This window comes from Homarus americanus, unplaced genomic scaffold, assembly GCF_018991925.1.
Source record: "Homarus americanus isolate GMGI-L3 unplaced genomic scaffold, GMGI_Hamer_2.0 scaffold45562, whole genome shotgun sequence".
Taxonomy (NCBI): Eukaryota; Metazoa; Arthropoda; class Malacostraca; order Decapoda; family Nephropidae; genus Homarus; species Homarus americanus.
Window position 1 is genome coordinate 4,090,685 of NW_024744839.1, and position 144,179 is coordinate 4,234,863.

Here is a 144,179-nt window from a genome sequence, read left to right on the forward strand (position 1 = left end):
TTAAGGTCTTTTTGGGCAGAGAACCATTTGATCTTTAAATTTTCTGTGTTGACCCTGTCACAGCTTGGCAACAGAGACCAACGTTTTTGGTGAGTTGGATCTCTCCTGTTTTAGATGTGTGGAAGCGTCATCACACCTTGGTAGCATTAGACCAGCTCCTTGTGTTTTAAGAACATCAAATTATTTTTTGACGTAATTTTTAAAGGCGTCAAGTTTTCCTAAGCTTGCATCAAACACCTATTTTCTAAGTTTTATGAAGATAAAAAGTCATTCATTTTACTGTAGTGGAAGCTCCTGTCCTTGTTGACTGGTGTTAAATTTCTTTCTCTCAGTATTCCTCCTGGACCAAAAGTTTGGGGATATATAGCAATGATGCTGTCCGTGTCCATCCATCCGTTTGCATATCCGTTAGTCTGTCCATGATAGATTTTGTATCTGCTCAGTAACTTGCCACTGACGTGATGGATTAATTTCAGAATTAGTGTGAGAGCAAAAATTATGGCAAGCTCTGGGCAGTACTGGACAAGTTCGAGGGTAAGCATTGACTTTATACCTTGGCTGACCACTAATTAATTGCCTGCCCTGGTTTGTGTATTTGTGGAGGTGGGGTGGGGGAGTGATGCACTCAGCGAAGTTGCCGGTTAGGAATTTCAAGGCCACCAGTCTGTGTGGCAAATAAGTGGCGTGGACTGAACATTTCGTTATATCTCTTTCCACCATATTGACACAGTTGTATATGACACAAGGATAACATCCACCAGCCACAAAAATCGGGTAAACACTGAATTGAATTTTGTGCCAGTTAAAGTGTGAGACAACAAACCTTGACAGAGGTCGAAAGCTTCCAACGGAACTCCAATCACATGTTGAGGGGGGTCTCTTTTCTATCCTCTGTGTATAGTCTTTGGTTGGAAACAAGGATGTTAAATGGATGAAGGTGACATCTGCTGTTTATACAACCAAGGATTCTATACAGTCAAGGAGGATGGATCACATAATGTAAAATTTTTTATCCTCCCGCAATGGTGATGTCGTTAAGCGGCTGCGAATATAAAACACATTAAGCCCATTGCACCTTACATGATATTGTGTGACAACACCAGGTCGAGTATGTCGTAAGTCAAGGAGTAGCTGTATATATACAGTATACCGGTATACCTAAAAAATTTAAATTGGTTCACAAACAACAAAAACCAACCTAAATACCGTAAATTAGTACAGTGGTCCCTCGGTTAACGAGTTACCTTCCATAAGATTCTTAACTTCGGTTAACGAGCAATCCCTCGATTAACGAGTTTCTTACGAGCCGACCTCCACATATTTTAGCTTGCATTTGGCGGTCCACCAGCTGTAGTATTAGTCCGCCAATACAGTAATCGGTTCTAGGGCTTAAATTCCTTACCCTTTTAGTAAATATCAAGAAGTTTATACTATTCAATCATTTTAAAAGTTTAATATTAAATTTTTGAGTCATTTTAACAATTATTGAACATAATTGAAGGTAGGGTCACTAGTTTGTGGCATGCCATCCAGCCTGCCAACACAGCATACAGGCATCAGTCTTTGTGTCTTTTCAGTGGAGGTAACATCTTGCTTGAGACTCTTCAACTAAACGCTTTTTTTCTGTGTTTGCAAGCAAATTATTGGTCATTTTGAAATTTATTTTACATATTGACAATATATAATGCAGTGCAGTGTTGATTTAACGAAAATAAGCTTGAATTACACCAAGAGAACTAAAATTTTATGGGTGAAATGGCGCTATGGGGTGACTTCTCTTCCACCCCAATGCCTTCTCTTCTCCCTTCTCCTCCACCCCCATTCTAATTCCCATCATCATCATCATCCAGGAGCTTTCTACATACACACCTCAAAGCAAGTGTACTTTTCTACCTTTTTTGTTGAATTTAGGCAATTTTCGGTGAGCTGGAACCAATTACCCAAAAACCCATTGAAACAATGGTTTCGGAACGAGTTTTTCGGTTAACGAGCAACCTTCTAGAACGGATTGTGCTCGTTAACCAAAGGACCACTGTACTTAACTACTGTAATTTAGTATACATAACACATTAAAAAATTAATAAAATATAAATTTGGTACATTACGTGAAGGGACCATAGCTTTTGTATACAGTAGTGAGAAAGAGGCGTAAGAATAGAATATCTGTATAAGCGACTATTCGTTTTCACAAAATGACACCAAATTGCCAAGACAAAGGTACTGTTAGGTCAGGTTTCATAATGTTTTGTTTTGTTTGTTTTTACCGTATACCTAAACATTTTCCCTCTACTGTGCTTCAAAGCCCTGCCCAACACATAGCATGAGTACATATGCAAACACAACTTGTAGTTTCTCTAGCAAGGCAAGGCAGACAATTCTTTTTCCAATCTAGTTTTATGTATTTAACCTCGCACAAGAAGTCTTAATTCACATTGCCTTTAATTATATGCAAGCTAAATTGAATCATATAAATGATACTCTTTTTCACCTTTACAATCCTTTAAATACCCAAATTGTCATGGTCTGTATATGTTTGTACAATATCAAGTGTAACCATATCTGAGCCACCAGCTAAAACTATAATGAAGTGCCAACCGATTTTGATGTCATTCTTTGCATCTTCGTCACCTGGTCATACAAGTCAGGCATCAGATACAGCGCAATCAAAATCAGTTCCAGAGCTTGGGGAAGTTAGTGAAGTGGCTGCCGGACCAAAAACCCAGAGGGAGCTTCCAATGACATAAGTCATGCAAATTTTTGCCCACTCAATTACTGCAGATGATAGGTAATTTTTATGAAGCCTTGGGTGCCATCAGCCAAATCAGACTTTCCATCTTCAACACATGCAAAGTTTGGAATTACACGTATTTGTTGTTTACTTTCTCATCATTTGCAAGATTTTCCATGGCTTGCCTTGAGCAGAGTTCATGGTCGAGAAGGAGGATTTTGTTTTCCGTGTGTTCTTTTTCTTATCATCATGAGTTGGTGGTTGGTCTGGAGGAAATAACCAAATTGCTCACACATTTGTCACAGATCCATTGATTTGCTCTGATGACTTGAGTGGAAAGAATGGTTCACTGTCAACTCACCAATGGAATGAATATCATAAAACCAATGGAATGAATATCATAAAACCAGTGGTATGTTAATGGAAGAATTTGAGAGAGCATTTGTGGATGGTGAATCTGTCATATACAGTATACAATCTATGTTAGACAAAGGGCAAAAAAGGAAGTTCAAAGAACCAAAACCTACTGGTGCCACTGGTACACAATTCTCTCCTGTGCTCAACAAAACATCCCTCTACATAGTCACTGTGGAGAACGTGAGTCTGTAGCTGCAGACGGTGAAGAAAATGTTGGCAACTTTTGTGCATTGCTGCGGTATTGAATTAAGAGTGGTGAAAATAAGAGTTTTATTTATCAAACAAAATCTAAAAAATAGAAGTACGGTACTGTACTGTATACAATTCCCTCACCACCCTCCATAGCTGCATTATGTAATATTGATGGCCTGGCCGAACCCATAATTACAGCATTGTTTGTAATGTATTTTGTTCTTAAGTCAGGGTCTGGTTGGCCATCTTTAATTTTATCCTGCTTGAATTACAAGGGCTTCTTGATATAGGTAATTGCAATTATGTGCCTCTAAAATACAATAAACTAAATTTTTGTGTGCCAAACTGTTTCATTGACAAGGTGAATGCCTTTTTTAAAGTTTCTGTCATCTCCCAGGCAATAATAAGAGAAGATGGGTCACAGCCAACCATGAAAAATTTAGAATGAATGACGTGTTTCTGTGGATGGCTGATCCATATTTGGATTACCTGTTAATAGTGGTTACTTTTGTATTATACTTGTTGTTTTGAATAAACAACAGAAAAGAGATCTGAGGCTGGTTTTGTTTACTTAACATAAATTTACTGTAATTAATACCGTACTGTATCTTCATGGAAAAGTAACTCTATTGAGACTCTTGTGGCAACTTACAAAAGGAAAAAATCACGAAATTTATATAGGAAGGCAGATATTATTTTTCAATAACACTTGACACTACTTAAGTTACTATAACTTTGAACCAATGGATACAATAAGCTCACTTTATTACCAGTTGCTTCCTCAAAACAGTCAATGCTTTGTGGATTGACACATGCTAAAAGATTTTAGTTATCAATAGCTTGGTTTACTTTGTTAGAAATTTGAGTTAATGGTAAGTTCCTTACTAAGTATAAAAAATAAAATATTAGGACATTAAATAAATATATTACAGGTATCATTAAAAATTTATTCATGTGCTCTAGCTATATCACACACAAGGGTTCATGAAACATTTCACAATACAGTACTGTACACAGATAATCTTCACCAATTGTCAGACTTTTCTTCCTTAACAAACACACAATACCCCTCTTGGTTCTCTTCCTTTATGGTACACCGGGAAATTATATTAATTTTGAGTGGATCTTCAGGCTGACTATTGGAAGAGTTAGTATCATTACCAGTTTGCTTTTTTGCTACCTCTGTAGAACAATCAATCATCTCCACTTTTGATTCAGCTTTTATAAGGATATTTTCTATTTGCTGGCTTGTATGATTTACATCACCCAGGAGACTGCAATCTTTGTTGTGATTAGGGGCATTTTCTGTCAAACCATTTTGAATGTTTAGATCAAGTGCATGCGAGGATCCTCCTATTTCATTCTCGTTAAGACACGACAGGTTTTGGTTTGGTATGAGTATTGTCTTGAATGTTGGTTTCTCTCCAACATACTTTCTGTATTTTTTGAGTTCTTTATGGCAGGTAGAACCTTTCAACAATTTCTCTCCTGTATGATTTTTCAGGTGGAAAACAAGGTCACATTTTTTAGAAAAACTGATACGACATTTAGCACAGTGAAATGAACCATCTTGTAAATGATGCTTTGTATGTCTACGTAGGCTTCCTCTTAATTTAAAGGCTTTATTACATTTTTCACACTGAAAACATTTTTCCCCTAAGTGAACTTTCCTTTTCTCATTTACATGAAATTGTGTATGCCTTTCTAAGCTTCCTTTTCGGTAAAAAGCTTTACTGCATTCAGAACACTGGAATGGTTTTTCTCCAGAGTGAAGTCTCATGTGATTTACAAGAGATTTTCTTTGGCTAAAAAATTTCTGGCATTCTGAACATTGAATTTTCTTCCTAGTATGAACTCTGTTATGTTCTAGCAGACTGGCTTTCTGCCTATAGGCTTTGTGGCATATGGGACACTGAAATGGTTTTTCTTTGCTGTGAATTATCAAGTGTTGCATGAGAAGCTTTTTCTGAGTGAAAGCTTTATGGCATTCTGAACAATGAAATGGTTTTTCTCCTGTATGAACTCTCCGGTGTTCTACGAGAAGCCTTTCCATGACAAAGGATTTACTACACTCTGAACAATGAAATGGCCTCTCTCCTGTGTGTATGGTCATATGTTTTATTAGTGTCCCTTTCTGGCTAAAAGATTTATGGCATTGTGAACACTGAAATGGTTTCTCTCCAGTGTGAACAGTCATATGTTGTTGCAAAGTCTTTTTCTGGCTGAAAGATTTGTTACATATTTCACACTGAAATCGTTTCTCTCCTGTGTGAACTGTCATATGTTGTACCAAAGTTGATTTCTGAGTAAATGATTTCTGACATATTGAACACTGAAATGGTTTTTCCCCTGTGTGAACTAAAATATGTTTTGATAAATTCCCTTTAAAATCAAAGCGTTTACCACAAACTTTGCATGAAAATGGAGGCTTTTCTCCATTACGAATTTTCAGATGTAATTTTGGCATAATGGCCAAAGTCATTACAGAATTTAAAAAATTTGAAATGCTGTCTCAAGTAATTTTATATGAATTATATTTATTTACATTTCTAAGCCCATAATTACTGTATTGTAATAAGTAAATAAAATGCATCAAGCTAAACAACCAAATCCTGTTTTCACTGATAAAATGTTGCATCTTACCCTGAATCTTAAGTAAGTCAAATGTAGATTTCACTGTATTCTTTCATAATTATGCCATTACACAACAAAACGTGCACTCTTCACAAAACTACAGTATCTGTAACTTCAAAAATGAATACAACTATTAATTAATTCAAATTACCATTGAGTACAGGTATAAAATTTTCTGGTGTGATATGAAGAACACTCAGTAATGAATGCGGATGCTTTATGTATTGTACATTTGATACAAGAGTCAGCTGTAGGAAGGATTACCTGGAAGCATTAACACTGATGTGACACTCCTCTGTTATTGCGTCATATATGGCACGGAATCAAAGTTCAGCAGGGTGAATGGAATATCGAGGAGCTGGGAGAAATTCTGGCTGACAACCTGAAAAATAAACAAAAGGATTATTACAGAACAATTTAATAACACAAGACAAAAATACTGTTATTTTAAGAATGATTGTACTGTAGAGTACTGTATATAATAACAAGGTTAGCAATTTCTCATTACACAAAACCAATCTGTAAGGAGTGATAACTGGACAATAGTAAATAATGCTATTATGAATTGTTTGTGATCGTGTGATATAACGTACCAGGTATCAGCATGCAGCAAATACCTGTAATATGATATCCAGACACCTTTCACCTTTAAAGTTTATTGATCTCTTTCAAAAACAGAATTTCAGGGTTAATCCCACCCCTCATTTGTAACCAGGAGACCTATTATGGTGACTCAATTTCTCATGGCAGCAAAAATGAGGAGTTAGAAGGTACCAGTAAGCTCAAAATGCTTACACAGCATAGTATCCTACTAGGTGAGTCACACTAATAGCACCCTGTAGGTAGTAGGTAGCTACCAAACAGGGAGTTACTACTGCCTGGGAAGATATTGGAAGCATAATGTATTGTCTATTGGTAGACCTTGCTACTATATGGCATCACGAAAATTGTGACCAAGTCCCAGGTTGCTGATCTGACTTTCTGCCTCCTTTACACACAATTGCAGGGTCTCAATTGTTTCTCTTACTTTGACTACACAACATACTGTACATATATTGTTTCTCACTATTGATTTTTTTAATTTTTTAATTTCTTTATGGTTCTTTATCATTATTATTACAGTATTATTATTATTATTATTATTATTGTTATCATTATTATTTTGTTTTTAATTTTGCATTTTGTATTATAAATTTTATTTACTATAAATTATTGTTTAATTTTTATTTTTGTATTTCTATAAATTTTATTTAATATGAATTAATATTATTATTATTACATTTTCGCCTCCCAGGCTCTGATGTGGGTCAGTGACCTGTGCTTGGGTGGGCTAATCCCCGTGTAAAAAAAAAAAAAAAAACCTATTGGATGAGTAACACTTATAGTACCCTACCTGGTGAGTCATATTAATAGCACCCTACCTGGTGAGTCACACAAATATCGCCCTATTGGATTAGTCACACTAATAGCACTCTGCCTTGTGAGTCCCACTAATAACACTCTACTAGACAAGTCAACTAATAGCACCCTACTGGATGAGTCAACTAATAGCACCCTTCCTGGTGTCACACTAATGGCATCTTACCTGGTTAGTTATATTGATAGCACCATGCCTGGTGAGTTGTATTAATAGCATAATACTTGATGAGTCACTTTAATAGCACCTTACTGGATGAGTCACTAATAGCACCCAACTGGTTGAATTATTAATAGTGCCTTACTGGATGAGTCGCACTAATAGCACTGCCTGGTGATTACAAGTACATTTCTAGCCTAACCTAACCGAAGAAATCAGAAGGACCTGACCTAACCTCCACTCCAGGACCCCCCTGAGTGTGAACTCTTTCAAGACCAGACTTCACCAACACTGAAGCAGGTTCAGGTGCATTCAGGTGCCGGTGCATGCCCAGTACTTGCCAACAGTGCGTAACAGAGACGTGACCGATCGCCCAAGCAGCTAACGAGCTGATCAGTGGTGAAGAGGATAAAAGTAGAGTAAAAGTAAATAAAACGAACCCAACAAAATAAACCAAAGGAACCTGGAGAACCAAACCTGAAATCGAAGTAAAATTAACTAGAAAAATATAAAATTCCGATGAAAAACTAAAAGGCTTTATTTTTTCGTAGTGGATAATAAGTATGGCAGCCGTATGCCAAAAATCACATTAGATACGTACAGTATAAGTATGGGAGCTATATTGATGGACTGTGATGTTAATGGTCAGGTTAGGTTATAGGGTGAAGGTGGAGCAGATAGTTTACACCAGAAATAACTAAGGAATTTAACCAAAATTTTTGAAGATACTGAATGGAAACGAGAAAGCACAAAACCTGACCTAATCAAAGAAACTTGCCTCATCTTACCTAAATTCCTAACAGCCTCCAGCATATTAAGCAGAAATAACTTACTTTGATATCTGGTACCAATGAAAACAACTAAAGTATCTTGAAGCGGCATGGTTTAATTTAATTATTTTTGTGGACGTTAGAGTACAATCCTGTTGTTACAGTTAAACACATATTTCTTCTTCACTGTCAGTTCTCTGCTGCAGTTTGAACATTTGCACATCTTGCCACCTATTCGATGTAGACAGATAAACTCTTGGAGACGGTCTTCATCCTCCACAAGCACAGATAAATTTGATACGATACCGAACATGCCGTGATAAGGACGCCGTTGAAAAACAATATGGCTTCTCCCTCAGTCCTCCTCCTTGAAGAACAACAAGTAGATGAACATATAGTTCAATTATTAACCAATGCTGCTTTTAAGGTATTTCTTTATCATCAGATGTAAACATGCGGCGACAAGCCAGAATTATCAGCAGAATATTTAAGTAGTCAGTTGATTGAAAATGTCTTAAGGAGGGCCACCAGACTGATGCCTGCACTACGGCACCCCAGCTACCCTGAGAGATTAGAGTGCCTGAAATTCACAATCAATCCATTAATCTTCATGCCCTGCCCACTATTGGTGATTTATGATTGTAGATAGAGAAAGAAAAAAAAATGTATTGACTGTATTAATTAATATCATCCAAAGAACTGTGGAAAATATGAACAAAATATATAAATGTGTTTGGGTGCTAACCGTCTGCTCCACCCTTACTGGTTCTAGGTTAGGTTAGGTTTTGTTTTGTAGTCAGAAAGAAGGTCATCTTAGCAACTATGATTGTATAGTTTGCCCACCACGCATGCGCATTAGGTTATCTATACCCATGCCTATTTTTTTTCACAGTTCTATTCTTCCGCCAGCCATAAGGAAAACACCGGAGGCTATTCTTACATCAGTCCTATAGCATATGTTCAAGATGTAAATGAATGACCCCATGCTATTATTGTTACAGCCCTCCAAGGGTGTAAAGGGAGCCTTAGCATTGCCTTTTTTATGCCAATAAGGTTAGGTTAGGTTAGGTTAGGTTAGGTTGGGTTGGGTTGGGTTGTTCGCAGTGGCTATTCTCTTGCCAGCCATAAGGAAAACACTGGGGCTATTTTTAGGTTAGGTTTTCAGAATCTTTTTTTCTTTTTTCTTTATTTTGGTGTGTGAGGTTAGTTTTGAAAAGTCAGTTCAGTATTTCATTTTGTTGGGCGTACTAGTTTGAAATAATCATGTTACCTTTGTGTCATTTTCTTTCTTTGCCGGTTGTCAAATTGTTGTACTCTCGCACAGCTCGGTATAGGCCCCCCGCCGCAACCCCCTTGAATTTGAATTTATTTCCAAGATGTCTCCCTTGTTCAATGGCTGTGATGTGGATTACTTCCAAGCAATCGCAAGATTTCACGTTGAGTATTACGGTAAGGACGGTGCGGTATTGAAATTTCTCCAGGAACATGGTGTATTGCCAACTGAGGTTAGTGCACGAACTGTAACCAGCCCTGTAGCTATGAAACTGACAACACTTTTGGTACTGTGGAAGGAAAATTGCCGTCCAGCTCGTCCTGAAGTAAAAAAACAGAAGTGTAATTATAAAGTGTCGCACTATAAAGGAACATTTGGATAACCACAATGCTAATTTTACCTAGGTTTGGTTTGGTGTGATTAGCGGTAGACATGAAGGTCAGATTCGTTCAAAACACATGCCATACAAGAAAGGTGGCATAGAATCGTCTAAACTACTGATTAAACTCTCTCTCTCTCTCTCTCTCTCTCTCTCTCTCTATATATATATATATATATATATATATATATATATATATATATATATATATATATATATATATATATATATAAAATTGCTGGATATCCGAAATGATAATTTTACCCATAATTTCAATCAAACCTAAACCTAAAATCGCTGCATGACCGAAACGATAATGCCCTTGTATTGATTGATCTCTTCAACCAGTCATTAAGTGGGTAATACATTAGATCAACAAAGGTGTGGCTGAAACCCTGCCTGTAGATAGAAATCAAACCATAACATTTGATTCAAGTCTTAAGGTTACAACCATGGCATTCACATGAATTTTAAAATATTCACATTGCAGTCACTTTAGTTATTTTACTCCATGGTATTATGATATCATATCTTTATAACTAAATAACCAACGTACAGTATCTATATCCTTGTTTTATGACTGCTTGACTTACTTTGTTACGTTCTGTAAGTTGTTCTCGACTAGTCTGGTGATCCGTCTATTTCTCTTGGGTGTACAGTACCTATCAGATGTTCGCACTAATTGTCTGACCTTCCATATTAATGCATAGTTGTATAATTTTCAGTTGTCAGTTGTACAGAATATCACTACCGTCCAGGAGTTCACAAGGTGCCAGGAGTCATCTTGATACATGTTCCAATAATTTTTCTGGCTTGCGTCCGTCAGTGATGTAAACAAACTTGAATACTCTGAATACAGTACTACATACGTAATTTTTTTTTATCCTCTTCAAATTATGTGGTTCTGGTTCGACATTTCCTTTAAAAAGACACATTTGTTCATCGCATCTGTTATACAAAGATTACCAATATATTAACCTGTATAAAAACGTTCAACTCCCTAATCGTAAAAGATTGGCTTGTACAGTGCCGAGGTATATCTACCCATTTTCGGAATAATCCTTTGTAGTTTATATATAAATTTTCACTGTAAATTGATACCATTTCGTAAATTACATAACCCAACCACTAATTTTTAGTTATCATTGCCCGAGCGTTGGTAGGTTACGTATTTTTAAGTAAACACACAGGTTTATGTGATTTCAAAACTGTATAGTATAATTAATCATACAAGTTTGCAATTGGTTTGGTATATAGAGAATATGCAAGCATAATTTGTTATGTGTAATATGTGGCGGTTACGACATCCATACAAATGTTTGCGGACGCTGCTAAATTATTCAGGGAAATTAAGAACCAAACAGACTGTGAAGAGCGCTTCTGGTACAGAAAGATCTTTGTGATCTTCAAGAATGGTCGAAGAAATGGCTGCTAAGATTCATGCACCTAGGTCGTACCAACAGTAAGGAGGCATACAACATGTCCCAACAGGATGCCTGGGTGTGTAGGCATCACAAAAATTGTGACCAAGTCCCGGGTTGCTGACTTTCTGCCTCATTTACTTTTATCCTCTTCACCACTGATCAGCTCGTTAGCCGCTTGGGCGATCGGTCACGTCTCTGTTACGCACTGTTGGCAAGTACTGGGCATGCACCGGCCGTTGTAATTTCCCTTGAAATATTTGCACCTTGGCCTGACTTTATCTTGAACTAGGTAACAGTTAAATCTGAATGACAACACTATATGGTGACCGGTGCCAACTGTGGCAAGATTGTAGTGGATTTCTCCCCCACAAACGCTGTTTGTCGCTGAGTAGCCGACCCCACCAATTCCCCAGTGTATGCCTCGTGGTCTAGGTCAACCAGCGCCGCCATACATCACGGAGCGGGGGTCAACTACTAAGCCACGCCTACCCCCGCTATTGAAGACCTGACCTCGTGGTGACCTGCCCTCTTTCTACCTACAGCCGCAGCCAGCAACACCACCTCCGCCTGCCTGGCGGTCCTCTCTCCCGCAGGAGAGCTTGGCGACCCACAAGCTGGTCCTCCTGTGAGCATCCTCACCAACCAGCTCTCTTTACATCACGCTTGTAACCATGCTGCCTTCCCAGCACCAAGCTGCATTGTACATCCAATACAACATGTATATAGAGAGCACATTGTGAGTTTCCTTTCTCCATTCCATCCTGAGTGTGAACCAAACATCCTGAACCCCACAAGATGTTCCAGTTTGGCCACCATACCCTCCTCGTTTGTTATGATGAGTTTTAGTGGCTTGGGTGTTTGCTCCCCTTTGTAATGTGCCGGGTCTCTAACATATTGGAACAGAAAATTATCTCTTAGAGTTTCTACAAAAAGAGTAGCAGGGTTATTCAAGTCCTCGTTTCTCCAGTCGATGTCGCCATAGTTAAAGTCCCCCATGATAAATTGGCTAGGGTTGAGCATCGCTGCGTTGTCTCTTAAGTTTCTTTGATTTAGTGGGCCACAGTTTGGGGATCTGTAGATACACCCAACAATAAGTAAGTCCCCTCCCTTTAATTTAATTTTACACCACTTGGCTTCCCTGTTGGACATTGTCAACGCCTTTTGCGCTACACCTTGCACAGGATGTAAGGAAATGCCCAATAAACTAGCCCCCTCGCGGGGTAAAAACAAAAAGTACATTCGACCAAGTAGTGCCCTTTGAGAAGTTTATACGCCTCAATTAGGTTACCCCTTGCTCCTCTGTAGTGTAAGCGAGGCATTTGCAGGCGTTCTAATCTTTGGGTAGCTGAGATTCCGTAGAGCAGGCACCAGTCTGGTGGCCCTCCTTTGGACACTTTTAAGCAATTTACAGTTTCTAGCATAGCATATCTCGGGTATCAAACGGGAAAGCGCCTCACTCTTGAAGATCTTGGTGAATAAGGTGGAGTGGAGTAGTGATCCGAAGATACATCTGTTCCAGATTGAAGAGCACAGTCTTCTCTCGCTGTAGCTTCATTGTAGAAAGTTGGGTTGTGTCGCGTTATTTCTTACTTGATATTCCTGAAACGGTACGAAGAGAAAACTTTCTCTTTCGACAGCTTTCTCTAAACCACACTATTAATTAATCTATTATTATAAACAATAAATTAATTTAATAGTATTTTGAAACGATATAGTAACGATATACTAACGATATAGTAAATAATAAAAAGACAATTGTACACTTCATAAAAATAGCAACTGTCAACTTTACGCTTAATGCCTGTCAACTATTTATAAAATTTAAAGTACCTGTATACTTTACTTTTGTCTATTTCCTATCGTCTCTTTTTTTTCGACGAGGTTACTATTTTGATTCTATGTACGTTTATTGATATACAGGAAAAGTTGTATTGGTTGAATTTGTTTTCCTGAATAAGCGTCGGTTACGTCGTCTGCTAAAGTCTGCAGGCAAGAGGTTCCGGCCAGGGACAGGGAGTGACAACGTTGACGCTCCTATTATTATTACTACAGCGACTCGAATTTCCTTATCTAAAATGAAGCTGTTTGCGGACATTAAGCAGTTAGCTCATCCCTACCACATCATAAATCTCTTAATGAGTATAAGTTATTTGTTGTCAAGATATATGCCAGGCCTATGTGAGTTGATATTCCCAAAGGAGCAGTGCGGCGAGCTGACCATGGTAAGTGAGTGGGTCAACCTTAGTTTCAGGTACAATTGTATCACTGTGTAGTTTAACTTTATAAAACAGACGGTTAATATTCGTCCATTGGCTGTCCGCAGTTGTCTCCTCCTTGTAGGTTAGGTTAGGTTAGGTTCGTTCCTTTGGTATGAGAATATTTTTTTTTGTATTTTTGGTGCGTGTTAAAAAATTTTGACCTCTATTTTTGTGCAAATTAGCGGTTTCCCTTAAAAATGAAAATGTATTTTTTTTGCAAAAAACGCCAATTTGCAAAAGAAATGAATGTCAGATTTTAGTAAAACACCGAAAAACGTGAAGAACAACCTATCTTTGTACCCAAACCTGAGGACAGGCAGTGGGCAAATATTTACCGCGCTTAGAGATAAACTGCCCAATTCACTCAAATTAAACCATGGACAAATACAGTATGTTAATATATAATGTTTATGTATACAGTATATGTAAATTTTAAAGGTAATTATATAGGACTAACCCACGAGCGAAATTGATTGAAAACAATTATAAAAACACAGGATTTTCATTGTTATATTACAGTGGACACTTTAGTTTGTGGAAATATGTTAAAAAAATTGATATTTTTTAAAATAAACGCTACTTAACATTTATGGGTATGAAGAACAGACCTCGCCAAACAAACCATACCTAACTTCCCAAGTATATTAAACAGAAAGAACTTATTATGATTTGGTGAAATTTGAGGCATTTTTTGAAAGCGAGATGATACGGCTGCGTCAGCGCTATGCAGCCTTGGCGGGTTACTCCTATATATTAACCATTTTCAATAAAAGAAAAAAAATTTATGCCATTGAAATAATCACACACTATCTTCTGATAGAGGCAGTTAATGCTATTACAGACAAGCTGTTCAAGTTGCCAACCAATTTACTACAGAAGGTGTATTTCCTTAAGTTCAATCATGTTTTGGGTGATTTATCTCATGAAATGAACCACTAAGCACTGGGTCATTCGCCCATTTATAGGTGTGCTGTGGTGTTTTTTGTGTCTATATTGTATTTTTGGTATTACACCCCTGTACAGTACTTAATAACTGTTCCACAACTTTATCATATTCGGTAATTTGTGAGAACGCCTATACCACCTGAAGGAGTTGTTCGATTTGATTCATTTTTCACGGATGTTCTAATCATTATACAGTAGTAAGTATTTTAAAGAGACAACTGCTTTTTATTTTAATTATTTATATATTTTTTTATTTCAGTTTTTCCTATGATCATAAATCACCTGTAGTGGGCAAGGCATGTAGGATGAGGGAAATTGCAGGGTAAAACACGGTGAAAAACATATGACACTAAAATATGTGTCTATGTACTTTGTATCTCAAGAAATGAATTATTTACTGTAAATAATCGAACAAAAAAATCTGCCGAGTTACTGCGTGTTGTTGTCTGCACTGTTTGTTTACAACCAACCTGCTCAGTCTGAGTGTACTCTGACGTTCACAAAAAACATAAAATTACTCCATGATGCTTTTATAAAGTTGCTTTCATTGGTACCATATATCAAAATAAGTAAATTACTTTCTGTTTAATATGGCTGGGGATCTGGAGTGCTCCGTCCCCAGGTTAGGGAGCTGGGTAATGTAATTAGGTAGGTTTCTTTGGTTGGTTAGGTGGTATTATTATCGTTTGGGTGACCCAGCGATTTATAGGATTTTAGGTTTTGGAATCGGTAGTTTAGACAATTCGTAGTTTCGTTTCTTCTGCAGCATTTCTTCCGCAAATGATTACTTCCGAGAAAATTATTGGAAATTTGTCAGGTTTTTCTAAGTTCTTGTTTTTTACCACTGCCCAAGAGGGCTCCTGTGTGTTCATTTGTTGGTTACTGTGCTGCATTACATATGTGCTATAGTGTGACATATGTGCTATAGTGTGACACATGTGCAGTTGTTCTTTGGATGTTGATTGGTGGGTATGCTTTTGGATTTACCAATCACAGCTCGGTATAGGCCCCTGCCGCCACCCGCTTGAATTTGAATTTATTTTCCATGATGTCTCCCTTGTGCAATAGCTGCCAATTCAATTACATGTACTTCCAAACCATCGCCAGATTTCACATCGATTATTACAATAAAGACTGAGGAGCGTGAAATTTCTACACGAACAAGGTGTTCTATCTACCGAAGTTACTTGTGTAAGGTGTAACAAGCCTTGTAGTTACCGAGCTGAAGAACACCTTTGGTACTTTCCGAGAAGAATTGTTATTCCCAAATCTAAAAAGAGGAGCCTAATTAAGGTAAGCACATTGGTGGATAGGTTAGTTTTAGGGTTAGGTTGGGCTTTGAATGATTCTGGCCTTCATTTCTATTGCAAATGACTACTTTTTTTTTATTTTCCCCCACCCAAAATCCTCTGGTTCCCACTAGGGGTCCCCCTTTATCATTGGATAATGGGTAGGTAGCTCAAAATGTAGTGATTTGTGGTAGAAATGATGGTCAGATTCATGCTAAATGTATCAAAACCATTGGAAAAACATATTTTCAACTTCCAAACAGGTTGATGATCGAAATGATGATTTTACTGGCTAGGTCAGGTTCTATTAGGTTCTAGTTAATGCTACCTCTTTTAAAATGCAGTATGGTACTTACTATAATGATAAGAACATTTGTTAAAAAAATTAACAAAATTGGACAACTTTTTCTGCTGCTAGCGGTGTTCTCATACATTACCGCACGTACCCATGGAACTTTTTCTTAAGAAGATCAAAGGGTCATATTGTATTTAATGGGCATAAAATCATGAGCATTCCTAAAATGAACCAAATTAACCTACCTAAACTTGAACTTTACCTAAACATTAATATATTATTTGGACTAGTTTGGAATTTCATATTTCTCTTAAAAAAACATTTCTGGCGCAAAATATATTTTATGATTACGTACAGTATTTTAACCGATATGACACCCCAATTACCAACAATATTAAAAAGAACACTAAACAAACCTTTGAAAACCTTACCTAACCATCTTCTAATCTATAAAAATTATAAAAATTGCTTTTGAGTTTATGGGTCCCCTGCTCATCTGAACACTGACCGCGAAACCAACACATACTAAACACCGAAAACAATAAGGTGAACATTTTATAGTTTTAGGATTTTTTTAGATTAGGTGAGGTTTTCAATGTTTGGTGCTCTTTTTAGTATTATACTCCACATTTTCCCTCCACAGTACTTCAAAGCCCTTCCCACTTTGAACAACCAATACAGTGACCCCTCGTTTAACGAACACCTCGGTTAACGTAATTTCGATTAACGAACTGCCTTCCATAAGGATCTTCAATTCGGTTAACGAAGTTCTTACGAACCGATCTCAACATGTTTTCGCTTGCACTGACCGGGCAACCAGCTTTAGTATCAGTCCGCCAATACATTAATCGGTTCTAGGGCTTAAATTGCTTACTATTTTAGTAAATATCAAGAAGTTTATACTATTCAATAATTTTAAAAGTTTAATATTCAATTTTTTAGTCATTTTAACAATTATTGAACATAATTGAAGGTAAAGTGACTAGTTTAATGCGTGGCATCCAGCCTCTTAACACAGCAAACAGGAGTTAGTCTCTGTTTTCACTGGAGGTAACATCTTGCTTGAGACTCTCTTCAACAAAATGCTTTTTTCTGTGTTTCCAAGCAAATTATTGGTCATTTTGAAATATATTTTACATATTGACAATATATAATGCAGTGCAGTGTTGATTTAAAGAAAATAATCTTGACTTACACCAAGAGAGCTAAAATTTTATGGGTGAAATGGCGCCATGGGGTGACTTCTCTTCCACCCCAATGCCTTCTCTTCTTCCTTCTCCTCCACCCCCATTCTAAATCCCATCATCATCATCATCATCCAGGAGCCTTCTACATACATACCTCAAAGTAAGTGAACTTTTCTACCATTTTTGTTGAATTTAGGAAATTTTCGGTGAGCTGGAACCAATTACCCAAAAACCCATTGAAACAATGGTTTCGGTTAACGAACGACCTTCTGGAACGGATTGAGTTCGTTAACGGAGGGGTCACTGTATTGTTGGTAATTGGGAAAGTTTTATTAGTTTAAATACTTGTACTCGAAAAACATAAATTTGCTGCAGAAACATAATAGAATAATTTTTTTTAATTTTGCCATTTCTTCCTATATGAATAGAAATAAGAAATTCATGTTAGACCTAAAATGAATCTTTACCAATTTAATAAATACTGCTATGTAACCATGTCTGATTATTTGGAAAGATCCCAGTTTTGTCAAATGTCAAAAATAGTGCTCGTGATTTTACGCCCAATGAATACAAGATTATTTATTAAAGAAGTCATGCCTTGTGGAAATGACAATAAGTGCACAGGGAATACTATTTGCATAGCATTACTGGGTGGCAACACTGATAATTACCCTGTTTCTGCCATGTTTGTCTGTTCAACAGTTATTTTGATAAAAATAATATTTTTCTTACCTGTATTATTTTAGGTTAGCCAATCTTTAGTAACTTGAGTTGGTTCATTTTATGAAAGATGAAGTATAGAGTGTACAGTACCAATATCTGGTACTTCTACAGTATTATGTGGTTGTAAAGTTAAGAAGTAGCAGATTGTGTTACCTAATCAGTCTAAGGAAGCTGTATCTTGTACACACTGACCATTACCTGTATTTTTTTTTTGAAACTTGGCATAGGTACTCAGCCATTTAATTTCTTCCAACAGTGGGAGTCAGAGGTGTTGTTCTTCATGCTGGTCATAATTATGTTCAGAACTCGCAAGAGTGGAAGCCGGAACATGGTTGCCTACATTTCTGTATTCAATATGTATGCCAAGGTTTGCAGTGGTCTCTTATGGTTCACTGCTGACACAATGTACGGCATCATCTACCTCATATTGGCCATCAGTGAGTACATGTGTATTATTGAAGGCTATACTACACTATACTATATGTTCAGATGTTTCACACTGCAAATGTTTTCATTTATGAATTGGAGAGAGAGAGAGAGAGAGAGAGAGAGAGAGAGACAGCCAAGGATGTAGTAGAAATAAAATTGCAATGACCATCATTGCTTTTGGGCATGAGATGGTGCTCAGATGTAGAGCTTTAGTAAATAATAGGTATTGCTGGAATACCTGATGGATTGTAAAATATACAGAGTATGTAAAAGTGCACATCTCATTGACAGTATTCTTGGAGCAGGTTCATTTTAAACACCTGGATTTAGAATAAAAAAGTGTACAGTAAGATTTCATATTCAGTATAAAAAGTCTCAATGAATTTAGAAGTACTGTACGGGTATTTTTAAAGTATTTCTCACACTATTTGACCCTTTGCAGTTCATTTCCTGGTTGTTGGAGAGCCTGTATATGAGGGTCCAGAGAAAGTAATATATTTCCAAGGTAGAGAACTGGATGAGGAATTGGCAAGAGACAAACATTGTGTTTGGTTCATCACTTTCTTTACTGCATGGAGTCCTGCCTGTTCCAGCCTGGCTCCCATATTTGCCAAACTTTCTGCTGAGTAAGATTTATCTTTTCTATATAGTATGGTATCTAACTGTAGAACAAGTAGCCTACAGAATTTTACATATCCTCTGAGATATTGTTGAGGAAGCAATATGTTGACTGTCACTCAGAAATGCAGGGTACTGTATTGAATTTAACTAAAAAAAATTTTTTTGCATCAAACCGATTATAATAATAAAAAACATAAAAGTGATCTGTACTTCAATTTTTTTTATAGGATTCAAAGTACTATGGCAATGAAGTTGAATACTATTAAACAGTAGTTTATTATTTCCTGGCCAAATGTGCATCAGATACTGTACACAAAATGCATGAGTTAGTTGGTGAAAAAAAAAGAGATGTGTACAGTTATACAGTAAAATACCAACTTGTACATTTTCAGATACCACTCACAAATAATCAGAACCACGAATACTTTCTTTATAAATAACAAGGGATAAGTGTAAAGTGTTGTAATTAAAAAAAAAAAGAGAAGCTTAATTTATGTGTCGCTTATGATATACAGTACCTATGAATCCTTATTGCCTAAAATAATTGAACTTTTTGCACAAATATCTCGTATCCTTTTTGGTGCCTCCACAATGCATAATTAAGTCTTCATTTATCTCTTTAATATATTATATACCTAAATGGTGCAAGCAAACAAGAAGCTGAAATTTATTTACATCTTCAGGTACACTCTAGATAACTTCAAGTTTGGCAAAATTGATGTTGGACGCTATCCAGATGCTGCCAAACATTATCATATCAATGATAGCACTTTCTCTCTCCAACTTCCCACCATCTCAATCTTCAGAGAGGGCAAGGAGGTTGATAGGAGACCTTGCTTAAATGCACAGTCAAAATTTCAGAAGTTTTACTTCACAGAGGTAAGATCAGTTTAATGGCAGTTTTCTTTCCGTTTTTAAGAAAAATTCTGAGTGTTGTCTTAATTATACAGTATATCACAATTAATTTCATAAATCATGTACTGTACAGGTATTCCTTCAGATACGTACGTTCAAGATACAAAAATTTACTTATACAAATTTTCAAAATAGACGCCACTATCGTGTTACGAAAGCTTTCCCCGCCTATACGAATTTGGGTTCCGGCAAAAATTAAAATCGCATGCCTCAGGATGTCAGCTGGGATGGCCACACACCCCTAGCACTCTCTCTACCAGGCTGAGGTAGGAGTTATGTTATGACTATTTTCAACTCTTAATTTCGGGTATACAGTGACCCCTCGGTTAACGAACTCAATCTGTTCCAGAAGGTCGTTCGTTAACCGAAAAGTTCGTTAACCGAAACCATTGTTTCAATGGGTTTTTGGGTAATTGGTTCCAGCTCACCGAAAATTTCCTAAATTCAACAAAAATGGTAGAAAAGTTCACTTACTTTGAGGTGTGTATGTAGAAGGCTCCTGGATGATGATGATGGGAATTAGAATGGGGGTGGAGGAGAAGGAAGAAGAAAAGGCATTGGGGTGGAAGAGAAGTCACCCCATGGCACCATTTCACCCATAAAATTTTAGTTCTCTTGGTGTATTTCAAGATTATTTTCTTTAAATCAACACTGCACTGCATTTTATATTGTCAATATGTAAAATATATTTCAAAATGACCAATAATTTGCTTGGAAACACAGAAAAAAAGCATTTAGTTGAAGAGAGTCTCAAGCAAGATGTTACCTCCAGTGAAAACAGAGAGAGACTAACTCCTGTTTGCTGTGTTAACAGGCTGGATGGCACGCCAGAAACTAGTTTCTTTACCTTCAATTATGTTCAATAATTGTTAAAATGACTAAAAAAGTTAATATTAAACTTTTAAAATTATTGAATAGTATAAACTTCTTGATATTTACTAAAATAGTAAGGAATTTAAGCCCTAGAACCGATTAATGTATTGGCGGACTGATACTAAAGCTGGTTGCCTGGTCAGTGCAAGCGAAAACATGTTGAGGTCGGTTCGTAAGAAATTCGTTAACCGAATTGAAGATCCTTATGGAAGGCAGTTCGTTAACCGAAATTTCGTTAACCGAGGCGTTCGTTAAATGAGGGGTCACTGTACAGTGTTACATGCATATCATAACTTACTTTATATTTTTTAATTCAGTTACATGCACACACAATCCTACATACATAATGTGTAAAAAAAAAGTACAAGAAACAAAAGGAAAAAACATATTTGTGTGTGAGTGAGGGAGGGAGTGTTGCGGGTCTGCAAAAGTGGTCAGGCTAGTTGCTATGGCGACGCTTGAGGGAGGCCACATGTGAAGCAGACAGTGTTTATGCAAAGGGGGCCACTGGCGGCTGTGTTAAACTTTGATTTACTTTTACCTTTATTCTCATTACCACTAATTGTCTCATTAGCCACTTGGGCGGTCTGTCACATCTCTGTTGTGCACTGTTGGAAAGTACTGGGCATGCACTGGTTCTTGAATGTATCTGAACATGCTCCAGTGTTTGTCATGTCTGGTCTTGAAAGAGCTCACATTCGGTGCCGTCGCAACACTCTGGCAGGTTCTTAAAAGAATTCACAATTTTCATTCTGAAAAAGTTTGCCCATCAGTTTTCTGGACTTGTGGCTTCTTCAACCTTGAGCTGTAACCCCTTGTTGGGTGAGCATCCGCCAGCTCCAGGTAAGGAAACTCAACTGAGTAGTGCCCTTCAGTTAGGTCTCCCCTTGCCCTTCTGTAGTATAAGCTGGGCAATTGCAGGCGCTCTAATCTCTCAGTGTAACTGAGGTGCAGAAGTGCAGGCACCAGTCTGGTGGCCCTCCTTTGGACATTTTCAATGGACTGACAGTCCTTAGCATATCTTGGGGACCAGATGGGGTGACAGTCCTCCAGGTGGGGAAGCATCTCACTCTAAAAGCTTTTCCTTAGTAGTTTCAGCTGCATATTTTCATTTAGATTGAGGCTGGACCCCACTAATCCAGGACCTGATAGTCCGGCAGCTTCAATGGTTTTGGACTGTGTTTGAATCTGGCTGTCGTTTGCGTCTGTCTTAGCTCACTTCTAGTGCTTGTTGCCACTGTTTTACTTTTAAATACTTATAGTTCACCCCTAAATATGCCTCCTAAGAGACCAGCAAGCAGTGGAAGTGGTTGTAATGCAGCAAAATGTAAACATGTGTCATAAACTATTTTAGAAAAGGTGTCTACAGTATACTGAAGAAATTAGACAGTGATACATTGGTCAGGGCCTTGTGTGCAGAATATGGTGTGGGTTCATCGACTGTGTACACTTTGTCATAAAGAGGTCCAATAAGGCTGGGCTAGATTTATGCTGATATACTAAGTTGTATTGGTACCAGTAATAGTACATTTTATGCATTATTTTGCCTTTTTTTAACCTCTGTTTTGATGGTTCAGAATTTTCGCTAATCCAGAACCAGTCAGGTTCCAAACTTTCCTGATTAGCGAGGTCCAACCTGTAGTATTTTGTTTATATTTTTAATGTGTTTGGTAGTAAATTACAATAGTTGTGTACTATTTATTATTAGTTAGGTAGGTATTTTTCTTGTTTGTGAACCGATTTTTTTTTTTTTTTTGGATATGATATTGTGGTATTTTTTCATTGGGAACCGTACTTTATTTTTCTCATGTTTTTCTATTAGGGATACGAAAATTCATATACAGTGGGGTATGCTGTAACGAACGGATTCTACTACGAATATTCCTATAACGAATGGTTTTACCTATAAAATTGAGAATGCTATAACGAACGAAACTCCTACAACGAACATTTTTTTTTTTTTTTTTTTTACTAATTTATTGTTTTTTATTACAAGTATTAATGATATTCTTTATTTCAGGGGTTTAGATGCATATTTATGCACTTTTTTACAATTTTTACTATTTTATATTATATTTTTCAGTGTTAAGTGGTTGTATTTGGAGGCCTGGAACGGATTAATCCTATAACGAACGAATGCTATAACGAACAAGGTTCTTGAACCAATTAGATTCGTTATAGCATACCCCCACTGTAACTTTCTTTTTGGGGGGGAGTTAACCTATTTGTATCTTGAGGGATACCTGTACCTACATTAAATAAAAAAGTAACCGAGTGCCATATCCTGTCTATGTTAACATAATTTTTAGGTACTGATTTAGTAAATTTATAAAAATTTTGTGTACAATTGTCAGTGGTTTAGGTCAAGTAAGCCAAAGGATTTTAGATGATGCAGCTGAGGATTGGGATTGCGAATGAGGAAAATCATTTGAAAGAAAGTTTACGTGTAAGTACTATGTAAATTTTAGAATGTTGGTTTTAAGATTGAAAGTGGACATGGTTTTTATGCATGATGGTCACATATGCACTGTAGTACACTATGATAGCAGGATGAAATTAAGAATGATTTGAAGGTAATTAGAAGAAGAACATGAAAGTGTAAGAGAGAGAGACTAATTGTGATGGGAAAGCAAGCATAGATTGCCAATGGAGTAACTGGTATGTAACTGGAGAAAAAGAGAAGGAAAGAATGAATGAAGGCTACATTAATTGTATGGAGGAAGCTCAAACAAATACACATGACTTGAATTTAGGGAAGACAGTGGAGAGCAGTGTGTTAGATGAGGTTTTTGGTAGCATAATTAAAGCGAGATTGATAGGATGTTTTGACGGAGGCCTTTCGGATCGTGTATTAGTTGTGTGTAAGATCGAATCGGAATTAGAAGTGATGAAACAAGGGATGTCCATAAGAATGCAAGGAGGATATACAGTACTTATAGATGTTGAAAGATATATAAAATGATTTTCTAAAGAAGCTTGGCAAAAAGAGAAAAATGTAGACTTTAAATAAATGAAGGGCAGCATTGTGTAAACACGAAGAATGGCTATTGGAAGTAGGCAAGGAGATGTTTGAGTGTAACGATTATATGATAGACTTTAGGACATTAAGGAAGTGATGGATCAAAAAAATTATTAAAAACAGATAAGTTGGATAACCTGTATAGTGAAAAAGGGATGATGAATGAGGAGTACGTATAAGGTTTTGACTTGTAAGAGCAAGTGAAAGTGAATAGATGACTTAACAAGAGGGTGAGAAAAATGATAAATTGTTTTGGAGGGTAGAGAATGCAAGAGGTAATGCTGATGGAGATATAAAGTGAGAGTTGGGGATAAATGAAAAAGAAAGGAGGTACTGTACAGGTACAGTAGGACTAAATGTTAGGAAAAATTGGATTAGGTACAGAGGAGGAAAAGAAATAGCTTACAAGAGAAAGCATGGCAAGCATAATACAGGCTTACTGAAGTACTGTAGTAGTACAGTCAAGAGATGAAGAGTTGAGTAGTAAATGAATTGATTAAAGGTGGGAGTAAAATTTTGGGTAAATTTGTATGTCTAATGCAAACTATAGCATGTCTATATTCAAATTAATCACTGTCTTACAGGAATTCCAGCAGTGTCAATTATATTCTTCCCGGTCACTTCTGTGACATTTTATAAACAAAAACTTAATGTAAAGGACATAAATAAACAAATAAATACTTCACTAGACCCTCTGCCCCAACTGTCAAACGTGTCACTGTCACCCCCCCCCCTCATCTTCCCAGCCAGGGTTGGGTAGTTATAGGCTTACAGTTTTTATCTTATATAATATCACAGACTAAAGTTAGGAGAATATAATTTGCATTGCTAGAATCCTTGCAAGACGGTGAATAATTTGAATATAAACATCATATATTTTGCACAAGGGATAAATTTTTAGCCCTTTGTAATAAAATTAATTAGAACATGTCAGTTCAGTGACATTTTATAAGAGAAAAACTTAGTCACTCTTAAAGACAGATAAATAAATAAGTACTAGACCTTGCCATCAACTGTCTCCTCCCCCCATCAGCTGATCCCTAGTAAACAGTCCATTTCACATCTCATAATTTTAGCTGTGTTGATCTAGGAGTGTTTGTTTTAACATAGTAATACTACAAAAAACAATGTTTTGTTTATTCTAGGAGATGGGCTGAGTTGCATCTGGGTAGACTCTCAGTCTTTTTAGTATTTTGTGTTTCAAGTACCAAACTAAATTATTCCATTGAAACAACACTTCGATTTAGTGCAAATTCGATTTAAAGCGACCTCTCTTGGAACGTATCTCGTGTTATATCGACGTTCTACTGTACATAGTAATAGATCAAGGCTTGGAAGTTTTGGAGGATTAATAGGATATGGAATGAATATTTTAGAAGAATGTGTAGGTTTGAAAGCATGCTGAATGGATGAGAGCTGTAAGTTACATGGTGTTTTAAGGGGTTATAGGTGGTTATAAATTGGTACAGAAGAGTTATGAGTGTAAGGTTGGAGGTATGAGGTCAAGAGGAAGACTGAGATGAACAGTCTATTGAAGTGAATTTGTAACTTAAGGGAATTTAGATAATGTTAGATTATTTTTTTCCATTGTATATAGTGGAGTAATTTCACATTAATGAATTTTTGTAGTATGTGACCACAATAACTTGACTTTGTGTGTGTATTTAAGTGATAAACAGTTTTTTGTAATCTGTTTAGAGTTTCAGAATTCACATTATAGACAAGTTGAGCAGCAGAAGTGGGTTTCAGTGTTCTTACTTGTTCTTTTAGCCCTTTCTTGATGCTTTGCACACTCTTCTTTCATCACTCTCATACCCTTTCCTCCATATTTATGGGAATAGATGAAATAGATGAGAAATAATAAGTGTGGTGGTTCACATTCTACCCTCCAAAACAATTTATCATTTTTCTCACCCTCTTGTTAAGTCATCTATTCACTTTCACTTGCTCTTACAAGTCAAAACCTGAATGTCTGTATGGAGTATCAAAGGTTTATAGGTACCCTGTATTGATATATATTTGTAAAATTTTAATGAAAACACTTGTGATGTTATTCTAACTATATATATCTATTTTTTTTAAGGATAATATAAAGGCAGCACTTGATATGAACAACATTTATATGGAATGCATTAAGGTTCTAGAAACAAAGAAAGGAAAGAAGGAAGGCCATGTTAAGTCAGAGTAATAGAAATATTAGTGTGAGTGCAATCGAGAAAGAAGGAAATGTGTAATGCTGGTTAATGCTTTGAATATTTGTGCCAATTGCACTAGTGAAAGAAGAAAGAGCATGTGAAGTTGAAATAATCAACTTAATGTAGTAAAGTATTTGCCAACAGTTGAACTTGGGAAGTAAGTACAGTAATTAAAGTTGTGAATCACTGCTGTTTATTACATTTGAATCAACCAGACATACCCGGTAGATTTCCTGGTGATTTAAGATAGCTAAATAGTATTCACTTCTGTGGTATGTTGTTAGTTCCAACCAATTGATAATTCACTAGAAAATTTATAAGTTATGCCATCATCTGGAGTGGCTTGTTACTCCACTTTGCATGGACAATTTAGTATCAAATTGAGAATACCTTGTAATTGAAAATTGAAGAAAAATTAAAAAAAGTGAAATTTTTGAAAAGTATAAACTACTGATTGTTGGATGATCATTATCATAAGAAAGACTTGGTATTCAAACTGCCATGACGAACTATTCAACTTATTGTTAAGTGCGAATGTAGATCGTGATCCAAAATTTTGTTGTTGTTTAGGAGTGAATCAACATGTCTACACCAGATGTATATGAAATTGTGAAGTGTTAAGCCTTTATGTGTCCAGAAAGTATTTACTGTACAGGCAATGGCTACTAATAATAAGTGATATTATTTGCTGATCAACGTTATTAGATGAACAAAAAATAAGGCATGATCATACGAACAATGGATAAATTAGCTTTAAAGTGAATTCATATACTGTAAATATCCAAAAGCAGAAAATAAGAGAAGAAATTTCAAAGAAAGAACTGCATGGAAAAGAAAGTGAGGAATGTGCAAGAATTCTGTCACTGAAGGTAGCAGTGGAAGAGGTAGGTTGTAGTAGCTCAAGGAATGTTTCACTGCATTTTGTTAGGATAATGACAGGCTTACTGGACACATGTGGTTGAAAAGAAATGCAAACAGAAGTGGAAGAGGGAATTGGGAAGGAATCCAATGGTTATTAATTTTTGAATCTGTTTCCCAAAGTAATGTATTTTCAATTTTAAAATTCCCTCAAAATACCTGTACTGTCAGCTGACCTAGCTTGTGTTGGTCACCGACTGTTCATATTTAATCTTATCCGATATTTTATTTATAACATTACTACAGTACCAAGTTGTACCAGAATTGAATTTGAAATAGAGGACTTAACATGCTTACTACAATCACATCTGCAGACTCATAGACATTTGGATGATGACAGATATATTCTTAACATATGTTCTCAGTGATTTATCTTGATGCTATATGATATATATTTACACCATCTAATACAGAACAGTGTAAGGAAAATATTTATGCTTTAAAAATAGAAGTGCTTTGCATTAATAATTTCAATATATTCACTTATGTACAAGGATATTATGCCAGTTTCTATTGTCAAGAGTATAAACTAGCACAAATACATTAATCATGCTTTGCACAAGTACAGTATCTTTGTCATACACAGAATGATCCCAACAAAATCCAGTTTTGCACACACCACCTTTTCATTCTACTTATTTAATGAGCATTTACATGTTATTTCTATACATTAATGCAAGGGTTTTAATTTTAGTTATGTTAATCCAAACAGTTAACAATTTATAAAGATGATAGTTGTTTGAGAATGAAGTGACAAACAAAAACTTAAAAGTTTCAAACTGTATATATACTGCACTTAGTGTATTGTATACTGTATATTTGCACATATCAATGCGAACACTTGTATACTTAAGGAAATGTAACACCTCTCTCAAGGTAGGATCCACTAGGTGAGCTAGATGCCTGTCAGTTTGATGTAGGGTCTCATGAATTGAGTAATTTTACCCAACTGATTTCATTCCCTGTATTTTGTAAGAGCATAAATACTTTGCTTGGACATCACGGAATCACTAGTTTACCTATCAGCCAAGAGTTGTAAAGCCAGGTATGATTGTATATACCGTATAGTATATGTAAAATCTCGTTTTCTTGTACAGATGTTATTGTGTAAAATAAAAGTATTTGGTCTTTAATAAGATATCCTTTCTTTACTGTATTGTACTTTTCTTTGTACATTGCCTATTGATGTTACATATAGCTATGGGAAATAGGGGTTAGGAATAATCTATATTCATGGAATCAGTTGAGTGTGACATTTTTTTACAATATATTTTAGAAGATTTACACATTTAAATGAAGTGATACAAGTACATCAAAATTTGCATTTAGTCAAGAGCACTTTGTGGTGGACTAAATTTTTACTAAAGTGTTGTCTGTAATTCCAAGGAGAACTGTATTTATTGCTGATACTAAAAAAAGTTTAACCCTCAGGGCCTGAGTGATGTTCCAGAACGTCTGCCTGTTCCTGCCACAATTTTTTTAGTTTATTTTTCTCGGGGGAGGGAGGGGGGGGGGGCATGCCAGCAGCACCTTAATCTGGGGCTTAGGGTTGACCAGTTATCTATCTTGTATTTGAGTTTATTTTTGAAAAGGAATGATATATATAATTTTTATTTTTTTTTGTCTACTCAATCAAAGATGTGAATTACACGAATGCGCTTGGGAACTTCGTGTTTCCTTGTGGTTATCAGCATATACTTGGACCACGCACACCTACAGTGATTTACTTGCACACACACACAGTAGTAGTACCCCGATTTACGCGGTCAATTGAACCCACAGGGTACCGCGGAAAGTGAAATCCGCTTAAATGGAACAACAGAACATATGGGATTAATTCCAATAGAGACTGGCCCGACCCCCAAACTCCACTTTTTGACGACACACAACTATGTTGTAGTAAAAATTTTATCTTAACGTTATGATGGTATGCACAAACAAGTAATATAGAAGAGGTTAGGTTAGGAAAAATAAAGGTTAAGTTAGGAAAAATAAAGGTTAGGTGTAACACTTAACACTTACGTTAGTAGAAGAGATGGGTCGGCATACGGGGCCTGGAGGGATGAAATTGCCGCAGCTAGGTCAAGCGTCGTCTTTCCTCCCCCCCTGGGTGGACACGTCATATTACTTTAAACCAATTACAGCTAGCAGCAGAGGGGGGGTAGGGTTGCATGGCCAATCACAGTCCGATACGTCATATGATGTCAGTGATAACGCAACAGAGACATGCACTGTGCAACCTTACCGCGCGGCTTGCCCAGGCGGAGGCGAATCTAAAAATAGCGTCGAGCCGGACACTGCGCGTATATGGGCAGATGAACCGCGGAAAGTGAAAGTTCGGTTCTGGCGAGGCACCGCGTACATGAGAAATCGCGTAAAGTGAAACCGCGTAAAGCGGGGTAATGCTCTGTACAGTAAATTTTTAATCTTGTATACCTTTTAAAATGGAATATATTTTAAAAGGTAACCTACTGTATGGTCTGATAATAAAATTGAAAGGTGCTATGGATACAAATAAATTACTGAGATGAATCTTTCCCAGACATATCTTGTACTATCCTACATTAAAATTCAGTAATTAATAATGCTGAAGGTAAAAGTAAATGTATACCCAACTTAATGCCGTCAAGTGATAATTAAGTTGACAAGTTATTAAAATTCTTTACCGAAGGTACCATAGTATATTACCCATGTATTACAAGGGAGGGAGTAGACAACATATTCAGTAACCATTATTTCGCCCTATACTGTACTGTATACAATACCCTCAAGATTTAATATTTAGCCCAAAAATTTACTGTACAGAGCAGTGTACAGTAACTAAAATGGCAAGGGCTGTTCTGGTTGTATGACAATGGTCTCAAAAGCTCTGAGGCTAACTGTACACTCATTTTATTTCACAGGTACTGTATGTTTCCTACAAATATCACTACAGTACTTTAATTTGTAGTATTTTGCACTCTATAATTAATCGATACTTTACCCTTTACATTATAAACTGCAATACCTGTACCAGGTATTTATATTTTTCTGTACCCAAATTAAATATTAGAATTGCAAAGCTTCAAACTTTGACACCTCCACTGATGGCGAGTGTAATTTTAAATTTATTTGCTTGTTTTCGTTGTTCATTTCTTCTCTTTATTATATTGTTTAGCATACAGTACACAGTTTTGTTTTACATTTTAAGAGCTGGAAATCTTGGGCTGGGAATGTATTGAGATACTGTACTACGTGTATTTCAGTGGGAAGACATGGTTTGTATAATGTAATTTTGCCTACCATAGTGTTTAAAAGGAATTCTTGCCCTACACTATATTAAGCGGGGTATACCTATATTATTTTTTTTAATTTAATAAAATATTGCTGGTGGGACATTACAAAATTACCTTGTATACATACAGGTATATCTATTTTTTATCAGTTCACTTTATCTTACTACAGTACTGTACCTACCTACTTGGCATTGACACAAGTACATGTATTAAATTTTTAGTGTTGTATTGACAAAGAGAATTCCTGAAATACATAACTAATGTGTTATTTGTTAATATACAGGACTAATTAAAAAAGCCTTTGTTATATAACTGATGCAAACAAGAACAGTGGATATAAACTGCTATTGTTTGAATGTATCATGATAAAAATTTAATTAATAATTAGTAAGTACATGGCCAATAATAAAAAGATTAACATCAACAATACAGTATTTTCATTTTTTTTCTGAATTTGGGATAAATCAAGATTTTTATGTACAATTTTACATAATTTTTGGAATACAGTATTAGTGAAAAGAAATGCAAAGAATAAATAACAAAACTAGGAAATTCAATTTGCTGTAGGATTTCCTGTCTTTAAAAATAAGTTCTTGCTTTGAATAAGTAATGAGGACTTCAATATAGTAATACTCAAGGCACCTATTGGATGAGGTACAGATGTTTTTGTCCAAACATATTAAGAAAAAAAAATTCCAACTACCCATCCATGATTCAAACCTACTGTACATCATGGATACTGTTATTCCAAGACTTATACCATATGAACATCGGCCATTACAGGAAGTGTCATGCCTAGTGGCTGAAAGGTGACAAACTCGGCATGGTGTCAATGACATTTGGTCAAAATCCAGAAAGAAACATGAAACAACATTCACAGCAAATTTCTATACCATTACTGTATATGGACTCCAGTATGCTGTCCACTAAAAATTTATTAGTTACCACAAATCCTGAATAACCACAGATCACAACCACATTAATCCATTTGGAGAGTGGAATATGTCATGTAATGGATATAGTATCTATGGGTTAGATGTAAAATTTTATTAATTGGTGACCAAATGGTATTGTATAAGCCTCAGGTTGATGGTGTCCATGACCTAGATTTTGGAAGGATAGCCAAAACATTATTATGCATGGAATATGCATATTGTACTGTATTTCATCACTGTGCTATACTGTTCATATATAATGTACAAACCCAATACAATTTCCTGCCAAGATACAATTAAAAGTTACAAGGAAACCCAAAAGGATGCAACGCACACATCCAAACTAGACTGCATTCAGACTGGAATACCCGAGCCATGCAAGAACTATGGTCTCCACAGGCAAAGTATGACTAAGAGCTGGTGGCTAACAGTCAAATGGTATAAACCTCAGCATGCATGGTATCCATGATGTTCAGTTAAATGCAAGATGGAGACCTGAAATACTATGCACGGGTGTGTGTATATAAACTGTAATACTGTATATGTCATGTAATGAATGTAGTCTCCATGGGTTAGATGAAAATTTTAGTAGCTGGTGTCCAAATGGTAAATGCATTGGCATGGTGGTGTCCATGACCGAGATCAAGTTACCTGGCCTTGAATGAATGAAGGGACAAGAGATAGTGCACAACCATCCTCTAGGCTATCTGCACCTCCCTAGCAAATTTCAGCTTTATCTTCAAAACTGTGGACTGACCTGCCCTTTGCGGAGGGACAAGAGATATTGCATGACCATCTCCTTGGCCACCCACACCTTTCTTCGAAACTGTGGAAGATCCATTGGTTGGATCCTGCAGGGCTGACCCTGTGGAGGGACAGGAGATAGTGCACAACCATCCCCTAGATTGCAACTCACATTTTTCCCTCCCCTGCAGATAAGAATGGAATATTGTTCATCTACTAGACAAGCACTACATCTTGATGGTGGATTATTGTCTTGCATTTACAAGATAACCTTAGATACCCAACACTGTAAGGTCCAACTGTATGCCAGATTTGAAATATTTTAAGTTTTCTGAGCAAGGTCACTTCCCATGCTTCCTCCCTTCCCACTTGAAACATTGGAACATTGCCAAGCTGAACTTTCCCAAAGATACATTATGATTGTTTAATGGTGTACACCAAAGACATTTAATTTACTTACAAAAATAACACAATACTATGTAGATATACAGTATATATTGTTGGGAGGGGGGATTTTAATTTTGGCGAGGCTTTGCATAGAGGTAGGCAGATATGATTTGGGCATGCGTAAGGAATTGGCGAGATCAATTGGTCAAGATTAATGTGGGAAGAGGTTGTAAGAACCTGACAAGAAAGGCTACAAGAACTGTGTAGTGTGGAGAGCTGCCATCAGGCAATTGTGGCTAACCCTCACAAGTGTGGAAAATGGCACTAAAATACCTGTAATAATGATGATGCAACTAGACTTTCTCACCTCCTTGAATCTTTTATAGCAATTTTTGTTGTCTTCTCTCATTCTGGGTGTACTACCCGGTAAGTACTGTAATTAAAACACATCAATTCCAAGAGAAAATGTTTTTGGCCCAAAAATTATCAAAGCTAGTATTGGACCGTTTATTTGGTGTCCTGATATCTGGAAGACTCCAAAAACCAACTACAGTATGTTCTGGAACAAATTATTTAAAATGAGTGCCAAAAGTAATTCCCAGGCTGAGCGGAGGTATTTCCAACCATTTCCCACCTGTGAGCTATGTTATGCTATGGTTATTTTTCTACTTGTAAATTTGGATAGATACAGTATAGTATGTAATTTATTTATTTAATTTTTACTCGGTTATGCAGAAAGTTCTATCCCATATATTTTAAATATTGTTAGAATAGTGTAATTACAGGCACCTGTACTAACCGTGTTATGTGCTTAAAGACCTTCGTTGTTGAAGCGCAGTGAAGCAGTAACATTATAACAACTCTGTTACTTGCACACATAATCCTACATACAAAAAGTGCAATAAGAAACCAAATAAATACTTATCATAAGGTATAGAAATTAACGTATCTATGGGTTATCATCCCTGAAGCTGTGTGGTGAGTGTGAGTGAAGAGGTTGGAAGGTCTGCAGCAGAACACCTTTGCTAAGGCGAGTATCATGGGTGCCTGCAACACAGTTTGTATACTAACTAGTATAATTTTTTTTCTTTGAATGCTTTCATTATTACTGTACCCTGTACTATTTATACACTTTCATTATTGCTGTTTATGTGCCTACAATTTTAAGTTTTAATGTTACAGTGTACAGTTAAAGCGACTGTACTTTTAGGTGTAAATCTAGTAATGTGAACAGAGGCTTCACAGCCAGTAATATACTGTCCATTTAAGGCCTGGCGTTCCAAAATCCAGCAACCCCCAGGTCCCAAGTGTGCCGGATAAATGGTTCCATACCTGTACAGGTCTTACCCTATTTATGAAAGGGGTTATGTTCCCAAGGGGTGTCTGAGGGCTTCAAAACCTCTTGTGAGAGTAAATGGTGAGGAAAGTGAGGCCCCTTTATTTATCATGGAATTAGAAGTACTAATGCAAGATTTTAAGAGTGGTCTACCCTGGAAGTTGTAGGCTGATTAGCAGATAGTACTGAAGAGATAAAGAAGTGATATAAGAACTGGTACGATGGAATGGAGTCAAAAGTTATGAAAGTGAATGGTGAGTGAAGGACCTGTGGTGGAAAATGGTCATATGCTGTCTGAAAGGGTGTTGGCAGTAATTCAATATGCAATGAGTGTGAAAGATGGGTATACTAGAGATGCATTGGTGTAAATGGCAGACTGCTGAATTTGTGTGTGCTGTTTGTTCAGATAATCATGTGACCTTAAGCCAGAAAAAGCTTGACAATGGTGGTATCTTAATGGACTGTGTTGATTTCTGTTACCTGGAAGACATGATCTGTGGTGCCAAAGCTACCTCAGGTGCAAGAGTTAGAAGTGTCTGGTAGTAGTTTCGGGAGTTGTTGCCTTAATTGACATCGAGAAGACCTTCTCCTCACTTGAAAGGAAAGCTGTATGTAACCTAAGTCAGAAATATTTTGTTGTATGGCAGTGAAACACGGACAGTTACTGAAGATAACAGCTGTTGACTTGATCAAACTGAAATGAGAATGGATAGATGGATCTGTAATGTCATGTTGAGAGATAGACAATCCTGTTCAGAGATAAAAAGGTGGTTGGGTACTGAGAGTCTTGGTCAAGTTATGCACAGAGGTTTGCTGATATGGTTCTGGCAAGTGGAAACCAATTAGATCAAGTGACGAGTTTAAATATGGAGGGGAGGAGAGATATTGTTGAGCCAAGAATGACTTAGGAAGGGGTTATGAGAAATTATATCAGGGATAAATACCTGACTAGAGAGGTTGTAAGAGATTGCACAGCCTGGAGAGTTGCCACCAGGTAATAATTTAATGGACGTAAAATGTCGATGACAATGATGACTGCAGCAATTAATTTACTTATTTTACCTTATTTTTGTACATTAAATTCTTTCTAATATTTTCTGATAAGTACCTTATTACAGGTATTTACATAATTATTACCATGCCGGATTTTTGTAGGGAAAATCTGCTTAATAGCAGTACACCATTAAACAATTTTATTTGTAATTTTTATCATAATCAAAATACTATACAGTATTACACATTACTGATTAGTTTAATTTCTGCAATCTTGCTCTTTATTCTGGTTTTCTAGTTACAAACTTAAGGGAAAATCTACTGGTCTAAAATTTCCAAAGCAATGAATGAAAGCACAGGTACTTTAAATACCATAACACTAAATACTATACAGAATGGTTATTTTAACACAAGGTAAACATAAGTGTGTTGTTTTGAGTATACACAGTAAACATTTATCAAACAATAGTGACTGATAAGAAAACATGAGAACATCTGCATAAATTGCACTTGCTTTTGTCTTAACACTCTCAGGATTTTGCCTCCTCTCTGTGGCCAGCCGCTCATGTTCCACACTCCAGCAGTCTCCCTCACACACTACACCCATGTGTGTCAGATAACTACAATTTTAGTCATAGCATGCATACTATGAGATAGAAACATGGGGTTAATACCAAGAAAATTGCAAGTTAATTATCTATAAATAGTATAAGATAAGTACATACAATAAAATATGTTTTTCATACAAAAGCCTATGTTGAGGAAAAACTATCAGTATGCACAAGAAAAAGGTTTATACATGACATTATACCCGCATTATTATATGTGCTCAGAACATTAAATTTGTTCCTTGGTAATCCTTACATGTTTAGCACTGAACAAATGTGTACAGTATACTGTATTTCAATGCGTAATGGCATTTCCTGAGGATATAAAAATTTCCTATAAATGAATTTTTATTTCTGATATGGCAACAATGATAGCTGCAGTGGTGTGTGCATACAGGCAGGGAAGCTGCCAGATGTATGAAAGTGACAATACAGGTATGCGTATCTAGCCGACAATAAACAATTTTAAACATTTTTTTTATCACCACATGTTCATATGGCTTTTTGCATATGAAGACCCCAAGATGATAAATTCTTTCATATGTGTTTATGGGTATGAAGACCCTGAGAGTGTTAAGTCTGTAGGACCCAAAAAAAAATTCTTTCAAAATTTTGAGATTTACAACTGGAAGACACATTCCACAAATCAAAATCAATGGCACAGTGACAGCTATATTATGGACTCATGTAACAAGTTACACATCATCAAATATTGCACAGTCAAAAATTGTCCATCTAATTATAACCTAATAATTAATATCTTAATTACAGAAAGTAGGTTTCTTTAGATAAAATACAGGTACAGTATAAGCATTACCCATTCTACGTAGTTCTCACAATTTATTGAAACTAGGTACAGTACTGTATTTCATTTCCGACTTTAAAGTAATAATTATTAGTGGCTTTGAATAAAAAGGGAACTGCCTTATCTGGCTGTGCAGCAAGAATCCATATTACCATGAGGGTTAAGTATCTTTGCACATGGGATTGTGCTTCACACTGATTGAAGTGATTAAAAAATGTGGGTATAACATGGTAATCCAAATTCATATCTTACTTGAATATTAAATGATCCACCATAAATAACTTTAAAAGATGTTACCTGAGATGAAACCCTATATAACCTTTTATCAACTCAATAAGGCTATATTTACACATTGTAAGTGGAAAATATAAATAACTAAAATGCAATTTAGGGAAAAATTATTTGGGTTTATGACAGTTTGAAGGGCACTGTTATTGTCAATAGAATACCATTTACTAGTAATTCATACATATATGTATACAGGGGGTCCCGACTTACGAAAGCCCGCCGCTAGGAAAAAGGTTCAACTTTAAATTTACAGTATTTCATTTACCTAATACCTTATTTTTTTTACTTTTATTTACTGTATTTTGTCATTCTATTTCTTTCTCTTAAATTAGGTGATTTTAGATGTACAGTATATAAGGACTTAGGCTATGATATAGTGGGATTTTAAACATTGTTTTGTAAGTATGGTATGCACATAGCATGTGTTTCGACTTGCGTACATTTTTTATTTAAAAATGTCCTTAAGAACAAAACCTGTTCATAAACCAGGGACCCCCTGAAAATATATATATATATAAATATATATACTACTGATAACACAGTTCACTATGATAACCTCATCTTCTTAGAAGCTTTGCAGTCATTTTCACACTCCCCGTTCTCAGCAGATATGGGTGCCAGATTACGGAAAATTCTGCTTTGGGAGTGATGGCCAAAGAGAGTTGGTAATAGAGCAACGCCATAGCCTGTAGCTCGTTCACCCTACAAAGATAAAATGCATGAATCAATTTTTAACTTAAAAGCCTCATATACAGTATATTTCTATGATAAATGAACTCACCAAAAAGTGAAACCTCATTTATATGTACACTAAATTACCCGTCAAAAAAGAAAATCTAATAAAGCAGACCCAAGATATTTGTGGGAGATAGATTCTTAAAAACATTGTAATAACAAAAACCTAAGTTCAGTGGGAAAAACAGGATTAGGTTCCAAGTACGACTAAACATTGGTGGAAATAATATATGTTAATAACAATAATTACAATAAACAATAATCTATAGACAGTAATCTCTCCATTCTGGGTATTGGAAAAAATTTCTGAGATATTCTGTGGGTGCCCTAGCTGCTTGGACACTCAGTTCATATTCTGCTGCCAATGGAGAAGGTTGTTCCCTCTCTAGCTGATGTTTTTGCATACAATTTGTGCTGTACAGTACTGTATCAGGACACCATCAGCAACAATAGTGTTAAAGCAGTATTGAGACGTAAAAAGTGATTAAAATTACGTACAGTGGGGTATGCTATAACGAATCTAATTGGTTCTAGAACCTTGTTCGTTATAGGATTAATCCGTTCCAGGCCCCCAAATACAACCACTTAACACTGAAAAATATAATAAAAAATTGTAAAAAAAGTGCATAAATATGCATCTAAACCCCTGAAATAAAGAATATCATTAATACTTGTAATAAAAAAATAAATTAGTAAAAAAAAAAAAAAATTTAAATAATGTTCGTTGTAGGAGTTTCCCTTCGTTATAGCATTCTCAATTTTATATGTAAAACCGTTCGTTATAGGAATATTCGTAGTAGGATCCGTTCGTTATAGCATACCCCACTGTATACTGTACTGTACAGTACTGTACACTTGGTAAAAAAAACTTCCGTTACAATTCCTGCGCGAAACAAACATACTACAGACGAAGTGTTTCAAAAAGGCCCCTGAGGCATTCCTCACACTGGTAGCCCTGCGTGTGTATGGGTTCAGCCACACTTGCTCAAAACAAGTGATCGGCACTCTGAAATGAAACCCAGTACCTGTACTAAACTTTCCGGAATTATCGACCGTATGGTAAAACTTCGTTGGGCCGGGTTCCATTATGATGGGATGCGAAACTGGAGCTATTCATGTTTCGGAACAGCATGGTATATTTTCCAATATAAATAAAGAATGACATAATGTGGCATTCACCCAAAGTGAAGTAGCATTACAAATACAGATTCAAAATTCGGTTGCAAACCCGAGTTTATCAGTTAATTCACGTATAATACTTCTGATAAACTTCCTATGTGCTTATGTTTGAAATAATGAAGGTATGTATCTTATATAATTTAGCTAAATATCTTTCTCGTCAGGAATGGTCATCCCAACGATTATGAATAAACTCATTTAGAAATACATCATTACTCAGGACAAAATCGGACAGGTTTGCAATAGCCAATCAGCTGTAACTCTTGAGGAGGGGGTGGGGCATTTTTTCTCAGCTAAAAAAAAAAAAATAAATAAATGCTATAATCCCCTTCCACACTTCCATCGCAAGTATTAATGTTTAAAAAGTGATTACAGCTATGTATTACATTCAACAGTGGACAGTGTATGCCTACTGTAGGCTCAAGATGACAGCATCTGCTGGTGAATACAGTATACAGTACAGTATAGTAGCATTAATTTTTTTTTTCACACTGTACATTATACATGTACAGTGGTGTTTGTGTAAATAAATACAGCTCTTGTATCTGTCTGTGCCAGATGTATTGCTTAGACTCCCAGGAAAACTTTCCTCAGTATAAGGTGGAGAATTCCACTCAGAAAAAAAAAAATTATATGACTAAACTTTTAGATAAACTATTCAGGATTATTTAATAAAATTGTGTTTCTAAGTTAATTAGAACTGCTTTTATAGACTCCAGTATAAACATTTCTTACCCTTTTTCATAAGAGTCGAGTCCCCATCGTTAAATCATGTCAAAATATTATGTTTAAGGATCTTTTATTTAAAAAAATTTGTAAAGAATTTAGTCGGGATCATAATATCAAATTTATTTCTCTGACACAATTAGAACAGATGATGTGAATTAAAGTTTATACACATTTTTACAACCTGTAAATATTTTCCTCATGCCCACAGCCTAAATGTAATGTGGAGAGTGTCCGTCCAAAATGAGATATGTAGTTTAGCCTCTCTTAGACTATTGGAAAACTTCCCCAGCACGCAGAATTATTCGGGGGATGTGGGATAGCCGATGTCCATGTGAGATGCATAGTTAAATTCGGAAAACTTCTCATTACAGTTCTGTACCTGGAAAAATTTCAGGGATGTGAGATTTTTTCCGGGTTTGAAAGATTCATCTCGTTATCTGGAAATCTCTCGATCCCAGAAGGGTTCTGCACCAATTATTCCAGCAAAAGGGGATACTGTATTACTGTATGTTTTTATTTATCTTTGATGATGATAATGATTTAAGGCATTCTGTGTGACAGTGAAAAGTATACACCATATTTAGGTTTTAAGAAAAGCATACATCAATATTTTAAGAAAGTCATATAGCCATCCATTATTATTATTATAGTATACAAAACATTTTAAATTTCATCGTTTTCCAAAGTTCAACATGTTTTTTATCTCTTAAATTAGTTGCTTGACACTATTATCAGAAAATCCTGCTATCAATGTAAGAAATGTAAATTTATTAAAGAAAAAGGCAACTTTACAACTTTATGATGTAACAGACTGAGCGGGAAAGCCCCTGAATCCAGCTGTAAGCTCAACGCTTATTGGTTGAGGCACTTTAATCTCACACTTACCCAGACCCAAGCAACTCAGCTCAAACTGACCCAGATCCAAGCAATATTGTTATCTAGTTTTTTCTTACTGTAACCACCATTCAATTATTAACTGTCATACATTTTCTACAGGATTAGCTAAGATTTCATAAAGGATGGCACAGCACCAAACCATTTTCTTGAATGGTGTATGAAGCCAATTTCATTAATAGTGCAGGATGGATACACCCGTAAAATCTTTAAAAATTTGATTACTGTATACATATTTTTTTTTAGTAATCCAAAGGTATTTACCAAAGTCAATCATTTAATTATTAATTTGACTGTGATATATGGAAGTGAAATTGGTTATATTTGCTGGAATTAACTTTCACGTGTCAATACATAAAGGATTTCAAGTGAGTAGCAGTCGTCTGGTCAATGCAAATTTAACAAAAGAAATTGAAGCAGTAAAATGAAGTATGTACAGTGCAGCATTTTAAGTGGTGGTTTGGATCCAACATTGCAAACCCTAAACTTATTATGATGATGCTGAACCAGTTAAGTAATGCTCTCAACAAACAAGGCCTCTGTCAAGTGTGTTATAGTTTTCTTAAGAAACTTTCACATTTATCACACCCAATCCAAGCCCTTGTTTATCCAATTGCATTTATAAACACAGCTTTATCACCACTAGTCTAACACTCATTACAATCTTAAACGATGCAGCAAAGTTGCACAACTTTCAATTGAAGCAAGCTGAAACTTTAAGCATTATCACTATGTTATTACAAAGCTGGAGATCAATGCCTACTGAACCTGTTTAATTCAATAGCACGTGTAAACACTGACATCATCATGGAACTCCTTATATATCGCCTTCCACACTTTTCTGTTGCTTCTCTCACAATCACATCCTCCTTTTCTCGAGGTAAATGTTTTCCTTGACCCACCCCAGACAAGAGGGCCAAAAAAGATTGATATATACAATACAGTATAGTCTCCATTTATGCGGTCAATTGAACCCGTGGAGGTCCGCGTAAAACGAGAAACACGTAAACGAAATAACAGAACATATGGGATTAATTGAAATAGAGACTGGGCCGACCCCCAAACTACACTTTTTCCGACACAATACGTATGTTGTAGTAAAAATAACATCTTAATTTTATGATGGTATGCACACATAATTAATATTTAAGAGAAATATCAATAATATTAGGTTTTTGAACACTTACGTTAGTAGAAAATATGGCTGGGCACACGGGGATGGGGGGTTGGTTCCGAGGCAGAGGGCAGATTATTGGCCCTCACCTGTATCACTATCCACCACAGAGGCTTGCAGGGCCTCTGTCAAACCCCTCAAAGTCCATATCCTCACTATCACTGACTAGCGCTGGCTGTGGCGGGTGAAGAACTCGGTAATGTTTTGTTGACTGGGCGACCTTGTGTGCACCCTGCCCGCGCCGCTTCCCGCGTAAATGATGGAATGAACCGTGTAAATAAAAATTGTCAGTCTGGCAAGGTGCCGCGTAAATGAACAAATGCGTAAACCAAATTCGCGTAAATCGAGACTATACTGTACTGTAAATTTAAAAGAAAATCAAGAATACTTACACAATGAACTGGATACGCCATATCAACATGAATCCAATTTCCTGGAAAATCAAAACCCAGATGAGCTGCAATGAAGAGGCCAGCACATGATGAAGTTGCATTTGAACGGTCCTGAAAGGGAGACAATTTTGGAGGATAACATCAATTCCAGAAGTGAATTCAACCTAACATTCAGATTTCTAAGCAAAGCCATTTGTTATTTATGTAATTTACAAAAACAGCTGGTCAAGGTTGTTGATGATGTTTAGATGTTTAAACTCCTGGAAAACTTTCCTCAGCACCTGGAAATATTCCAAGGATGTGCGAGTCTGTCTGTTCAGTATGAGATACATAGTTTAGACTCCCGGAAAATTTTCCACAGTACAGAATGAGAATACAGGGTACCTTGCTATTCACAACCCTGCTTATCTTCAATTTATAATTTTACACCTGTTGTGGTGTATAACCTCCTTCCTCAAGAAATTCTCAAGGTGGTTAGGAAACTTGCTTGCTGCAGTGGTGTCGGAGCTGGTTGCTTCACCTGTCATCTTCAGGTTATGAAGGTAGGCGCCCTGTTTAAATATGTTGACCCATAAGTGGCTGGTTGTGAATGTCTCTCCAGATGTAGCAGTCAAACCTCGCCTTCCTTCTTGCAGTTTGATAATTTCTTCATCTTCATGTTGTGGTCTTTGGCTCTTAATTATCCTTGTTGAAGTCACAGGAATCAAAGACTTCCCACTTACCTTGAAATTTTCTGCATTCTTGGTAGTTGTTACCAAAATAGATGCACGAAGTCCAAAAACTTTTCCAATTTCAGTAATATCTTGACCTACTCTCATGCCTCTTCATAATATCCAGTTTTTGCTCCAAACTCATAACATGGTATGTTTTTTTTTCACTGCTGGGGCACCACTAGGTCCAGAGCAAGCAAGTCACTTTCGACTCATGTTCAGTGAAGCAGATTTGTTCATGATTCACTATTTGTAATTCACTTCCGGACAAGCAAGAGGTATGCTCATGACGGTGGCAAAATTCAAGTGAGCAGAAGGATACACATGCCATCGAGCGAAAATTATTCACTGTGCATTCTCAGTGGCTGAATGTTGTTACCTCGTATTGCAGTACAGCTTAAAATAGTGCAGGAAATTTGAATATTGTGTGTCTGTGTGGATTCATAAAAGTGGAACATCATTTCTTGTCTGCCTCGTAGGGTCATAAAATCGATCTTTCGTTAAAACAGAACTTGATTTTGTGGGGACTAACTGTACATTGCATCAAAATGCAAACATTTACACAAACCTTCAATCTTTAACTCAAGAACTTACGGCCATAGAATTTTTCATATCTGCTACGGCTGATGCAAATTCTGCAAAATGAAGTTCTGGGGAATAAGGAAGTGGATGGATGAGATCCCCAGAGGACTGCCCGGCTGTAACTGCTGCTTCCTCCCACTGTTGATTGTTGGTTAATACTGCTCCATGGAACTTTCCTGGAAAGTTAAGTTAATCATATTGAAACAAAGATAAAGGCTTATATGTAAGTTGAACACTGGTTTGCCTGTTGCAACAAACATAAGACAGTACTGATATTCCCCAATTTACAAAACGGTTCTCCATGAAATTTTTTTAAATATTTTGTTTTTCTTGTAGATCGAAGAACATTTCCAATTGACTCCCATTATGAATAAATAGAAATTTTGATGTAAAAAATGAATTTAGCCAATACAGTACTGTAATAAACTTACGTGAACAAATGCAGTATGATTCAGTAATAATTCTAAACATTTACTGTACTTAGAAGAAAGCAGACAATGAATCCCATTCTATAATAGGAAATAATTTCTTTACGAGGGGGGGGGGGGGATTCCCACACTTTACCCCTGAGGAGTTCTTGCAGTATCCTAAATTCTGGTGCACATGGTGTGAACAATGTGGTGACGGATGCTTGAGCTATGATGACAATGGTTCAAGCATCAAGTTGGGTGTTTAATAAAGTATGTATTGTACTGATTTTATTTTATTTTACAATGTTCTCAAGCAAACAGTTTAAAAACCCACCACTTTTTAAACACTTGAAATAGTCCACGGTGGACTCACAGTGCCGTAGAATTTTCAATTCCTTATAGACTGTTAAACTCAGCTTTATCACAATGGTGTTTATTTGAGAGTACAAGGGTCCCTCAAATTTGCAGGGTTTAGGTTCTCAAAATGGCTGCGAATCGCCAAATCCGCGAATAACATTTGCAGACCGGGGGGACATTTTTACTTGTGTACAAAGAAATGTATATTCCCTTCATGTGTTTGCCCTTAGGTCAATTATTTCTTTTACCTGTAGTATTGTATATATGTGTGTAGACACACACACACACACACATATATATATATATTTACAATTCAGGTAAAGGAAATTACTGTCTCTTGAAAGTTTGGCTCCCTGTCTCAGTTGCAAAAATGCTGGGAACTTTAAAACTACCCACAGACATTCTTGGGTACATCCAAGGTGTCATTCGCGAAGTAAAAATCTGCGAACTTGGGAGGCCTCCTGTATCTTGAAAATAAAAGAAAATCAATAATAAATAAAGAACTCACCCGGCCTGATGCTTGAACCAGCATCAGTCACAGCTCGGGTGTCTGACTGCAGTATTCATGCCATGTAAACAAAGCAGGAATCTAAGATGACACAATAACTCTTCTGAGATGAAGTGTGGGATTTTTTCCAAAGAGAAGTTACAGTGTTTCCAATTACATAATGTGAGTCAATGTATTAATAGGGTAATACTATACTAATATTTCTATTGCTGTTGTCTTAGTGTTTCATACTGTTCACCATGTTTCAAATCTCATCCAGTTTTGTTTTAAGTACAGGTATAAAATCATTACTATACAGTACTTAACTATACTACTGCATGTATTTCACTTGGCATATTCATTATTTTCTTATAATCAATGTGTACACATTTATTTATTCTTTTAATAATAACTTGTTTAGTAGCAATTTGTTGCATTTTAAGATGTTTGGAGTTTTTCTTTTTTAGGAATTTATCTCAGCTTTTATAAATGGAAGTTCAAGGAAAAATGTGCATCAGTTTACACGGTTTTCAGGAATGTAACCTTTTTGTAAAGCAGGGTCTGCCTTTAGTCCTTTGTTAAGCCAATTATATTCAAGAACAAATATTTACACATAAACATTCCATACCACATGTTATGCAGTCAAGACAAAACAAGTTCCAAGCATTTGTCAACAGTTTAGGGAATTATTTTGCAAACTAAGTTCTAATTAATGTAGCTGTATTTTTCACACTTTCATGCTATGATACAGGATGCCAGAATCAAGATCATACATAGAACCCTTATATTCACCATAAACACTAAACTAAAACTGTGCAATTTACTTATTTCCAAGATATGAATTAATTGCGTATTTTTTTCTTCTCAAACCTCAACATATGCTGGTTATTTGTTTATAAGTTTCTGTGGTACCTGAGCAGTGCAGTTTCTGGTAAAGACATTGTCAACTTATGTATATACTGTATACAGATATAATATCTGCAAGCTGTAATACCCTATTAACATGTTGGTGATAAAGCAGTAATCCAGTGTGACCATACCAAACACTGCAGCTTTTATCTTGGTATTCTGGTTTCCTTAACACTGGATAATGGAGGGCAAACCCAACAAGAACAATAGGAGATTAAGCATGCGAGCAGCTTTCTTTCTCCGTTAGAGAAAATATGTAAACATGAACAGTACAGTATATACATATACTATACATAAAATAACAAATAAATAATATATTACAGTTGAGTACTGTATGTCGTTAACCAACCTGTTGCAGTTCCCTGGGCACCTGTGAGTGTGGCCATGTCCAAGATGGTTGTGCAGTGCAGGTCTATGGCTGCATAAGCCACTCCGTCACTCAAAACCAGACGACCCTCCGCATCAGTGTTGTTGATTTCTACAGTCCTATTGTATATCAGGTTTGTAATTAACAATAATGAAAAAAAAAAAAGACAAGACACACAAGTATACCCACAACATATTTTGAAGAATATAAGCTGCAGAGTGAGTTTTGGACAGAATTCATGCAAAAAAAAAAGCTTGGCCTTCGATGCTAAGCCACACCCTGAAGTTGGAGATCAAAATCATATTCACATTCAAAATTTTTTATAACACAAGAGATACATATGTACAGTATATGATATTGAGTACTTGTGTACATATGCACATATTAGAATAGTTGATTGGGGTAACAAAATAGTGGTGAAAAGTACGCAACTATGTAACGAAAGAAGTACATGTAACAACAGCCAGTGAGTAAGAAGGTATTATTACAAGTGATGATGTAACAAAAAAAATGTCATCATGAATGATTGGTGAATGCATGAGCCATGCCTGGGAGTACTGTATGTTGTAAATTCTTTTGGAAAGCTGACAGTGTGATAAAGTATGGTAAAAGTTGTGAAGTGCTGGGAGCAATGTGCATCTCATCTCCTCCAGGTAGTGACTGGGGGTGAGCTGTGCCCATGATGGTGTCTGCATGTCGTGTGACTGAACTTATGAACTTGCTTCTATTTTGACGTAGTGAAGCTGCAACTTGCAATACAGTGGTCCCTCGATTAACGAACGGTTCAATTTACGAAATTTCTGTTAACAAATTAGCTCCCATAAAGATTTTCAGTTCCATTAACGAACAAAACTTCGAGTAACGACAGCCTTACGAGAAACACACTTTGTTGTGCGCATCAGCTGATCAGCTGATTGGCTAGTCTGCCAATACAGTAATTGGTTCTATGTTTACATTTGTTTCAAGTGGAGTAAATATCAGGAAAGTTGTGATCTTGAATATTTTTGCATTTTTATATTAAAATTATTGGTCATTCTCTGAAATTTAGTTAACATATTGATAATAATGTATATACAGAGAACAGTTTTTGTGCGCCCTTTAACTGATCGAATCACACACCAACGATTCTGTTTAATTTTGTTTACAGTGGAGTGAACATCGAGTTTGTTTGGTATTTGAATATTTTTGCATTTTTACTTTAAAATTATTGGTCATTCTGAAATTTAGTTAACATATTGATAATATACAGTGCAGAAATTATTATGAAACATGAAGAAGGCATTAGAACCAATGCACTCTGTAAAGAATAAGGCATGTCATCATCGACTGCCTCTACAATCAGCTGTTTGATATGTAAACAAAGCTGCCGGGAATACGACATACACACCTCAAAGTAAGTTAAAATACACTACGTATTCTATTGTTTTTATTTATTATTGTACAGTATACTGTACAGTACAGTACTGTATTTAGTTTATATAAAATGTTTTGTTAATTCTATTACTGGTATACAGTACTTTGTATGTATACGTTTTCTGTGAGTTGGAACCAATATCCCATTGAAATAATAGATTATTGAATTATCAGTTGTCAGGGCCATTTCTTGAGTACAGTAATAATCACTGAATTATCAGTGGTAAAGCTCATTGAGCTTTACCATCCGTGCTAAGGCCACATGATTACCTCCACATGTAGCACACTTAAAGTCGGCAGTCTGTCATTTACATAACTGCACCCATGTGTAGCCACCTTCTACACAAATACTCCACACATTAAGTAAACCCTTGCTATATACGAGGGTTAGGTTCCAAGGAATGGTGCGAATTGGCAAAACTGCGAATAGCAACTTCTATACTACCTTAGTTCACAAAGAAACACAAAATTTTTAAGAACACAACACGAGATGCGAACAGAGGGATATGAGAAGCTGCGGGTGTGTGAGGTGACTCGTTGCACTGCAGGAAAAGGCTCGCAAGCTAGCCACCAGAGCCGCCATCTGCTTACTGCGAATCGTCGAAATCGCTAATAGCAAACCCACGAATGGCAAGAGTCTACTGTATTGAATTACTGCCAATACCCTTCTGACATACAGCATATAGCCCTTTTCTAGCTCCTACCATAAGTCCTTCACCTATGCAACTAATTATTACTTGTTTTTTGCTATGTTCAATGTTCACTTTCATGCCCTTTTAGATTCCATTCCATTTCTTAATTTTTCCTCTAACACTTCAATATTATCTGCTGACAACACTAAGTTATCAGCATTACCACTTAAAAATAAGACACCACTCGATCTGACTTTCTCACTGCCCACTGAAATACCTCATAGGTTGACACAAAGCAAAAGTATCTCCCCTTCCCTAGATATTTATTTTGTAGTTGCCTGGCCATATATATTGCCTCCATAGTCACCCTACCTGGCACGAACCCAAGTTAATTATATTTACAAGAGGGAATAAGTTTTTACTGGCATGAAAATTGCAAACATGAATCTGATCATCTTACTATGCATCAAAGTGTCACAAAAAAAGAAACTCTTAGCAATAAGCTTTAGTGTAAAACTCAAATGAAGAATTTTTTCTTTACTCGACCAGAACTAGATTACGAGTAGTACATACAATTTGTATCGAATGTTTTTCTGACTTCCAACAAAAAGCAAAAACTTCTAATTACCTTCCAGAATATAGTGTATGAATATCATCTGGCTTTGTTGCAGTGGGTCCAACAGCATTTTCAGCCAAACAAAATACAGCATGAAGATTTTGTGTATATCCTGCTCGCACAGCAACATAAAATGCCCCTAATATTGCTGCTGCACCTCCACAGTCTCTCTTCATTCCTGGCATGCTTGTCTGAAAGGAAAAGTCATTAATTGGGATGCGCACCAAAGAGGGTCAAAGGTTCATATGCCCATGACTCTGGCCTATATAAATCAGAGAAAGTGCCCTCTTTGTGGATTGAGAGTAGACACATTTATTGGGGAGTACACAACTCAAAGCAACATTGCAGTGACTTGTACAATATTTCTATTTAGAATAATATTTTTAAGTATAGAATACACTAATTATTTCTAAACTTGAGCTTATCGTAGCATGATATTAAGTAATCACACTCGATTTCCCCATTGTATTCTGAGATATAAATGGAGACCCTGTATACTGTACATGATGTGCTTCATCGTATACAGAATATTAATATCACTTACCATCACCATCCATCAGTAGACCCATCAGCCCATAGTAATATTTAATCATCCTTCACTAGTCCTTTTGCCAAGTCTAAACCGATCTGTAATGCGACTGTTGAACTACTCTGATACAGTTTGTGTGTTGGAGTAGTAGGCCAGATAGTAAGGGTGAACTAGCTTTGCATCCTCCATCTTGAGTGTATCATTAGCTTTTGTGTTGAACTGTACATAGAATGTAAATTAAAGTATAAATAAGAAAATCCAAGTGTGTGCAGGGGCGCCCAAGTTGATAAAGTGCAAGTATCATTCCAACATCATATTATTATTCAGGGTGTGAGTACAGTACTGTATATAATATTCTAAATTATCTATTTATGCAAAATAGTGTTCAGCAATGTGATGTGCAATATAGGAATGTGCTGAAAGTGATTGGAAATAACTGATTCCTATCGGAAGCATGATTATAAGTTGAATTATATTCTTCCATATAGGTCATAGTACAAGGCATAAGCTGTATTGCCCTCGGGTTTAAGGTGATCAGCTACATTATTACCATAGAGTATATTGGGTTACTGCTTTTATTCAGTGTATGTGAGGTTTCCACTTCATAGAAAATATATCATACAAGATTTGAGATTAACATATGAAAACATGGCATTGAAAAAAAATTAAAGAATATGATGCAAATGTGCTGAAAAGCCTATCTACACAAATAATCATGTAGGATAAATGAACTGTCACTTCTATAACTGTAACATCATTGTAAATAAAGCAGAGAACACCTATAATCTTTAACTGGTGCTTACCTTTGTTTTGATGCTAAGACCACCAGTGTCATAGACAATACCCTTGCCAACCCAAGCCACGTTCTCTGTCCCACCTGGTGGATGGTGAGATAGCACCACAAGAGCAGGGGGATGGACAGCTGCTTTTCCTACACCATAGATACCACCAAAACCTTTAGCGGACAGCTCTTCGCCTCTAATGATTAGAGGCTTGATTCCTAGAAAATTTGCCACTTCTTGTACCTCCTGTTAAAACAAAGATGCAAATTATATTTTGAATTCTTATACTACAATAAAAATATATTTTTCTAAAGAGGTTAAAATGTTGGCAAAATACTTGTCACTTTACAATTACACTCTCATCTACCAGTGAATTCCTTTCATATGTTCAATTTTTATGATTATTATGACCTCAAATAATTTACAAGAACATGATCATTATTTTATTATAATTACCAATTTTAAACCTGTCATTTAGTTTCCTTGTTCTGTAAGATACAATGAAAAGAAAATGAAAATGGCTGTCAAGTTTAATGTTCAATAATGTGTGGTTCTCAGTTTACCTAGGATCTGAAATATGACTTGTCAGAGCTAAAGCTCCTTATTAGTACAAATGGTTTTTCTTTTTTAAATCTATGGATGTAGCTCAGGAGAATAACTATCTTACAGCAATCCCCCAATATACAGCAATTCATTTAACAGAAATTTGCTATAAGGGAAAAGTAAAATGATAAACAAATGCATAATCTATGGTTTTTGCATTGTGAACTTCAGACTTTGCAGGCCTGTTTGTCCCATTATTAGTGGGATATTTGTTTCCAATTGTCTCATGCTGGCTGGCTTTGTTTTGCTTATGACCCATCTGAAGCTAAAGTTTATAAAGAATCCATTAGTTCACTCTTGCTCAAGATGTCAGGAAAGAAGCCAGTAAATACAAGCAATGATGCAGGTAAAAAACTTAGCTACATCACAAAAACCTTAAGCCTTGTTACTTCTATAGTGAGAACAATATGGGACAGTAAAGAAAACTAAAGCCAAGTGCTCAAGCTGCTGCTACTTTAAGAGCATCAAAGTTGTCATATAATACATGTGAAGTGATGGAAAACATGGATTGTATGCTTATTGTTTAGATTGAAGATCAAACACAGTGTAATGTACTGTTAAGCACCATAGTCATTCAGGATAACGCAAAAGTTTGTTCAGTGAATTACAGACCAAGAAAGGTTAGTCCTTTCAATAGCACCATGAAAATGTTCACCAAATTATCTAAAATAAGACAATTTGGCTACAGGTTGTAGCAGCTGACCAGTAGGACCAGTAGTGATTCTAGGATTGTTTTTTGGGCGGGTGTATGGGGGGGGGGGGCTTGGCTTAGAAATGTCCCCAATTTGTGTGACTGAAGGAGTACTTAGGCACCAAGCAAAGAATAGAGTGTACCGTATAAGATTATACCTGTAACACACAAATAACATTAATAAACTTACTGTCACTAAGTCCACAATTTATACTCTTTGCATTTGTAATAACAGTATAGTATTATCCTAATAAACAGAATATCCATGTCTATATTTAGGGCTTCATTCTTCAGATTAGTGCTGGATTGAAATTCTCTTAGAACCTTACTTCCCAAAATACCAAGACTTTGAGGCCCTTCCTTACTTGTGCTGTAGTTTGCTGACTGTCTCTCCCTAGCTTCATTGTGCTTCCTTAACCTTACTGTGCTTCTCTACCTTCAATATGCTTCCCTTCCTTCAATGTGTTTCCCTACTTTCATTGTGCTAGTGCTTCACTACCTTCACTGTGCTTCCATAACTTCACTTTGTTTCCTTGCCTTCATTGTACTTCTTTACCTTCATTGTGCTTCCATAACCTCACTGTGCTTCAAGCTTTCCTACCTTCACTGTTTTTTCTCTACCTTCACTACACTCCCCTCCTTCACTGTGCTTCTCTTACCTGACCTTCCCTTTCCTACAAACATTGGCACTGACTGTGGAAATGACGAATTGTGGAAAATGCACAGTAATAATGAACAATTCCCTAAAACTACGAATAAAATCTTACCCAAATGAAGGGTGAAGGGATATAAGAAAAAAGGAAAGAAAAAGAGCTAGAGCTGTGTACAGTGTTGCCTCTGGACAGAGTGGTCCCTTACTGACAAGTGACAACATATGAAAATATGTAAACAATCCTGTATAAGTTGCATCTGGTGGCTGGGGCTGCCATACCATTAGATGCCCTTCTCTTTCTTCACATACACAACTTACAAATTGCAATATGTAACAAATTAGTTCCCCCCAAACCTTTTCACAGGGGACAGTCTGCATCCCCCATGCCCCTCCAGTAGCTATGCTACTGGTGCCAATGCAGCGTATGTTAGGGGAACAAGCACATGAAGTTGTAGCAGTAGCAACAGCGCAGCACCGTGGAGATGTCACACTCACATACCCATCTCCCTACACTCCTTCCTTCCAAGAAGTCATCATCACTATTTTTTCCATTAAATGAAGTTTACTGCATTCTTTATTGTGATTTTATTAAACATCTATGAGTCAACTTTCCTCTAAGCAATGCCATCTTGTAAACCTTGAACTTGAAATGAGTTGGCTTGACTCTCCCTATAGAAAGAAAGCACTGCTACCACCTTCCTCACTCTCAGGGCAACTGCTAAACAATACTGCCAGTATTGTACAACTAGGTAGAAAAAGAAACAGCGATGGAAGGAAAGATGGAGCTGAGAATGTATTGGTGCGCTTTGCTCATGACTGGTGGGTGGTTTGAGGAACATATCTCTAAATATATAATGGAAATCAAGAAAAAAGGGTAAATTGGGAGATGCCTGTGCCTAGTATTAGTAAAAATACATTAAGTTAATACACTATGCCTGTGCCTAGTATTAGTAAAAATACATTAAGTTAATACACTTAAGTTATATCTTAACTAAATACATGCTTCAATATCTTCCAACAGACTTAAATAATGTCCTGTGAGTTTATATCTCACCCCAGAAAGGCTTTCTTCAAAAAGACAAGTGCATCAACTGATTTCTAAACACTGTGTAGTAGGAAAATTTCAATTGCAGTAATTACATACCCCAATAAAAGAATCTGTGTGCATCTCGTTGGCTGGTGTATCAACGATTCTGGCAGCAAGGCGAACTCCGTATACACCATCATTTAACACCTACCAGATGAGATTAACATCAAAACATTGGTAAGTCTTTTTTTCTTTTTCTAACCATGATGGAATATAGAAGCATACCTGTATATGTAACTAGAAGAGTGATCTATACAGTATTCAAGCTCAGTTTGCCTAATACACAACAATATTGAAGAGAATCACGAATATGTATGATTTAGCTGTGTGGTAAGAGGCAAATGAATGTCCTGCTTCTAGAGAACCGTGGGTTATAAGATGACATAGTGCAAAAATAAGAAGTGGAAAGAGTGAAGAAGGCAGATGAGGAAGAAGTTTGATGAAAGAAATATTATACAGAAAGAGTGAGGAAAGAAAAGAAAATGCATATATTGTATTGGAAGGAAAGGGATGAGGGATTGAATTATATCTGCATGCTAACCATGGAAATTCAGCAAGAAAAGATTGAGCCAGATTGCCTCATATGAAGTGAGGGAATGGTTGTTGATGAAACATACAACTTCGGATATAATATTGTCCAACATTGATAAGAAGGACCACAATATATTGAGGTACAATGAGGATGAACCTGAAAAGAAACCCAAGTATTTTATGCCTTCTTTGCAACATTAGAAATAAAATTCTGGGAGATTTCATTAGCAAGACTGAGTATAATGTACTCAATAGCTGACATAAAGGAGGCGTTACTGAAAGAAAGTGGAACTCTGGAAAATATGTTGTCTGTAAGAGAGAAAAGTAGAAATGAATGTAACAAGGTCATCTCTGCTTCAATCTGCTATGGGCTCAAGATGCATTCAAGGCAGTTGTGATATTTGGGTCATCTATTGGGAGACTTAAATACTGTACAGTGATATCTCCGTTAGCCGGAACAATTGGTGCAGAGCACTTCCAAGAATGAGAGATTTCCGGGTAACAAGACGACTCTCTCAAAGCCAGAAAAAAATCTCATACCCGGAATTTTCTGGGTAACGAAAAAATGATCTCAGAAGTTCCAGAAATTGCTCATTACATGATCTCTCGAACCCGGAAAAATATCCCTGATCCCCAGAATTTTCCAGGTAACGGAAAAATTTTCTCTGAATTTCCAGAAAATGCGCCTGATTTTCATCACGCAAACCCAGAAAAACTCCCTCATCCCCGGAATTTCCCAGGTATCGGGAAATTTTTTCTGGAATGTTCCGGAAAATCGTTCCCAAAGCCGGAATTTTTCGGAAAATCTGGCTTTGGGAACGATTTTCTGAGAAAATTTCAATTCCGGCTATCGGCGAGTTCCGGTTTTGAGGGATAACGGCTAAGTAAGATATTACTGTAATTATATGCATAACAATGGTAGGAGAAGCATTGTGCTATTCCTGGGTGTAGTACTGGAAGGAAAGGTGGTGTTCATTAACCCTTACGCCCCGGGTGATGTACTAAGACGCCCGACTAGTGCGCCCTGGGTGATGTACAAAGACGCGCGCCTTTTCCCGCCACTGTTTGAATGCACATCGTGCGTTAACAGGTACCAGCGTGACTATTTGTCTGTCACAGCACATGGAGGGGAGCATGGGTGGGCTCAGGGCGGTCAGTAACCATTTCCCTTTAGACATGGAGAGTCACTCCTCAACCTCCCGTGTCATGTCGTCAACCCAGATCAAGTGTCGCCGCCACAGCGGGTTGGATGATAGTAAGATACGAACATAACTATTTTAAGTGAGTGCTGTATTGTGCGATTCTGGTGAAAGTGGTGATGAAGGCAGTGATTATATGCCTAGTGATCCTGAGAATAGCATCGAGTCAGAAGATGTTTTAGGGACAAGTGGTGATAAGGACGAGGCACAGCCAGTGTGGTGTAGACCCACCACGGGTTCACAGTCCAGACAAGGGACAATGGATGCTTTTGTTTGGTCTGATGACCGTAATTTCCAGCCTGACATCCCTGATTTCAGATGCTTATCAGGTGGAATTACTCCAGAATTTTCTTGTACAGAGGAATCAAGTGAGATGGACTACTTTTGTGCCTTCTTTGATGGTGCATTCATGGACTTACTGTATACAATACTGAGACAAATAAATTTTATGAGGACACATGTGATGCTGACCCCCGCCTTGGCCACTCTCCAAAAATGCGCCGATGAACTGATGTTGTTGTGTCCAAATTATATGCTTTTCTTTTTGCATTACTAATGCTAATGGCACATGTGAAAAAACAAGTATTTCAGGAGTACTGGATATCTCATGATGACATCACAGCAACTCCATCGTTTTTTAAATTCATGTCAAGAGACCGGTTTGACTCCATCCTGCGTTATCTACCTTCTTGGACAATGTGGCACGTGAGGAGTGCTTGTAAATAGTAGTGTAATTGTCAGGTATAAAGTGACATATTTGTGTAAAAGGTACACAGTTGTATGCATTCACTCACCACAAGCGATAAAAGAGGCATCAGGGTAGCACCAACAACACCACCATCACCACCTCTCCTATGCACGGTCAGAGGAAAGCGTTTTGGTAAGTACTTTCTTTTGTTTGTTTATTTTCCATTGTTTGTCCATTTTATTATGTTGTATCAAAGTAATATGACTAAATGTAGTGAAGTTGTATTGTAGTGTAGTACAGTATTACTAGATGATAATGCTATGATTATGTTATAAATGAATTTATTTGTGGAATTATTATTCCAATAATTATTTATATGACTTGGTTTCTTTCCCAAACACAAAGACAGCCTGGCGATAGACTGCAAGAGTTAAGCCTTACTATCTAAGGTAATATTGAGACCAAATTCTAGTATATATGACTTTAATAAATATACAAATATGAAGAGATGAAAGTGGAGAATTTAACCAATTACAACACTGTACTTTTCACTTTTTATTGACTGAGCATAATGTCTACAGTATACCAATGAATATGTTTTTTTTTACACCAGCAATGACTTGGCTCACTAGTCTCATAAGCAAGAAAAGATATTGTATAACAACTGAGTCACACACACAGAAAATAGAGATGAAAAAAAAATAGAAAATGCAGAAAAAATAGACAAAAATGAGAGAGAGAGAGAGAGAGAGAGAGAGAGAGAGAGATTAATAAAAAATATTTCAAACTTACCTCAATGTCCTCATCTGTTAATGGAGAGTCTCCCTTTCCCACTAACAACAATTCTACAGTTACAGTATGGTTTGATGATGAACCAGGGGCAGTCTTTCGGGAATATGTTGGATATGCTCTTGCAACACCACAAGCACTAGCAAAGAGATCTGCTCGTTCACAAACAAGCTGCAATAATTCAAAAGAAGGATTAATTTTGTACATGTGGGTTGTGTCTTTAAAAAAAAAAAAAAAAAAAAAAAAAAATTATATATATATATATATATATATATATATATATATATATATATATATATATATATATATATATATATATATATATATATATATATATATATATATATATATATATATATATATATATATATATATATATATATATATATATATATATATATATATATATATATATATATATATATATATATATATATATATATATATATATATATATATATATATATATATATATATATATATATATATATATATATATATATATATATATATATATATATCGTAAATCCACAATGAAAATAAATCTTGATAAAATTTGAAACATTACCTTCATTCAAGACATCTTCAGAGTTGCCTCTGAAGATGTCTTGAATAAAGACGAAAGCTAAGGTACTCCGTTGTTTCCATTTTCCCGTGTGATTTTATCAAAATATATATATATATATGTATATATATACATACATATACACGAGGTCTGTCCGGAAAGTATCCAGCCATTGTGAATATTGTGAGAACTGGTCGTGCGGCCTTGATGTAACATGGCAGCCACTCAGAGAGGACCGTACTGCGCATGCATGAACAGCCATACTCCCGTGGGACAACTCAGTTGACCGGCAGACGCCGTTAAGTGAGCGTGGGTACTGTGTGACTGTCGCATTTACAATTACCAAACAATAACGAAGGAGTACTACATTGTAGTTTTTCGCCGGCTGAGGGATGCGGTAAGAAGAAAACTACCGCAGCTGTGGGCAAGTGGTGACTGGCAGCTTCATCATGACAACGCGCCTGCCCATTCATCACGTCTCGTGCAGGGTTTTTTGGCAAAACATCGCATCACCCAGGTCTCTCAGCCCCCCTACAGCCCAGATTTGGCTCCCTGCGATTTCTGTCTTTTCTCAAAGCTAAAATCGCCGTTGAAAGGGAGGAGATTTCAGACCGTGGACGAGATTAAGGAGAATGCGACGAGGCAGCTGATGAAGATCCCGAAAGAAGACTTTGCAGACTGTTTTGAAAAGTGGAAGGGACGCTGGGAGAAGTGTGTTAGGTCCCAAGGGGAGTACTTTGAAGGGGACTAGGGCGCCATTGTCCTAGGTAAGCAATATTTTTTTTAATAGTAAATGGCTGGATACTTTCCGGACAGACCTCGTACCCGCCAAGAAGGGTACTTGTGGAAGGCTTTTTGTTTTGTTCAGATAATAATTGTTAGTTCTTGTGGTATACTGCCTGTTAACATGGGAGGCAATGTGGTTGGACCTTCATGTTAAGATGATTGAACACTGACACTCAAATATCTTTCATTGTGTCAGTCCATGGTTGTTCTAAGGTAAATACTAAAGTTTGTTTTTGTTTTCACTAGATTTAGTAATGCTCCACTAATATTTTGGGTATTGTTTATTAACACAGGTCTGCATGTCAACAGGGTTCCACTCACTCATTTGAGTGCCAGGCATCTCTATGGGTTCATTTATCAAAAACAAATGACCATGACCTACTGTAGCTATGCACTACATCAGTGCAGTTGGTAAAAAGAATTACCTTCAGTTCTTCACTCACAATTAATATTTAGAGAACTGACTGATGCAAAAATGAATTCTCCTCATAACTTACCACAATGCATTCTTCAGTACCCGTTGAGTGTGTTTTGATTATCTTTGTGATGGAATGGGTTCGTGATGGAGTATTGTGTCTAGAACACTTCACAGGAAGGGCTGCCACAGTAGCCAAATTTAGGTACAGTGAACAGTAGTCAGTTGGGGAGGGTTGAAGGCCATTTACTGCGAGGGTCCATGCCTGTGAAAAAGAATTCTCCTACTAACTGTCACCAAAAGAAGAAAAAACATATCTTAGGCAAATACCACACAAACAAGTCCTTGTTCCATTTAACATCCACTTTGCAAACACTTTTGGTACTGAAGCAGAGACACTTTTGTTTTATCAGCAAATTACTGTACTGCACTTGGCAGCAGTACACTATTACAGTACAGTACTAGCTGTATCACAAATAAAACATTTATATCCAAGGACTACTGTAATAGTGCTTATAACATTACTTCTTCATCAACTCGTGGTTGTAGTTTTCCTGCAACATCACTAAATGAGAGAGCAGCAAGATGTCCTAGCTGACCAATTATCAACACAGGACATTTCCGTGGGTCAGATGTACTGAGGGAGCCTTTGAACCGGATCATGGGGCTTCCCATTCTTTCTGTCGATCCCACAGCCCCTGGAAGAAACACATATATAGAGTTGAACACAGAACAATTTCCAATTGTAAGAAAAAAGCATCCATAACCAATATACAGAGTTGTAAAAAGTACTGGACTTTATTACTTAGGTAAAAAGTACTGTACAATATTATTACATTGGTAAAATGTTACTCAAGTAGAACTTAAAGCATCCAAAAGTCAATGTACTCAAGTAGAAGTAAAAAAAGGATCTCATTCTTAAGGTACTGTACTCAGGTACTAAAAGTAAAAAGTAACAACAAAGTTATGTCTCAAATATTAAAATAAATCAACAGTAAATTATACAAAAACAGTTTACAAAGATAAGAATAAAAGACAAACAGCGTTACAGATGTTTATTACAAATCTTTCTACACTGTATTAAGATTAATCAATGACTGATTTTCAAAATTATGGCTGTCCAATCAGGATCTTTTAGGCCTAAATATAAGCCCAGCATGATCTACTGAAATTGAATATATTCAGCCACTCTTCTCCCTACAATCCATTGTAGGGATGGTTAACGGGTTGAAAATATATCAGTCCAATACTATGATCACTTTCTTCCCTATTCAAACAAATATCGTTGACGTGGACTTATGGTCTGCAGACATAAAGATGTCTTTGCTCACACTGGGTTAGGGTACAGACCCATTTGGCATGTATCCGAGGTGGGGATGACCCGCACTTCTCTTTCCTGTAAACTCTAACTGTCCCTTATGCTAACAGCCTTTAACATTATTGCCTTGACTGTCCACTGTCAGGGAACTCCTACCAATATATGTTACCACCTACTTATTCATAATAATTGAGATTGAATTCTTGGACACTACCCACGCTTTGGTGGGTGCTAACTCCCATTGTCCTTATATCATATCAATATTGTCTCCATATCACAAGTCATAACGTGTCCTGCAAGACATGAGTACCAATGTACTAAGAGTCTGATTGCATGGTCTTGTGACTAGGCTTGTCACCCCTTGGTATATAATAAATTTATTAAATAAGAAATAATAAGCCCAACATGACTTAACAGACGCTCACAAGCAGCAGATGCAGGTAGTGGGGAGTTAAGCTTCAGAGACAAGTCACAAAATGTCAGGAAAGACCTCAGTAGCTTCATTCCATCCCCTGGACATTCCAAATAGCTGTCAAGCTCCTTCAGTTGAGGAATTTGTGGATGATTGTTGACTAAGTTTGACAAAGACTCACCGTGAACTGTCCCTCTAATTGGGGGTGTGGCTGTGGTGACGTCACCCTTCGATTCTAACTGATGAGTGGCTGAATTTTTTGCACCACGTAACATCTGGCAGGTGCTGGAATTATGTAAAGCATTTTAGAATCACAGCCTCATTGAAATTCATTTTAGGTACAGGTACCTGTATAGGCAAACAGCAACTGACATCTGATGGAAAGGTGGGGGGAGAAGTGAGGAGATTCGATGAGGGACGGGGGATAAGAGGGTAGGCTAAGTGAGGTGGGTGATCAAAGTGCTAGTGAACACAAGAAGATCAAAGGGAAAATCCGATGTCATGGCCACTGCCACCTGATCTGACTTCGCCTCACAAGACCTCTAGGTATGTTACCGCATGGTGTCTCCCCACACCCTACACCCACACAACTCTTTTACTGTGGTTACTAATTAATTAATTTAAAAATATATTATTAGTTTGTCACAGACATTAAAACTCTATTTGTTTGTTTGGGGATCTGTACAGCATTCCCAACTTTCGGGAGGCAGCTTTAGCTATGTTAAGGACGCGTGATTTCCATGACATATTAGAGGAAATGGTGAGGCCTAGCATATCTATTTCAAAATTTGGCAGAATGATAGCATCCTGAAATGTAATTGGTGGGAAATCATCTAATTTAGAAAGTGTAATTGGTAAATACTGAATTTTATTACTATTGAATTTAACAAAGTTTCTACCTCCCCATTCAGAGATGCTGCACAGATCCGCATTGATAGAAGTAATGATATCAGCTCTAGAAACAGATCTAGTTTGAGAGTTAAGAGGAAGGGGAAAATGTGAAGAAGAGTGAAGAGTAGAATCATCAGCGTAAGAATGGATAGAATTAGTTGTAGTGTGAAGTAAATCATTGATAAAAAGAAGGAAGAGAGTAGGTGAAAGAACAGAACCCTGTGGGACACCACTATTGGTAGAGAAAGAGCGAGAGATCGATCCCTAGACAACAACTGCAATGGATCTGTTCTCAAGGAAGCTAGAGATTAGACAAGAAAGTCGGGGAGAGAAACCATAAGAGGGAAGTTTAGAAAGCAAAGATTTGTGCCATACCCTGTCAAATGCTTTGGAGATGTCGAGGGCCAAGACGAAAGTTTCCCCATAATCCCTAATAGAGGATGACCAAAGATGGGTGCAAGAGGAGAGCAGATCAGTAGTAGATCTGGCCTGGCAAAAGCCATACTGGTGATCCGACAAAAGAGAATGGCGTTCAAGGAGACGGAGAAAATGGGAGTTCAAGATAGTTTAGAAAATCTTAGAGAGGGATGAAGTTAGGGCAATGGGGAAATAGTTAGAGGGATTAAAATGGTTACCCTTCTTCGGGCCGGGCTGAACCAAGGCATGCTTCCAAGAAGAAGGAAAAGATTGGGTTTGAGGCAGAGGCGAAAGAGGCAAGCAAGCACAGGGGGCCAGAGCTTCAGCACACTCCCTCAGAACACGAGGGGGTATTCCGTCCGGTCAGTGCGCCTTACACACGTCTTTTTTGGATAACACACCGGTAACCCTGCGAGTGGAGATAATAGGAAAGCGCATGGGTTCAGTAGGAGGAGCAGGGGTAGGAGGGATAGAGTGGGAGTCGTCTAAGGTGGAATTAGAGGAGAATAAGGTGCTAAAGAGATTGGCTTTGTCAGAGTTGGCTATAGAGATATCAGGTCGGAAGAGAGGAGGAAACGGAGTGCAGAAGTTATTACAGATGTTTTTCGTTAAGGACCAGAAGGATTTACTAGAGAAAGAATTAGTCAGGATAGTGATATCTTCGTTAGCTGGAACAATTGGTGCACAGCACTTCCGGGAATGAGAGATTCCAGTTAACGAAATGACTCTCAAAGCCGGAAAAAAATATCGCTCATCCCCGGAATTTTCCGGGTAATGGAAAAATTTTCTCGGAAGTTCCAGAAATTGCCCATTACAGCATCTCTCGAACCTGGGAAAATATCCCTCATCCCTGGAATTTTCCGGGTGATGGAAATATGTTCTCAGAAATTGCCCATTACATCATCTCTCGAACCCGGTAAAATATCCCTCATCCCCGGAATTTTCCGGGTAACGGAAAATTTTTCTTGGAATTTACAGAATATGCACCTGATTTTCATTTCTCAAACCCGGAAAAAACTCCCCCATCCCCGTAATTTTCCGGGTATCAGGAAATTTGTTTGGAAATTTCCAGAAAATGTGTCCCTTGGAAAATTTTTCCCAAAGCCGTAATTCTCCCGAAAATTCCAGCTTTGGGAACGATTTTCCGAGAAAATTTCAATTCCAACTATCGGAGAGTTCCGGGTTTGAGGAATTCCGGCAATCGGAGAGTTCCGGGTTTGAGGAATTCCGGAAGGGAGATATTACTGTACTTAGCCAATCAAGAGCACACTCATGGTAAAATAGTGTTAGTAGGAACTAAGCTGGTCATGGCAAAACATCCACTACGGATAATTAAATAAGAAGTTGTCGCCTCTTTTGAAATAACTGGTAAATATTTGTCCATTGGCTGTCTTCGGGTTTTGAAACAAAAATAGGTGTTTTTGGTGTATTATGGTGTTTTACTCAAATCTGACCTTCATTTCTTGTGCAAATTAGCATAAAAAACCCCAAAAAATAACAATATTTAATTTGTAACAGAAACCGTTAATTTGCACCAAAATAGCGGTCATGTTTGAGTATAAAAAACAAAACAAAAAAACACCTAACGTTACCTAACCATTTTTTTGGAGCTTACCTGCTACTGTCGTGAAGGATACAGCTGGGTGATCTGATACGCTTATGGTTATAGACAAGAGAATTGGTTTTTTCTTTAAAGTAAACAGCTAGATAAGAGAGAGAACACTTTTCACGCCATCATGAGCCTTCAAAATTCTAAGTATGCGGTGAAAGTCTGCTTCAAAATGTTTGGCCAGCCAAGTCACATGACACGATACTTGTAGGTCATTGGTTGTCATGTCGCAAAGAGAAGGAGGAGAGGAGAAGTGACTCTGGAAACATGGCAGATACAGAAATTTACGCCTAGAAATTTGTGAGATACTCCGTTAATATTGATTTGCACCAGAAATAATATGGAGTCGTATGATTTTTTTTAGTCTTTATGACTGTGATATTGAAAACTGGAAGCCTGCACACAGCCAATGGACGAATATTAACCAAAATACTTACTATAATGATAAAAACATGTCGAAAAATTGAAAGAAATCAAACAACTCCTTCTGGTGTTAGTGCCCTTGGCCTTATCATTCACTGAACTACAGGTACACATATACCTGTACACCACAATCCAGAATCACCAAGTTGTGTTACTTGTTTGTGGTATAAATAACTTCATAAATTTTATCAGCTATATCATAACGAAAAGTCAGGGTAAATTTTTTTACAAATTGCCCATATTGGTTTTGGACATGAAACTTGCATTTTTCTGATGGGTTTATGTGGTTTGAAAGATTCTGCCCTTCATTTCTATCGCAAATGACTCGTTTTGAGATTGACAACCTTGGGAGACCTTTGGGAAATCGGGGTTTTTGGGTGAGGAGAGAGCAAAATCGAGTGATATGCAATATAAATGACCAAAGGTGGCTCGGATTTTCCATTTTTAACATGTAAAGAAAAGCCAGCTCAGGATCTATGAGGTTCTATGCATTGTCGTTTCTATTTCTGTGTTTAATATACGAATGCTAATATAAAATCGTAAACAACTTACCTTAATATTGAGTTAATTAAACTATGGTCACAAATAAGAGCTAACAAACGAGATTCATCACGAAATATGCCTGATAACTCGCGATAAGAATAATAACAACAACGCAGATCAAACATTATGTAAACAAGACGCTCTAGCATGTAATCATCACTTGAGGTACAAACTGTAGATGATATAAAGAGAACATAGAATGTATTTAATAAACAAAAGAAGAATAGTGGTATATACGTAAATCTAAACTTAATAAAGATGCGTAATTATTTTATTAAAGGATCAGGAATAATGGAACACAATTTATACTAACAAGGAATTTAAATTGTAGGATTGATTAATGGAAAAAAATCCTAAAAAATACAAAAAATTAAAATAAAAAGTTGTCGTTTCTTTTAATATACTTAAAATCCTCAAAACAAAAAGAATAGCACAAATAAAGAGAATCAACAAACTTCTAATGATAACAGTATCGTCAACATTTACCTAAAAATTCTAATGAATCACACCAAAACCTAGGTTTCATCTTAAAATCAGTTTCTGTGCTAACCTAACCAGACCTAACCTAACCTAACTTAACCTGCTCTAACCTAACTGCTATTGTTCAGAATACAGGACCCCCTCAACAGAGTTCACATTGAAGCAACCAGTATAACCTAACCATACTATACTACACTACACTACACTACACTACACTACACTACACTACACTAACCTTAGAAAATATTCGATGAGTCTCTAACAAATTAATGCGATTTTCTCTAAAACGGATAATTTGCAACCGAAACATTGTTAAAAAAAGTTGTTAGAAATGACGAGATATACCTAGAACTGGACCCAAAAATACTGTGAGACATTATGGACAACTTGTAAAAAAAAACCCCACTCGTCAAACCCTTGTATTTCTATCTTTAGTAAGCATTCATTAATATAAAAATACTATACAGTGAGATACATACCTTACCCACAGTACAATACAAAGCAATAATTAACACCAAGTATAATGGTATACTGAAGTTAACCTAAGTACAGTATAATAATAAACCCCCTACTGTGAACAACAATTGTGGCCTCGTCCTTCACTCAGGATAAGACACATAGTTACACATACTAACACATCACACTCAATCACACTATACATGAATTCAATATCACCAGGACCCCAACTATAGCTTACTACAGCAAAAACTGAGTCCGATTTGGATATCTTGTTGCCGGCCAACTACTGATAAGATGGTGACAAAGGGATAAACTTGACACCCTTCTGAAAAGACTTATTAACCTATCAGAAGTTTAATACCTTTGAGAATTATAGATAGCTTTATTTCTTGTCGTATAGATGAGTGGATGAAAAAAATAAAAGTGCTGCTCCCTTTCGATAAATATTCTATCTAGGAAATCTTTTTGTACAAGGTATTGAAGGAAAAAAAACGGTAATGGTAACAATGAATGGGTAACTATACTATTTCCACGCTACCTTGGCCCGTAAGCCACGTCCCTCGTCTATACCTACAGATAACTGATTGGTTCATAAATTTTTTTTATGTAGCTGTCCATTTATTCAAACTAAATGTGTTCACAATTGGCAAAAAGGCCTGTTGCTCTCTAAAATATTGTTAAATATCTGGAATATCAAAATGCAAATGATTTCAAGGTATTAGCATTTCAGAAAGGATGTTAGAAAATTGTAAATATTTATCATAGAAGGTCGAAGTGAAAGTTTAAAGTAGCTTTCGAATGAAGCCTTTTCATTATAGCTTTGTTTTATACCAAACATCAAGCAAACAGGAAAAAATGACACCAAACATATAGGGTGATCGTCACTCCACGAATAACTATAGACCGATGAGCCTGACCAGCATGGTATGTAAAGTACTTGAGAGCATTATAAGAGATGCCAGGATGGAACATCTACTACGAAACAACCTTGTAAAGGATTGCCAACACGGTTTTATGCCGGGACGCTCCTGCTTAACACAATTACTAAAGGTACTGGGTGTTTAGATCCAAATTCTGGAACAGGGTGGTAATATCGACAATATATACCTAGATTTTGTCAAGGCTTTCGACAGCGTACCCCATGAAAGGCTGAAAATTAAACTGGAAGGGTACAGGATTCGGGGAAATGTAGTAGGTAGAAAGGCAGCTACCAAACAGGGAGGTACTACCGCCTGGGAAGATATTGGAAGCATAATGTGTTGTCTAATGGTAGACCCTGCTGCCATATGGCATCACAAAAATTGTGACCAAGTCCCAGGTTGCTGATCTGACTTTCTGCCTCATTTACACACAATTGCAGGGTCTCAATTGTTTCTCTTACTTGGACAACACAACAAATATAATGTATATAATTTCTCACTCTTGATTTATTTTTTCAATTTTGTATTTTTTATGGTTATTATTTTTATTATTTTATTTGTAATAATTTGCTATTAATTGTTATAATAATAATAATAATAATAATTAATAATAATAATAATAATAATAATAATAATAATAATAGATATTATTATTATGATTATTATTTATTATTAAATTTTCGCCCCCTAGGCCCTGATGTGGGTCATTACCTGTGCCCGGGTGGGCTAATGTCCGTAAAAAAAAAAAAAAAAAAGCGTGGATTGGAGATTTTTTCATGACCGCAAGCAGGGTGTGGTGATTAATGGCACGAAATCATCATGTCACAAGCGGGGTACCACAGGGCAGTGTATTGGGCCCGCTGTTGTTTGTTTGCTTATAAATGACATGCCTGACGATATACATTCCTCCATAAAAATATTTGCGGATGACGCCAAGTTATTTCTGGAAATTAAGAACCAAATAGATAGACTGTGAAGAGCTGCAGAAAGATCCCTGTGAGCTTAAAAAAATGATCGAAGAAGTGGCTGCTAAGATTAAATGTCACGACTCACGAAGAGTAAGAGGCTGCACCTGGGATGTACCAACGGCAAGGAGGCGTATCACGTATCCCAACGGGACGAAGAAATTGCATTAATTGAGACAACGTGAAAAGGACCTAGGTGTGTATGTTGACAATGAGCTGAAGTTTTCGGGCCATTGTGAGAAGAAGGTGAATCAAGCAACTAAATTATTAGGTTTTATAAGAAGGTCGTTCAGATACCTAGACGGTCCGTCCCTCGTAACGATCTTCAAGCGTGAGGTGCTTCCCAGTCAGGAGTACTGTCACCCCGTTAGGTCCCCGAGATATGCTAGGAACTGTCAGTTGATTGAAAATGTCCAAATGAGGGCCACCAGACTGGTGCCTACACTTCGGCACCTCAGCTACCTTGAGAGATTAGAGCACCTGCAATTACCTAGCTTATACTGCAGACGGGCAGCAAGGGGGACCTAATTGGGTTGTCTAAACATCTTAAAGGGCACTACTTAGTCGAGTGTCCATACCTGGAGCTGGCGGACGCTCGCCCCACAGGGGGTCACAGCTCAATGTTGAAGAAGCCGCAAGCCCAGAAAACTGTGAGGACTAACTTTTTCGGATTGAGAGTTGTGAACACTTGGAACAATATGCCAGAGAGTGTTGTGACGGCACCGAGTGTGAGCTCTTTCAAGACCAGACTTGACAAGCACTGGAGCAGGTTCAGATACATTCAGGAGCCAGTGCATGCCCAGTACTTGCCAACAGTGCGTAACAGAGACGTGGCCGATCGCCCAAGCGGCTAATGAGCCGATCAGTGGTGAAGAGGATAAAAGTAAAAAAGTATGAACTACAGTTTGTTCGGCTGGATATATTCCAAATAATTTACATAACTTATAAAACTCAATAAGAGTCCATGTAAATAAGCGCAGTCCGTGGGAAGGTAAAACGCACAGGGGAACAGCTTCAGGTTTATAAAGAGACAGATCTTTCTCTCAATAGATAGCTGGTAAAGGCGCGATATGCTTCAGTCAGTCAGGGGTGTAATTCCCTCCGGAGAGAAAGTGGTTGTTGTGAGGGAAAGGAAGAGCGCGGTAGAGGTGGGGGAGACTTAGATCACATGGGGATGTTGTGGGGGTGTGAGGGGGGGTTCTAGACAACAAGAGGGAGGGGGGGGAGATCATAAAGGTGTGTGTGAGGGGGGTTAATGAGGGGGAGAAGAACTGTTGGGGGGGTGATGATGGAGGTAGGGTGAGTAGTGACGAGAGTTTGGGAGGGTTATTCAGGGAGGTTTTGGTAAATTCATTTATGGGTTTGTGGAAAAGCTCTATCATCGTATCGCTGTTGTACAAGGGCCGGGGAATAGAGGTTACATCATTGTGATGTGGTTACGAGAACGCCTTTGTATACAATATATCTTATTAATGTAGTTGAAGTGATTTTGATCGCTTTCTCTATTTACTCGTATATTGTAAATTAAGTATGCCATTCCGGCTAGTTTCTATACACGGTGACTGATCACTTGGGTTCCAGTCCTATTTGGTTCAGCCTAACCTAACCATTATAATAGGGGTCCAGTACTAATGGAGCCCAGGACAAGTGGGTCCATTCTCATTCCTAAAGGGCTCCATTTTTAACGGGTCCCAAATCTAAGATCGAGTTAGTTTAGATTAGGTTAGGCCAGAGCCCACCAGAGGACTGGGACCCATTTGACATACGTCCTTACATTTCTTGCTTAGTGGAAAATTCAGTGTACGGGCCTTTGAGAGTCCAGCTTGTGGTGAAGGGGATGAAATCCATGTGGAAATTCTTGCGTCATCTCCGTGTGCGTGTAACAGTTCAGTTATCCTCCGTTGTAGGTAACGGAACTAATGGATTGAGCAATAGCGTTAAGTTCATCTGAGTCCCTTCTTCGTGTTTCCTATTTGGAGAGGATTGTCGGATTTTCAGTGTTTCGTATGTCAGTCTTTATCTCGAAGCTGCAAGGTGGGGGGGGGGGGGATATCGCGTTACTGTAGTCTTAAAGGACCCTCCTGGAAATAAGCACAACACCTGACAGCTTTGTCGAGTATCCGTGGTCAAGTTGCCGTGTAGTGGATTTCTCCCCTACAAACGCTGTTTGTCGCTGCGTAGCCGACCCCACGAATTCCACAGTGTGTGCCTCGTGGTCTAGGTCAACCAGCGCCGCCATACATCACGGAGCGGGGGTCAACTACTAAGCCACGCCTACCCCCCGCTATTTAAGACCTGACCTCGTTGTGGGGCGCTTGTGGTAGAAGCGGTACCGCTCTTGCCTCGCAAGCAAGATGTCACGGGTTCGATTCCCGGGCAAGCGGAAGTTGTTTGGACACTCTTCCTAGCCCCCTTGGTCCCTGTTCACCTAGCAGTAAAGTAGGTACCTGTTGTAAATCGAAAGGTTGCGAATTCGTATTCAGGGAAAGTTGTTGGAGCTTCTAAACTTGAACTGACACAATCCGGAGGAGTGGTGACCCGAGGATCACACCCAACACAGACAAAAAAACCAAATACGTGCGCTATGCGCTAACCAAATAAACGCAGTCGTGTAAAGTCACGGCGCTATCTCTCCCACTACAATTCCCTTCCTAACCTCCTGCTCCTTCCTCTGTTATCTTCCCCGCTCTGACTTTCGCTACCAACAATTTTTTTGGAGCTTCTAAACTTGAACTGACCTGCCTCTTTCTACCTACACCAACCAGCCAGCAACACCTCCTCCTCCTCCTCCTGCCTGGTGGTCCTCGCTCCCGCCGGCGAGCATGGCGACCCACAAGCTGGTCCTCCTCTGAGCATCCTCACCAACCAGCTCTCTCTACATCACGCTTGTAACCATGCTGCCTTCCCAGCACCAAGCTGCATTGTACATCCAATACAACATGTATATAGAGAGCACATTGTGAGTTTCCTTTCTCCATCCCATCCTGAGTGTGAACCAAACATCCCAAAAACACCACAGCCATACTGTTTACCATTGTCGTTAACCTGCTCTGTCTCGGCACACAGGAAACTGTGTGCACTGTATTCTGTACTTACATTATCCATATTCATGCTGAACTGTATAACTGCATAGTTTATAAGCATGTTTATTCAATTGTAAACCCAAATTACAACTTTACTGATTAAATATTGTTATTATTATTATCATTATTAGTGCTTTTTGATACCACTGAGATTGCTGTCTCTTCGTGTCATAGCAGAAGAAAATCGTCCATGGTATTTTTCACATCTTCAGTTAGGGGTGAAAATTCCTCATATTAATTTATGAACATTTGCATGCGTAAATGAATGGGTGTATGTGTTTAAGCACACACACACATACACACATATATATACACTCAGTACAGACTAGCTAGTCTGTACTGAGTGTACTCACCCCTGAAGATGTGAATTACACGAAAGCGCTTGGGAACTTCGTGTTTTCTTCTTTCCTTGTGGTTATCAGCATATACCTAGATCACGCGCACCTACAGTGATTTACTTATATATATATATATATATATATATATATATATATATATATATATATATATATATATATATATATATATATATATATATTTATTGTGTGTATATGTAGGCTACGAATGGATATGCATATGGCAGATTGTTAAGACACGTGTGTTTGTTTAGAGTATAAACTTATATGCGTGCGTGAATGTTATGTATGTGTGTGTAGAGTGCATAATAGGCTACATGTGTGTACGTGTATGTACAGTATACGTGAAACCAACTGTGGTAAGCGACAGTCCCTTTGACTCCTTTCTCCTCCAGCCAACCACCCCTTCACCTCACTCCCTCAGTCACTCACCGAGCACCGATCACAGCGGAGCGAAGGTTTTCTCTCTCCACCCTCTGTTGTTGCTACTGTTACAGCAAGTTTTTCCAGCACCGCCGCGCTTCCTCCTCACGGACTACTACAGCGAAAGTAAAGGCTTTATAATTATAAACACAGTAGATATATATCAATATTGATGTTTTTGTTTTAATGTTCAGTTAATAATATAGCAAAATTTTAATGATCAAACTTCACACTGCCTTAATTATCATTCTTGATGCATATATATGCTGGAGCTGGATAGCTCTGTCAGTTATGACCAACTGGACATCCTAGAAGTCCAGTGAGAGCCATCCTCCATGAGTCTACATAAAGAAAGCAGAATGCCCGGATAAAAACTTGCCATGTTTGTAAGTCTTATTGGACAATACCCTTGAGTTCGATTTAGAATTTAAACTGATTTCGAGATGGTAGATAAAATTCTCGTAGATGTGAAATATCTACATAAGCAGGCCCGTCCTTTAGGGGGATGGGGGGCGAACAGGGGCGACCGCCCAGGGCCCCGCGCGTGTGGGGGCCCAGCACTAGACCCAGTTACCTCGGGCACATTACCTGTTGACTGGTTAATCTGACCTGACGGGTTACACCACCATCGCAACCGTGACCTTACCATCCATAGCGACAGTCCCATGGGGGTTGGTGGGGATGGGTTCCTCTGACCGCATAGTCTGACTCCATATATATATATTTTCTGGGGCCCCGCAGTGGCTAAGTTGCCCTGGGCCCCGCACCCTCCTAGGAACGGCCCTGTACATAAGTGTTACGCACAAATATGGAATCTGTGGGATCATGGAATTCTGGCAACGAGCAAACGAAACCTACGTAACCTGATGTGGTCCATAGATTTTGTGTTATTATTTTGTTAACTTTAGTATATTCGTATGAGATGTTGTTAAGTTGTTGTGTATATAGCAATATGTGATTCATGTCACAGCAATCCGCCTTAAAGTGTAAAATATCGCGACAATTTCAAGACCGGACCAAATATAAAACGAATTTGTACATGTGCTTCTCGGCTGCAAGGATAATGAACACCACCATTTTAACCAGAAAAGAACAAACATAATAAGAATTACAGTCCGAGACAGAGAGGGAAGAACATTAAAGGAGGTAAGGAACCATTATAACAGGTAAAGGACAATGGAAATTGGTAAAAAAAAATCATTGATATGGGTAATTAACAGTTAACATGGGTAAGAGGCCATTAAGACAGACCTAACCTATCCACTAACTAAGGGAAGGAAGGAACCATTAAGGGAGGGGAGGAACCACTAAGGGAGGGAAGGAACCCAATAGGCGACAGTCGCTGAAGAAACACAGATTGCTTTTACCGCTCAGTACCTGTCATGTGGCCTAACCGTAATAGCATTCGCAGCAACATTCTGTTTCCTTCACATCACAGCAAAAGGTCACCGTTCATCGCAATACAACATTTGCCGTAACACAGTAACTATCAGAACACAGCACCTACCACAACACAGCACCTACCACAACACAGCATCTACCACAACACAGCATCTACCACAACACAGCACCTACCACAACACAGCATCTACCACAACACAGCATCTACCACAACACAGCACCTACCACAACTTATCACCCAGCTGTGTTCACAACGACATCTTACCATTAGCTTATGCAGTGGTGATGGGGGGGGGCTAATGTGGGCACTCCCTCCTCACAAACACACCCAGACCAATTCTTGCCCACACCCACACACATCCTCCCCACACACACACACACACACCCTCCCCACACACACACACACACACACACTCTCCCAAGACCCACACACCACTCCACACCCACACCCTCTCAACACCCACACACCCTCCCAACACCCGCACTCCCTCACCCCATACCCACACACCCTCCCAACACCCACACACCCTTTCCACACCCACACACCCTTCCCTCACCTACACATCCTCCTCCCTACACATACACTTCGCTCTCACACTCACACATTCTCTCCACGCCCACAGACCCTTCCCATGCCCACAGACCCTTCCCACACCCACAGACCTTTCCCACGCCCCCACGCCCACAGAACCTCCCCACACCCACACACCCTTCCTACTAACCCCCCCCCCACACACATCATATTAAGTTATTAAGGGCGTACACCCCCAGTTGATTGGACTAACCATATTACACACATAACTGGCAAAACGGAGGTGGGGCAACTTCCATTACCTTTAGTGGCAAACAGATCAGTTTCCCCACGTGACTCGTTGCTTACACCGTGTACTAAACCTTCGCTACACAGTGAAGTAACGTTACCAGCACTGCACTCGACAGCCTTCACTTCCCCATCTGTAAATATAAGGACCATTTACAGGTGGGTTGAATGAGAGTGCCCCGGGATAGAACTACCGACCATTAAGGCAGGGGGGAAATTATAGCAGAAAAAGTCCGTAAACGAGTATGTGGAGCTTCACTAAGGGATAATTACACAGCTCAACAGAATGTCTGGATCACTTGAAGATTAGGCACCCTATCTTATTTTGGCCTGATGATTAAACACCGTAATACTTTATTCCCCAGGCGGCGTTAGGGTGTTTAGTCATCAGGTGACATAAACTGGGGTGCCTTAAGAGATCTGATTATCCTTCAGAGTTTGAATTTATAATCAGTGGAACAACGGTACGATGACTTGTGTCTGAGATTTAACCAGGAAGTTGTGGTTGACCTCCAGCACCGATACCTCCTGCCCTCTACCTCTGACAGTTGAGTAAAAGGATAATACTGTACCTGCAGTGGGAGCTGGTAGGTGCTCAGGAGAGGGCTGGTATCAGAGTATCATAACGTTAATTCTAAGCATTATAATCTGTACCTGCGCTGATATTCCCTTGTGCAGAGAAAGTTTATTATTTTTATTATTATTATTATTATTATTATTATTAAAATATTAGCCGTAATGATACAACACCTCAGTAGTAATAGAGATGGTACTGTGCTGTATCACAACACATTACATACTTATTTTTTAGCGTTATCACTTTGATTATTATTTTCTTTGCGTAACAACAAATTCTTTAAGAAGCATATTTCATATCTAAGTGTATGTGTATTTTATATTTGTGTGTAAACGCAATTATATACTGTACTGTATGTCATGCCTTTAAATATCTAATATACTTATCAACACTTTTGCGTTCTCTTCAGAAATTTATTCCTCATGTCAGTAAGTAGAGCAGGAAAGTTTAGCGGTTGTGTTACACGTTTTATATTATTTCAGGGAGGAATGAGAATGAGGGAAATGGAGGGGGCGTGGAAGGTTGGGTGTGCTGGACCGCTGGGGCTAGACTAGTGCTCGGAGCCATCTTGTGAGGGAACACCAGTACCTCCTTCACCTCTTGCTGCCATGTCTCCTATCACTCCTCTCCTTCCGCTACACGTGCTGCTACATCTGCTGCTGCTGTTGCTTCTTCCTGGTAGGTTCAAGGGAATGCTGTCGGGTGATTAAGAGTGCTGGTGCCTCTGCCACTACAGTAGGTCACCGCGCTGCTGCTATTCCTGCTCTCTGATAGGTCAAATTGGGTGTTGTGGTAGCTCGGTGGTATTACCTCTGATCCCTGCTAGGTCAGAGAGAGCTCAGTCACGGTGTGGGGGAGGAAGACAGTGCAGAAGGAGGCAGAGCATGACTGGTTCATAGTGACTGTGGAGGATGCTGGCGTCACTTCACGGGAGGTGCTTATAACTGTTAACTGTTGTGTCCCAATCTGTTGTGGCGTCAGTGACTATGGTAGAATCGGAGATTGTTTATCCGGCGCTGTGTGTGTGTATGTGTATCTAATATGCACACACACGCACGAGGATGAACCAGAACATTGTTCTCTTGTATCTTAGAAAAAAAAACACGTCCAGCGGCAACTTTCTCTTCCCAGGTGAAACTACCTCCTCAAGGACATGGAGGTCTTTGATACTTGGGAAAACAAAGTTTATTGACAAACTCGGGAGGGAAGAGGGAAGGGGGGCTAGTGGGAGAATCTGGCTAAGGATTAATGGAAAGCGACATCCCACAAGACAGGAAAGACCCTTAGACTACACCTACAAACACTCTTGTGCTCCACATTCCAATTTTTCATCTACTGACACTCGGCAACTGTCGGACGAAAGTGAAACTTGCAGCTATTATAATTGTAGCAGAACTGTCGAAGACCCCTGACAACAACTGTTCAACCTTTGCTAACGTTGTACGCGTTTTGCTAACTTAATAAATCCTCTATTAATTTTTTACACAATTTAGTAACTTTGTATATCTTCCGTTAACTTTGTACACTTTCCGTTAACTTTGTACATTTTCCGTTACCTAAGTACATTTTCTGCTAAGTTTGTACACTTTTTGTTAACTTTGTACATCTACTGTCTTTGATACTATAACCTGTGGTAAGTGTAGTGGGTGGTGGAGGTGGGAGTGGGGCAGTTTAGTAACGTGGGTGGTGGTTGTGGGGCAGCTTAGAGGAGTGAATACGAGGCTATACTTCTCCATCAGCATGAGGCAAGTTCTACACACAGTTGTCGTAAGTCTCATTTTAAGTTACACAGATTATCTAATGATTATCATATGTAGTTCAAGAACTTCATACAGCCCTTCTTTGTGAGACATTATTATTATTATTATTACCATTAAATTTTCAAACATTTATCGTTTTGACTAGAATCAAGCGCGCGCGCACACACACACACAAACAGAGCAAATGCTTATTACATTTTGTGAAATTCTTGTACACAGATTACTGGAATTTCTCTTAGATGTCTATAATTATCTTGATATTATTGCAGCTTTTGGTGTGTTTTGTGTGTGTGTGCGCGTGCTTGTTTGCGTGTTTTTCCTCAATACCATAGTAGGCTACTATATTGACACGTTTTTATGTACACATGTATGTTTAATATATATGTTGACATGTATCAGTGGCTCTGTCCATATGTATGAACATCTTTATACATGACAATTTATGTATATATGTATAGTTGACATAAAAATTATGCACTTTTACGGTGTTATACAATATGACACACCGGACCAAGAATTCTGAACAACACTCATTTACTAGGGTGATTCCTGTTAATCTATCTATACTAACTGTACGTGAGATACAGAATACATCGTATTAGTTACACAAGGCATCACACAGTCAGAAGTACCAACCTTACCAAATTAATATGGTCTCAGTCAGCGATCGTTGCGAAGGCCGTCAGACCCAGGATTGCAGAATATTTTTTGTCGACTATACCTATAGCCAATTAAACCAGAGAACAACACACATGACCCACGGCACCGTTAACCTTCCCCCGTTATGTTGATAGCGGTACAAGTTGGCAGCAACACCTATTATACACCTGTGTCTTACTTCCGGCGTTCTCCAGGCAGAGTCCTTTGTTGGCGCGCGCTGTGCTAGGAACAAACACACACACAAAACCTCTTCAACATCTCCATTGGTTTGAGTCATGAGAGTTCATATGAGTGTGATCCTGTCATGTAGGAATCATTTATTGTCACACCCAAAGTGATGAACTTCAACAAGCGATGCAGTAATTGTCAACGAACTTGAGAAAAAGTAGCTATAGTGGGAGCCTAGAACTGGCTAACAACGCTATCGATCAGAGCAAAGGACTTCAGCCTTAACAAACACGAATTTACAGATGCCATTGCTCTCAGTTATGGTTAGCTATGTAGGAGGTGTGCCGACACAATAGTGTGTGGCTCATTCTACGACATGTACCATGCCATGGTGTGCAAGAAGGTGGGCCTCGTGAGCATGGGGCATGAAGAAACAAGGGATCTCACAGCAAATATGCTGAAGGAAATCTGGTACGACGTCACGACGGAACCAACCCTCTTCCATTGGATGGTGAGAACTTCCATCACGGGACTTTCAATGCATCCAACAAACCCGTGTTGACGTCAGTGCTCGAGGATTCTGGACGGGGGGACAGCGAGCCTTCTTTGATATCAGGATATTAGACCCAATGGCCGCATGTCACCGTAACCTGTCTCTCGACGCTGCACACAAGAGGAACGAGAACGACAAGAACAGGGCGTAACTTAGAGAATTCAGAACGTGGATCAAGGCAGCTTCACTCCTCTGGTATTCACAACCTCTGGTGGGATGGGACCAAGTGCAAGATGCATCTACACAAGACTGGCCGAGTTGTTATCTGAACAGAAGCAACAGCCCAGAAACTACGTTGCAGCCTGGTTGAGATGTCGCCTGTCCTTTTCTCTGCTTAGGTCTGCATTGCTTTGCCTCAGGGGAAGGGGATTGAGACCATTGGCCCTAAGCCAACAACAGTCGCAAATATTGACTATGCGGCAACAGCTATCAACAGGGAGGTACTACCGCCTGGGAAGATATTGGAAGCATAATGTATTGTCTAATGGTAGACCCTGCTGCCATATGGCATCCTAAAAATTGTGACCAAGTCCCAGGCTGCTGATTTGACTGAATCAATTGTTTCTCATACTTTGACAACACCACATCTATATCATTTCTCATTCTTGATTTTTTCCATATCTGTATTTATTTGTGGTTCAATTTATATATTTCTTCGTCCCCAGGCCCCGATGTGGGTCAGTGACCTGTGCCCGGGTAGGCTAATCCCCGTAAAAAAAAAGTTACTGAATGCCGCATAGATCTGCAGCTTAACTAACTCAGCTAGGGTAGTTACGTTTGTATTAGGATATTAAGGTAATTAAATGGTGGCGAAGGTGTAGCTATCAGGGGAGGTTGGAGGCCACGTTATACAAAGGCCAGTAACAGCAGCAGCAGCCCTCTCTGCTCAGTAACAAACTCTCCACTAACACAAACTGTGTCTATATGTTTATCTCCTTCAGTCTGTTTACATTTATGCACATTAAGGGAATTATTAAGTTTGATTTGTAATGAGGCTACAGCGTGGTACAATAGTCAGGAAGCACGAGGTTACAGATAAATACAGTACAGTACATATAAAAGTGCGACAGTTTTATCCCACAAGCTGTAAATCTGTTAATGTGACAAGCACAGCGAGTACCAAAAAGCACGATTATGTAGTAAAATGTAGATAATATAGGACTCTGAGTACGTAGTAGTGGCAATGATACATGGAATAATACATAACAGGGAGTATGATAGACGGTACTGTAACATACTAGTTGTGGGAAGTCTTGAGTGGGTGAGTTGAGACTGGTCGGTGAGGTACTGCACCGTTATTACTGGGGTTGACAGTAACCGACCTGTGTCCGATTAGCCTAGATCAGCTTCGGCTTCGGCCAGCATAACGACGACGACGACGCCTTTCAGTGCAGCCAATATACACAGACGATATATATAATGTTGATGTCTCATTTCTTAGCTACTTCACGTGGGTCTATACATGTATTTATTTATTTTGTATGATTATTTTCGTCTCCCCTTGTTCATGATATTGATTTTATTTACCTTGGTGTTGATTAGGTTTGTTATTGCATTAATTACTTTGTTTCCCTATCATGGTTATGACAAGAAATCGGCCATGCCATGTGTATGTAAACAGCTGTCCATAAGTCATCTTCTCTCTCTGTTTCTCTCTCCCTAATTACTTTGATAGTTTCAACTCACACCTTATATTCAGTTATATGAGCACTGTACACGAGTACAGGTTTTAGCATAAAGTATAGGTACAGTAATCAAACCAGCCGTCCTGTGGTGGTGTTATACATGCCTGTCATGTGCCATTGACACCAGTGAAGACACACACAGCTGTCACAGTGAGCAAGGAAGGAATGGTGCTGGTGAAACGGGGTCAACCCTTCAAACACAACAAATTACATGTGTTTTCCCGAATATTTGTGTAATTTCTGCAAGAATCAAATGAAGAAGCTGAATTTTATGTATCGAGAACTCAGAGACTCTTACATACCTATTCCAACCTGAGAGAGACTGAGGCGCGGGAAGGCCATATCGAACCAAACCCGAGTACTGAATAAGATCCCATGTAGGAACACATTAGTAGGGTTAATACGGCAAGGTAAAGCTGGTTGAGCTGGTCCTCCTCGAGTGACTGAAAGACTTTTTTTTTCGCATTTGAAAGTCTAAGAGTGAACACAAATGTATTTGAGATATGCGTTGTTCGAATGGTACGGGGATATGTAGGACTTGCGTGAGACATTTCTTACTACAGATGGTGGTGGTGGTGGTGGTGGCGGCGGCGGAAGCGAAGTAACCGCTACCACAGAGAAAGTGTTGAGGAATATGGGCCAGGTTGACAAAGTTCCTCCTGCAGGTGTTATCAGGAAGCATGACTTACCCGCAGGTACTGGCAAGAGGGACTGTCCTATATTTTTTCAATCTGTTGATATTCAAATGTTTTGAAGGACTTTACATTAATCTTCTATTCCGCAAATTTGGTTAGAGAGAGAGAGAGAGAGAGAGAGAGAGAGAGAGAGAGAGAGAGAGAGAGAGAGAGAGAGAGAGACGACTACTGGCTGGCACTAGTATCTACAGTCTTGTCCTGTTTCAGGGGATGGTGTGGATGGAAGCTTAATCAGCAATCGTGGTCTGCGGAGTCAAGAACCACAGATGTTTGCCGAGAGGAGTCATACAGAATCCCAGATCCGAAAGGCGTTGCCACAGGACTTCCTCTCCTCCTACGGTAGGAAGTGGCTGAGACTGCTAGAGACTTCGGCACCACGTTCATCTCAGTTCGTCAGAGAATTTGGACTCTTCCCATCTCAACTTTTCTTGACTTGGCTCGCTGACGAAAGAAATTGGGGAAACTTCGACTCTTCGGCTGTGACAAGTCGCAGCAGAACAGAAGTTTCCAGGCAGTCCCAATACCTTAATGCCTTCAATTCATGGCTCAAACAGTCTAAGTGGAAGAACCCCTTCTTATCAGCAGTAACAAGGAGCAGCAGGAGAGAAGGCTCAAGGAACCTCTTACCATACTTTTCCTTCGACTCGTGGTTTAGTGTGTTCCAGGAAACCTTCAAGAGAGACATGATTTTGAACGTCGGGAAGGTGGGCGGTATCATTCTTCTATACTATCTGGCTCCTGACCTCCTGAGCTGGATCAACAACACATTTGGACAAGGATGAGAATTATGATAAATGTCTCTCGAACATTTCTCATTTACGATAACCTCTCTCAGCATGTTGTCATTGGTGTACTGTGTGAAGGAAGTAAAATGGTGCCAATTGTAATGCGTCTTTACAGTGGATGCTTACACGTATGACAGTACTCTGAAGGTAAACTAAAGTAAATACAAATTATGAAAATAACAATAATTCACAGATTAGAATATAAATAAAAAACGCGGAAATACAGATAAATAACCGAGGAAAGAATAAAACAAAAAATAATATTTAATAAATGAAGAACTGGGGGATAATGAAGTATATAAGTAAATAATACGAATAATGCATAAGAAATGAAGAACTAGGAGTAAAGATATATAAGGGATAAAAGTCTATAAATGAGAGACTATAGTGTAGATACGTAAATCAAAATGTGAATAACTAGAATTGAAGAACTGAATAAGAAATTTGGAATGGTGAACAATAAAAAACAAAGAAAACACAATAAATAGTAATAAACAACAAAAATTGAAGAAATACCTGTATGGGAAGATTTAGAAATAGATACACAGAAATAGGCAACTTGAAGAACTAACACTAGAAACAAGGAAAACAAAAATAGATAATGAAATGTAAATAAACAGGAAATGGATAGACAGGCACAGATAGAAAGAAATAGACAGAGAAATAAAAAATATATAAATTGATAGACAGAAATAGACAAATGGAATATATAAATAGATAGAAATAAATAAAGAGAAATAGTTAACAACGATAAGTATAAATATAAAGCTGAGGTGACCGAAAGGGAGTTATTAACAGGATTGTCTAATAATTGTAATTTATCGTTGGTTGTAAGTAAACAGTTTTGGTTATTAATTTCAAAACTAAACAACAAATAACCATATATATATATAAATATTGAAAAAAATAACCAGTGACTGTTATTTTTCCCAGTAAATTAATATAAAACCACAGAGAGGATATAATTTATTTAGAAGAAAACTTGATATTTTTTTTTACTATTTTATCAGCACAATAATGTTAAATGTGTCTGTTAAATTTGTCAATGATAATATTAAGTAATTTAGTTGGTTTGATTTTCATTTAGATGATTGTGAAGGCATTGGTTTGTTTATATTGCGATGGCTGAGACTGTAGTGTAGTGTAGTGTAGTGAGGATGTGATGAGACCAGTGGATCTCTGATAAAAAGAGATCCACTACATCCGCCCAGTGGCCAAAAGCGTTGTAACACACACAGACACACGGAATATTATAGTAACAACGTTATATCGTGTTGTTCAGACTAAGATCATTGTTATCCGACTCCGAGCCGAATACTCGAGTCTTTTTGGCCAAGTTTCCGAGTAGAGTACGAGACCAGAGAAAGGATAGTTCGAAACCAGAGAAAGGTTAGTACGAGACCAGAGAAAGGTTAGTACGAGACCAGAGAAAGGTTAGTACGAGACCAGAGAAAGGTTAGTAAGAGATCAGAGAAAGTGTTAGTACGAGACCAGAGAAAGGTTAGTACGAGACCAGAGAAAGGTTAGTAAGAGATCAGAGAAAGTGTTAGTACGAGACCAGAGAAAGCCAAATCCGAGTCGAGAATGAGACCAAATAAGGCTAAAATACAAGTCAGCAAGTTCCTGTCGTCTTCGTATCTCAAACACAGGATGTTGATCGTAGATACAGTTAGAAAAGAGATTTTACCACTGGTGCTACAATGGGTTTAGAGCACCGTTGGTACTCTGTGCACCATCTTGGTTTACCCCCGATTGCAGGTTTTAACTTTGGATGAGCCTCAAAACCTGTTAGTTTAGGTTAAATTTTGAACAGTCAAGGTACAGTCAAAATAAAAATTTCGCCGAAAATCCCCAGCCAGGATTATGTTTCTGTTCATCATTAACACAGATGACACTCTTTGCACCAACGCATGGATGCGTCATCTTTTTGTGACTGGACTGCAGATCAACAGTTGGTGGAAAGAGCGTCGTCATCTGTGTTATGAAAAGAAAAAATAATGCCGACAGGAAATTTTCGGCGACCTTTAGGTTTTGACTGTACGTTTATCTTAAACAAGGATTGCTATGGTTTGGTTAGGTTAAAGTCAGGTTAAGTGAAGAGAAACCTTGGAGACTGGAGCAAATATTGAACCACAATAGCAAACTGTGTTCTTAAACCTAAGGTCAACCCGGTGTTAGGCCTCCGGCGAGGGATGTAACTACTGCTATTAATATACCGACTTCATTAATCGTAGGACTCCTGAAGTTTACTATTTTGATACATTATAACAATGATAAACGTGTTATTAACATAAGTGACTATAGCTTATTCCTTAATAATACCACATAACAGGTGGGATCTGTTATTCTCATACGAAAAATGTAAATCTCCAAGATACAGTCAATTGTTTACTCAGACAATGATCCAAAGGCATTGTGTGGGGTCTGACTCACCTTGTGAATGGACGAGAAGGAAAAAGCGGGATTACATTATAAATAAATTTGTGCTGAAACTCTCGAATATTCTGTCAGTCAGTTCGTGGAGAAAATGGGAATTATTCGTGAACATTTAGAACATTTTACCTTGATTGTATATGGACACGCTAACAGAAACTCATATATGTACACACACAAGCTTACATACATAGACACGAACTCTCTGAACATAACATCTGGTTACACTACACAATATAATTAATAACTAAAGAGACAGAACCATATTGACCTTTACGTTATATCAGGGATTATCCGAGGCTGAGACAATTTCATTTGTGTATGAAACGTTCTCAAACCTTCAGTGCTATCTCAGTTTGAATAGGGACATCCGGTGCCCAATGAAATATGACAAGACGCCTTATTTCTATTATAAACTCAAGTGCATAAAAAACCCCTCTCTGTGCAACATGGGTCTTGTTTTTCCCCCAAATCCTGTGCTTTTAAGAGTTAAGAGATCGGGGTCGTCATATACCGAAGAGAACCGGAATCATTATCACAAAAAGATTCACACAGAGATACTGATTATGCAGACTGTACACGTAACCTTTAAAACAAATATTAATCAAAAGTTTCATTTATATCCGAGACATTGATAATTCAATCTGACATGATTGTCTTCCTGTGCTGTTTAAATCTTATTGTAATTGGTAATGAATTAATGAGAATCTAATTTAGTTTTCTTTAACGTTTTAGCTTCACTTGAGAAAATATATAAATTATATATACTGTAGTGAGGTGGCTGTGTGTCGTTCTAGATCACTTCTACTTGTCGTGGCGCTGTGCTGGCAGTCGATGATGTGTGTGTATTGTCCAGCTAGTTTTCCGTCCAACTCTTCACACGTGTTTTCTAAGTAGTTCCCGAAGCACTGCGTCCTGAGTAGTAGAAGAGAGGAGGGTGGTGTAAGAGACGGAAGGAATGTAGTGTACCTAATACGTTAATAAGTACATGTTTCAGAGGGTTGTATTGACTCACAACTGTTCCCGTCAAAGAACCTCAGCAGTATTCGCTTCCCCTTGCCTGAGAGGAGTTGTCAAGGCCCCGGTCCTAAGAGGCTAGGACAGGCAGTGTTGCAGTGCCAATTTTTAAATTTCCGGAGCTGTCAAAATAATTTCCGTTTCCTAAACCATATCTATTGATGCACATATATATATATATATATATATATATATATATATATATATATATATATATATATATATATATATATATATATATATATATATATATATATATATAATATTTGATCTAGTAGTAGTCTAATGTGCTTATTCCTTCGATATTGGTCACATATCTAAAGCTCTTATGCGAGGAAGTACTGTTTTTAAGTGTTTAGAAGTGCACCTGTTATCAAAGTCTTTCCACAATATTGATAAGTCATAAAATGTAAGCTGACCTGAAGGAGAGATTAATTATATGAGGATATATTCGGTTTTGTATATGTATTATTAGTGCAAAATAAAGTTGATTGCTTGATTGGTATAGATTTATAGTAACATATAGAGCTAACTGTAACTTCATGTTAGAAGTTTGGTGTGGTGGAGTGGATGACCGGAGCGGCGCTCCGGTGAGCTCCGGCAGCACTCCTGAGGACAGGTGAGGTTAGGCTGGGGTTCAGTAGTGCTGGGTCAGTTTTTATTGTAATTTTGTCTTATAAACTCGCAACACAACCCCACCTCCCCAGGACTACCACACCTCCCCAGGACTACACCACCTCACCAGGACTACCACACCTCCCCAAGACTACCTCACCTCCCTAGGACTACCACACCTCCCCAAGACTACCACACCTCCCCAGGACTACACCACCTCACCAGGACTATCACACCTCACCAGGACTACCACACCTCCCCAAGACTACCCCACCTCCCTAGGGCTACCACACCTCCCCAGGACTACACCACCTCACCAGGACTATCATCCTCCCAAGACTACCCCACCTCCCAGGACTACCACACCTTCCCAGGACTACCCCACCTCCCCAGGACTACCACACTTCCCCAGGACTACCACACCTCCCCAGGACTACACCACCTCCCTAGGACTACCCACCTCCCAAGACTACCACACCTCCCCAGGACTACACCACCTCACCAGGACTACCACACCTCACCAGGACTACCACACCTCCCCAAGACTACCTCACCTCCCTAGGACTACCACACCTCCCCAAGACTACCCCACCTCCCCAAGACTACCCCACCTCCCCATGACTATCCCACCTCCCTCCTGACTACCCCACTTCCCCAGGATTACCCGACCAACTCACCTCTTTCTGTTACTAGTTTCTTATTGTTGAAGTGGCTGACAAACCCGAAGACAAATGCCACAACAGCCATCAACACAAGGCATGGTAGAGCGATAATACAAGCATGGAAGTAGTGAGGTCTATCTGCTTGTGTTGATGATGTACTGCACGTTAGTTCTGGGTCTGGTGGAGGTTGGGTTGGTACACGCGGCGTTGCTTTTGATAGTGGCCCCGAACACATATCTGAGATGAAAGGTATAGCTGAAATCCTCTGTTTTACTTCAGTACTTTATAGTAAAGATCTTGGATATTATTATTATTATTATTATTATTATTATTATTATTATTATTATTATTGTTATTGTAATTATTATTATTATTATTATTATTATTGTTATTATTGTTATTACTGTTATTATTATTATTATTATTATTATTATTATTATTATTATTATTATTATTATTATTATTATTATTAGTAGTAGTAGTAGTAGTAGTAGTAGTAGTAGTAGTAGTATTGTTGTTGTTGTTGTTGTTGTTGTTGTTGTTTTGCTTTTCGCAGTAGTAGAAGATGTAGTAGAATTAATGTTGTTATTATTATTTCATTTATTGTTGCCATATTTCTTATCTATATAGATCTTCGCCGTATCCTCTAAAATGTTTAGTGTTTACTACTTAAAAACTATTTTACCACTCACAGCATGCCTGAAAGTGTGTGTGTGTGTGTGTGTGTGTGTACAGTAAGATCTTCCCATTAGTGTAGTGGTATTAACGCCTTGAAGCATAGATCATAATTATGTGTTGACTTGCTATCACCGCTTCAGGTGTAAAGAAAGAGGAGGTTGAACTTACCCATGAGGTCATCAGGAGGGCAGGTGGACCACCAGATCTTTGAACCCGGGCTTGAGGGAAACACACAATTTCCAGGAAATTGCTTTTTACTTGAATGCCATTTCGTATTGTCAAGGATGCTGACTGAATATGTGTACCCATCGTCACCTGCCTGTGTATAATAAACATCATCGTGAGTGAGGGATATGAACTCTCACACTCTCTTCTATACGCTATGTTAGATTATAGAAAAAACAACAGCATAAGTCTACCTTTCTGTCAGTGTATATCAGTAGCAGCAGCAGCAAGAACTATGAAGGTTTTTCCGCCATATAAATACTTGATACTCTATCATTTGCAGTTCACACATACAAAGAAGACCTTACTTACGATTTGCTCTATAACAATCTGGTTCCACTTGTCAAGTTTAATATCTGAGGAGTTCCCAATTGTTCCTGACAGATGAACATCGTTCCCGACACTCAGGTTGAGGACAGCCGTTCCAACAGTCCTGATCCAGCCTTTGAGTTTCTTATCTTCGAAAGTATACAGAGTTCCTTGATCTTTTGTCTCCGGAAGTTTGTTAAATTTACACTCTGGAAGAAATATGGAAATGAGAGGTAATTGCCAGAAATAGTATTTTGTAATGAGATGATTCTATAATGTGGCCAGAACGCCTCCTGCTGCCTTGATTGGGGGCTCTAAGACTCGTCACTTAACCTCCCCCTCTCACTGAAGACGAGAAAATATATCTAGTATTGCTCGAGTCACACTACACTTTAGAGGCACTGTTGGCCACCGTTAGTTACGTTTCTACAGTTAGGATACAGTATAACACGGTTTACGAACTTCTGATCATCTGAGTGGATAACGTTGGCTTCCTCTCCTGAGTGTCCGCTGCCGCTCAGAACACTACTGCCACTCTGGTTGTGAATTTAAGATGTTTAAGAAGCTTGGGTCAGTGGACACTTCATCTGACCTTAGGTGTAAAGTGTATGTTTTTCCTGTACTGTGTTACCATGAAATTGAATCACTTGGAAGGTTAAACACCCACGTTTATTTCACCTGAAGATTAACCCCCCTAAAGCAAGCCTAACCTAACATATATATGATAAATTTAATCTAAATCTAACCTAACTTCATCTACTCTAACCTAAACCTATCCTAACCTAAAGCAAACCTAACCTAAACCTAACTTAATCTTTCCTAACTCCCAGCTAGCGTTAGGGTGGTTAAGCTTCAGGTGACCCACCACATTTCCTAATGAGATGAATAAGGCAATGACTGATATTTGTTCACTTGCTTAGAACAAAACGTAAACTAAAAAGTTTTTGTTGGTTGGCCACATACAGCTGTAACAGTTGGTAACATGGACGAGTTGTGGAGGTGACTAACAAATCTTACACTCACAACACAATGCCACAGGCGAATAGAAACAGTTATGCTCTATTATGAAGGGCTAATAATAAACACGATAATATATATATTACCATTATACGTGGTGGCTGAGATCAGGTGAGCAACACCGAGTAACCAGATGGTGGCCACGACAGCCTTCAGAACTGTGGCAGTGTTGTCCATCTCTCTTGTTTCAACAGTTGTGTCCGGCACCACCACAAAGCCTCCCCCTATCACTTTCCTCCACTTACTAAACTACTGTACTTTTGTCTCAGTCACGCTGTTCAGGAGTAACTGAGTCACTGGATTACGGCTGAATTTCACTCTTCACTGGCTGAAAGGCAATTCCTGTTTAGAACAAATCATTGTATTCGGTAGATACAAAACTAAAATCACTGTGGAAGATGCAGAAGCGGGACAGATCTGAGGAATTACTGTTAGGATACGAAAGTGAAATTTGACTGATCGAGTGTTTGAGGAGTGAGTGGGTGAGAACATTAACGTCAAATATTATTGGGTATGTAGGGAAACTCTTGCGTCAACTAATCATGGAGTAGCTATTTTCCTCTCTGGGGGAGTCCTCACACATTCAATCAGCTATACAGTACATACTATCTTAACACCTAGTCCTCACACCCTCCTCGCTAACGAGTATTGCACAGACTTCGTTTTATCTTCATCTGGGGATGTTAATTCTTGACTCAGAGGATATGAATCAGCCAAACCTTAAAAGGCGTCGTGGGCTGTGACTCCCAAGCTTCATCCGGTGGCTCAGATTGAGCCACTTGTACTGCACTACCAGTGTTGTACAAGTGGAGGAAAGGTGTGAAGAAGACTAAGTGACAGGGGGAGGCTTTGTGGTGGTGCCGGACACAACTGTTGAAACAAGAGAGATGGACAACACCGCCACAGTTCTGAAGGCTGTCGTGGCCACCATCTGGTTACTCGGTGTTGCTCATCTGACCCCAGCCACCACGAATAATGGTAATATACTATATATATATATATATATATATATATATATATATATATATATATATATATATATATATATATAAGTAAATCACTGTAGGTATATATATATATATATATATATATATCTTGATAAAATCACAACTCCGTTGTTTCCATTTTCCCGTGTGATTATATATATATATATATATATATATATATATATATATATATATATATATATATATATATATATATAGTATCGTGTTTATCATTAGCTCGTCATAATAGAGCATAAGTGTTTCTACTCGCCTGTGATCCTTGTGTTGCGAGTGAGAGTTGTTAAGGCGGCGGCACACTGGGCACTTTCCTCCAAACATGTTTGGCAAACACGGTCCGGCCAGCAAAACAAAGAGACTTTTTGCGTCACACTCGGATGTTTTGTTGACTCGTCTGCCCAACATGTTTGGGCGGTCTCGGGCTCTGCTCTGGCAACTCCAGCAGCGAATGATGACAATCCCGGCCCCCGCACCAAAAATACTACGCTGTAGGAGGACCACACTCGGGCGAGAGCGCGCAACCGGAGGAGGACGGACGGGGCTATGGACGGCTGCCCGTCCGTTCCTTACTACCGGCGAATAAGCCTCTTGCCCAAGAGTAAAATTACAATGCCAAAAAAAATTCCAAAACTTAACAACAAGCCGTCCGGCCAAACCTAACCCACAAATCTGTCTGCCCAACGCAACGAAAACAAGAACAAAGCTTCCAGACGAGGTTTGCCATGGATCTCGTTACTACAGTTGAGGCCTTGCAGGGTTGTGCTATAGTTCTTGAACTGCTGAAGCAAGTGAGGCGTCTGCAAAAGCTAAAGAAAAGACAATAGGTACGTCGTGAAGTTTCTTTAAAAGTGGCGGCGGCTGGCTGGTCAAAGAAGACTCTGAATAATGATTTAATAATACTAAAGAAGTTTTAAAGTGACGAATAAATAGAAATATATCACCATTTATGTGTTATATTATAAATTATTATTGTTTCATTATTTTTTCAACTTTTACTTGAAATTTTATGAAGCCCATTTGAGCACTAATCCAGCCAGCAAAGATCTCCGCCAAACCGTTGTCAGTTTCTCGCAACAGCAGAAATCCTGCTGCTTGCTGGGACGTCAGGCCAACGTCCAGCAAAACGGGCAAACATGTTTGGAGGAAATTGCCCAGTGTGCTGCCGCCTTAAGTCACCTCCACAACCCGTCCACATAAACAATTGTTGCAGCTGTATGTGGCCAACCGACAAAAACCTTTTAGTTTAGTTTAGGTTAGGTTTGCTTTAGGATAGGATAAGTTTAGGTTAGAGTATATGACGTTAGGTTAGATTTTGGTGAGGGATAAGTTAGGTTAGGCTTGCGTTAGGGAAGTTAATCTTCCTGTGAAATAAACGTGAGTGTTTAACCTTCCAGTTGATTCAATTTCATAGTAACACAGTACAGGAAAAACATACACTTTACACGTAAAGTCAGATGAAGCGTCCACTGACCCAAGCTTCTTAAAAATCTTAAATTCACAACCAGAGTGGCAGTAGTGTTCTGGGCGGCAGCGGACACTCAGGAGAGGAAGCCAACGTTATCCACTCAGATGATCAGAAGTTCGTAAACCGTGTTATACTGTATCCTAACTGTAGAAACGTAACTAACAGTGGCCAATAGTGCCTCCAAAGTGTAGTGTGACTCGAGCTATACTAGATATATTTTCTCGTCTTCAGTGAGAGGGGGAAGTTAAGTGACGAGTCTTAGAGCCCCCTAATCAAGGCAGTAGGAGGCGTTCTGGCCACAATATAGAATCATCTCATTACAAAATACTATTTCTGGCAATTACCTCTCATTTCCATATTTCTTCCAGAGTGTAAATTAAACAAACTTCCGGAGACAAAAGATCAAGGAACTCTGTATGCTTTCGAAGATAAGAAACTCAAAGCCTGGATCAGGACTGTTGGAACGGCTGTCCTCAACCTGAGTGTCGGGAACGCTGGTGGTCAGTCAGAAACAATTGGGAACTCCTCAGATATTAGACTTGACAAGTGGAACCAGATTGTTATAGAGCAAATCGTAAGTAAGGTCTTCTTTGTATGTGTGAACTGCAAATGATAGAGTATCAAGTATTTATATGGCGGAAAAACCTTCATAGTTCTTGCTGCTGCTGCTACTGATATACACTGACAGAAAGGTAGACTTATGCTGTTGTTTTCTATAATCTAACATAGCGTATAGAAGAGAGTGTGAGAGTTCATATCCCTCACTCACGATGATGTTTATTATACACAGACAGGTGACGATGGGTACACATATTCAGTCAGCATCCTTGACAATACGAAATGGAATTCAAGTAAAAAGCAATTTCCTCGAAATTATGTGTTTCCCTCAAGCCCGGGTTCAAAGATCCGGTGGTCCACCTGCCCTCCTGATGACCTCATGGGTAAGTTCAACCTCCTCTTTCCTTACACCTGAAGCGGTGATAGCAAGTCAACACATAATTATGATCTATGCTTCAAGGCGTTAATACCACTACACTAATGGGAAGATCTTACTGTACACACACACACACACATGCTGTAAGTGTGACACAAAATCGTTTTAAAGTAGCAAACACTAAACTTTTATTTAGCGGTTATGGAGAAGATCTGTGTAGATAAGAAATATGACAACAATAATTGCCCTAAGAGCAACAACAATAACAAAAACTTCTCCTACTATTGCTAGTGATGATATAAATACTCACTCTATTACTACTGTTACCTTTTTTTTTAAATAAGAACATAAGAAAATAAGGAGTCTGCAATAGGCCGGTTGGCCTGTGCATGGCAGCTCCTGTCGAGAGTTACTACCACTCTCTATCATCCATGAATCTATCTAGCCTCCCTTTGAAACTTTCCAGAGTTCCCGCACTTACTACAAAGTTGCTAAGCTTGTTCCACTCGTCCACCACCCTATTTGTGAACCAGTTTCTTCCTATCTCCCCCCTAAACCTAAACTTATCCAACTTGAATCCGTTGCTCCGAGTCCTATCCTGCTCGGATATTATAAGAACTTTATCTATATCCCCTTTATTGATTCCTTTCACCCACTTCAGCCTACTCCAATAGCCACACGTCCCTAAGGGGGTGCGGGGCCCAGGGCAATTCATCCTCTGCGGGGCCCTTTGCATTCGTAATATATATATATATATATATATATATATATATATATATATATATATATATATATATATATATATATATATATATATATATATATATATATATATATATATATCCACAATGAAAACGTGGATAAGATAAATCTTGATAAAATCACACGGGAAAATGGAAACAACGGAGTACCTTAGCTTTCGTCTTTATTCAAGACATCTTCAGAGGCAACTGGATTACATGGACAGAGAGAGGCTTAAATATACAGGGTGACCTAAAAACATGAGGTCAGGTCATAATGATGTCATCCACTAATCCCCACACCAACACACACGTATATAAAGCCACTTCGAGGCACCCACCTCCTGCGCTATGGCTACTTTTCTTCAAGTTCTCTGGAACTTGCAGCATCAGTTGCTGCAGTTTATTACTTTGGGTGCTACTACTACTACTACCACTACCACTTTTAACTCTTGACTGGAAATACCAAAGACGATTTAAGTCACACACACACTCTAATCTTCTCAGATTTCGTTGGGCAGCAGTCGTCACCAACATCAGAGCCATCGTCGTCTACAACATTAGCAGCACAAACGCCAGCATCGTCAACACCATCGTCGTGTACTCCGCCGTCAGCAGAGTCATGTTCAGACAAAGAATTCGGAAGCAACGCCATGTTTTTGGCTTTGGGATGCGGCTCTATGGCGCTGGTAATAGCCTTCCTTGCTTGCGTATACGCCATTGTTATCCGTCGCAAGTACTTACGCCTACTGTCAGAGAGAGGTGAGAAGAGAGGCACTGGAGTCCTAGTGTGATAGTTTCGGGGAGGTAGAGTAGTCCTGGGGAGGGGGTAGTCCTGGGAAGGTGGGGTAGTCCTGGGGCTAGTCCTGGTGAGGTGGGGTAGTCCTGGGAAGTGGGGTAGTCCTGGGGAGGGGGGTAGTCCTGTGGAAGGGGTAGTCCAGGGGAGGTTGTGTAGCACTGGGAAGGGTAGTCCTGAGCAAGGGATAGTCCTGGGGAAGTTAGTAATCCCTAACCTAACCTAACCATTAAGATTGGAACTCACTAGAATTGGGAGCGGGATCCATTTCACCATTTATCCCGAGAAGATGTTCCCTGGGGTTCGCTTAATTAAATTCAGTAGGGTTCATTTGGAATCACTGGGGTTCGTTGGTGTTCTGTGGAGTTAAACATTGTGAACACTAAATTTAAAACATGTGTTCCGTAACCTGAAACGAATAATCCGTTTTCTAATCCTCTCTCCACTTTCCTCTGTCTCTTTGTATTACAGGTAAGATTGACCGCGAGGGTAAACTTGGCCCTGGAGACGAGAACTTCTACGATGAGTGGGACAACAACTACAAGTCTCAGGCAGGAAACCTCGGCAACTGCCAGCTTAGACAATCGTCCAGTGATGCAGTAGCAGACCCAACAATACGCCCAGGGTCTTCCTGTTCCATTGCCATCAGTATATATGGTGAACTGTAGTGTCATTACCCAACCACTGTACCTTTGTAGTAGCCATACCCAACCACTATACCTTTGTAGTAGCCATACCCAATCACTGTACCTTTGTAGTAGCCATACCCAACCACTGTACCTTTGTAGTAGCCATACCCAACCACTATACCTTTGTAGTAGCCATACCCAATCACTGTACCTTTGTAGTAGCCATACCCAACCACTGTACCTTTGTAGTATCAATACCCAACCACTTTACCTTCCCTGTTTTATTTATGAAGCTGTCCAGTAAATCAAAGAGACCATAGTTACTGTGGGGTTATGTAATGTGTGTTATATAATTGTCTCTCAGTTTTATATGTGATTTCTTAGATAAGTTTGACTGTAATGGATCCTTTTAGTATCACAGGCTGTCACAAAACATCTGTCAGTAGAGCGTATCGATGTTTCTCAGTGATAAATGAAATGTTTGTTCATTATGGCAGTATGGCACTTCTGTTATGACTGCTGGCATTCCATATATCTATAACAATTAACGTGTGGTTTGTATTAAACATTTTGAATATTTAAATCTCCGAGACTCTTTCAAAGTATTAAGATTCCCGTGGAATATTTCACTCTTGTTGGGATGCATCTGTTACCACTAGATATCATAACAATACAGTGTAGTGTCAGAGGTTTATTAGAACATTGATGGCTTGGCAGCGTTTCACATCTACTGTATATTAATGAACGGCATAGTCCTGGTTCACCCTGAGATAATGTATATACTGTAAAGGCTATCATGGGTTCTGTCTCATCTGGCTACGATTATTACACCATATATTCTGGTTCACTAATATAATTTTTAGATGTTATTTCAACCTTCAAGCCTTCTGGAATACACTCGCTGAGCTCTGTTACCACCTCTTTAACTCAGAGTTACTAGAATCCATCTTCATGTTGGATCCTAAAGTTGAATCACCATAAGCTATTGTGCCATATGCAACACCGTGTAAACCTGTACAGTATAGTCTCTTACTCGAAGCTGCTCTATGTATCATTTTGTACCTATACCCACTGTATTCTGTATGTCTGTTCATACGTAAACACTACGTAACTTTTCTATTATGCCCTGGCAGTCTAACATGAGGCGATGTAGACAAGACTATGGGAAAATTATGAAATGGGTTAGCTTGTCTGAATATTCACAGCCAGTAAACGAAAGTTCTTCCAAGTTTAGTGCATAAAACTACAGTGTACTTGTTTCTCCGTGAATTTGTTTCTTCAGTTGGTAGAGCGAGGGTCGTCAAATACCGTATAATATTCTCTACAGTCTGATATATAATGCTACATTGGTTATAACTCAGATTATATAAATCCTGGACAGACTACATTACTGAGGGTATCAGGAAAGATGTTTAGGGTTAGTGACCCGGACGGCCTACAACTATTGTAACTAGCTTAAAGGTAAACCCAGTCTGTGATATATTAAAACATTCAGGAAATGCTTAAATAGTTATGTAACACTTTAACTCTATTTGAAAACAGTATGTTTATCTTTTGAACATTTCATTCACACCTGGTGTAAAATATCAAGGACTGAGGTGTTAATGAGGTATTTCGGAATATTCTGTTTAATCCAGTGAATAATGTTGTCGGCAAATTCAGTTTCATGTTATGGAAGAATTATCTCGTAGTTAAATTTATTAATTACGCTTGACCCGGAATAGATATACAGTATATGCTCGTATATCAGTAATACAGGATTAATATAGTAAATACCGTAGGTGAGCCTGTGATAATGTCACCCTGTATATCAGAGTGTGATTCATATGTAAGGATAATTTTTTCTCTAGAAATGCATTGAATTAATTATTACTGTGACCTAATAAATAGAGAGTTATTCAGATATGATTAACGAAGAGTATACCTTGATAATGAACAGAAAGCTCTTCTGAAATGAACAATTAAGGAAGTATCGAAAGGCAGAAATCGTAAAGTGAGCTGAAACACATAGACGAAGGCATTAAATAAGAGGGAAATATGTCGAACTCAGACCTTGAAAAACATTACAAAATAATGAATTTTTTCTTGATAAATAGGAGTGAATAAATATAGTGGTTCACAAAATATTTTTGAAAAATAATTGGGGTTTGGCAAGTGATTTTCAATCTGTATAAGAGGAATATTATCAATATTGTAAAATGTATTAAATAACAATAATATTAACAATAATCACATTAGTAACACGAATGATAATGTTAATAATACAATACAATTAGACAATAATAATGAAAAATACAATAAAATTTATAACAAGTTATTATTATTATTTTACGAGTTACATAAAAAGAAACGCCACTACTGTACCTCTATAGAGGAAGGTACTGTACAATTGCTGAAGTGGCAGACTGTAATGATACAATATCAACCATGTAACGGAGGAGCAAATAAACACATGGCCTGATACAGTAAATCTCCTTAAAGACTATTATTTTTTATTTTTTTTTATTTTTTTTACGGGGATTAGCCCACCCGGGCACAGGTCACTGACCCACATCAGGGCCAGGGGGGCGAAAATTTAATAATAATAATAATTCATAGTAAATAAAATTTATAATAAAAAGTAAAATAAAATATTGATGGTAATAATAATAATAACAACACTGTGATAATAATAAATACAAAGAAATGCAAGAATGAAAAAAAATCAACAGTGAGAAACGCTATATGTATGTTGTTTTGTCATGTAATAGAAACAATTGAGACCCTACAATTGTGTGTAAATGAGGCAGAAAGTCAGATCAGCAACCTGGGACTTGGTCACAATTTTCGTGATGCCATATGGCAGCAGGGTCTACCATTAGACAACACATTATGCTGCCAATACTCTTCCCAGGCGGTAGTACCTCCCTGTTCTGTAGCTGCCTACTACCTACATATAAAACCTCGATGAAGAAATATATCGTAAGTTCCAATAATGCGGATTCTTGTCAGCAGTAGGGAGCACCAGTCGTGTCAGTCACTCGGTAGTAGGGAGCATCAGTCATGTCAGTCACTCAGTAGTAGCAAGCACCAGTCGTGTCAGTCACTCGGTAGTAAGGAGCACCAGTCGTGTCAGTCACTTAGTAGTAGGGAGCACCAGTCGTGTCAGTCATTCGGTAGTAAGGAGCACCAGTCGTGTCAGTCACTCAGTAGTAGGGAGCACCAGTCGTGTCAGTCACTCGGTAGTAGGGAGCACCAGTCGTGTCAGTCACTCAGTAGTAGGGAGCACCAGTCGTGTCAGTTACTCGGTAGTAAGAAGCACCAGTCGTGTCAGTCACTCAGTGGTAGGAGCACCAGTCGTATCAGTCACTCGGTAGTAGGGGCACAAGTCGGGTTAGTCACCAGTAGTAGGGAGCACCAGTCGTGTCAGTCACTCGGTAGGGAGCACCAGTTGTGTCAGTCACTCAGTAGTAGGGAGCACCAGTCGTGTCAGTCACTCGGTAGAAGGGATCACCAGTCAAGTCAGTCAGCATCAAGGTTAACAGTTATTGCCGTCAGCATCAAGGGTTAACAGTCATTGCCGTCAGCATGAGGGATTAAGAGTTATCGCCGTCAGCATCAAGGGTTAACAGTTATTGCCGTCAGCATGAAGGATTAAAGTTATCGCCGTCAGCATTAGGGTTAACAGTCATTGCCGTCAGCATGAGGGATTAAGAGTTATCGCCGTCAGCATCAAGGGTTAACAGTCATTGCCGTCAACATGAGGGATTAAGAGTTATCGCCGTCAGCATCAAGGGTTAACAGTCATTGCCGTCAGCATGAAGGATTAAGAGTTATCGCCGTCAGCATCAAGGGTTAGCAGTCATTGCCGTCAGCATGAAGGATTAAGAGTTATCGCCGTCAGCATCAGGGTTAACAGTCATTGCCGTCAGCATGAAGGATTAAGTTATCGCCGTCAGCATCAAGGGTTAACAGTCATTGCCGTCAGCATGAAGGATTAAGAGTTATCGCCGTCAGCATCAAGGGTTAACAGTCATTGCCGTCAGCATGAGGGATTAAGAGTTATCGCCGTCAGCATCAAGGGTTAACAGTCATCGCCGTCAGCATGAGGGATTAAGAGTTATCGCCGTCAGCATCAAGGGTTAACAGTCATTGCCGTCAGCATGAAGGATTAAGAGTTATCGCCGTCAGCATGAGGGATTAAGAGTTATCGCCGTCAGCATCAAGGGTTAACAGTCATCGCCGTCAGCATGAGGGATTAAGAGTTATCGCCGTCAGCATGAGGGATTAAGAGTTATCGCCGTCAGCATCAAGGGTTAACAGTCATTGCCGTCAGCATGAAGGATTAAGAGTTATCGCCGTCAGCATGAGGGATTAAGAGTTATCGCCGTCAGCATCAAGGGTTAACAGTCATTGCCGTCAGCATGAAGGATTAAGAGTTATCGCCGTCAGCATGAGGGATTAAGAGTTATCGCCGTCAGCATCAAGGGTTAACAGTCATTGCCGTCAGCATGAAGGATTAAGAGTCGATTCTTTACTCCTTCGTGCTCCACCAAGTCCAGCAGACGCAGGGAACAGATCTTCTTCACTTCCTCTAAACCCTTTTCTACCTCCACCTCCAGGGAGTTGTTGAGACGCGTTTTGAGACCCTCCATGATGGCCTCCTTCTTGTTCCTCCGGGCGCAGATTACGAAGGGGAAGCCAAACTTCTCGCGGTAGCTGGAGACATATGAGAGATGAGATGTTATACTGGCATGGTCCATTGTGTTTTATCTTTACTCTTGAAAAAGTATGTGTGTGTGTGTGTGTGTGTGTGTGCATAGGGTGGTGTAATACGTCTAGTGTGGCAGCATTATGTTAGTGTTAAGGTGCAAGCCTTGCTTGCTTCCTCTCGCTATCAACTACCGCCGCTGGCTAGCCCTTGTAGCGAACAGGGAAGTAACTTACATGTAAGTCCTCCCTAACCAGTACACAACCTCTTCACCATCAAAACTCCTGCTGTGCCTCCTCGTGGCAACACACGGTAACTGGGTGCCTCGTGGGCCCAGGCTAGACCAGCAGGGGATCTCAGAGCAGCAGTGGGCCCACAGGGATGGCGCATAGCCCCACTGGCATGTGGACACGTCCTGGCGGCTACCAACCATTGCCCCGTTGCCTTGTGGATTAACCTTGGTAAGTATAAGGTTACGGGAGTAAATCCCGAACGAAAAATCTGCAGTGGAGCCCCGTATCAGGCAGACACGGAAACCCAACGACTACACTGGATGACGAAGGCAATGCATGATGGACAGGCTACTAAAGCGAAACCCAACAAAATGGGCTATCGGCAGTCCACTGCAACTCTCCCTCTCCCCAGTCGTTGCAACACTTGCAGCACTGGATCAGGAAAAGGGATAGCCAAGGTGTGTGGTTGCAGCCTGCTCTCCTGCCTCACCACATAAATCAACTAACGCGCAACCATCATCCAGCTCATCATACCTCTTATTATTATCAAAGCCCCTATACCCCCAAAAGTCCTTTGGCGTTGGACGAGTGGCGACGGAGACAGGCAGAGATGACTGCCGGGAGTCTCTAGTCACAACTCTGCACATGGGTGGCATAAATAAGATGGTCGTTTATGCACTGGGACCTAGGCAGCAGTGCAATCCAGTCCTGTCTGTGTGACTGAGCAGCCCTTTTGAGGAGCCACTCTGCTCACCCCACATTGCCTGCCTAAAGAACCAACCTAAATGGGCAACTGCACCCAGTAAGGTCATCCTTATGCGGTCGAAAACACAATCATAATCACAGATCAAAACAAAAACAAACTATACAACCTCTTATGGTCACTGCATGGAATGTCAGGACCTTTATGGATACTGGCGCAAATGAGCGTTATGAAAGAAGAACTGCCCTTGTGGCAAAAGAATTGGCTAAATATAATATCGACATTGCAGCCATTCGCGAGTCCCGGTTCCCAGACGAGGGTCGACTCACAGAACGGAGATCTGGCTATACCTTCTTCTGGAAGGGTAAGCCTGCTTCACAGAGAAACTGCATTTATGGAGTTGACTTTGCCATCCGCCAATGCATCCTACAGTACATAGGCTAATTGAAATGCCTATTGGGATCAATGAGCGCTCATGGCGCTTCGAGTCCTACTGAATCAGTCACGTCATGCCTTCTTCATCAGTGCATACCCACCAACACTGGATGCAGGGGATGGCATCAAGGAGGCCTTTTATGGCGACCTTGACTGAGTGGTAACATCTATCCCTAGAGAAGATAAGGCTGTGACCCTAGGTGACTTCAATGTTAGAGTTGACAGAGATGCTGATATTTGGCAGGGAACCATAGGGAGAAATGGACTTGGCAAGTGTAATCCCAACGGCCTACTCCTCCTCAGCAAGTGTGCTGTACACAACCTCACTATCACCAATTCCTTGTTTAGGCAGGCCGACAAGTTCAAGGGTTCGTGGCATCACCCACGATCCAAACACTGGCATCTCATTGACTACATCATTGTCAGAAAATAGATCGCCGAGATGTCCTCATCACCCGAGCCATATGTGGCTCAGACCACTGCGACACTGATCATCGGCTCGTCAGAGCCAAGTTCTCACTTCACGTCGCCCTAAAACGGCGAAGGCAGCAAGCCTCCAACAACCCGACAACAAATAACCCAAAGCCCAGTGCCAAATGGGATATTCTCGACACTGTCATGACAAAAACCTACAGACACCCTCGGCCATATCGAAAGAATACACCAGGATAGGTTTGATGAAAATGACCCGGAAATCAATGTACTCGTCGATGATAAACATGCTGCTTTAACTGATTGGCAGAACAACCGTTAGTCTCAAACCAAAGCTGATACCTTCTGCAAGAAGAAAGCGGCAGCCCAGCGCGAACTTCGCAATCTGAATAACGACTGGTTTAAAAATAAAGCATGTGAAAAGTAATAACTTTCAGATCAACACAAGGATTTTTAAATTCCACTGAAACATTTTATGGGCTAATCACTCATGGAGTAGCCCCCTCCGCTCATCTGATAGCAACTTCCTAATTAAAGACGAAGAAGGCATCCTTCAGCGCTGGAAAGAGCACTACCATTCACTGTTCAACCGAAACACCGATGTGGATGTCCTGATTACCCAGCAGGTCCCATAGCATCCAGAGCTGACTCACCTCAGCTAACCTCCATCAAACAGATAAAAAAATAACAAAGCCTCAGGGCCTGATGGAATCCCAGCCGAGGTATATAAAGCAGGATGACCTCTGCTTACCAGCTGTCTCCACTCTCTCCTGGAGAATATATGGGGAAAGGAGGAAATCCCCAAAGCTCTTAAAGACGCCTCCATCGTCAATGTTTATAAAAGCAAGGGAGACCGGTCAGACTGTGGCAACTACCGCGAGATCTCACTGCTGTATGTAGCTGGCAAGATTATCACCAGAGTCCTCCTAAACAGACTTCTTCCTGAGGCGAAAGACTTCCCCCTAGAATCTCAATGTGGCTTTAGACCACCACGTGGCACAAGTGACATAATCTTTGCTGTCCGCCAGACACAGGAAATGTGCAGAGAGCAGCGTCGTGACCTATACAATATACATTGTCTTCATCGACTTAACCAAGGCCTTTGACTCGGTCAACAGGGAAGCCATCTGGCGGACCCTCAGCCATTTTGGCTCCCTACCAAAATTCATTGCCATTGTGAGGCAACTCTACGATGGCATGAACGGCAGTGTCCTGCACAATGGCACCCAGTCTGAGTTTTTTACCATCCAAACGGGAATAAAACAAGAATGTGTACTGGCACGAACTCTCTTTTCCATTTTCTTGGCTGCCTTCCTTACTCGTGCCAGTGCCAATTTAGCCGGCAGGAACAAAGGTGTTAGCAACTTCCATTACTGAACTTCAGTATGCAGACGACCTCACCCTTGTCGCTCACACTGAACGTGGCCTACAGGAGATCCTGAACACCTATGCAGATACGTACGCTCATTTCGGCCTAGAGGTGAATGCACGTAAGACTCAGATTCTCTTTCAGCCTGCCCCTGGTTCAGCCACACCTCCACCATCCATCCAGCTTAACGGTACTACCCTCTCTAATGCTACCCACATTCGGTATCTCGGCTCCCACTTATCCACCACTGCAGACATTGATGAAGAGAGTCAACATCGGATCAGATGTGGATCCCAAGCATTTGACAGAGTCCGTACCCGTGTCTTCAGCTGTAGGGAGCTGAAATTATCTACAAAATTGCACATATATCGAGCAGTGGTCCTCCCCACCCTGCTATATGGCAGTGAGACATGGGTCACATACAGGAGGCACCGCAAGGCACTTGAAAGCTTTCACCAACGTAGTCTACGTTCGATGCTCCGAGTTCGCTGGGAAGACAAGAGAACAAATGCCAGAAATCTCGCTGAAACCAAATGCAGGAGCATCGAGGTTACCAATATCCATGAACAACTAAGCTGGACTGGCCATGTTACCCGCATGGACGACAGTAAACTGACAAACAGTAGACTACCTAACGAATAGTAAACGTAACTCTGGCGGGCAACTGAAAGGAATAAGGATAGTCATAAGATAAGCCTGAAAAAGCGCCATTATTATTATTATTATTATTATTATTATTATTATTATTATTATTATTATTATTATTATTATTATTATTATTATTATTATTATTATTATTATTATTATTATTATTATTATTATTATTATTATTATTATTATTATTATAATTATTATTATTATTATTATTATTATTATTATTATTATTATTATTATTATTATTATTATTATTATTATTATTATTATTATTATTATTATTATCATTATTATTATTATTATTATTATTATTATTATTATTTCGCCTCCAGGCCCTGATGTGGGTCCTGGTGGGCTAATCCCGTAAAAAAAATACATGGATAAGTGCTTGAACGCATAATTAAAGCACGTTATTTTAATGAAATGAATACAGGTACTTGTATTTGTGAAAACGTGTACACTGTCTTTCAATACCTCCTCACACAGGATGAAACCACATAGTCTCGACAACAGCAGAAAGACAAGAATCCCAGTTAACAAGAAACACACACACATACACACAGACACACACACACACACGCAGTTTCCAAAATCAATATCTTGTCAACTTTGAACCTCTGATATTACATAATAGATACAAAGGTGGTCAGCGAGAGGAACCCACCTGAAGTTCAGGATGGCTAGGTCGGTGCTCTCCTTTGGCGTCAGGTCACCCATGCCAGCGGCGCGTTGCTCCATCTGAGATTCCTGCGTCAGCTTACCCTCCTTGGCTAACCTCCCAGCCAGATCCGGGTGGCTTCGCAGGACCCCTTCACGACCTGAGTCAAGGGTAATAATTAATTAAACTTGCCGCAGGATGGTTAATACACACGATACAAGAGAAACTTTTTGAACAGTGTCATAGAATGAAACTGTCTGAACAACAATTGATCAAATAATGAGGTAAAATATACGTTTTTTGAACGTGATTTATCATTAATATTGTTGATATCTTTATTCCGGTCTCAGTTTTGCGTGGGGTGGGGCAAGAGGGATAGAGAGCCTGAAAGAAAGAGCAATAGTTGAGGAGAGGAGTACAACTACAGAGAACGACAGGAAAGAGCATAGATAATGAGTAAAAATAGACCACAGGCTCATTCGTATCCTGTTTGCCTACGCAGTATTCAGAGCGAGTCATCAGTCTTTTCTACCGTGAAGTCTCTAAACCACCAATTCTCTAATATAAACTATCCGTCTCTCATGGCTATAACTCTTAAGGTTGAGGTGGCTGAAGTAGCAGTTTAAAGAATTGTTTTGATGTTATTTGGAGGGGGGGCTGGGTATTTTGTGGTGGAGGGTAATTGAAGTGCGTTCTTGAAGGGAGGTGAGATGGGGCAGTGAAGACGATATTAGGGAAGGAGGAATAGAGTTCAAGATAACAGGTGAATAAAATAACTATAAATTGTTAGATATAATATTTGGTTGTTTGTGATTATTGTTACTCAGTTTTTCCTTTCAATTTCCTTATGTAATGTAAAAGTTACCCTCGGGATATTGGACAAACCCTTCGTTCTCCTCTTTAGGAAATGGCGATTTTTTCCCCCATTTAAGTCAAGGCGGCTTCTTCGTCATAGCCTCATATAATATTTACCGCTTTGGTGTTAAACGATTTACTAATTTCCAAAATACCATTAGGTCGGGTTCCTTGGCGTATTGTTTATCTTATGTGTTATAATTTATCCAAGTTTCTAAGCTGATTGTTTGGTGACTTCCTTTTAGGTCGGAGAAGATCTGAGGTATATCTATTACTATTCTCTATAATGTTTTATGTTTACAGATTGATATCGTAACCTCATGACTGTTTCTCTGACATTATTGTGAGGAAGAATACGAACATAAATCTGGCTTGTGTTATTACGTGTTGCTCCCGTGACGGCTGTGTATTTATTCAATTTTCAATTTCAATTGTTAACTCCTTGATAGAGGAAGCAGGATCCTAGTGCTGTCACTAGGTACCCTGTACAATAACACCAGAAGCATCTGGCAAGTGTGACAAGTATATACAGTATAAATATTATAAAGGGGCCTACTAAAGCCTAAGGAAGGAAGGATATTCCTTTAACACATAATCAATGTTATTTACATAATATCTAGCCAGTATGGGGAGGATCATCGTGTCTCCGTCAGGGGGTCGTGGAGTGGTGGTCTAGCAGGCGTCACGGAAGCGTTGTGTGTGGGGACATCTTAGGAGGTAGTGGATAAGGGTGCTGCTGTCGGGTCTTCTGCCTAATGCACAAGAGCGTTGCTCAGGGGATGCGGGGATACCAATCTCCCAAGCAAAATCATACCCAATGATGATACAGGGAGCAATCACGTCCCTTTTCCGCGACCCTTTCCCATAGACGTACGAGAGGTCAGGAAGTTTACGGAGGACATCGTACCAGGTGGGCGGGGAGTCCAGGGGGATGGCTGCTTCCCGAGCTTCTCTCTGTTTGCGGCGAATTTGCCTCCTAAGCTGTAAAAGTGTTCGAGGAACAACATAGTCAGGTGTGGCCTTGTTGCAGCCAGTCTTGGCAAGGCCATCTGTTGCCTCATCCCCCAAGATACCGACATGACTGGGTATCCATAGGAATGTCACAGGATGGCCTTCATCTTGAAGTGTGGATGTTAACCCTTGTATTCGGAGGATGAGGTCCTTATTTTCCCCTGATCCAAATGCGATCCCGTCGAGAGCAGACCTGGAATCGCAGCAGACAAGCAAGGGGCAGAAACCATCTGCTTCTTCCTCAGCGAGAAGGGCAGCAAGGAGGGCTATTAGTTCAGCCTGAGTGGAGGATGCCCCGTCAGAAACTCTGAGAGACAGTTTGATAGGCTCAGGGGCATCAGGACGGGAGATGTAGACACCAGCCCCGGCCCGACCTGTAGCGGGGGTGTATTTATTTTGGTTACTTCAGCATCTATGACCTGCGGTGTTTTTACCTGTACAGTTAGGTATTTCAAGATTGTTAAAAATTTCGTCGTTTTCGTATTTTCTTGTGGTGGTGGAAGCTGTATGACAGTGATTTGTAACTATGAACGGAAGGTGGCCACTGGTTGTAATTGTTCCAGGCCGTATGGTATAACCTAGAACAGTTTACTATGGGAGAATATTTTGACCTCATTAGTGATTGGTTTAAGTCTGATTATAATACTGATATTGACTCAGGTTAGGTTAGGTTAGGTTAGGTCAGGTCAGGTCCTTCTAGTTACTCTGGTTAAGTTTGGTTAGACATGTATACTGATATTTGAGTCTTTAGGTTGGGTTCTTGGTCTTTTTGTTTGGCCAAAGTTTGTTTTCTCCACCATTTTTGGGATATTGATAAACTGAAGAACTTTTCCTCTTTTGAAAAATTCACTTACTCAGGTTCGCAACCGGGTTCTTAAATATTACACCCATTAAAGTTTTTTGTATTAGTTAAGTGGGGTATCGTCAATTTTCTATGTTTTTACCCCACAATTTCCTTCTATTCCAAAGCCTTGCCCACTTTGTGTGATCAGAATGGCATTTTTTAAGGGAAATCGAAAAGTATAAATAAATAGAAGACAAATTGATTTCCGACGAAAACACTGTTCTATAAAGTAAAGTATTTTTTTTTTGGGTGGGGGTCACTATCTCCCTATATACAAATCAATTTATCCGTGGTTGACCTTTTCCAAATCTTTAATTTGTTTCCAGGTGTATTCATTGTTTAAAATTTATAAAGTTGTTCTAGGGCAGTGCAGACAGTGTTATGATCACCATTACCGAGCGAACTTTGACTTGCGTAAATCCTCCTTGGCGACCGAGTGTGGCAGACTCCATACACCTCTAAACCCAGGTTGCTCACACACCACCTCTATATTGATATGATCGTCTGAGCTTAGCCATCAGGTAAAACTTTGACACTTTAAGTAGTAATATATATATATATATATATATATATATATATATATATATATATATATATATATATATATATATATATATATATATATATATATATGGAACTTGTTCACAACACTATACAGTATGATGTTACATACCAACCTGTCAGAAAAATGTGGGATTAAAATGAGCTGAATGACACATACAAATTCTATAGTTGTGTACTGGAGTTTCACTTATATATTTTATAATGAGTTTCAAAATTAATTTTGAGATAGATTCTCTAACAACTCTTATATGCAATACATTTTTCCCGTTACGTAAAAAACAAAGCAACACAGAATAATTTAATCGCTATATCCAATATTATACTACTCTTTTTTCGACTATGTTCCGTACAATTAATATTCTAAGCAGCACTATTATTAAGGTTTACCTTAGAGTATGACTTTCCGTTTCGGGAGGTATGAGTAGAAAACGAATGGTGAGGGACGCCTTTCTACTGTGGGGTTTCGAGATTCTGGGGTCACCATTTGTGGGGTTATGAGATATTGGTTCGCACTCAGGATGGGATGGAGAAAGGAAACTCACAATGTGCTCACTGTATACATATTGTATTGGATGTACAATGCAGCTTGTTGCTTGGTAGGTAGCATGGTAATAAGCGTTGAGTAGAGAGAGCTGGGTGGTGATGGTGCCCAGAGTGAGGGCACGCTGCTTGAGGTACGCCAAGGTCACTGGCAAGAGCGGCAGCCGTACGGCTGGCGCGGAGGTGTTGCTTGCTGGTGGCACTGGGTAGAAAAGAGAACTGATCATAGCGGTGTCAGGCCTTATAAGGCGGGGGTAGGCGTGGGTAGATAGTTGACCCATGCTCCGTGGGCGGCGCTGGAGGCGTAGGCTGGAGAATTCGAGAAGGTTCGGTGCTTGTAGGGGAGGAATCCACTACACTGCATAACCTGAAGGCCAGGGTCAACCTTCTTTATACGAACACAGTTGTTTTAACACCTTGCCATGTTACTTTCCTTCAGTACGAAAATAAACACTTGTTGACTTGACCTGGATCACAATTTCCTTTTCCACCCTTTCCTGCTATACAGTCATGTTGTCTCTGAGATGATCTTAGTAAACTTTATCCGGGCGAGGCGCAAGCCCTAGCAACAGATGTCTCTTACCTGCTAGGGGTAGATCGTCCAGGAACTTGCAGATTTCGTCGTGTAAGTGTCTGACGTCTCTAAACGGCCGGTACCTCCAGACGGCGGCGGCACACAGAGAACAATGTTCAACTGTGTTGCCAAAAACTGCAATGAACTCTTCGTAATTCATGGCATTTACCTCGGACATCTGCATGTTTGGAATTCTGTAAGATCACTGGTCCAGGCCCAGGACCTTGGAGAACAGTTCCTCGTTTTCTACGGCTGAACGGATGCAACCGGGACTCAAGAATCACAATTTGTGAGTATGTGAGAAAGAAAACGAAAAATCTTGAAGTGAGAAGGGGGAACATAAACCTTTGCCTCTGGGACCTATCAAAACATACTGTAGGCACAGACAGATAGACAGACCAAATTTTTTCCTGTAAAATCATCATACAAGCATGTAGTTATCCTAACGTATGCGTGACCAGCCTGGTCATCTTCTCTCAACTCCACCCAACAACGTCAGATAGAGAAGGTACAGAAGAGGGCCTGCAGAATCATGCTCGGCGCAGAATACTCCGGCTACACCAACGCTCTCTCCACCCTGGAAATGCCATCCCTCAGTGACCTCCACCACCAAGCACTGGAAAGGTTTGGCCGTGGACTACTGCACCACCCTCGCCATCGCCACCTCCTGCCACCTGCAGCCCGCCACCCAACTCGCGCAGTCCACCACTACAACAAAATTCAGCCCATAAGAGCCTGCACCTATAGATATAAGAACAGCACCATCCCATCTATTGTTAAAATAATAAACAACTCCTGATTTATGTACTGTACAGCCCTGTAAATGTATTCAATGCATATTATATCAATATGTCTAAATCAAATGTAAGTCTGTATATTTTCAGCCACCGGCTACAACTCTATTAATAAACCGTTTATTATTATTATTATTATTATTATTTTATTATTAGACAATGGTAAATACTTAATCTTTATAACCGTTATCATCACCAACATTCTTCTACCTAAATCACCACCATTTCCCGTCCACCACCACCACCACCATCACATTCCAAATTTACCACTATCAACAACACTCCGCCATCATTTTCAACAACATTTTCACTTCACGAACACTGATAGCAACAGGATATCCTAGATGTTGAGTGAATATTTTGCTGGATTATCATCACGCTACGTACGCAGTATAGCGCCAAGCCAGCGGGTGTTTTTGGGAGAGAAAATCCGGAAACGCTATCACAACTGGCAGTGATATCATGCTCACAGGATACGGCGATAAAGGAGTGTCAGTTATGAGGAGAGATCCGGGAGTATATGAGGAAAATATAGTTAACTGATTCTAACGCTAATCTAATTTAAACTAACGCAAACCTACCCTAACTCAGCCAAACGTAATAAACACTAACCCAACTTAACCTAATACTAACGCTAACCCTGGTAGTGTTAGGGTGTTTAATCATCAGCAGGTGAAATAAGCTGATAGTGCAATACTCAAGTGATCCCAGTTTATGCAAAGGCAAGGATCTGGGTCGATGTGAGGAAAACAATCAAGCGAACAAACTTAAGTAAAACTAGCTTAGTAAAATACCTGAATGAATAGATTAATGAATACAATACGCAAATACAAAAGTAAGATGTGACTAAAGCTTCTCAGGAGACCAAATTCCACGCAATCGTTTACTTATTGTTTAATATCGAAAGGAAAAATTACGGCTCTTAAAAAAAACAATCAAATATTTATGAACGGTCTAGACTGACGAAATTTGATAAATCATGAATATAAAGAAACGAAATTATAAGCATAAAAAATAGGTAAAAACGCAAAAAAAGGACAAAAAAGACAAAACAATAACGATAACACAAACAAAATTCAAAACTGAATAACACTCCGACATAAAGGTCGTTTATTTTACACTCTAAAGTCGATACCAATTAAATTACGTTCTTATATCTATCAACTATACGATTAGTTTAATACCATTGATGGTAAAAAAGAAGAGAAAAATCTCGTTGATACTCTGATTTCAGTTATGAGCGAGTGGTTCAGTACAGTAGTTTGTGGTGTTGCCGGGGTCTGTACCAAAGAATATATACGAAAGATAGGAAAGCGGACCGAAATGTTGTGCTCATTGGATCCTAAAAAGTGCTGAGCCAAAACAATAGATGGCGCCAGTGTGCAACTAGTGTCGTCTGTTTATGTCACGTGACCGCGAAATTCATTTACTGTCAAAATGGCAGCAAGAGGACACCCGTGCATCGTGTTTTGCCACAGAACAAAGAAAGATCATCCCCAATTTGTATACCATTCATTCCCTAAGGATAAAGGAAGGTAGGAGCACAGTTTTGAATTACATATTCTGTACATATGATATGACAGGTTTATTTATCATTATATTTACAAACAGTGAAAACTCCCTGCAGGCAAAGTATTATCTGATTTTTAAATATTATTTACAAGTGCTTGCAATGGATACACGTACTGGGGCTTGAGAAACCTAAGGGAAAGAGTCCAGAAAATATAAGCAAAAACACCGAAGGCATTATTTTATGATCCACATTTATATATTAAAATATTTTTGTGGAAAATAAACCATAAAAATATTTATATATACAGTATCCTTCACCCCCAAAATACTGACTATTACTTATGATCCTAAAAAAAAACAATGTAATATTTTATATCCTAAAGCATAGAAAATGAGTTGGCATTCAATTGACTTAAATGAATACATTAAATAGGATATTTATATGATTCACACATAAAATACGCAAAAATATGTTCCAAACGTGAATAAAAATTAAAGGGAGTAACAATTCTTCCAGCAGCTTATTATAACATAGCAAGGTGAATGACTAATTCATACATTTTATGTGTATTATACGGAGAAAATATAAAATTGGTTATATTAACATATCTTAAGCATATATCATATGAAAAATTGACACGTTAGCAAACGTTAAAATGGTGCTCCTCATAGTGATGCGCCAGCTCAATAGATGGCGGTGTCGTGGATTTAGCCCGCCCATCTATTTTAATGGTAGAGATAGTCGCTTTCCTATCTTGGTTTGTACGGTAGTAGATGGTGGAGGAGGAGGCTCAGGAGGGCAGGTCAGTGTAAGATGTCTCTGTCCTGGTGTGGTTGCACAGGTGATTGATGGCTGACACTGACGGCTGCTTGCATGGTTGACGCATAAGGCACTGAAGGGCTGATACTGAGGTCATTCTGAGGGCTTGGAAAGGACAATTCTTATAATGTAGCCTATATTATTTTTCCATTTCAAGGTGTTGTGTGTATTTTCAACTGCTAGTCATCATTATCTGCAATTTCGACTAGTAATAATTTTACTTGATTCCCATTGTTATGATTTTTCGTCAACTTAAATTCCGTCATTACATGTGTACCTTCCGCATCGTCCTTAAAAGTTCCCGTTTGCAATGTTTATTTTTATCTGACTTGAATATTTCATATGTGCCAATTAAATTCTTATATAATTTCGTGAGACGTTTGACTGCATTGTCGACTGTTCATTTAAATTCAAGTTTTTTAATTACGCAGTATTGAAGAAATTGTATACTGTATAGGTATTGATAATTAGGTGTAAAAATCAAAGATGGCATTTATCACTCGGATGGCGAGGAGATCGCGTACACAACAAACGAAGGTAATGATTGGTTTTAGTGACGTTCAGGTTTGTTTATTTACTTGAAAACCTATTTTTCTTGTGTATTTTGGTGACCTTCATTTTCTTGGGAAATCCCCATTTGCGAGAAAATGTCAAAGAAACAAATGGATGGATCGCTTAAGAAGGGGATATATATATATATATATATATATATATATATATATATATATATATATATATATATATATATATATATATATATATATATATATTATATATTATATATATATATTATATATATATATATATATATTTTATATATATATTATATATATATATATATATATATATATATATATATATATATATATATATTAAATTTGCCATAAAAGTTCGTTTCGTTCTAGATATTATTAGGATGAACGAGCGTGTACTCAACGTAAAATCCACAATAAAAAAATGTAATTGTTCATAAGCACTTTTTTTATTAGATTAGCCCACCAGGGCACAGATCAATGACCCACACCAGGGCCTCGGGGCGAAAATAAGAAAAAAACATATAATATTACTACCAATAATAATAATAATAATTTATAAATGGCCATAAATAAACACAACAATAAAAAAAAGATCGAGTAAGAAACGATATATGTATGTTGTGTTGTCAACGTAAGAGAAATAGTTGAAACCCTTCCACGGTCACCTGGTCACCTGCCCTGTTCCCCCCATCGTTATTTGCTCCAAACTCTGTTACCTGCCCCTCCCTCTGCCGGCTTCCCGTCACTCCGTCACCTTCCCGTCCCTCCGTCACCTGATCCTCCCCGTCAGGTGGACGCGGCTACGAAAGGAAGCCTCCAATAGGTGACAGAGACAAATGGACGGGTAGTTGACGAGACCCCAGGATGAGGGATGACCCGTCTCTCGCCTGGTATTTGGCGAAGGAGCGCGACACCTCGTTATTGGATGTCTGTAGAAGATGACGACGAGGTGGTAAAATGGTGATGATGATACTTGAAATAATGATGATAACGATGATATTAATAATGATAATACAAATAATAATTCTTCCCAGGTGTAAATGTGAGAACGGTAACTGACGACTCACTGAATGTACTGCCATAAGGCGTCTCATCCTTGTTATTAGAGGAAGTAACCCACGATCTGCGCATGTGTGCCGGTGACCCATAAACACTGGGTAATCACGAACACTGAATTTTATTTATTTTTTATCTTTCTCATAACAAATCTATATCTTGTGTTGTCAGTATGTAAAATAATGCAGCCAACGTTGTGGTCTTATACAGATCTATAGATTACACTCCAGTATATATATATATATATATATATATATATATATATATATATATATATATATATGTATATATATATATATATATATATATATATACATATATATATATATATATATATATATATATATATATATATATATATATATATATATAAGACCATTAGAACTCGAAGGAACAAAGAATGAAAAATTAATGTACAACGAAAACGTGATAATTGATACGGATAACTCAAGAAATGTGGATGTTATTAATCTTTTTTTTTTTTTTTTTAAATACCACTGGTCAATTCATCTAAGTCAGAGCGACATGGGAACTATTTATGACTTCTTGAGGGACTGCTGTGTGCTATAGAGATTATTATTATTATTTTTTTTCCCCCTTACCTTTTCTAGGGTAAAATTTGATACGTTTGTTTGAAAATATGGAAACTCTTAAAAAAGTAATTACATGTCATTTTAGAGTATGTGAAGAGTAGACATCCCAGGGGTTTAGGGTAGGTTAGGTTAGCGTTAAGTTAGGTTAAGTTAGCGTTCGCAATAAGTTAGATTAAGTTAGCGTTAAGTTAGCGTTCGGTTAGGTTAAGTAGGCTGGATAAGGATGGGTTGGGTTAGGTTGGGTTGAGTTGGGTTAGTTGAGTTTTATTTTTGTCTCATGTGAGATTGACCAGAAAATATACATTAATTTATCTTCAGTCATACAAGTAGAATTTTCCGCACCGAATTTTCTAAAGTTTTCCTATAATAATAATAATAATAATAATAATAATAATAATAATAATCAGTAGAAGAAGACGGGAAGAGCAGTAAACAACAATAAAGATGGAGCAAGACGACATTGAAGGGAACAAACACGACGAGAATGACGGGGCAACTAAACAATGTTATTACGATGGAAGAAAGATAATGAAATTACGACAACAGGAAAACGTGTTAGGGTGATGAGCGTAAGAGGTGAACAAACAAAGTGATGAGAATGAGGTAAAGACCAGCAGTGATGATGGAAGCGGAAATAAAAACAAGGATGATAATGAGGGAGCAAGCGTATCTGGGGAACATTGACAGTGATGGAGGAATCAAAACAAAGTCTGATAAATATTAGTGCATGAAAGCAAACCAACGAAGGCTTCCAGTTGAGAATATGTTCGTTATTTTAACCGTTATTTTTTCTTTCGTTTTTGGTGAAGTGCTGAGAAGATGATTTTAATCCGTTTTCCTTCTCCCCCGTCTCGTACTAGGAGGAAGAGAATGGATGTTGGGGGGGACTTGGGAATTCGTGTTATTCAGTTGACGCGTCTGCATGCTGCTTGTACTGCACGTTCATCCTTGAGCCCGTCCGTATGTTACGTATTTTACGTCCGTCAGTGCGTCCATGAATTCTCAACATGATAACGAATACGTAACCAATGTAAAGCTAACTTGCTGTAGCAGTTTGTGCGATCTGAATTCGATTTAGTGTACAGTATATTTGGCAAAGGTGTGGAATGGTAAGCCTAAGTGTTATAAGACAAGGATAAAACACTGTTCAAAGTCCTTGGTTATAAGGAGGGTCAGGTGTGGAGTAAGACCTATATGTGAGCTTGACGGGTGTAAGCTGACGGGTATGGGCTGACGGGTATAGGCTCAGGCTGAGGGTTATAGGTTGACGGGTATAGGCTGATGGGTATAGGGTGACGGACATAGGTTCCGGCTGTTGGGTATAGGCTGATAGGTATAGGCTGACGGGTTGACAGGTGTAGAGTGTGAGGTATGGGTAGACAGGTGTAGAGTGTGAGGTATGGGTTGACAGGTGTAGAGTGTGAGGTATGGGTTGACAGGTGTAGAGTGTGAGGTATGGGTTGACAGGTGTAGAGTGTGAGGTATGTTGACAGGTGTAGAGTGTGAGGTATGGGTTGACAGGTGTAGAGGTATGGGTTGACAGGTGTAGAGTGTGAGGTATGGGGTTGACAGGTGTAGAGTGTGAGGTATGGGTTGACAGGTGTAGAGTGTGAGGTATGGGTTGACAGGTGTAGAGTGTGAGGTATGGGTTGACAGGTGTAGAATGTGAGGTATGGGTTGACAGGTGTAGAGTGTGAGGTATGGGTTGACAGGTGTAGAGTGATCAGATATGGGTTGGCAGGTGTAGAGTGGTCAGGTATGGGTTGGCAGGTGTAGAGTGGTCAGGTATGGGTTGGCAGGTGTAGAGTGGTCAGGTATGGGTTGACAGGTGTACTGTAGAGTGATCAGGTATGGGTTGACAGGTGTACTGTAAAGTGGTCAGGTATGGGTTGACAGGAGTAGAGCGGTCAGGTGTGAATTGACAGGTGTAGAGCGGTCAGGTATAGGTTGACAGGTGTATAAGCGTATTCATTATAGTGGTAGGATATAGGTCCTATATAATTCTTATAGGCGATGATCACGGGTTGCTATAAGCGACGTGGGTCTATAATAGGTAGATAAGGTGGTAGACAAGTGTGTGTGTGTGTGTGTGTGTCCGTCCGTGTCCACAACATTTAGCTGTACTCCTCGTAACCTTCTCCCGAGAGTCATGGTTGTCAGGACTCGTGACTGTCAACCAACACTCCTCTTTCATTATAAATCTGCCCAGCTACCGCGCGGAATTCGCCTTTGACATCCCCCACATGGACGTAAATCACGGCAAAGGGTGTAAATACCTAGGGTTAGGGGAAGGGGGGGGGTGGAGTTGCGTGTTGAAGGGGCATTAAAAACCGTGGTTCACTGGCTGGCTACCGGGTCAACTACCACCACCAACGGGGGCTGAAAGAGCGACGCGTCACCCCAAAATTGCACCCACAGTCCCGGGGTTGGAATTATGGGGGCACAAGGCGGCCTGCTCCCCTTTTTCGTGGGTGTCAGATGGAGCGATAAAATGGCCATTGATCTTGGCATCATCCCGGCGTGAGACACTTAACGTACTGTGGAATATTTCTCGAGAAAGCAAGAGACACGAGATCGAGGAAGAAGTCGCGATTATTCGTAGAAATTGCGACCAACCATTCCCTGTGATGTTTTCAATTACGGGCTCAGCACGACGTCCAGCAACGGTATTGTGTTCCCGATATTTCTATTCCCGATTCCCATTCCGGGTTATGGGATTCTCAGACTCGGACACCAGATGTTTCTTATTTGATGGTCATTGTTATTGTGTTTTGCAAGATTTGTGTTTATTGCCAATTTAATTCTTGGAGAGAGATGTCCCTCCCCCCTCCAGCCTCCCCCCACCACCCTCCTAACTTTAAAAGGAATTTGACCAGGTGAGTGTGAGAGTAGGTGACACACATGACCTGCCGGAGTGAGGTTAATGTATGGCTCTCCTCACCACCTCCTCTCATCTGTGTGTGTGTGTGTCCTTTCTTTCTTGGGTAGAGTTCTTTTCCCGTGAGGCTGTACTTGAGGTATTTAGTTGTGTTCTTATTTAAAGTGATTATTATTATTATTATTATTATTATTATTATTATTATTATTATTATTATTTTATTATTATTTTATTATTATTATTTTATTATTATTATTATTATTATTATTATTATTATTATTATTATTATTATTATTATTATTATTATTATTATTATTATTATTATTATTTCAGAACAGCACTAGGCTCCACATCGCCTAATCTGAACATCAGTGAGTGTCCACTGTCCATCCACCTGATCTCACCTCACCTTACCTGCCTTTAGTCGCCACAGTGACTGACTGTGAGTATTTATTATCCATGTTTTCTGCTTTTGTGTTGACACTAAATATTTCGTCTTAGAGAAATCGCTTACGAGGAATTGTTTCAAGATTTTGTTGCCTGTATTGAACAGCCCAATTTCATTGTTTGTGTCAGGGAGTATATTTTTTTCTCTCAAAAATTCCTAAAATTAATACCACTGTGCTTGGATTTTTTGTTAATCTTTGTTTTTACTTCAGTAAGATATGAATGTTTCTCGTAAGCGAAGGTGTAAGAGTGTATCTAACCTAACTAGTTGACATGAGCGAAAGCGCCGGCAGGTACCCAAGCTTAATTAATTTGATTAAACACTCTAACCTAAGCTAACCTACGTTACTTTACCCTAACTTAACCCAAGTTAACCTACCTTACTTTTCTCCTGCTCACCGTCCTCCACCCCCTTCTCGTCCCCCTTTGCCTACTGCTTCTCCTGCTGCTGGACCACCTCCTCTTCCTCTTGTTACCCATCCTCTGCAGACTTCACTTCTTTCTCCCTTCTTCGTTATTGTAGGAAACTCTTCCTCTTCATCTTTTCTTTTTTCTTCTTCTTGTTCTTCATGCTCTCTCTCTCTCTCTCTCTCTCTCTCTCTCTCTCTCTCTCTCTCTCTCTCTCTCTCTCTCTCTCTCTCTCATATCTTTGCCTGTATTTTATCCTTTCGTTCTCTTATGTGCCTCATTCTCCCTTGCTTTATTTCCTTCCTTCCTACACCTACCTCTCCTTCTCTTTCCCTCCCTCCCTCTTCATTTTCTCCTACCCCTATTTCTCCCTCTCTAGACATTTTAGTATCTTGACAGTATTTCTCGATAACATTTCAGTATTTAGACAACATTTCAGATTCTGTACAACATTTTTAGACCACATTTCTGCATAACATTTTAAATCTTAAGAGTAAAGGATGTGGCTGGAGGTGTGTCCTTTGTCCACACTCTCCCTCCGTCCAACCGTGGTAAACACAGATTAAATCAGGGTTTCTTAAGTGGTACGTAACACACTCTAATTCGAACCCGGAAGTAGTATTTATTAATCGGGAGCTTAGGGGGTTGAAAATAAATATGGCGTTCCAGTAAGCAATTGTGTTATCGAATTATTTTTATTTATTTTTTTAGTTAGCAAATACCATGTTATGCTTAGCTTTGTTTTTTGTGTGTAATAGTATATGTTATATTGTTTACGTATATTGTTTTAAGATCTTTCCTGGAGCCTAACTTGTCGTTTTATCTTGGTGAACTGATCCCTGAGGCTTCTGTATAATATTTGTGGATATATCAGAATACTGTAGACGTGTTTCATCTCTTTTCATGTTCCAACAGCAAGTAGCGAATGGGGTGAACGATGCGACATTGTTCATTTGTATTTTAGATGTACTAAATGTCTGTTGTGTTTATGTCAGCTTACTTTAAGTTAAGTCGCCACAAGAAATAATGTCAGGCATGTGTTCTGTTTCCAAGTACCATAATGTGTATTTAATGAGCGAAGGTAAGTTCACTGTCTATATACTAGGGTCGGCCCACGAACACTTACGGCACACCAAAGAAAATGCCTTAAGAGGCCAGACTGAAGTAAACGGACTGTGTTATGTTTGATAGACTGGGAATATTATATTTGTTACGTATCTTATGTTATATATATTTTTTTGTTATGGTACGCTGGTGTGGTCGACCGTATTAAGAGGTCATAGTAATGGTTGTGTTGGTGGTAGTGATGGTACAGTATTAGAGTAGGTGTTGGTAGGTGTTGGTAGTGGCGGTCGTGGGTGGGGTGGCGGAAGAGGGCTTGTTGTCCTCGCGTGCCACACAATAATCACGTCCTCGGCACCACAAAGAAGTGACTGATCGCTTCCACCCGAAAACCTCTGTATATCTTTCCTTCCAAGTCCCCCAACGACGACCATTAACAGGCGCGCGTCGGGAATGGTTTGGTCTGTCTGGGTGAAACGGCGTAAGTCGGGAACGGTTTGGTCTGTCTGGTTGAAACGGCGTAAGTCGGGAACGGTTTGGTCTGTCTGGTTGAAAAGGCGTAAGTCGGGAACGGTTTGGTCGGTCTGGTTTGAAACAGCGTGCAGACATTAAGATCATTTTGTTGATTATGTCAGACAGAACACCACTTGAAACAGTAATGATGATTAAAGGTGTATTGGGCAGGTGAGACTCACATTTGCCGATGATAAATGTGGCAGAAACCTTCACCGTAAATCTGAAATATACGAAAACTGGCGTGATGTATGGGTGTCTGCCCTGCTCCGCCCCGCCCCGCCCCGCCCCGCCCCGGCCCGCCCCGCCCCGCCCCTTACTTATTTCACCAATACCGCCCCTTCTAATACCACCACTACCACCACCACCTCCACTCTCCAACATTACCACCATCACAACCACCCTTTTCAACATTACCACCACCGCCACCCTCTCCACCACCACCACCCTCTCCACCACACCACCTTCTCCACCACACCACCATCTTCTCCAACACTACATCGCCCTCTCCAACACCATCATCCCTCCAACACCACCATCGCCCTCTCCAACACCACCATCGCCTCTCCAACACCACCACCCCTCCTCTCCACCACCCTTCCTCTCCAACACAACCACCCTTTCAACACCACCCCCCTCCTCCACCACCCTCCTCTCCAACACCACCACCCCTCTCCAACCACCACCCTCCTCTCAACACCACCACTCTCCTGTCCAACACCACTACCCTCCTTTCCAACACCACCACCTTCCTCCAACACCACCACCCTCCTCCAACACCACCACTCTCCTGTCCAACACCACTACCCTCCTTTCCAACACCACCACCCTCCTCCAACACCACCACTCTCCTGTCCATCACCACCACCCTCCTCTCCAACACCACCACCTTCTCCAACACCACCACCTCCCTCTCCACTACCCTCCTCTCCAACACCACCACCCTCTTCTGCAACACCACCACCCTCCTCTCCAACACCACCGCTCCCAGATATATTCATATAAATATATACAGCGTGTTGACCCTGTCGGGGTAACTTGGGTCTACCCCCTCACCTTCCCCCCGCTGCCCACCCCCGCAATATGGCAGAATCCACACTTATGCGGGTATGAAGCATAGCGATTGGTCAATTCTCAAGCTGGTGGTGTTATCCCTACACTCCTGACTCCTATTATCACTTGACGCATCATCCTCGAGTAATCCGAGCTCAAGGCTAACCTAACCTAACCTAACCTGAGCGTTGTTGAACCTAATGGTGGGAGGGTCATTGGAGAACATCATTGGGGCAAGGACCAATCAGCGCATAACTTTAGGGCAAGGGGAATGTCGATTAGGTTTGGGTATGAGTAGACTAGGAGCATTCATGCCATCATATAAGGGCAAGTCTATGTTCGTGGGATGCCTAGGCTTGTGGAGCATGATTAAGCATACCACGTTAGGAGGGGGCATAACTATAGGTCCGTGGCACAACCAGCGTGGGCACGGACTGACACGGGTGGGCGTGGCTGGTGAGACTTGACATACAGACTCCACAATTGATTTCGCCAATAAAGAAAAAGTCGATTCAACTTTTTTTCCCTCCAACTTTTAAGCAAAATTCACAATGTGCACAGAACCCCACAATATGCACAGAACCCCACAATATGCACAGAACCCCACAATATGCACAGAACCCCACAATATGCACAGAACTCCACAATATGCACAGAACCTCACAATATGCACAGAACCCCACAATATGCACAGAACCTCATGCACAGAACCCCACAATATGCACAGAACCTCAGAACAATATGCAGAAACTCACAATATACAAGAACCCCACAATATGTAGAACCCCACAATATGCTAGAACCTATGCAAGAACCTCACAATATGCACAGAACCCCACAATATGTACAGAACCTCACACTGCACAGAACCCCACAATATGCACAGAACCCCACACTATGCACAGAACCTCACAATATGTACAGAACCCCACAATATGCACAGAACCCCACAATATGCACAGAACCTCACAATATGCACAGAACCCCACAATATGTACAGAACCCCACAATATGCACAGAACCCCACAATATGCACAGAACCTCACAATATGCACAGGACATCACTTAGGACACTGAACATAATTTTGTAATGACTGATGTTCGAAGCCAAGCGTAAAATGTTTTCGTCTTTCAACTACGAAGGAGTGAAATACATTAAACTTAACTATTACGTTTAAAATTTCACTAGTACACTTAAATTTTTCCCATTTCAATAAAAAACTATCTTTACCTTCCACCATTTTTTTTATTTCATTTAAAATGTTGTTATTGCAGCAAAACTTCCTTATTTCCCTTAAAGAAAATATCTGCATCCTTAAAATTCCCTTATTACCTATTTTCTTATTTACTTCCATTACCATACCCAAACTTTAGTCAAATTATCCTTTATTCTTCCCTAGTTATCCTTAAATATTCCTAATATTACTTAAATATTACTTATTATCCTTGAATATTATTAATCATTACTCATTATTACTAAAATATTCCGCATTATCCTTAAATAGTCCTGATTATCCTAAAATTTCCCCCTTTTTCTTCAATGATCTGATTTTACTCTTATATTTTTCATATCATTTTGGAGATGAAACTCGAAATGAACACAACTATGAAAAATTCTACTTATTTTACACAAACTCTACTTATTTCACTTAGGATTTATTTACTTATCTCACTTGATGAGGAAACACACTTAATGCTAACCTAACTTAACCTAATATAAAATGGCCTAACCTAACATAACATAGCTTTATATAACCTAGTCTAACCTTACCTAGCATTGTCTAACCTATTCTAGCCTAACCTAATCTAACCTAGCATATCCTTAATTAACCTAACCTAACCTAAATTAGCCTAGCCCAACCTAATCCCCCACAGACAGAGTTAGGGTGGTTAATCTTCAGGTGAAACAAACTGAGGTGCTCTAATATTCCTGTGATCGAAAGCGAGTTGTATGATTTGCAACCCTGTGAGCCATCTTAAGCCACCCAGGTTGGCAACCCTGTGAGCCGTCTTAAGCCACCCAGGTTGGCAACCCTGTGAGCCGTCTTAAGCCACCCAGGTTGGCAACCCTGTGAGCCGTCTTAAGCCACCCAGGTTGGCAACCCTGTGAGCCATCTTAAGCCACCCAGGTTGGCAACCCTGTGAGCCGTCTTAAAAGCCACCCAGGTTGGCAACCCTGTGAGCCGTCTTAAGCCACCCAGGTTGGCAACCCTGTGAGCCGTCTTAAGCCACCCAGGTTGGCAACCCTGTGAGCCATCTTAAGCCACCCAGGTTGGCAACCCTGTGAGCCGTCTTAAGCCACCCAAGCCACCCAGGTTGGCAACCCTGTGAGCCGTCTTAAGCCACCCAGGTTGGCAACCCTGTGAGCCGTCTTAAGCCACCCAGGTTGGCAACCCTGTGAGCCGTCTTAAGCCACCCAGGTTGGCAACCCTGTGAGCCGTCTTAAGCCACCCAGGTTGGCAACCCTGTGAGCCGTCTTAAGCCACCCAGGTTGGCAACCCTGTGAGCCATCTTAAGCCACCCAGGTTGGCAAACAATAAATCGATGTTCTCATAAGTACAGGCTGTCCGGGCACCCCGACACACGCTCGCTTTGTTTGTTCGCTTTTTCCTGCCCAACCCGTCCAGCCGTCCTGCTCCTTCCTGCCTCTTGCCCAACACTGCCCGCTGCTGCTTCTCGCTGGTGTTGCCGCCCGCTGCTGTTGCTGCCCGCTGCTGTTGCTGCCCCCTTCTGCCCTCTGCTGCTCGCTGTTGTTGCTGCTCTCTGCTGTTGCTACCCTCTGCTGTTGCTGCCTTCTGCTGCAGCTCCCTGCTGCTATTGCTACCCTCTGTTGTTGCTGCTCTCTGCTGTTACTTCCGCTCCTCCCAATCTTCCTCTTGCCCCGCTTCCTCCTGCTCTCCCTCTTCATCCTACCACTGTGATTCTCTAGTCTAGGGTGTTTCCTCGCCGTATAGTATATAGCGTAGAATGTATTTCCTTATAGTAAGTCTCGGTGCAATTTTAACTCCATTTTGGGAAACATATTTATGCTTTAGCACGAATTATCAGTTCGTTCCTATGTCACCAATCATGTGAAAAATTTAATGATTGAGAGAGAGAGAGAGAGAGAGAGAGAGAGAGAGAGAGAGAGAGAGAGAGAGTATCCCATTTCCTCACTGTCTCATCCCGTCTCTCTGTATAGCGTCCCATCTTCTGTCTGTCTCTATTCTTCAGTGCAGTATCCCATTTTCTCTCTTATTCCGCTACATCTTTTTCCCTTTGTGTTTCTGCCCATTTGTTTCCACATTTCTTTTCTGTCTGTCTGTCTCTGTCTTTTTAATTTCCCTCTGTTTTTCTGTATTTCTTGCAATAATGTCTGTTCCTTTTTTCTATATTCCATGTTCTCATTATCTGTCTCTTTTGTCACTTGTCTTTCTCTGTCTCTTCTGTCTCCCTCTGTCTCTCCTGTGTTCTTTCACCCATCTGTACCTAAATCATATTATCACCTTCCCTCGTTCATTAACCTTTCATTTAAATTTTCTGCCTTTTCTTTCATCTTGTATTTTTTTATTTACACACACACACACACACACATACACACACACACACATAAACACACATACATACATACATACATACATACATACATACATACATACATACATACATACATACATACATACATACATACATACATACATACATACATACACACACTGTTATTATACACGGTATGTTTCCTCATCATCATCATCATCATCATCATCATCATCAACAACTCTAGTACTTTTAAACTGTATAATATATAATGTCCAGTCATCATCATCATCATCATCATCATCATCATCATCCAGTTTAGTGTTTTGTCTCGTACACATAATGGAATCCCTCTGACATTCATCCGCCCTATACGATTGGATTCTAAAACAACTTTCCAATCAATCATCGTGGTGGGTACAATTATTTTACCAGTCACGCTCCTCTCATTCTTTTAAAAGTATATGTAGTTACCAATTATTGATAGTCGTTTTCTGAGAGCCCAATTTGAGGTCGTGGGTAATTTATCCGACGAAACTACCAGCAATTTAATCTAGTTTTAACAATCATTCACTTGTTAAGGGGTGGGTTTTCAGGGTATGTGATTCTTCTCAATTCTATTTTAACTATAAGTGATTGAGACCCAATTATTATTATAGGTTATTTTTTCGGCGGAATTTGGATCTGGTAAGACAATATATATTTCCTACAACAGCATGCACGAGGAGGGAAGGAGGGAAGGGAGGGAGGGAACAAGGAATAAAGGGAGGGAGTGAGGGGAGGGAAGGAAGGAGGAAGGGAAGGAAGGGGAAGGAGTGAAGGTAACAAGCAACAGGAGGGAGGGAGAGGAGTGAAGGGAACAGCAACAGAGGGAGGGAGAGGAGTGAAGGGAACAGCAACAGAGGGAGGGAGAGGAGTGAAGGGAACAGCAACAGAGGGAGGGAGAGGAGTGAAGGGAACAGCAACAGAGGGAGGGAGAGGAGTGAAGGGAACAGCAACAGAGGAGGAGAGGAGTGAGGGAACAGCAACAGAGGGAGGAGAGGAGTGAAGGGAACAGCAACAGAGGGAGGGAGAGGAGTGAAGGGAACAGCAACAGAGGGAGGGAGAGGAGTGAAGGGAACAGCAACAGAGGGAGGGAGAGGAGTGAAGGGAACAGCAACAGAGGGAGGGAGAGGAGTGAAGGGAACAGCAACAGAGGGAGGGAGAGGAGTGAAGGGAACAGCAACAGAGGGAGGGAGAGGAGTGAAGGGAACAAGCAATATAGGGAGGGATCAATCAGTAAAGGGAGGGAAGGAGTGAGTGCTCTGAAGTGCTACTCTCTCTGTGAAAATATTAATGTTTGTTGACGAGAATCTCCTTAAAGCACACTTCAATAAAGTCGTAGAAGTAGCAGAAGTAGTAAAAGCAGAACAAGCAGAAGTAGTGGAAGAAGCAGAAGAAGGAGTAGCAGCAGCAGAAGAACTAGAAAACGAAACCAAAAAAATATAGATGGTATTCCACCCGTTGGTATTTGTTGTCGCTGCTCGCCCAGGTCAGCTACCAAAAGAATCACACGGGCAAGACATCCCGGGAATCAATTAAGCGCGTCCTCCAGAGTTACTTAAATGAAAATTGAAGTTAAAATTCTTCAACCCTTTACCACGCCGAACACCTCAGACAAATTTCTCACGTGTCAGAAGGTCGCGGGGGAGAGAGGTGTGCCTTAGTGCTTATGTCCTTATAGCTCCCGAGTCTCTCTGCTGGTTGAGTTGAGAGGATGAAAGGCCTAATTGCCACTAAGGGGTTAAAGAGACATGTTGTTGTTGGTCTTGTCTCTCGTAAATTGAATAGTAATTAGGAATTTTCTTATATGACCAAGTAGTGAAATCTTCTACCCGAGTTTATCTAAATTATTATATGTCTAATTCAAAACAGGTCTAAATTGACAGCCCCATCACAAGTCTCTGAGGGTCAGGTCAGGTCTGGTCTGGTCTGGTCAGGTCAGGTCAGGTCAGGTCAGGTCAGGTCTGGTCTGGTCAGGTCAGGTCAGGTCAGGTCAGGTCAGGTCTGGTCTGGTCTGGTCTGGTCTGGTCTGGTCTAAGTTTTATAGAGCGGTTCAAACCTTCAGAAGTTCCTAAATCGAAAGTTTTTAAACTTTAAAAAAGTTTGTTTTGATTTTTTTCTTTAAAATTTAATTATTGTTACTTAATATATAATTGTTTTAAAATTAGATCATTTCGAGTGTTTAAATTTTGAAAATTTTAAAATTATTTATGACAAGAATTTTTTAATGTTTTGAATATTGTTTAAAAGCATTCAATCTATTAATTAATTTATTTATTTATTAAAAAACAGGATTAAGTTTTAATGTTTCCATTTTTAATTTCGTAAATTCTAAAAATTATAAAATCTCCAAATATTTATCATATATTTAAAGTTAAATATATTTTCGAGTTACGATAAAAGTGGTTGGTAATATTCGGGTATAGATTCCCAAAGTTTAAATATTCTTTAATTTTTAGATATTTTAAATTTGCTGAATTTTAAAATTTCTGGCGGTTCTCGTTCTCGTAGGTAATATTGGTCTCGTTCTGTAGGTAATATTGGTCTCGTTCTGTAGGTAATATTGGTCTCGTTCTGTAGGTAATATTGGTCTCGTTCTGTAGGTAATATTGGTCTCGTTCTGTAGGTAATATTGGTCTCGTTCTCGTAATTGTAACACGGGTTGTACAATATAGCACTGGTTGATGTATCACACACACACATGTACACATACATACATACATATATACATAAGATAAAGTATTGCTCATTCCTGTATACATTATAAAAAAAGGTGTTTATTATATAAACAAGGAGACCCGCCGGTGGTGGTGGTGTTGTTTGTATGTCCTTGTTGTCCGGAGGTGTGTTTAGTTTGATGAAGCAGCTCCGCCCACACCTGTCAGACGCCGCCGCTCGTGTTGTGGTTGTGGGTGGTTGTGGTTGTTTTTGCTGTTGTTGTGGTGGTGGTGGTGGAAGTTTTTGCTGTTGTAGGTTGTTGTTGTTGTTGTGGTGGTTGTGTGGTGGTGCTGGTCGTTATTGCTATTGTTTGTGGTTGTTGTGGTGGTGGTTGTTATTTCTGTTGTTGTGATGTTAGTTTTGTTGGTAGCTGTTGTTTTTGTTGTGGTTGTTTTGTTAGCTGTTGTTGTGGTGTTAGCTGTTGTTGTTGTGGTGGTGTTAGCTGTTGTTGTTGTGGTGGTTGTTGTAGCCTACAGTATATAATTTATGATTTATTTAGTGAAAGCTTTTGGAAGAATATTTTTAAGCTCTATAATTTCTTTGTTACATTTGTTTGTTTATGTTAAACTGTTTACATTGTATCAATAGGGTTGTTTATTTTTGGTTTACACATTTGTTTACCTTTACTAACTTGTTTAATTGCTTGGTCGTATTAGTTTGTGAGAATCTTTTAAATTTGAATATATCAATATATGTGTATTATGTAAATGCATGAATGTATGTCGTCCACGTATGTATTAAAGTGACTTATTCATGATCCACTTATGTATAAAAACGACCTGACTCAATAAAGACCCTGGACTTGTAAGGTGAGGCAGGACTGACTCAAGAAAGACCCTGGACTTGTAAGGTGAGGCAGGACTGACTCAATAAAGACCCTGGCCTTGTAAGGTGAGGCAGGACTGACTCAATAAAGACCCTGGACTTGTAAAGTGAGGTAGGACTGACTCAATAAAGACCCTGGACTTGTAAGGTGAGGCAGGACTGACTCAACAAAGACCCTGGACTTGTAAGGTGAGGCAGGACTGACTCAATAAAGACCCTGGACTTGTAAGGTGAGGCAGGACTGACTCAATAAAGACCCAGGCCTTGTAAGGTGAGGCAGGACTGACTCAATAAAGACCCTGGACTTGTAAGGTGAGGCAGGACTGACTAAATAAAGACCCTGGACTTGTAAGGTGAGGCAGGACTGACTCAATAAAGACCCTGGACTTGTAAGGTGAGGCAGGACTGACTCAACAAAGACCCAGGCCTTGAGGACTAACACACACACAAGGTTGCGGCACACTGAGGGATCACCAACAAGCTTTTTTATGCTAATTTTTGTGTGATATTTGGAACGAACGGGTGATCGTGGAGCAGCACGGGAGATCTTGGTGTGGCTTCACTTACGACTGTTTCTGGCTACGGATCCACAGAGATGCGTACGTTTATGTTAGTAAGTTCACTTCTAAATAAAAACAAAACAAAACACAAAGAACGGATATTGGTAATGTGTTTTTGTGTTAGTTTGTGAGCGTGTTGGGGGGTTGTTCCTAAACTTTCATAGTCCATATTGCAACTGTTGGTCGAGAATACAACTCTTAGAGCGGCACGATATTTTCTATTAAACCTCAACTAGACAAAGTAGTGAACACCAAATTCAAGTGTAAGTGTGTGTGTGTGTGTGGAGAGAGAGAGAGAGAGAGAGAGAGAGAGAGAGAGAGAGAGAGGCTAATCAATATTTGGAAGGAAGCTCCTTTTTAGCCGACACAAATTTCTCACACCATATCAATCCATCTTCTAGTCACAATAAAATCCAGTGTTTACCCTCGACTGTCCATAGATAACCCTAACTGGAGGATCAGAGGAGGATCCAGTGACAGATTGACTAATAATGGGATCGTGAGGGCATGTGAAAAGCGTGTTGGATCCTCTATTGTGTACTCCGATGCGCATTCTTCTCTCCCAGGCTGGAATCGTACTAAATGATGCGATCGTTTATCAACCCCTGAATGACAGGCGAAACATTGGGGATGGACAGACAGATAAGCAGACAGATAAGCAGACAGATAGGCTGATTTGTAGACGGTGACTGGATGTTTTCGATATATTGTTAGTAACCTAACCCAACCTAGACTACCCAAACCAAATTTTATTCAGCATTAACTAATCTAAGTTAAATCCAAACCTAACCTGAGTTGATTTAATTGAAGTTAACTTATTCTCGTACAAGTTAATATAATCACAAGTTGATTTAACCTAACTTACTCCAACTTGTGACATGATGACTCGACATAAAAGACTTGATTCGGGTAAACAAAACGAACTTGGAATGACTTTGTGTGTGTGTGTGTGTGTCACGTGACGGGGGCGGTAGCGTGTCATATCGGGTGGGTAAGGTCTCGTCACAGTTGAATGGACCGGGAGGAGGTGAGGGGGGTGGTTGGGCATCCCTGGGCCAACCTCTGTCCGTAGTCTGCCTCTTCCGATGGACGTTGGTGGTAGTAGTGGCTGTGATGGTGATGGTGGTAGTTGGTGGAGATGTTGATGGTGGTGGAATAAACGACAGGGGGGAGGGGGAGGAGGGGGAAAATATTTTGCCCCTCTTGTGTTATAGATGAAAATATCAGTAAGATTAATAGTACTTGTGTGTGTGTAGGGGGTCTGACTGACTGACTGACTGACTGACCGAGGAGGAAATGGGAGGAGAGAAGGGAAGGTGGGAGGAGAGCAGGGAAGGTGAGGGAAGGGAGAGAGAATGGGGTGGGGCAGACCTCTAACAAGACACACTGGAATAATTTCTCCGTTTAATCCTCAATTTAAATGCAAAAATATTGAATCAAAATCCCCGTGAGCCTTACAGTCAGATGGTGGCGCGGGGAGGAGAGGGGGGAGGGATGGGCGTGGGGAGGAGGAGGATGGGCGTGGGGAGGAGGAGGGATGGGCGTAGGGAGGAGGAGGATGGGCGTGGGGAGGAGGAGGATGGGCGTGGGGGAGGAGGAGGAGGGGGAGGGCATGGGGAGAAGAGAGGGAGGCCGTGGGGGAGGAAGAGCATGATGATGGGGACGTGGGGAGGAGAAAAGTTGGGGAGAAAGGCGTGAGATGGACCTTTCTCTCCTTTGTCTTCCTTTTTCATCTTCATGGTGACCTCTGTTCTTACACCCCCAGTAAATCTCTGTTTTCTCTCTCTATCTCCTGTTCCCCGTCACTCCTCCATTCTCCTTCTCCTCCCTTTCTTTTCCCTCCCCCCTTCCCCATCACTTCTCCTCCCTTCTTCCCTCATCGCTTGATCTTCTCCATCTTCATTCTTCTTTCACCCCCCCTTCACATACGTTTATTCATTCCTTTACCATTTTTCTTCCTCCCTTCATCCTTCTTTCCCACTCCCTCTACTCTCCTTTCCTCTTCTTTCTCTCCCTCCTTCCATCATCTATCCATCCGATTTTCTCCCTATCTCCCTTCCTACATCCTTCATCCTCTCTCCTTACCCGCTCCATCATCTTATTTTCTTCCTCTCTCTCTCCTTCCTTTCTCTCCCTTTAACCTTCCTTCTCCCTTATGACCCCTGGCCCTCATGTCACGGGAGCGAGGACCCCACCCCCACCTAATTCACCCAGACTCACATAAATATTAATAACTCACTATGGGGGCGATTCCAACCCCTCAACTCCTCCAGCCCCCTCCAGCCTCCAACCCCCTCCAACTCCCCTCCAACCCCCTCCAGCCCCCCTCCAACCCCCCTCCAACCCCCTCCAACCCCCTCCAGCTCCCTCAACCCCCTCAACCCCTCAACTCCCTTCAACCCCCCTCCAACTCCCCTCTCCTGTCTCATTACCTTCCATCCCGGGAGTTCTGGGACAGTATTTCGGCCCCCCTTCCATTGGCTGCTGAGGTGACAGTTGTTGATGCCTGGAGTCGTGGTTATGGGAGGGGAAAGGGAAGAGGATAAGATGGAGGAGGAAGGAAGGTGTGATGGGAGGGAGGTGTGATGGGAAGGGAAGGGAGGTGTGATGGGAGGGAGGAATGTGATGGAAAGGGGAAGAGGGTGTAATGAGAGGAGGAGGGTGTGATGGGAAGGAAGGGAGGGTGTGTGGAGGGAGGTGTGATGGGAAGGGAGAGGAGGTGTGATGGGAGGGAGGGGTGTGATGGGAAGGGAAGGGAGGGTGTGATGGGAGGGGAAGGGAGGGCGAAATGGAGGAGGAAGCGAAGTCGAGATGGAAGGAAAGGCGGATAAGATGGAAAAGGGAAGGTAGGATAGAGAAGGGGAAAGAAGAGGAACAAAGACCCGAGATGGAAAAGGGAATGAATGGGGAATGCTGTACCCACAACCCCCACCCATTAGACACCCACAACCCCCACCCATTAGACACCCACAACCCCCACCCATTAGACACCCACAACCCCCACCCATTAGACACCCACAACCCCCACCCATTAGACACCCACAACCCACCTAACCTGACTTGACGTAACCTAATCTAGCCTAACTTAACCAAACCTATCTTAACCTAACTTAACCTCACCTATCTTAACCTAACTTAACCTAATCTAACCTAGCTTAACCTAACCAATCTTAACCTAACTTAACCTACCCTAACGTAGACTAGAGTAACCTAACTTAGGATAGTTTTGGTTAGGTTAGGTTACGTTAGGTTAGGTTAGGTTACGTTAGGTTAGGTTACGTTACGTTACGTTAGGTTACGTTACTTTACGTTAGGTTAGGTGTGAACGGGTAGCGTCTTCCGATGATTAAAACAGCTCAGAGGTTCAGTTTGTGGTAATTCTTTTAACATTGAGCGTTGCAGTCGTAGGGGGGGGGGGGATCTGAACCAGTTTGCCGCTAACGTCTTTTTCATACCATTATCTACAACTGTTAACGAACGATCAAGGTGACGTAGAGGACTAGTTTCCTCTAACCGGATTTAACAGTCATTACCCAGGCAATAGTATAACGCATCACAGAGTAGGGAGGGTGACGTGGGAAACAGGTACAGGTATATGAATATTTGACACATTTAAGATAGGGTTATAAAAACGCCCAAATTCCTGCCATGAATTACGATGTCCGAAAACCGATGATAACCTATTCAGTGTGAGAGATTCCCGCCATATTTCTCCGTCTGAACATGTCGATAAGCGTGATAGAAAACGCATTATCGTAAGCTCTGAAATATGGTCCTTGTTGACGGAATCGAACGCATACAATGGATAGATCGTGGGGAAGGACTTGGAGGTGGTGGGTGGGGGGGGGATCATCTTGTTTGACCGTCTTCGTGCGCAGATTCCTTATTTATTCCCAGGAGTTTCTTGTGAGCTGTTTGTATTTTTTTACTTTTTTCACTCGTGTTCATACCTATAGTGTGTAGAACCCTCACGTGATCACACCACACACACACACACACACACACACACACACACACACACACACACACACACACATTTAAACCAATTTCACATTTGTATAACTGACTCTTCACTTTCCAAGGTAAAGGCAACTTAAGTTTCTGAAGAAGAAGAAAAAAAAACTTTTCCCTTAAGTAGCAATTAGGGAGTAAGCGTTAATCAACCTCTCGTTCGTATAAGTAGCCATTAAGAATCACGTGTTAGGGTCCACAGTCACAAAGATTCGTGCATTATACTTAAGAGAATTTGATTTTGATACGGTAGACTCCTGCTGCCATGCCTATGTCATTTTTGAGTCGCCATCTTTTGTATCAACTGAGTTTTCTATATTTTTATTTATTTTTTCGTGTCAGTTAGGGGAAAAAAGTTCATCATACGAAGCTTTTGGGATTCTGAGGTGGGTGGGTGGAGACGGTAGGGAAGGTTCAGTCAACTTTATCTTCGTATAAGTCAGTAACTTCTGAGATGTCAACAAGAGGGGAAGGGAGTTTTGGAGATATGCACCGATCGATTCCACACCGTCTGGAGAAGGTGTTTGTTGGAGGGGAGGTGTGTGTTGGAGGGGAGGTGTGTGTTGTGGGGGGGTGTTGGAGGGAGGTGTGTGTTGGAGGAGGTGTGTGTTTGTGGGGGGTGTTGGAGGGTGTGGGTTGGAGGAAGAGTGTGTTGGGGGGAAGGGGTGTGTTGGAGTGAGTGTGTTGAGTGAGTGTGTGTCGTTAGTGTCGTTGGCTCCGTTGGATTACTTGGGTTAATTGTCCTGAGACTGAAGGCGATTATTTTGGTTTAGACTGAAGTTAACGGCCGACCCGACCCGACCCGACCCGACCCGACCCGACCCGACCCGATCCGATGAGAATTTAATATTTGAAAATGTGGTGAAGTGTTATCAGGCGAAAACCGATTTGAAGTACTGTTTTATTGACATATTCTGAATGGGTAAAAAACACGTACAATTAGATAAAAACGGCGAGAAAGAGAGAGAGAAAAATAAGGACACTCAGGAGAAATAAGGACACCCAGAAAGAATAAGGACAAGTCCATCGGTTGTTTCTGGGCTGCTTCCACAAATTCAGCTGGACGGACGATACTGACGAAGAAGGTGGAAGTGCACTATGTTGTCCTGCAAGAGGCCACAGAGGTACAGACGAAGCCAGCAGACAGACGCAGATGCACAGATGAAGCCAACAGACACAGACGCTCAAATAAAGCCAACAGACAAGGTTAAAAAGAGAAACTCCAACAAAGATAAGAATAAGACAGAGACAAAGTACACAGAAACAAGTAACGTCAGAGTGGTTATCTCAAACACTGGGCCAGTGTTTGAGATAACCACTGGACCAAGATAGCCCCTGGACCAAGATAGCCCCTGGACCAAGATAATCCCTGGACCAAGATAATCCCTGGACCACGATAATCCCTGGACCACGATAATCCCTGGACCAAGATAGCCCCTGGACCAAGATAGCCCCTGGACCAAGATAGCCCCTGGACCAAGATAGCCCCTGGACCAAGATAATCCCTGGCCCAATGTACTTCTCGCCCAGTGTACTTGTGAAGTAAGAGAGGGTGGTGGGTTGAGGGGAGGGGGCAGGACCAGCTAGAAGACGTTCATTACAGCTGGTATTTAGGCAAGACATATCGCCTCATTGTTGCCTCGGTATCTTTGGCGCATTTAAAGATTTGAAACGGATACTCATTAATCTAGAAGATGTTTATAATGGAGCCGCCTTCGGTTTGTTTATTGTATAGTGGCGCTGGGGCTTGAGGGAGTCTTATCACCAGGGGCGGCGAGGACCGCTTAAAGAAGCTCAATTAAAACTACAAAAAAGGTGCAATATTTACCTGTCGGTGTAAACAAACATGGAGGGACTTCCTGATTACCTGTGAGCCTGTTTTGGTAGGTCATTCTTCGCTGTACCGTCCTCTCTTGGTCGTCCTGCAGGTAAAGTAAATTTCAAAAGATCGTACTGGTATTTTTTTTTATTCTTCTCGTAATGGGAGATTGTTAGCACCACTCACCTCCCCTTCTCTACCCCCACCCATTCTCTACCCCCACCCATTCACTACCACCTCCCCTTCTCTACTCCCTCCCTCTCTATACCCCCTCCCAGTGCGATGCTAGCCACCCTGAGTACGAAGTATTAACTCAATGAGGAAGGCATCGTATACCCATTGAGTACGATGATTGAACCTGTTGAGTAATTAGACTTAATGTTTTGAGTACGATGACTTTACACTCTGAGTACGACGAGGCATCGAAATTACGCTGAGACTTTACCTTAACTAGAGATGCTCTGGTATTCACGGACTCAGGAACTAGGTTAAAATTTTTTACACGTAATTCGAAACTGTAAGAACGAATCCTATTGGCTCCCTAGAACTGCTGGCTTAGATAATATATAACGTCTATAAATGGCAACGGGAATATATTGTGGCTCAACCTTAACTCTATAACAAGGGAAAGATTCTGTATGTTGATGTTGCCTCGTAACTAATACTGCGTCGAGTCTCAATGTAATTTAATTTTATTTTTGGCTATTTATATTTGAAGTTACGGGGAATTTTTCATCGTAAGAACCTTTTAAGAGTTAGGAGCTTGGCTGGCTGGTTAAACACATAGTTGACGTCATCTTTGAAAAATTGTCAGACAGCGAATGATAAATAAATAAATAAAAAATGGTCGCCTCCATGGTACATTAAACAGAATTAGGATTTGAAAAATGTAAGTGATTCTTTTTCATACATGAAGGTGTCCTCACCTTTACCTGGCGGGTAATTGAATTCTGAGGAACTAACGGAGGTTAGCTTATCATTATCTCATGTCCGGGGGGTTCCTGTCCCGTCCTAACTGTTAATGTTTATACTTGGGAACTTTCTCTCTTCATCATCGTATTTTCATCACCATCATTATCATCACCATCGTCGTCATCATTATCGTCATTATATCCATTTTCATCATCATCGTTGCTCTGTCAAATTTTCATCACTAGCTCGTGGTACACCTCCAACAGATGAGAAACTGAGGGACATCCGCTTGTGTTCCTACCCCCCTTCCCCCCACCACCCCTTGCTACCTACCCCCTCCCCCACCTCCCCCTACTCCCCTCCTACCCACCCCCTCACCACCTACCCCCCCTCACTACCCACCCCTCCTCGGTACCTACCCTCCTACCTACCTCCCCTACCTCCCTCGCTACCTACCCTCCTCCTCTACCCCTCCCCACCCTCGCTACCTCCCCCTACCCCTTCCTTGCTACCTACCTCCCAAACCCTTTATCCTAACTCACAACTCCTAAACCTTACGATGATTTAAGGATTTTTCAAGCACCTGTTTCTATTTTGTCGTTGTTATTCTGTTGCCCTCATATTTGTTAAGTTATGTCAGGTTAGGTTAGGTTAGGTTAGGTTAGGTTAGGTTAGGTCAGGTCAGGTCAGGTCAGGTCAGGTTAGGTTAGGTTAGGTTAGCTTAGCTTAGGTTACCCATAGGGAGCCTTGTGTGTCTGTGTTTGTGTTGAGGGGGGTGCTGGTTTATTGGCGTCCAGTGTTTTGAAAGACCTAACCTAACCTAACCTAACCTAACCTAACCTAACCTAACCTAACCTAACCTAACCTAACCTAACTAAGCTAACTTAACCTCACTTTATCAAAAATTATAATATAACCCGACCCGACCCGATTCAACCCAATTTAACTCAACATTAACAGATCCGATCCTACCCTACCCAAATGGAACCGACCTGACCCGACCCGACCCGCCTTGCCCCTCCCGTTATTTACTTAAAAGATTCTCTAGAGTATTAACCTTATAAAACAAAATCTATAGAGGTTCTAGTTCAAATGGGGCCCCTGTCTTAATGGGCCCCCTGTCTTAATGGGCCCCCTGTCTTAATGGGCTACCTGTCTTAATGGGCCCCCTGTCTTAATGGGGCCCCTGTCTTAATGGAGCCCTGTCCTAATGGGCCCCCTGTCTTAATGGGGCCCCTGTCTTAATGGGCCTCCTGTCTTAATGGGCTACCTGTCTTAATGGGGCCCCTGTCTTAATGGGCCCCAGTCCTTAGGGTGACTTTAGGTTCAATTGGGATGTTAAGACGACCCATCTTATACCAGGACCTGTTTGTATCGCCTGACGGCAAGGGTCACACATGCTTGGTGAGGGAGAGGCTGCGCTCGAGCTAACGCCAGGTGTGGACTGTTCTCTCGGCAGTTGTGACTCTCCTCGCCTCTCATGAACCTCTTCTCGCCTCTCATGAACCTCTTCTCGCCTCTCATGACCCACTCCTCGCCTCTCATGACCCACTCCTCGCCTCTCATGACCCTCTCCTCGTCTCTCATGACCCTCCCCTCTCCTCCCCTCCCACCTCCACGACCCTTCCCCTTACTTTACCTCCCCTCGCCTCCCCTACACCTCCCTAGTGCCTCCTCCCATGGCACCCCCTCCACGCCAGCCAAACGACTTGCACATGGCACTCCTTGAACATTACCCAACCCGTAATTAGTCATTTTAAGGCCATTTGTCTCGCGTCCGGCTCACGTTACGGTGCTAAAATGACAAATTTCAAAGGGAAACAAACTGTAAAGAAGGTGAGGGTGACAGTAAATCATTGTCTGTCTGTCTGTCTCGGTCTCTGTCTGTCTGTCTTTCTGTCTATATATGTCTGTCTGTCTGTACTTTTGTTTGTCTATCTCTATATCTGTCTGATTGTCTGTCTGTCTGTCTGTCTCTGTCTGTCTGTCTGTCTGTCTATATATGTCTATCTGTCTGTACTTTTGTTTGTCTATCTCTATATCTGTCTGATTGTCTGTCTGTCTGTCTGTCTCTTTCTGTCTGTCTGTCTGTATTTCTATTTGTCTGTGTGTAATCTGTCTCTATATACGAGTATGTCTGTACTTTTTGTCTGTCTGTTGGCTCTCTCTCTCTCTCTCTCTCTCTCTCTCTCTCTCTCTCTCTCTCTCTCTCTTGCCTTCCTTTTCTCTTGTTTTTCTCTGTTTATCTCTTTTATTTCCTTTCTATCTCTCTCTCCTTCTCTTGCTCTACCTATTTGTCTTTTATTTTATTATCTCCCGTTATATCTTTCCTTTAATTCACTTAAGGTTTGGTTAGGTTAGGTTAGGTTAGGTTTGGTTTGGTTTGGTTAGGTTAGGTATGGTTAGGTTAGGTTTGGTTTGGTTAAATTCGGTTAGGTTAGGCTTGGTTATGTTTAGGTTGGGTTAAGTCAGCGTTACGGTGGTTAATCACAAGGCAAAATAAACTAGGGTTAATTTTCAGGTAATCCTATATGTTTATTAACTCTAAGATGATAAGGTATATAATGCTGAGGAATATTACCATTTAAAGCGGGTTTCGTATGTACTATAATAGCTTCGGGTATATTGCAATTGAATATACTAAAAGGTAATACCCGACAGGTGTGTGATTACGAAGGCCGTCAGGTGTTCTCATAATGACAGGTGATTTAATTAAGGCGGTGATACAGGTGAGTTTATGGATTTTATTTTATTTTGTTTTTTTCTTTGGTGGGTTTTGTTCGTCTTGGTGCCCCCACTGACACCCGCCTACCAGTTCGTGTTGTGGGTGGTGAGTGTGGGATTCTGAGTGACCATGATTTGAGGTGGTTCATGTGTTGAGGTGGTCCGTTTGTTGAGGTGGTCCATGTGTTGAGGTGGTCCATGTGTTGAGATGGCCCATGTGTTGAGGTGGTCCATATGTTGAGGTGGTTCATGTGTTGAGGTGGTCCGTGTGTTGAGGTGGTCCATGTGTTGAGGTGGTCCGTGTGTTGAGGTGGTCCATGTGTTGAGGTGGTCCGTGTGTTGAGGTGGTCCATGTGTTGAGGTGGTCCATGTGTTGAGGTGGTCCGTGTGTTGAGGTGGTCCATGTGTTGACCTGGCCCATGTTTTAACCCACGACACACACGGGTTCAGCCTGACGTAACGGAACACCCTATGAACAAGTATCATGCCTAACTTATGATCTGCAAGAAACAATATTTGATTCTCGGGAGTGTGGGACTTGGTATGTAAATTTCCGTGATGTAATTTTAGACACCAGTATGCAAATGGGCGTAAAGTGAAGCCCGGCAATGTGTAATAACACCTCTTTGTGTCGGTTGTAATTTGAGGAATGTTTTATACGCCATAAACAAGAGGGGTGGTGGGGAGGGGAGGGGGGGGGAAGGAGGGGGATGGGTTTGTCAGGTGAAATGAGGCGGCCTGGGTGGACTATATCAACATGTGGACTGGTCGTTAGTTGGATGGCTAAAGGGGCGGTTTGTTGTCCACAGGTTGGGGTGTGTATGTGTGTTCCACAATTCTCTCTCTCTCTCTCTCTCTCTCTCTCTCTCTCTCCATACTTCTTTACGCCACCCGACCCCTTTTCTTTCTCATCCTCCCTCACACGTTTCCACAACTGTCCCTCACACCTGTCCTCACACCTCCATTACACCTCCCCCATACCTGCCCTCACACCTCCCCCACACCTGCCCTCACACCTCCCCCACACCTGCCCTCACACCTCCCCCACACCTGCCCTCACACTTGTTTAATCCGTCTGTGGTCTGTCTGGTATGCACGCCTAAGAGAAGCGACTTTAATTAATGTTTCAATGGTGTTATGTTCCCTCCACATTTGTGTAAAGGGTATATCGTCTCACCTGTGGGCTGACTGAGTTGTTACATTAGGTTAGGTGTGGTTAGGTTAGGTTCGGTCTGGTGAGGCCAGGTCCGGGCAGGCCAGGTCCAGGGCGGGTTGAATTGGGTTGGGTAAGGTATGTTTGGTTATGTTAGGTTAGGTTAGATCAAGGCAGGTTAGGTTAGATCAGCTTGGGTTGGGTTAGGTTGAGTAGGTGAGGTTAAGGCGAGACTAAAGTTAAACCTCTATATAATCTATTTTTCACTATTAAGCTTTTTTTTATTATTTATTTATGGTCTATTATTCTTATTCTTATTCTTATTATTATTATTATTATTATTATTATTATTATTATTATTATTATTATTATTATTATTATTATTATTATTATTATTATTATTATTATTATTTTTATTATATTATATTTTTATTTAATCATTTTTCAAACTTTTTATTAATTATTATTATTATTATTATTATTATTATTATTATTATTATTATTATTATTATTATTTTGCCCCCAGGCCCTGATGTGGGTCATTGACCCGTGCCCTGTTGGGCTACTCCCGTAAAAACCAAGTCAATCTTGTGGTCGGGTTTGTATTGATCTTAAGACCCAGTGTTCTAGTCCCGTAAGATAGTTTTGTTCCCCTGATGATAAAAACAATGATAACAATACTAATGCTTAAAATAATTGATGGATTGAAACGATAACAATAATATCGACTTGTCTGAACCTCCAATGAACTCTTGGAAGCTCTAGTGACCTCTGGGGGCCTCTAATGAACTCTGGGGACCTCTAGTGACCTCTGGGGACCTCTAGTGACCTCTGGGAACCTCTAGTGACCTCTGCGGACCTCTAGTGACCTCTGCGGACCTCTAGTGACCTCTGGGGGCCTCTAATGAACTCTGGGAACCTCTAGTGACCTCTGGGGGCCTCTAATGACCTCTGGGGGCCTCTAATGAACTCTGGGAACCTCTAGTGACCTCTGGAGGCCTCTAATGAACTCTGGGGACCTCCAGTGACCTCTGGGGGCCTCTAATGAACTCTGGGGGCCTCTAATGAACTCTACCTCTAGTGACCTCTGGGGGCCTCTAAGAACTCTGGGGACCTCTAGTGACCTCTGGGGGCCTCTAATGAACTCTGGGGACCTCTAGTGACCTCTGGAGACAGCTAATAAATACTATACATTTACCTTAAGCAATTTGTTATATGTTTTTTAGTGTCATCTGGATAACAAAATATTTTATCTCGTTCGCTGTAATAATAATCATAATGCAGTGAAACTTCTATTTAATGGACTACATGGAGAGGAAAGTCTAATGAACTATATAAGAGTTGAAATTCCGTTATATTAAGGGTCCGTTAGATGTGAAGAGTGATGTCCGTTATGTGGAGGTTTCACTGTATATATTCTTCTTAGTAATATTAATAATGATGATATTAAGATTGATGATGATAGTGATGATAATGATACAAATAATAAGGTTAATGATACTACTACTACTACTATTACTACTACTGCTATTACTGATACTACTATTACTGATGCTACTATTATTACTATTTTTTTGGCCTCCAGCTTTTCCCAATAGCCACACCTACGCCGCCATTTCATTGCCTTAAAAACGACTACTACGACTACTACGACTACTACTACTACTACTACTTATACAGTAGTACAACTTTTACTTCTACAACTACTACTGATAATGACAACGCTAATAGCAGTAATAATAACATTATTAACATAAATAATAACATTAAACACAATAAGACTTAAAACATGAACAACAACAACAGACAAACAACAACAACAAACAAACTATTTAGACGATAAAAATAAAATAAAATAAACCTCTGCAACATATTTACTCATCACCCCCCCCACCCAAAAAAAAAAATACTAGACAAGCCGAATAAATCGCTTCGCCACATTCCCGCCTCTAAAATGTGTACTCAAATTAGCCTAATAACACGCCACATGGGCTATTTTTCTCAGCTTTCCCGAAATATGAGACGTGATCTTTATATACTGTCTGTAATACTCGTCTATACCATCTAATTTCAAGGGATTTTTTTTTATTATTTTATTTTTTTTGCCTTCAGTGTTGGGGACTGGTGGAGGTGAGACTAGTGGAGGTAAGACTGGTGGAGGTGAGACTGGTGGAGGTGAGACTGGTGGAGGTAAGACTAGACTGGTGGAGGTGAGACTAGTGGAGGTAAGACTGGTGGAGGTGAGACTTGGAGTAAGACTAGTGGAGGTAAGACTTGGTGGAAGTAAAGACTGACGGAGTAGACTGGTGGAGGTGAGACTGGTGGAGGTAAGACTGGTGGAGGTAAGAGAGTAAGACTGGTGGAGGTGAGACTGGTGGAGGAAGACTGGTGGAGGTGGAGGTAGACTGGTGGGGAGGTGAGACTGGTGGAGGTGAGACTGGTGGAGGTGAGACTGGGTGGAGGTAAGACTGGTGGAGGTGAGACTGGTGGAGGACTGGTGGAGGTGAGACTGGTGGAGGTGAGACTGGTGGACTGGTGGAGGTGGTGGAGGTGAGACTGGTGAGACTGGTGGAGAGACTGGTGGAGGTAAGACTGGTGGGGGAAGACTGGTGGAGGTAAGACTGGTGGAGGAAGACTGGTGGAGGTGAGACTGGTGGAGGTGAGACTGGTGAGGTGAGACTGGTGGAGGTAAGACTGGTGGAGGTAAGACTGGTGGAGGTAAGACTGGTGGAGGTAAGACTGGTGGAGGTGAGACTGGTGGGTGAGACTGAGACTGGTATAAGACTGGTGGAGGTGAGACTGACGGAGGTAGACCCAGGTGGAGGTAAGACTGGTGGAGAGTGTAGACTGGTGGAGGTGGAGGATGGTGGAGGTAAGACTGGTGGAGGTGAGACTGTGGAGGTGGTGGAGGTAGAGACTGGTGGAGGTGAGACTAGACTGGTGGTGGAGGTGGAGGTGAGACTGGTGGAGGTGTGAGATCTTGGAGGTGAGACTGGTGGAGTGAGACTAGTGGAGGTAAGCTGAGGGACTGGTGGACTGGTGGAGGTGAGACTGGTGAGAGAAGTGAGACTGGTGGAGGTGAGACTGGTGGAGGTGGAGACTGGTGGAGGTAAGACTGGTGGAGGTGAGACTGGTGGAGGTGAGACTGAGTGGAGGTAAGACTGGTGGAGAGGTGGAGGTGACGGGAGGTGAGACTGGTGGAGGAGGTGAGACTGGTGGAGGTGGGGAGGTGGAGGTAAGACTGGTGGAGGTAAGACAGGTGAGACTGGTGAGACTGGTGGAGGTAAGACTGGTGGAGGTAAGACTGGTGGAGGTAAGTGGAGGAAAGACTGGTGGAGGTGAGACTGGTGGAGGTGAGACTGGTGGAGGGCTGGTGGAGGTGAGACAGGAAGACTGGTGGAGGTAAAGACTGGCGGAGGTGAGACTAGTGGAGGTAAGACTGACGGAGGTGAGACTGGTGGAGGGGAGGTGGAGGTAAGACTGGTGGAGGGAGACTGGTGGAGGTAAGACTGGGTGGAGGTGAGACTGGTGGAGGTGAGACTGGTGGAGGTAAGACTGGTGGAGGTGCTGGTGGGAGGGAGGTGGGTAAGACTGGAGGTGAGAGGTGGAGTGAGACTGGTGGAGGTGAGACTGGTGGAGGTGGGAGGTGAGACTGGTGGAGTGAGACTGGTGGAGGTAAGACTGGTGGAGGTAAGACTGGTGGAGGTGGTGACTGGTGGAGGAGACTGGTGGAGGTGAGACTAGTGAGGGTGGAGGTGAGACGTGAGGAAGTGGGGGGTGAGTGGAGGTAAGACTGGTGGAGGTGGACTGGTGGAGGTGAGACTGGTGGAGGTGGAGGTAAGACTGGTGGAGGCAAGACTGGTGGAGGTAGACTTGGTGGAGGTGAGACTGGTGGAGGACTGGTGGAGGTGGAGACTGGTGGAGGTGAGACTAGTGGAGGTAAGACTGGTGGAGGTGAGACTGGTGGAGGTGAGACTGGTGGAGGTGAGACTGGTGGAGGTAAGACTGGTGGAGGTGAGACTAGTGGAGGTAAGACTGACGGAGGTGTGAGGGGTGAGTCGTTATGTGGTCGTGTGTGTGTGAGAGAGAAAGAGACAGAATGTGTGTGGTAGTGTGTCTCTCTCTCTCTCTCTCTCTCTGCTTCACTCGTGCTGTGGGTGCCGAGACTCGCACATAACAGCTCTCATAATAACTAAAACAGCAGTTAACACGCGACAAACCCTACGTCATCAACCTATCAATATATTTGCTCATTAATCTTTGTTTGATGTGATGTTACTGGTAATAATTCATTGGACTGTTTATTTATCATTAATGTATACTGTATTCATTATACATGTTTAGTGCTGCGTTTACCTGTATGCATATATGTATAAACACGTATTGTACCTCCCCGATACCTATATATACATGTGCGTCTGCCGCCTCTCCTTCCCTTTTTAAAAACTCACCCTACCCTCCTCTCTTCCTTACCTCTCCCTCTACCTCACCCCTTCCTCCCTCCGCTCCCCTACCTCACTCCTCTACCTATCTCTCTACCTCACTCCTTCCTCCCTCGTTCCCCTACCTCACTCCTCTACCTCTCCCTCTACCTCACCCCTTCCTTCCCTCCTACCTTACCCCAATCTTATCTTGACTCTCTCATCACCCCTCTCTCCTATTCCCTCTCCACTCTCCCCTATTCCCTCTCCACTCTCCCCTTCTTCCTTACCTCTCTCCCTTCCTCCCTCACCCCCGCCTTATCCTGACTCTCTCATCACCCCTCTCTCCTCCTCCTCTCCTCACCTTTCTCACCCCCTTCTATCCACCCGCGTGTCCATCTAAATTATATATCTTGGCCACCTCACAAACTAACCCAATTTATGAGTCGAACCCCGGAGTGACGCGTCGGTTCATTTAGACAAAGCCCCGGTTAATTTTAGGCCGGTTAACAAGCGTCACCCAGGGGTCCCACGGGTTAACGACGTCCATAAAGGGTGTACGGTTACTAATTAGAGGGAGGGAGGGAAGGAGGGAGGGAGAAGAGGGAGGTGAAGGGGTATATCACAGTGGGAGGGGGGAGGGGAGCTCTACTAACACCAACATTCTTCCTTACAGCTCCATTTTTTGGTGTGTAGAGATAGAGAGGGTGAAAGAAGATTAGAGGTGGGGGAGGAGATTTATAGTTCGGAAATTGAAGAAATTTTGGAGGAGGTAGGAGAGGGCGGGCTGACCGCCTTACTGTAGGTTAGCTAAGCTAATAGTGTGTTAGGGTTGTGTCATGGGTTAGTTATTGTCCGTCGGTACAGGCACTAGACAGCCTACCCTATCCTATATATGGGTGTTTTGAGGGCCTTATTTTCATATTCCGTCGACCCTACTGGCGGATGCTGGTCTAGGGAGGTTGTCTATTGCCTGGCCGTATAGATCAGGGGCAATGGACCTTTTGAGATTTGGTAACTCTTTGGGAACCATGTATGGTTGTTGTTGTTGTCTGGTGAGGTTCTTTGAAGGCGTTCTTGCTCTGAACATTCTATCTTCTGCCAGACTCAGCTGGCCAGGGTGTGCAGCTGCTGGTTCATGGGTTTTATTCTCAGGTCCCTATGTATCTCAGCTGTGGTTCTGGTGAAGGGGTATCTTTCACCTGTGACGAATCTCAGGGCTTCATTTTGGGCCACCTGTAATTTTAATAATTGAGTGGTGCTCATTGTATAAAGAGGTACTGCTGGGTAAGTTAATATCGGTATGATAAGTGATGTCACCAGGCGGAGTTATTTATTCTCAGGAAGCGCTTTAAAGCGGTATAGTTTTCTCAGCTCTCTTCTTGCCTTTTCCTTCCTGGTGTGGACATGATGGGAGTAACCTGTCGTGGATATATGCAGGCCCAGGAGGGTGCCTCTGTTTTTGTATTCAATCTGGGCATTATTGGTTACTAATGGACGGGTGTTCCTTCTGCATAAGGGTATTACTGTGAATTTCGGGAGACTGGTTTGGATTTTCCTTTTTTTTCATAGTTATTTACCCTTTCTATTTCCCGTCTGGTGTTGTCGACCTGTAGTGCTCTTGATTTTCCTCGGTGTGTTGTTATTTGAGTGATGCCATCTGCATACATAATATCTTTGTTGTCTATTTGGGTAGGAGGCGGGGTGTCACTTGTGTAGATGATATATAGGGTGAGAGAGGGGACACTGCCCTGGGGGACTCCGCTCATGAGTGGGAAGGTCTCTCCGGTGTGTTGTCCCACCCTCAGTCTGGCATTTCTGCCGCTCCATGTTGTCCCCGGCGCAGTTGGGGGTCAATGGCGGCGGTATGGGGAGGTGATGGTGTAGGAGGGGACGGTTGTGTGGGAGGGGGTGGCTTGAGTGGGAGGGGAAGGGGTGTGTGGGAAGGGGGTGGGCTGTGTGGAGGGAAGAGTGGAAGGTGGATAAAGGGAGGGTTGTTTGGGAGGGTGAAGGTGGTGGGAGGGAAAGGGGTGGTGTTGGAGGGGAAGGTGGTGTGAAGGGGAGAAAGACGAGGCACGTATTCATGTGGTGAGTCGGGGAGGGGTGGGGAGGAGGGGGTGGGAGTGGGGAGGAGGGGAGGAGGGGTGGGAGGGGAGGAAGGGGTGATGGGGGAGGAGGTGGGAGTGAGGAAGGGGTGGGAGGGGAGGAGGGGGTGGGAGTGGGGATATGGATGTGTTTGGTGTGGTAGGGCTAGAGAAGGAGTGTTGTGTGCTGGATAGGGAAATTGGTCGCCACAATTAGCTACCTTAGCGTGTTCTTTACCTGACTGTAAATCATCCCCCTGATCCTCTCAAAAATCGCCCCCTGACACCACCCAAAACCGCCTCCCTGACACCATCCAAACACCGCTCCCTGACCCTTTGAACGCGACCATCAAAGTCACACTACGAAAACACTAGTCTCTCTTTTATGTTGGGTCATTTAGGTGCACTCTGTTCCTGTGTAGCGGAGAGGAATTGAATTTTTTTTATCTTGCAGCGAACAAAAGCTAGTTTATTGTGCACCCATCCTATGAGCGGTAGCGTAAACAAGGATTGCAGAGTAGAGGCCACATAGGGTGTTTATCAGACCCTAGTGATTATGGCAGTGAGTGTTACAGAGTATTTCCACTACATTGTTTGAGTCGGTACATAGAATTTTGATTATGTACTACAGTAGATGTGAAGTGTGGATACAGCCTTAATATATCGGCTATCTTGTTGTTTTCTTCCCTGTTGGTGTCACCTGTACAGTAGTGTGTTCGTCTCACCTGTCCTTCACCTCATTAGCTATCGTAATGTGTTTTACTGGTCTCACTTGTGGTGTTAGAGAAAGTAGTTATGTGGTATCTGGCCATCCATCCATCACTTCGTCCGTCCGCCTGCCTCTTCTTTTCTCCATCTGTCTATCCGTCTGTCATAATCCGCCGGAAAGGAAAATAAATTTAATGTACACGGGAGACATTTAGGGAGTCTCACCCCCCTACCCTCACCCCCCCCCCACCCCCCCTACCCTCACCTCCCCATCCCCCCACTCCCACCCTCCCCACCTCTACCTCTCCACCCCCTCCCCTACCCCGCGGGGTCATGGTGGGTCCTGGCTGCCGTGATGATAGAGATTCGGACTTGATTGTAGGCCTATATAGATGAACCGATTACTGAGCCATTCTCGGCGAGGGGCGATAGATTATACGGCTAAACTGCCTTGACTCGTAGGCCTATGGGACACACACACACTCACAGACAGATTCCTCCCTCACAGGTGTTAGAAAGTTCATTTGGCGATGCAATAGGCCTACAAATGCGCGTGTAGGTGTGGAGGGCAGGTTCAGTCATTTAATTTGGGTGAAAGATTCATATTCATATTTTGTATTTTTTTACATTTTTAGTACAATTACAGATTAGGGATGTACAAATGTGTGTATTAAGTACAGTTGGAGTCGTACTCATGTGGTTACAGTGATATAAAGTACAGGTACAGTGATATATACTATCGTAATTTTGTAAGTTATTTGTCCGGGTACAGTAAAGTCTCAATGTAGTTTGGACGACATTATCTGTCGTAGGTATAGCGTTGGTAACTTGGGGAATTTGGGTCAAGATTTCATAACTCGATAACGTGGTGCTTATACGCTGCCCCCCCCCCCTTTTAGGTCTCACTCCTCCCCCAGGTTTCACTCCCCCCAGGTCTCACTCCCCCCAGGTCTCACTCCCCCAGGTCTCACCCCCCAGGTATCACTCCTCCAAAGGTCTCACTCCCCCCAACACAATCTATGTGGGGCACGGACGTAATAGAGGGTACGGACGTAATAGGGGGTACAGACGCAATAGGGTACGGACGCAATAGGGGGTACAGACGCAATAGGGGGGTACGGACGTACAGCGGGTACGGACGTAATAGGGATACGGACGTAATAGGGAGGGTACGGACGTAATAGGGGGGGGTACGGACGTAATAGGGGGGTACAGACGTAATTACTTCGTTCCCAGGATAATATACGTGGAGGAATAACAGGAGGTACAGTCGCTAAAACAACTATCTGTGCATACTTTGTGGGAAACAATATGAGACCATGGACGATAAATTTTGGCGTATGAGGGCTGTCACTAGTCACACGTACACTTTCGGAGCATATCGACCCCCTCCTGCACAGATAGTTGTTTTAGCTACTGTACAACTGTTATAGGTGTTAACGGAGGGGTTACCTTAGAGAGAGAGAGAGAGAGAGAGAGAGAGAGAGAGAGAGAGAGAGAGAGAGAGAATATTATATCACTCTGGGCCATAAAACAGCTCGATGGTGGACAGTTTCATTGGCGGGGGTTCCTCCGTCAACCCGGGTACCCTGTCAACGCCGGAGGCCCAAATTACACACCGAGGCAATTTCTAAGTGATTTATACGGCCGTGAATGCAATATTATACATTTTATATTGAGGCGCTGGTTGACGTATTACTCCGGGAGACAGATCACCTGCCGCCACGGAACACCTGAGCTAGATTATACCTGTCATGGAGTGATTAGGACACCTTTACCCACCATCACCTCCACCCCCCCCCCTGTCCACCTAACACCCACCTTGAATCACAATCACCCCTCATTTCACCCACCCCTGCTCATCTCCTCCCACCCCCACCCACCACCGCTCACCACTCACCCACTTCCGTCCTCCACCACCCCAGGCCACCTCCACCCACCCCGCTCACCCTTCTAACCCACCTCCCCCCACCCTACTAACCTCCACCCACTACCTCCACCTATCCCTCCCACTCCTCTAACCCCACCAACCCTACCTACCTCTCCCAACTACCCCTCCCTCTCCCCCGTAGATCCACCCTAACGCCTCCGCCCCAGTTCCCAGGGGCACTGCCGACCAGCCTTTACCTCGTCAGTGACTCGGGCAGATTACCGAAAGATAGTGTAATTGTTTTGGGCATTTTAATTGGTT

The 144,179-nt window shown here is 40.3% G+C and overlaps 7 protein-coding genes across 14 annotated transcripts; 3 read left to right on the forward strand and 4 right to left on the reverse strand.

Moving 5' to 3' along the window:
- Positions 1 to 4,270: 4,270 nt before the first annotated feature.
- LOC121878198 (zinc finger protein OZF-like) lies at positions 4,271 to 12,965 on the reverse strand. Of its 2 annotated transcripts, none has more exons than XM_042384262.1 (2): positions 12,851 to 12,965; positions 4,271 to 6,353 (listed from the first exon to the last, which is right to left on the reverse strand). In XM_042384262.1, exon 2 carries the CDS (start codon positions 5,817 to 5,819, stop codon positions 4,362 to 4,364), a length of 1,458 nt encoding a protein of 485 aa, XP_042240196.1. In that variant the 5' UTR covers positions 5,820 to 6,353; positions 12,851 to 12,965; the 3' UTR covers positions 4,271 to 4,361. The 2 variants fall into 2 exon arrangements, with proteins under 2 accessions (XP_042240196.1, XP_042240195.1); XM_042384261.1 differs by lacking the exon at positions 12,851 to 12,965 and adding an exon at positions 10,563 to 10,909.
- A 392-nt stretch (positions 12,966 to 13,357) lies between these two features.
- Positions 13,358 to 28,193, forward strand: LOC121878044 (thioredoxin-related transmembrane protein 2 homolog). Its single transcript, XM_042384005.1, has 5 exons — positions 13,358 to 13,615; positions 18,347 to 18,527; positions 18,962 to 19,145; positions 19,824 to 20,019; positions 26,031 to 28,193. Exons 1-5 carry the CDS (start codon positions 13,469 to 13,471, stop codon positions 26,133 to 26,135), a joined length of 813 nt encoding a protein of 270 aa, XP_042239939.1. The 5' UTR covers positions 13,358 to 13,468; the 3' UTR covers positions 26,136 to 28,193.
- Positions 28,194 to 34,915: 6,722 nt separating this feature from the next.
- Positions 34,916 to 64,347, reverse strand: LOC121878199 (probable aminopeptidase NPEPL1). 6 transcript variants are annotated; one of them, XM_042384266.1, is made up of 12 exons: positions 64,248 to 64,347; positions 59,246 to 59,349; positions 57,860 to 58,032; positions 57,417 to 57,599; positions 55,572 to 55,739; positions 52,419 to 52,508; positions 49,350 to 49,574; positions 48,030 to 48,208; positions 45,339 to 45,475; positions 42,839 to 43,002; positions 41,535 to 41,645; positions 34,916 to 37,133 (listed from the first exon to the last, which is right to left on the reverse strand). In XM_042384266.1, exons 2-12 carry the CDS (start codon positions 59,337 to 59,339, stop codon positions 36,978 to 36,980), a joined length of 1,680 nt encoding a protein of 559 aa, XP_042240200.1. In that variant the 5' UTR covers positions 59,340 to 59,349; positions 64,248 to 64,347; the 3' UTR covers positions 34,916 to 36,977. The 6 variants fall into 6 exon arrangements, with proteins under 6 accessions (XP_042240200.1, XP_042240199.1, XP_042240198.1 ...); XM_042384265.1 differs by lacking the exon at positions 64,248 to 64,347 and adding an exon at positions 64,125 to 64,233; XM_042384264.1 differs by lacking the exon at positions 64,248 to 64,347 and adding an exon at positions 64,063 to 64,130.
- A 5,295-nt stretch (positions 64,348 to 69,642) lies between these two features.
- On the forward strand, positions 69,643 to 79,647 carry LOC121878062. The gene is made up of 3 exons (XM_042384040.1): positions 69,643 to 69,759; positions 72,914 to 73,109; positions 78,160 to 79,647. The coding sequence occupies exons 2-3, from the start codon at positions 73,040 to 73,042 to the stop codon at positions 78,732 to 78,734; spliced, it is 645 nt and encodes a 214-aa protein (XP_042239974.1). The 5' UTR covers positions 69,643 to 69,759; positions 72,914 to 73,039; the 3' UTR covers positions 78,735 to 79,647.
- Positions 79,648 to 79,681: 34 nt separating this feature from the next.
- On the reverse strand, positions 79,682 to 86,444 carry LOC121878061. 2 transcript variants are annotated; one of them, XM_042384039.1, is made up of 6 exons: positions 86,300 to 86,444; positions 85,780 to 86,021; positions 84,680 to 84,885; positions 84,311 to 84,461; positions 83,480 to 83,701; positions 79,682 to 82,085 (listed from the first exon to the last, which is right to left on the reverse strand). In XM_042384039.1, exons 2-6 carry the CDS (start codon positions 85,868 to 85,870, stop codon positions 82,060 to 82,062), a joined length of 696 nt encoding a protein of 231 aa, XP_042239973.1. In that variant the 5' UTR covers positions 85,871 to 86,021; positions 86,300 to 86,444; the 3' UTR covers positions 79,682 to 82,059. The 2 variants fall into 2 exon arrangements, with proteins under 2 accessions (XP_042239973.1, XP_042239972.1); XM_042384038.1 differs by having other exon boundaries at positions 85,780 to 86,444.
- An 18-nt stretch (positions 86,445 to 86,462) lies between these two features.
- On the forward strand, positions 86,463 to 93,322 carry LOC121878060. Its single transcript, XM_042384037.1, has 5 exons — positions 86,463 to 86,671; positions 88,531 to 88,736; positions 88,953 to 89,103; positions 90,344 to 90,598; positions 91,104 to 93,322. Exons 1-5 carry the CDS (start codon positions 86,581 to 86,583, stop codon positions 91,298 to 91,300), a joined length of 900 nt encoding a protein of 299 aa, XP_042239971.1. The 5' UTR covers positions 86,463 to 86,580; the 3' UTR covers positions 91,301 to 93,322.
- Positions 93,323 to 94,119: 797 nt separating this feature from the next.
- Positions 94,120 to 105,070, reverse strand: LOC121878161 (2-oxo-4-hydroxy-4-carboxy-5-ureidoimidazoline decarboxylase-like). The gene is made up of 3 exons (XM_042384189.1): positions 104,833 to 105,070; positions 100,442 to 100,595; positions 94,120 to 95,959 (listed from the first exon to the last, which is right to left on the reverse strand). The coding sequence occupies exons 1-3, from the start codon at positions 105,005 to 105,007 to the stop codon at positions 95,731 to 95,733; spliced, it is 558 nt and encodes a 185-aa protein (XP_042240123.1). The 5' UTR covers positions 105,008 to 105,070; the 3' UTR covers positions 94,120 to 95,730.
- Positions 105,071 to 144,179: the final 39,109 nt, after the last annotated feature.

Bases quoted from the DNA above. Each gene is read 5' to 3' on its own strand.
- LOC121878044 (XM_042384005.1), top strand. From the start codon at position 13,469: ATGAAGCTGTTTGCGGACATTAAGCAGTTAGCTCATCCCTACCACATC. The intron at 13,616-18,346 runs GTAAGTGAGTGG...TTCTTCCAACAG, and splicing joins AGTGCGGCGAGCTGACCATG to TGGGAGTCAGAGGTGTTGTT. The intron at 19,146-19,823 runs GTAAGATTTATC...TTACATCTTCAG, and splicing joins TTTGCCAAACTTTCTGCTGA to GTACACTCTAGATAACTTCA.
- LOC121878161 (XM_042384189.1), bottom strand. From the start codon at position 105,007: ATGCAGATGTCCGAGGTAAATGCCATGAATTACGAAGAGTTCATTGCA. The intron at 100,596-104,832 runs GTAAGAGACATC...CCCTTGACTCAG, and splicing joins GGACGATCTACCCCTAGCAG to GTCGTGAAGGGGTCCTGCGA. The intron at 95,960-100,441 runs GTGGGTTCCTCT...ATATGTCTCCAG, and splicing joins CTAGCCATCCTGAACTTCAG to CTACCGCGAGAAGTTTGGCT.
- LOC121878062 (XM_042384040.1), top strand. From the start codon at position 73,040: ATGTCTCCTATCACTCCTCTCCTTCCGCTACACGTGCTGCTACATCTG. The intron at 73,110-78,159 runs GTAGGTTCAAGG...GTCCTGTTTCAG, and splicing joins GCTGCTGTTGCTTCTTCCTG to GGGATGGTGTGGATGGAAGC.
- LOC121878199 (XM_042384263.1), bottom strand. From the start codon at position 64,046: ATGTGTCTTATCCTGAGTGAAGGACGAGGCCACAATTGTTGTTCACA. The intron at 41,646-42,838 runs GTAAGTTCTTGA...TCTCCCTTTCAG, and splicing joins ATATGAAAAATTCTATGGCC to GACCGTTCAAATGCAACTTC. The intron at 37,134-41,534 runs GTAAGTATTCTT...TTATCTTTGTAG, and splicing joins TGGCGTATCCAGTTCATTGT to GGTGAACGAGCTACAGGCTA.
- LOC121878061 (XM_042384039.1), bottom strand. From the start codon at position 85,870: ATGGACAACACTGCCACAGTTCTGAAGGCTGTCGTGGCCACCATCTGG. The intron at 84,462-84,679 runs GTAAGTAAGGTC...TATTATACACAG, and splicing joins AGATTGTTATAGAGCAAATC to GCAGGTGACGATGGGTACAC. The intron at 82,086-83,479 runs GTGAGTTGGTCG...TCTACTACTCAG, and splicing joins GAAACTAGTAACAGAAAGAG to GACGCAGTGCTTCGGGAACT.
- LOC121878198 (XM_042384262.1), bottom strand. From the start codon at position 5,819: ATGACTTTGGCCATTATGCCAAAATTACATCTGAAAATTCGTAATGGA.
- LOC121878060 (XM_042384037.1), top strand. From the start codon at position 86,581: ATGGACAACACCGCCACAGTTCTGAAGGCTGTCGTGGCCACCATCTGG. The intron at 88,737-88,952 runs GTAAGTAAGGTC...TATTATACACAG, and splicing joins AGATTGTTATAGAGCAAATC to ACAGGTGACGATGGGTACAC. The intron at 90,599-91,103 runs GTGAGAAGAGAG...TTTGTATTACAG, and splicing joins ACGCCTACTGTCAGAGAGAG to GTAAGATTGACCGCGAGGGT.